The 138072-nt window shown below is 41.6% G+C and overlaps 1 protein-coding gene and 1 non-coding gene across 18 annotated transcripts; one reads left to right on the forward strand and one right to left on the reverse strand.

Annotated features, from left to right (window-relative positions):
* Positions 1 to 5112: 5112 nt before the first annotated feature.
* Positions 5113 to 98454, reverse strand: Mark3 (microtubule affinity regulating kinase 3). 17 transcript variants are annotated; one of them, XM_048431360.3, is made up of 19 exons: positions 98264 to 98454; positions 77273 to 77464; positions 66625 to 66678; positions 53150 to 53198; positions 50954 to 51019; positions 44817 to 44887; positions 42638 to 42694; positions 39847 to 40083; positions 39558 to 39677; positions 39244 to 39343; positions 38684 to 38796; positions 37655 to 37760; positions 34741 to 34958; positions 27740 to 27843; positions 16063 to 16221; positions 15153 to 15410; positions 8951 to 8977; positions 7496 to 7540; positions 5113 to 5656 (listed from the first exon to the last, which is right to left on the reverse strand). In XM_048431360.3, exons 1-19 carry the CDS (start codon positions 98312 to 98314, stop codon positions 5311 to 5313), a joined length of 2373 nt encoding a protein of 790 aa, XP_048287317.2. In that variant the 5' UTR covers positions 98315 to 98454; the 3' UTR covers positions 5113 to 5310. The 17 variants fall into 17 exon arrangements, with proteins under 17 accessions (XP_048287317.2, XP_048287314.2, XP_048287318.2 ...); XM_048431357.3 differs by having other exon boundaries at positions 37655 to 37808; XM_048431361.3 differs by lacking the exon at positions 66625 to 66678 and having other exon boundaries at positions 37655 to 37808.
* On the forward strand, positions 36085 to 36195 carry LOC125398599 (U6 spliceosomal RNA). Its single transcript, XR_007231466.1, has one exon. It is a non-coding gene; the product is annotated as a U6 spliceosomal RNA (small nuclear RNA).
* Positions 98455 to 138072: the final 39618 nt, after the last annotated feature.

Raw genomic sequence — 138072 nt, forward strand, 5'->3', positions numbered from 1 at the left:
ACATAAGAAATAAATATTAAAAAAAAGCAAACAGTAACAGCAAAATCAACAAAAGATTAGGCAGTTTGGGGGAGTCAAAGTGACAATCCCATTCAACACCCTGACTGTATTCGCAGGCTAGCCTCTTGGTCTCTCTACTCTCTGTCCCACAGGAAGGGCTCTGATGGCTGGAATAGATTAGATGGCTTAACTGACCCCAACTGCTGCCTGTCTGGGGAGGAACGGCCATGGGGTGTGTGTGTGTGTGACACTCAGCCACTAAGACTGTCATCTAAAACTTCTTTACCACTCCAGCACTTCTTTACCAATCTGCACTTCTGGCTGGAGTATTCTAGGTACTCAGATGTAGGAAAAAGGAGATGGAGCTTCCCTACAAGCCTTACATTGTAAGGTGGGGAACAGTCCTGCAGGGAGCGCTGTCTGAGGAGCACCAACAGCCTCTCACTTGCTGGCACCCGTGTGCCAGCCTCACTGCCTCTCCCCTGACCCTTTTCAAGAGAATCTCATTATGAAGTTCCACTGTCCTGAAAGTCACTTTGAAGATCAGAGATTTTTCTGCAACCCCTACCCCTGCCAAGTGATGGTATTCATTTTTCTTACTAAGTTTCCACTGATTGGCAATGTCTACTCCCAAGAGCCATATGAGCTAATGAGAGGGCTAATTCGGAAGAGGAGTGATCCCTGCCAAGTGGTTACTGAAATGGCACCTGTACCCAGGCCTTGGATGTGCTCTGCCATAGTCACGCCCTGGCACATTTTGTCAGGGTTCTTGTAGGGTGGCTCTGATGTACAGGCTGCCCATCTGTTCTCTGACAAGCAGGCCTGAGTCAAAAGTTATTATTGTCTTTCTTTTTCTGTTTTGTGAGACAGGGTCTCACTGTGTAGCCCTGGTTAGCTCGGAACTCAGAGATCTGCCTACCTCTGCCTCACACGAGCTGGGATTAAAGGCTGCACCACCACACCAAGTTGTGTCATTCTGACTTTTGGAGGAGGCAGTTGGGAGGGGTTAGAATCACTGTGCCAAGAGTGGAGTCTTTGGTTCAATCCCCAGAAACACACACAGTCTGTTTCTTAAACAACAACAACAACAACAACAACAAAAAAAAAAACAACAAAACCCAAACAAAACAAAAACCAAAAAACTGCTTGCTAGGCAGTGGTGGTTCACACCTTTATTCCCAGCACTGGAAAGGCAGAGGCAAGTGGACCTGAGTTTGAGACCAGACTGGTCAACATAGTAAGTTTCAGGACAACCAGGGCTATAAAGAGAAACCTCACCTGGGATGGGGGTCAAAAAAATACAATGTTTTTCCAGACAAGGAGGTTCCCTCTAACAAGAGTTCACCATCGGCCCAAGCTACATGAGATACTCTCTGAAAAAAACAAAACAAAAACCAAAGGCGTCTGTACACCAGACTACCAGACCTTTCAAGGCACACACATCAATTACTAGGTCACTCTGTCTAATCATCATTGCTCATCCACCCTCTTTGTGGTCTGGACAAGGTCTTGTTCAACAGCTGTCTTGAGGAGCAGTACTATGAGCTATAGGACCCCTGAACTGGTGTACTGAGAAGACTTGTACTAATGCACTGACCATCTGTGAACTGAGAACAGAAATGTGCACCACCACACCTGGCTCTAATTCATTTTCTGCAAAGGTGCTGACACCCCAGTAAAATGCATTTTGGAATGGTCCTGCTTCAAAATGGTACTCACTCTCCCTGGGCCTTCCCACACCTGAGATCCTCTGCTACATCGTATGGGAGAACTCGGCACCTTCACATGAACTTGCTCCCCTGCAAAGTGCTTTTTAAACCCACCGAGTCCCTCACCCCCATGTTAAATTAACCCACACTGCCCTTGAACTCCTGACACTTTCCTCCACCTCCAAGTGCGGGGATGACCTGTCTGTGCCCCACCACAGAGGGACTCAGATTTCTGCAGTGGGCCAGCATTTCCAGGGATGAAAAGAGGTCCTAGGAGTCTGGCACATTTTTCTGTGGTAGGAAAGTTAGGATATTAACCCTAGCCTCAGGATCACACTGCCTGCCAGGTTCCCTAACTTGAGACACTCCCAGGAAGTAGACAAAAATAGATAGATAGACAGACAGACAAATAGGTAGATAATGTGGCACTGTCTAGGTCTCAAACTTCTTTCAATATTAATACTTTATTTTGGACTGAAGAAAGGACAGGTTCCCCATTTATGATTGGAGAGTTTCTGTGTTTTGACCTAAAGTGTTGCCACTAATAAACATCAACTTTGGTAAACTTTCTAGTTAGGCAGTGGCATCACATACCTTTGATCCCAGCACTCAAGAGGCAGAGGCAGGAGGATCTCAAATTTGAGGCTAGCCAGGTCTACAGAGTAAATCCCAGGACAGCCAGGACTACACAGAGAAAACCTGTTTTGAAAGAAACAAAACAAAACAAAACAAAACAGTAAGCCTTCTAAGTACAAGCAGCTCAGGAATATAGCAACTGTTAATACTTCTCTGAGAGACAGTTATTCATTTGATCCATAACATTAAAATGCATCCAGATAGCAACAAAACAAAACCCAGCAGAGTGTCTGCATTCACACAGGAAGAGACTGTGCTCATCAGGGCTCATGGTAGACTCCTAGCACCCCACTGGCTGTGAGAATGCAGTGATGGAAAAGCAGTTAGCATGAGCCTTTTCCTTTTCTTTGGCTTTGGCTGGCTTGCCGTGTAGTCCAGGCTGGCCTCAATTTGCAGAAATCTACCCACCTCTGCTCCCAAGTGCTGAGATTAAAGTTGTGCACCACCATGCCCAGCATGAGTCCTGCCTGTTTGACAGACTTCTGCATGGATATTGTGTGGGGGTCATCTCCTGATTGGATTTCTAGGGCAGGATTCTTTGAGATGGAGTCTTACTAGGTAGTTCTGGACGTCAAGGACCTCACTACAGAGATCAGCCTACTTTGGTCTCCCAAGTGTTTTGATGGAAGGCATGTCACCATACCCAGCTTAAGGCAAGATTAAGGGAGTAACAGCTGGTCATGACCCTTAAAGAACAGTTCAAAGGTTCTACCTTGATGAGGAAAGTGCTAATTAGCAAAGATACAGTGGCCAAGAGCACCAAAGGACAGAGTCTGCACGTGTAACTCAAGAGAAGCCCATGTGTACAGCACCCATTCTTGTCCTGGTGGGCCCTGCGATCCTTTAGAACGTAAAGGGATATAGATACAGCCGGCAGCAGGTCAGGAGGCTGGAGTCTCCTGACTTAACAAGGCAGGGCTACAGCAGCACTTCTCTCTAGAGGTCTTGAATCCAGGCACTAAGAGATGTATGACTTCAGGGTCACAGGGCAGGCAGCTGCCTGGAGTCTTAGCAGACCTGTTGCTAGGGTCCCTCCTCCTACTGTACTGCGGCTTGCCTGGCCACTTGTCCCATGACTCTCTCAACACTGTCAGGATTGCATTCCAGCTCTACTAGGCGAGGTCCTGCGTCTCCCCGCCCTTGTTTAGTCAGTGCTTCCTTCCACTGTGCTCTCCTGGGTTTTCCTCCCGCGGCACAGACTGCACTCATCTGTCTTTTCCTTACCTCACTCAGATTGTTCCCAGAGTCCAGCTAGAGCCTGCACCAGGCCCGCCCCCAGCTGGCCATGCTATCTAAAGGCCTCTGCTGGGCTTTCTTGTCTTCTAGCTCTTTCTCCTTATGATGAATTCCAAAACAGCTGCTAGAGACGGCTAACAACCAGAAGCACAGCTGGAAAACCCCTGCAACTCGCAGGGAAAAGCAGTTGCCACGAGGACTAGTGAGTCATCCTAATCACAGCTCCGCTCCTTTGCAGGCCTTGGGGACTCTGTGTCCTCTGGTGTTCCCACGATGCTCTGCAATGTAGTTTACACTACGTTTCACTATATCCCATTCCAAGCCTTCACTTCTTTTTAAAGGATAGTTACATGTCAGTGTGTGCGTGTGTTAACGTGTACATGAGTGCAAGTGTCCATGAAGGCCAGAAGCGCTGGATTTACTACCACTCACCTATGCATGCTGGAAATTAACCCCTGCCCTCATCAAATGTAGTATGTGCTCCTAACTGCTCAGTAACCTTTCCAGCTTCTTGTTCCCACTTCTTGTTTACTGACTGACTGCTGGAATGGAAGCTTCAGGGAGACAGGTATCTGTGTCTTTACTCAACCACGCTGTCTTGAGAGTGACTTGACCACAGCAGACAAGAAAACAAACAGCTGTGACTTAAATGGGAATTCAGATTTCCTGACCTAGGTAACAACAACCAATCAATAAACAGCTAGCTAAAAACTCTTAATCAATATACCAATATCCCTGTAACATTAGAATGTTACACTAAGTGTCAAGTCCATTACTCTATACACCCACGTGGGCTCTGGAACAAGTTGCAGATCTGAATCATGTGTGAATCACAGGGAAGGGAAGGAATATCAGGACTGCATGGAAAAACCCACTCAGTGATGTCAGGGTCTGGTTCCTCAAGGGAAAGCATGGTCCCCAAAGACTAAGCAGCGACTACCTCTCCTGGGGACTAGGAGGGCTGGAAGTACTGATCTAAAAGGCTGGGGGCTATGCAGAGTACTCAATACTCGATGCTTCACACATGCCCTTCGCCTCTACTCAGCCCAATGGTGGAGGCAAGCAGCATGCTTCAGGACTGCCTGGGACTGAGGCTTCATACACCATTAGGAGACAGTGCAAGATTTTACTGAGAAAAAGTGAATTTTTAATTATCTTGTGAATCTACTTAGAAAAACACACACAAGCAATGTTCACAACTATAAATTTAAACCTTTTGCACTAAAAAAAAACCCCCAAAACACAAAACAAACACAAAACCACAGGCATGAACTGTAAACCTGTATTAATTATCAACTAGTCTTAAGGTTAATTCTTAGCAGTAATTCAGTATTTTCCTTCTTGGCAATTGTAATGTTGTAGCACCAAATGATCTCCCACAGAGGTACTAGTAATGCTGGCTGCCAGTGTAAGGAGCTGTTTCCAATACAGTGCTTCCTTCCCACACACACCATCCACTCACACCACACACAGGAGTCATGTGCAGATGGTGTCCACTCTGACTCCCAGGGCAATGGAAACAAGACAGAGGCACGGGGGTCACAGACTTTAATGTAGTGCATTCGTAGAAAAGGCCAGCCTTCGCTCCCAGGCGTGCTCTCGTCCTCAGACTTTAATGTCATGATTTAGAAGATGCAGACGTTATTGCCTAAATATTACTCTATACATTTCCATCAGTGTTCTGGAAAACACCTTAAATTGCTACTTAATTTACACCATAATTACTGGGTTACAGCTTTAGCTCATTGGCAATTTTGGAAGCAATATTTTTGAAAGCTATGGATGTCCCTGATATCCGTTTAAACCGGACCCCATTCAGAGACAGTCTTGGCAGCTTACAGACTTCCATTTCCCACTGCACCAGGTTCTCTGCGTGCCCGTCGCCATGGACACAGAAGAGCAGGAAGCGTTCCCTCTGCTCATAGTCGCAGTTATTGGCATCCAGCACTTTGCGGATCTCCCGCATCATATCACTGGGATCCATGGAACTAGTGGTTTTCATGCTCCAGGTGAAGCGCAGTGAGCGAGGTTTTGCCTCTTTGTTTTCATCCTTTTGTTCCGAAGACACATTGCGACTGAAATGTACAGGGGCATGGTGATTTTTAATTGCACTGAAAACAGAACCTTTTCCACCTCAGTCACTTGATTATCATAACTTTAGCACAAATGACAACTGACCCCTCACCTCACATTTACCAAGAGGCACACACGTATATCCCCAATCTCTAAACATAAATAAGCACCCAAAAATCTACCTGGCTGGGAAATGTTCAGGAGGCAGCTGTACAACAGTGAGTACTGACCAGCAACCTCCTGCTCTTTTACCACAGCTTCTGTTACTATAGTTATGCTTGACACGTGCTACACAGACCAGAGCTCAAAGGCTGATCAGCATTCCCAGCTTAGTACTACTGTACATAGCTAAGCCACCATCTGCCTTGTTGTTTCTCTATTTTATTAAAATTTCAGTTTTACAGTTGAAAATATCCAAGTCATGGTCCTGTGTTACTAGCCACTCAGGAGGCTGAGTAGATCACAGAAGTCCAGGAGCTTGAAGTAAGCCTGAGTAACAGTGAGGCCCATCTCAAAATAGGCAAAACCAAACACTACAAATACCCACAACTCAGATGATCTAATCCTAATGAAACAGATGAAGAAATGAAATGCTGCAGTTCACTTTTCTGTGGATAACTGAAATGACTGGTCTGCATGAGGTGAGGGCTCAAAGTAGAGCTAAATTGCTACGTTAGACACTCCACAGGTTATAAAGGCAAGCATGAGCTTTGCAACAATTTGGGAATAAGGGAACCTTAGGTAAGGAGGCAACACAGCACAAAAACTATGGACAGTCTGTTGGAGAGTCACAGAAGAGGAGTAAGGCGAGCAGACAGGACTGGCCACATACACCTTAGTAAAATTCAATGGAACCAGAAGCAGAGGTTGTGTGTGACTTTGTTTGTGTGCTGCTTTCTGTCTTTTGTGGAAATAGTGGTCTCATGAGGCTCAGATTGCCCGGACCTCCTGGTTCTCCTGTTCTACATCCCAAGTACTAGGACCATAGGTGTGCGCTACCATGTTTGCTAAGTTTCTGTTTTCAACAGGGACATTGTCAGCAAATGCACAGAGGCAAGAAAGTTCAGAATGCACTCAAGACCCACCCCAGAACATGGATCAGAGTGGCACAGGCAAAACCACTAGCCCTTACAGAGCACTTGCATGGCAAACCTTGTCTTGCTCCATACCAGGAAGTAGGCTCCACCATCACCTTCCTGTTGTGCATGAGCAATACACATGGAAAAGCAGAGCCTGCTCTAAGCTGGGACAGAACTGTGAGGAGACTGCCTATAGCTCACTCCAAGTCTACCGTGAAAAGGCAGGTTACAGAGTGCACAGGGTCTCACAGGGTGGAGCAGCAGGTGCCAAGGAAGATTTTCCCTTGGAACTGTAGCATCATCATAACTTGCACTGGAAAGCATGGTAGGAGGCCTACCACTATAGAGATAGAATCCTGAGCCTCCCTGTGATTTCATAGGTACACAGTGAGTGCTACAGAAAACCCAAAGGCAAACATGAATTTACATAGTATCATTTTAAAAGAAACACCTGTAATTTAAAAGAAATGTAAAGCCTTGCTTTACATTTGTGATGCCTTAAATAAGTTTGGGAAGGCTGAGGGTGCTCAGGAAGGCTCACATGGCACACCAGTGCCCTCTTGTGGCTGCTGGCACACAAAGCTGTCTCCTAGATTCAGCAAGCAGAGCCAGCAGCCTCAACAACATTTTAGAATCAGAACCTTGCCGCAGCCCCAACCAGGCCCACTGTACTTAAATGAATAACCAAAAACAGCATTGATCCTCTAGGCCATAACAATGAGGTAGTTAGAAAATATTTGAAGTAAAAAGCATTTCCCTCACCTTGAGCCCTCATATCTCCCGTTCCTCTCATATTCAGTTGGAAGCCTCAATGGACAGAACGTAGAAGCAAAGGAAAGTGGAAAAGAGAAAAGAAATCTTACACACTGGTCCACAGCTACCCGTTCATCAACACAAACATCATATAATGAAATAAAGTTTTTTCGGTTACCACTAAACTAATGCAAACTCCTCCTCCATCTGACTGCTGATGATATATTCCCCATGAGGACAAAGCCATGGGAAGGGGCAAGCTGTGCATTCACACCAGTTTTCTTCCTGCTGTGCACACTCATGGCTTTGGACTACAGCTGTTCTGTTCTATTACCACACCACACTGTATAATTTCTATTTAAAAAGAAGTGAGGTTATCAGTAGAACTCTACACTCAAATACAACACATAAAAATTTGCTATTTGGGAAGATCACCTAAACATCATGAAGTGGCATTTGCAACAAAAAGGTTTTTTTTTTTAATCTCCACTTTTTAAGATATCATGTTTCATAAACACAAAAATGTAACCTGGCCTTCCTGAGAGGCGCACAAGCAGTAACTTAAAACAACAACAGCATCTCTCGATGTAGTCCTGGCTGTCCTAGAATTCAATATGTAGACTAGGCTGGCCTTGAAGTTCACAGGGGTCTGCCTGTCTCTGCCTCCCAGGTGATGATATTAGGGCATGCACCACCTTAATAGCAGTGTTTCTGCCTTGTACGTGCACATTCCATGGACATCAATATTTGTGATTTGTCAACACCAAAAATATTAACCCAACCGGAACCACACTATCATGCTCTACTAAAACAATGACATATGGTTTCTTCATTGGGAAGTGACTTTTTAGACAAAATGCTGTTTGCTCTTCAACTCTCCATAAATACACAACATTTTTGCTGTGAGATTGGTCACACATGAGTTTCTAAGTAAGCCAAACTAAATGAAGTTGGAGGATTTTATGCCTGTCTTCAACATTAGAGTGTCAGCCACCTTGTCACTTAAAGCCTTTGCCAATCCCATCCTCACTTACCTTCTGCATGCTTTGAGGCTAAATCAGTAATTGTACACGTGATTACTGAACATCTCATTCTTTAAACAGGAGCATGCTAAGTGCTATTAGTACCAAGACAGAATTATCTGGATGCTAAATGATTCTACTGAAGAAAGAGAGTGCACAAGGCATGCACAGGCCTTCTGCTGAGTGGGTGCTACAATTCCTTTAATATGCCCAACAGAGTTAATCTATTTCTTTCCAGTTTCCTTTCAAGGATATGAGAATTTAGTTCTTAGCAGAAAGTTTAGTTTTAAAGAAAACAAAAACAAAAAAACCGAAACAACAAAACAGGACCAAAAGCCAAACCTGGTGTTAATTGCAGGAGCCATTTGGGGTAGGTGGGGTGAGGATTGAAAAGAAAGTGTACATATAGGAATAAAAGTAAGTGTACATATATAAATCCTACCTTTTGATAAACCTGAATGACATGTTTCTAAAAGAAATTAAGCCAAAAAAAAATTAACAAAAAGATTTGTACAAATTAAACAGAAAATCTAATTAATTATAAAAAGAATGGGAAAATAAACAAACAAACCAAACAACATGGCTCCTCTTCTGGCCAACAATCAATAAAAACATTTGTTGAAGAAGTAAAATTATTATAAACACTTAAATTTTGAGCATGTTGTCTTTTAAACTGAAACATAAAAACATGTTTAGCCACAACAACTAAATCTATTAAAAACTTTTTAAAAAAGATTTATTTATTATGTATAATGTTTCCTCCTGCATATATACCTGCAGGCCAGAAGAGGGCACCAGATCTCATTACAGATGGTTGTGAGTCAACATGTGGTTGCTGGGAATCGAACTCAAGACCTCTGGAAGAGCAGCCAGGGTCCTTAACCTCTGAGCCACCTCAACAGACACTCATTAGAAATGTTTTTAAGGTAAAAGTCAGTCTTTAAAAAATTAACATGATCATTATGATGTTATTATTAATACAGGGTCTTGCTGTATATATCAAAGGCTGGTCTTGCTCTTGCAACCTGCTTCCAACTTGCTACCATGCCTGTGACTTCAATGTCTTAAAGAAATAACACACACTTTGCAATGTACTTGTAACAAATAGCATTTCTCAGATTCCTACAGACTATCTTTTGAGCAGAACCCCTTCTTGCTTTCTGCTACATAAACAGAAAGGACCTAAAGACAAGTCATTTAGACATTAAAAGAATAATCACTGAGCTAGGTGTGATAGCATAAGACAGAGGAAGGGAATGCTGTAAATCTGAGGCCAGGCAGGCCTATAAAATAAGTTCCAGAGCCATGGCTATATAGCAAGACCCCGTAATAAAGAGGGTGGGGCTGGTAATGCTGCTTGGTAAAGTGCTTGCCTGGCATGCATAAAAACTCTGGGTTTGATCTCCAGTACTGCAGGAAATGGGGGCATGGCTGGGCATATCTTTGATCCCAACACTCAGGAGGTCTTGGAGATAAATAGGCCAATCAGAAAATTCAAGGTCATCCTTGGCTACCTAGTGAGTTTGAAGCCAGTCTGGGCTACGTGTAACCCTGTCTCAAAAGTGACAAAACCGAACTGAAACCCAACAACAATAACAAAGGTAAGGAGACACATGGCTATGCTGAACAGAGTCTGACAAGATCTCACACACTAAGCACCTTTGGGCAAGTGCAGGCAGGAAAAGCCCAGGGTTGTAATGGATACCGCAGACAGACATATTCACCAAACAACATTTTTTTGATTTTTCCTCTCTAATTTGGGGGTAACTCTGTACTGCTTTTAGGGAAGTCCAAAATCTTGACCTTGTGCATGGCACTGTTATCTCTAACAGCTACCCAGAGTGAATGCAGCCTGTGAAACACAGGTTGGACACACTTGCTTAGACAAACTGGAAAGTGTCTAACTATTAGAGACAACTGCCATCCACATCACACAGAGCAAACAATGGTATACAGCAGGATAAATACTGTATAGAAGACTGTGCACATAAAATATTTTTAATTAGATACTACATATAGATATGTTTTTAAAATATTATTTCAAAATGATTATTAGTAACCACTTTCCTCTTCCAGTGTTGGGGTCTTGTGAATTCTATCACTGAACGACATGCCTAGACAAGGTCTTTTTTTTTTAAACCAATCTCTCTCTCTCTCTCTCTCTCTCTCTCTCTCTCTCTCTCTCTCTGCCAGCATGTATGATAGTGTTCCCTAAACTGGAATTACAGACAGCTGTGGGATGCAGGGAATTGAATCTGGGTCCTCTGGAAGAACATCCAGTGTTCCTAATCGCTGAGCCAACTCTCCAGCTCCGACAACAATGTCTTTTAAAAATTATATATTTTTAAATATATATATATTTACATGTATATTTAAATCTATATGTATGTATATTTGCCTGCATTATGTAAGTGTACCACAAGTATGCAGGCCCAAAAAGGCCAGGAGATGGGCCCTGTAAAATCAGAGTAAAACAGTCATCAGCAACCGTGTGGGTAGCTGGGAATGGAACACAGGTGGTCTGAAAGGCTCTAAGTGCTCAACCACTGAACTGTCTCTCCAGTCCCTCACAAAATTTCTATCTGGTAAGTCAAAATTTAGTTTGTCTTCCCTCAAATCTTCTTAATACCAAATAAGGCAAAGGGAAGACAGGACCAATCTGAGGTTTAGAAACATCTGTGTCTAGGCTGAAGCCTATACTGCCTGTAGGCATGGGCACACATATTGGTTTGTGTGTGTGTGTGTGTGTGTGTGTGTGTGTGTGTGCGTGCGCGCGCGCGCATGCATACTTGCCATCAGATCCTTCTGAAGCTCTAGGTACAGGTGGTTGTGATTCACGTGAAGTGGGTGTTAGGAACCAAATTCCTGTTGTCTACATGATCAGTATGGTAGGTACTCTTAACCACTGAGCAATCTCTAGGGTTGGTAGATTCTGTTTGTGGTGTTCCCTAAAGCTCTCCAAAGCTGCAGGCTGGCTGGTTACATGTAGCAACCTTGATTCTCCCTTGTGGTATCTAAGTGTCAACATCATGGCCTTTCAGGCATTACAACTTCAGCCTGAGTAATTACTCTCAAGAGGAGAATAAAAAATTTCAAATGCAGTGACAAGGATTTTTTTAAAAAAAAGTTTTATTTATTTACATATATGAGTGTCTGCTCACATGTACATTTGCAAGCCAGAAGAGGGAATTGGATTCCAATGCAGATGGTTGTGAGATAGCATGTGGTTGATGGAAATTGAACCAGGGCCTCTGAAAGAACAGCTCAAAAGCCAGCCCCTATATTTTGGTAACTATTATTACTATTGGCTTTAGCTTTTTCATTTTTCAAGACACGGTCTGAGACCCTATATATCCCTGGCTGTTGTGGAACTCACTCTGTAAACCAGATTGCTGATTGGTCTCAAGGTCAGAAATCTGCCTGCCTATACTTCCCGAGTGATGGGATTAAAGAAATATAGAAAAATCCTTGCACTCAGGGGGCAGAGATTTCTGTGAGTTCAAGGTCAGCCTGACCTACAGAGAGAGTTTCAGGACATCCAGGGCTACACAGAGAAACTCTGTTTAGAAAAACAAACAAACAAAAAAATCCTGCCTCAAGTAAAAAGTAAAAAAAAAACTGGGAGTAGGGTGGTTGATGAGATTGTTTGGTGGTTAAGAACACTAGATACTCGCAAAGGAAGTAGGTTTAATTCCTGACACCCACAAGGTAGCTTACAAGTATCTGCAACTCAGGTTTCAGGAGATCCAATGCCTTCTTTTTGATTTTTGTGGGCATCAGACACGCACAGACATACATGCAGGCAAAACATTCATACACATAAAATAAAATTTCGGGGCTAGAGAGATGGCTGCACCTTGCTCCTCCATAGGTCCTAAGTTTACTTCCCAGCAGTACCCACATGGTGGCTCACAACCATCTATATCGGGATTTGATGATCACTTCTGGTATGCATGTGTATATGCAAATAATAATAAAAAACCTTAAAAATCTTAAAAAAACAAACAAACCCACCCCAAACTACTAGAGGTGTCTATAACTTCTGTACACACAGAAATACGTGTGTATTACTTACAGAGATACCTGTTAGGGAATATTATTTTAGGGTGTGTGACTTTTTTACGCAGCATCTGTTTAACTCTGTGAAGTTGTGATTCTTTGCCTGTCTAAAACACCTGATGGTCTAATAAAGAGCTGAACGGCCAATAGCAAGGCAGAAGCTAGGATAGGCGGGGCTGAGAGACAGAGTATAAACAAAAGGAGAGGTTAGGAGACTGAGTAAGAGAAAAAGGAGAGGGACTAGCCACCTACGGAATAAAAGATGTACGTAAGTAAGAGAAAGATAAAAGCCCAGAGGCAAAGGTAGTCAGGATAATTTAAGAAATGCTGGCAAAAAAACAAACCAAGCTAAGACCGGGTGATTATAACTAAAAAGCTTCTGTGTGTGATTTATCTGGGATCTGGGTGGTGGGCCCCTCAAAAAGCCAAAAGAGTAAAACATCACTCAACAAATACCACACATATGTATGACATAGATGTTCACATGATACACAAATATAGAAAACAACTAACTGGGGCGGAGGCTGGAAAGATGGCTTGGTGGTTAAGAGCACTGGCTGATTTTCCAGAGGACTGGGGTTCAAGTCTCAGCACCCACATGACAGTTTACAACTATCTGCGACTCCTATTCCAGGGGATCTGACACCCTCACACAAACATACATGTAGGCAAAACACCAATGCACATAAAATACAAATAAACAAATTATTAAAAAAACTACTATGTAGTCAGATGTGATCTTGAATACCGGAGGCAGAGGCACAGTGCAGGTGAGCCTCTGTGAGTTCCAGGCCAGACTGGCTCGCAAAGCAAATTCTAGGTCACAAATACCCAGAGATATTGTCTCAAGAACTAGAACGAAAGCCAGAGGTTGCTCAGTGGTTAAGAGCACTTGCTCTAGGAGAGGACCTACGTTTGATTCTCAGAACCTACATGATGGCTCACAACCATCTAACTCTAGTTCCAGGAATTTGACATCCTTTTCTGTCCTCCTTGGGCACCAGTCATGCATGTGGTGGTGCACAGAAACACATTTGAGCAAAACACCCATACACATAAAACAAAATAAAATCAGTAAGAACAAAAAAATCCAAAACAACCAAAAAACCCAAACCAAACAAACTAGATATGCAAAGATATCTACCCATGTAGCTTAGCGTGAGCGCGTGTACACACACACACACACACACACACACACACACACATTCAAACGTTAGCTGACTTTTTCTTTAAAAACAGTTTATGTGGGGGCTGGAGAGATGGCTCAGAGGTTAAGAGCACTGGCTTCTCTTTCAGAGGATCCGGGTTCAATTCCCAGCACCCACATGGCAGCTCACAACTGTCTGAGACTCCAGTCCCAGGGAATCTGACACCTTTACATCAACGCACATGAAATAAAGTTAAATAAATTAACTATGTGCCTGGTAAGCTTGTGTGACAAGTGTCATCCTGACAATCCAGTTTTTGGCCTTTTGTTTTTGTTTTTCCTTGCATGATCTATGCTTTTTTGTTTTTTGAGTTTTTTAAGATAGGGCTTCTCTGTATATGTAGCTCTGGCTCTCCTAGAACTTGCTCTGTAGACCAGGCTGGAATCCAATTCAGACCTCTGTCTGTCTGTGCCTCCTGACATGAATCCATGGTTATGTGGTGTGTGCAGATGTGTGCTCAGAGGCCCAAGGACAATATCAAGTATCTCGCTCTATCACTTTACAACTCATTCTTCTGAGACAGAACCCACTCTTTTCCCCCTCCCTCCTCATTGTATATGTAAGGGTGTTTTGCCTGCTTGTAAGTGCACACAAAGGCCAGAAGAGGGCACTGATGAAGAGAGGATAGGATCCCTTGGAACTATACCTAATTGAGAGCTGCCATGTGTGTGCTGGGAACTGAAGCTGATCTAAAAGAGCAGTAAGTGCTCTTTAAAAAGGAATTTTACTGAACCTGGAAAAAGTGTAGTAGACAGTAAGCCTCAATGACTGTCTTGTCTCTGCCAACCACAGCAGCGGTCAAAGGAATGAGCAGCGAGTCTGTGGATTTTTACGTGGGTATCTTCATACTTTTTAGGAAGCACTCTTACTGAGCTACCACTACAACCACCATGTGCTGGTATTTCAAATCAATAATAGTCTCCCAGAGAGCACAAAAGAGAAATAAATGGGAGGACTTTCATGATGCTCAAGTGTCAATTACAGGGCTGGTGAGACAGCTCAGTGGGTAAGGTACTTGCTATTAAGCCAGACATGGAAGAGATAGATGTTTTCATATTCAGAGACAATCACAGTAGACATGTTTTTCTCAGTGACTGCTAAGCTGCAATAGATGTCATGTGGACAGATGTCTAAACAATACAAACAATAATTAAAGAATGATACATTCTACCTAAGCACTAAACAACTTTTAGTATTGTGAAAAGATGCTGAGTTCTGTAATTCTACTTTAAAAGCTATAAAGTCTAACGCTGGATACACATGAGCTAATGGAGGAAAGAAAGAAAAGGATCCAGTCAGGAGCGTCACAAATTAGGAAAACATTTACTTTTTCTCTTTGTATTTGCTCCAACAGAACCAGCAGTACATAACACTTACCTCCTTGTGAGTTTTGAAGTTAGTTTACTAAAAAGATTAGTGGAACCTCGGCTTCGAGTCTGGGATAGTGGTGTGGCTTCGTGGGACAAGCTGGGTGAGGCAGGTGGGCCATTATATGTTGCAGTTCGCCGCTCCCGAGGTTGGCCGTGGAAAGTGCTACGGCTGGCCGTGCCCCTTGGAAAGCGAATCCGATCTGGGGTGGTGGCACTGCTAATACTGTGGGTGGAAGCAACTGGAGTTCTCTGATCTGGAATAGTGCTAGGAAAGCAGAAAAAGAGACTTCTTTGTTCCCAAAATCAAAACATGAAAATTTATAAGCACAATATACCTTTTACACATAATGAAGTAATAAGCCACTGGGAATCAAGACCCAAAGGGAATTTAAAACAGGATTTAGGAGCAAAACGTAAGCTCAGTGGGGAAGATATCAAAGGAACAGGACAAGAGACAAAGCTCAAAAAGTTCAGGGATACCATATATGCACATTTCAAGGACAAGATTAATGTAGGGTGAAGAATGACTAACTTAAACTTTCCCCCTCTACTTCCCTTCAAGCTGCTTACACAGAGAACTGTGCCAAAGGAAAGAAAGGCTTGCATGTGAAAAGAACAGGCAACCAAAAAATTTGTAGAAGCACACAGATGGCATAAATATAAAATCCACATGCTGAAAGCAAGTTGGGGTAGGGATTTCTTAGACCCTCTGTAGTATGCCAAGGCATGAAGACAGGCATATATACATACACAGACAACACGGACACAATGAAACAGGATGTGCTTAACTAAAACTATATGGAAGAAGAACATCTTTTGAATAACTGTAACAAAATCTTGAGCCATAAAATCCACAGCACAAAATTAAGCAGCAGTGGGTACACATTAGCTTTACAAGGAATGTGCGTTTTTCTTACATAGCCTTGAAGTTATCTCCTTCACTGTCTATTGGAGGTAACATCATCTTGGGGTGCCCAGAGGCTGACATGGACATCGACTTCTGATGTCTCAGCCGACAGGTAGATGTGGCACAGAGTGAAGCAGGGCTAGCTGCGTAAGCGAACACTTCTGTCAGGCTGGGAGAGGGTTTGGGTTCAGGCAGAGGCAGAAACAACAGTGTGATGGAACAGTGACCAAAGAGCAGCTTGCTGTCTGTCTAATGCACACACCTTCTCCCCAGACCCCTGCAGACCTCCAGAGATCAAGAGTCTTTTTCACTTGTTTGGGGATTCTGGGCCAATTGCTGGCCCACAGCTGCTTTTGCAAACAGCAGTTTAAAAAGTTCATTATCTTTTTTTAAAAAAATAATTTATTTAATTTTATGTGCATTGGTGCAAGGGTGTCAGGTCCCCTGGAACTTGAGTTACAGATAGTTGTAAGCTGCTATGTGGGTGCTGAGAACTGAACCTGGGTCCTCCGGAAGAGCAGTCAGTGCTCTTACCCACTGAGCCATCTCTCCAGCCCCCCCAAAAAGTTCATTATCTTAAAGAATATAACAGTCTCCATGTTTAAATACTTGTTCCATATGTGCCTTCCAAGCTCTGCCTGAAATAGAACACATCCTAAAGATGTCTCTATGCAAATGTAGGTGGTAAAATGAATGTGGCACAAGCACATAGTACACTTCACCTTTTCCCTTTCAAATGAGTGACTGAAGTAATGGGTACAGAAACTTGTTATTATACACCAGAGTATCCTACGTCATTTGAACAACACAGTTTAGAACTTTCCCACTCAGAAGACATTTGCTCTCTTCTTATATAGATGGGAAAACTCAGCATATGGATTATTTATGGAAAGAGTATTATACTGATTTAAAGCCTTTAGTGTTACCTTGCATAATAGCTTCAAACAAACTCACCCACATAAAGTAGTACCCTAAGACCTGCTTTCTCTTTTTGCCTTTACATGGGTTCCGGATAGTCACTAGGTTTGCATGGTAAATGACAAATGCCTTTTACCTGCTAAGCTATCTGTCTCATTGGCTCAACTCTTGTACTCTTATCTGTTCAGGTTCAGACAGCAGTCATACATTGATTGCTCTGCCCAGCTGCTGACAATTTTGATCAAACTGAGAGCAAGAATCAACATGTGCTTGGAACACAGTAAGAAAAACAGGAGCTGTTTGATATCTATGGAGAACATATTTTGTCTTAAAGATTTGCAAAAAGCAAAAGACTTTGGTGCACAGCAAGAGACTGTTCTCTTTTCCCAAGAAGCTGCTGCAGGAGAGACTAGACCTACGGGTACACAGGCATGAAGAGAGCATGTGCAACACTGACTGGATCCTCCTCGAAGTACAAGACCTAGCTAAGGGAAAGTACAATTCACATTTGAATTATCAACTATTAGATTAAAATCATTTTTATTATATTAAAATTGTATGTGTGTTTGAGTAAATATGCCCACAAACTCTAGAATAGCATACTAGGTCTCCTGCAGCATTAGTTAGAATTCCGGTTCTCTATAAGAGCAATAAATGCTCTTATCTACTGGACCATCTCTCCAGTCTACCACCCTCTACTCACTTAAGAGATCCAACTGCTCTGCCTCCCAAGTGCTAATGTTAAACGTGTGCATCACTACTATCTGGCATACCTGTTTTGTTTTTGACTTTTAAATTTATTTATTTATTATCTATACAGTGTTCTGTCTGCATGTATTCCTGCGGGCCAGAAGAGGGCATGAGCTCTCATTACAGATGGTTGTGAGCCCCCATGTGGTTGCTGAGAATTGAATTCTGGACCTCTAGAAGAGCAGCCAGTGCTCTTAACCGCTGAGCCATCTCTCCAGGCCCAATATAGTTGTTTTTAATATCAATCTACATTAGGCCTAACATCTTAATTTAGTGTTAGCTAAATTTCAAACTGATACAATCAAATTCTAACAGAAACAACAAAAAAACTATTCATGACACAGTCCCTAAACTAATCATAACAGCAACATATTCTAGAAGTTCAAGCTGGCTGCTATAAAAAATGCAAAAGATGCCGAGAGGTGGTGGCTCATATCTTTAATCCCAGCACTTGGAAGTAGAGGGAACAGAATGAGTTCCAGGACAGCCAGAGCTACAGAGAAACCCTGTCTTGAAAAGTCAAAAACAAATAAAAAACCCAAAAAAGTATCCACGATTGGTCATAAATAATCTAGTCCACAACAATCTCTAAAAGCAAGATAACAGAAGTTATAGTCTTAATAGTTTTGGGTTTAAGGGTGGGGCATTTTTTTTTTTAAAAAGACAAGTCTTTAAAATCCTCCTGCCTCTTGCCTTACAAGTGTTGTGATCACATATATGCGCCACCAGCCCTGGCCTCATTTTAAAAATCTAATATAAATAGCGGTTTCTTTTTTTTTGTTGTTTCGGGATAGAATTTTTCTGTCCCTTGGATTTAGAGATCTGCCTGCCTCTAACTCCCAAGTGCTGGCATTAAAAGGCGTGTGCTACCACCAAGCAGCAAACAGTTCCTTTCTTTTGGTTGTTGTTTTGAGAAAGTGTTTCTCTGTCTCATCGCCCTGGCTGTCCTAGAACTCACTCTGTAGACCAGGCTGGCCTTGAACTCACAGAGATCCGGCTTCAGAGTACTGGGATTAAATATGTGCACCCCCTATGCCCCACAAAATAGTGCTTTTCTTAACATTCAAGCAGAATGAAACTGTTGGAAACAGGCAAAAACACCTTGTCCTAAGTACTACCATTTTGATTTCAAACTCCATTTTACCTGTAGGGTGAAGCAAAGTTCATGTTACCAAGCCCTAGAGGGACTGGGGGGCTATCCAAGAGATGATCAACCCCTCTTTAAACAATAGAAAGTCTGTTATGCTCTTTAGGTTTCTAAAACTATGGCTGTTCCCAACAAAACGAATAAATAAATCTGATTTATTTGGATTGATAAGCTTACATTCTGTGTCAGCTGACAATATTGGAACCCATAGGAAAATCCCCTAATCTTTGAATCCTGATTGGTGGAAAACTGTAATTTGGCACAGATGTTTGTGGGTTTTGTGCTTAAATACTTGCAGCAATGAATGACTGGGGACATAGTCAGCTCCCGAGTCTGCACTGTTATCCGTAACTGGCCAGTCTCCATGGTATTGTTCAATAATAAATCTTGCTTTTCAGAACTTCTTGTGTCTGTTCGGATTGATTAGAGCTTCATACCAAAACAAAACTAACATTTTACACAGTGTCATTTTTATGTCAACAGGACACAAGCTATAATCATTTGGGAATAGGAATTCACAAATGAGAAAAACCTCCATAAGACTGACATACAGGCAAGTCTGTCAGGCATTTTTTTTGATTAATGACTGATATGCAAAGGCCCAGCCCACTGTGGGTGGTGCCACCCGTTGGGAGGTGGGTGGCCCAGGGCTGTATAAGAAAGCTGTACAAGCCAGTATGTAGCACTACTCCACGGCCTTTGCTTCCGTTCCTGCCTCCAGGTCTGCGCTCTGGACTGTGATGGACTGTTGTAACCTGTTAGATGCAATGAACCCTTTCTTCCTCTTCCAGTTGCTTTGATCATGGAGTTTTATCACAGCAACAAAAGCCTTGAGACATGCCTCAACTGTTTTATGTTGGAACTAATTTCCTTTTTCTTTCTTTCTTTCTTTTTTTTTAAAAAAAAGATTTATTTACTTTTATTTTATGTGCACTGGTGTTTTGTCTGCATGTATGTCTGTGTAAGGGTGCTGGATCCCCTGGAACTGGAGTTACAGACAGTACTGAGCTGGTATATGGGTGCTAGGAATTGAACTTGGGTCCTCTAGAAGAGCAGCCCAGTGCTCTTAACTGCTGAGCCATCTCTCCAGGCTACCTTTCCTTTTTTTAAAGCTCGAATCCACTAAAGGCTGCCAAGAAATAGATCTGATAGCTCCAATGTGAAGTCTTTTGCTGCTCAGTAAAAGCATACTCAACAGCTGGGCTGAGTGGTAAAGGCTTATAGTTCCAGTTACTCAGCAGGATGAAGCTAAAAGATTGGAAGTTCAGGGGCTAGAGAAATGGCTATTCTTCCATAGGACCTGGGTTCAATTTCCAGCACCCAAACGGCAGCTCACTATTGTCTGTAATTGCAATTCCAGAAGTTCTGACACTTTAACACAGACACACATGCAAACAAAAAACACCAATTAGTACACACGCACAAACCCACACAGACTGGAAGTTCAAGGCCTACCTAAGGTAACTTATAGTCAGCTCAGTGATAGAGGACGTTCCCAGGCTTAGGGTGAATCCTTAGCAACGGGGAAAACAATAAACAACAAACAATGAAAAATAACCAAATAGTCAGGTGGTGGTGGTGGTGCACACCTTAGCACTAGGCGGGCAGAGGTAGGCAGATCTTTGTGTCTCACCTAAAAGTGAGTTCCAGTATAGCCAGGGCTGTTACACAGAGAAACCCTGTTTCAAAAAACCAAAATAAATAAATTTAAAAATATAAAATAAATATATGGCATATGGCAAGAGGATGAACTTAACTGTCTGATGCGCCTTGACACTTCAAATTCAAGTAGAAGAACGAAGCTAGTGAGAGCTTGCTAAGACAGGCTTCATGCTTGGTACTATCCCAGATCCCTCCTGTGCTGGACTTCTGTACAACCTCATTTGGGGGACAGTCCAGCATATGTAAGACTAAGAATGGAATGGACTAGTTTCACAAGTCAATGGGCATTCTGCAGTACTTGTGTGTGTGGTCTGTTTTTTTGTGTGGGGGGCATGTTCAAGATAGGGTTTTTCTGTAGCTTTGGAGTTTGTCCTGGAACTAGCTCATGTAGACCAGCCTGGCCTTGAACTCACAGAGATCCATCTGCCTCTGCCTCCTGAGTGCTGGGATTAAAGGTACATGCCAGGGCTGGAGAGATGGCTCAGTGGTTAAGAGCACTGCTTGCTCTTCCAAAGGTCCTGAGTTCAAACCCCAGCAACCACATGGTGGCTCACAACCATCTGTAATGGGGTCTGGTGCCCTCTTCTGGCCTGCAGGCATACACACAGACAGAATATTGTATACGAAATAAATAATAATAATAATAAAAAGAATGCTTGATTTATTCACACTTTTTTAAAAAAACAACAACAACAACAAAAAAAACCCCAAAAAACAAAAAAAAATAAAGGTACATGCCACAACTGTCCAGTAGTTCTTGTATATTTTAAATGAATAAAGAAATAAAGATCTATAGGTGAGAGAGAAGGAGGCAATCATGACCTAGGAAAGCTGTTCAGGGAATGGCAAATTTCATTCTGCTCAATTTAAGATTAAGCAACAATTTGGGCAGTGGTTGCCCATGCCTTTAATCCCAACTCTCAGGAGGCAGAGGCAAGTAGATCTTTGTGAGTTTGACGACAAAGAGCCTGGTGTGGAACAATTCTATACTGTGAATTATGTTTTAAACACTGATTGGCCAGTAGCCAGGCAGGAAGTATTGGCAGGACCACCAGACAGGAAGTAGAGGTGGAGCAAGGAGAACAGGAAAATTCAGGGAAGGAGGAAGCCCATTCCTCTGCAGTTCTGCCCAGAAGCAGGATATGAACTGCCCCACTAAAAAAGGTACTGAGCCATGTGGCTAACATAGATAAGGATAATGGGTTAATATACATTATAAGAGCTAATACGAAGCCTGAGCTAATGGGCCAATCAGCTTATAACCTAATGTAGACTCTCTGTGTGATTTTTCTCTGGGACTAAACAGCTGGGAGACCAGGAGGGACAGAAACCCCAACAAGCAGGCCCTCATGTTACAAGAGCCAAAGTTACATTTAAGTTTTAAATACTATGCCTTAGTGATCCTTGAAACAAAAATGCCTCTGACTTGTAAGGACAGATAGTTCCTGAAATGCTGGAGGATATTGTTTATGGGAGATAATAAGCTAAGAGTTTTCACTCCCCTAAACAAGTTTGTTTGACCCATCTGCACCCAATGTCTGATCACATGTGGGTGGGAGGTACGTAAGCAGGAAATATGTCAGGCTATATGCTTGCACCTGACTGGACCTGATGGGAAAAGGAATGAATTATGGCTTTTCCTTCTTAAGCCCTTGCCATACCTGATTCATTTCCCAGAAACCTGGGTATGGACCTGGCCAGAGCCCATTTATATGGCCAGTATTTAATTAAAGCTTGCTTCAAGTTTGGTGGTGGTGCTGTTGGGTGGTGGTGGCACAAGCCTTTAATCCCAGCACTCAGGAGGTAGATAGAGGCAGGTGGATCTCTGAGTTTGAATCAAGCCTGATCTACACAGGGAGTTCCAGGACAGTCAGGGTTACACAAAGAAACTGTCCGGAAAACAAAGCATTTGTTTCTCTATCTGCTTATTGTCGCCCTCCCTCTTTTTGGCATGTCAAATATGCATATACCTGTTTGTCGTTTTCTATCACCTCTACCTTTTTTTCCTCATGATTTTGTTTTATGAGCACTGGTGTTTTGCTTGCCTACATGTCTGTGTAAGGGTGTCAGGTCCCCTGGAACTAGAACTACAGACAGTTGTGAGCTGCCATGTGGGTGCTGGGAATTGAACACTGGTCCTCCGGAAGAGCAATCAGTGCTCCCAACCCCTGAACCATCTCTCCAGCCCCTCACCTCTACCTTTTTCAGCCTTGAGACATGGTCTCTCACTGAAGCAGAAGCTCCATAGCTCCTAGAATCTGTATGTCTACATCCCATAGTGCTGGAGTTACAGGTATGCACAGCCATGCCTTGCTTTTTACATTGGTGTTGGAAACTCAGACTCACAGCCCTCAAGCTCACAGAGCAAGTGCTCTTTATCTACTGAGTCAGCTCCCCAGAATGAGCAAAGTATTTTCAATGAATGTTGCTAAGAGAAGCAAACAAGCCCTGGTAGGATACAGAGGACACAACCCCCAAAAGAGGGTAGCTTCAGGAGAACACAAAAAAGAAACCGCTGCAAAGAAATTAAATAAAGTAAAGATAAACCAGGCATGGTGGAATACACCTTTAATCCTAGCACTTGAGAGGCAGGCAGATCCCCGAGTTCGAGGCCAGCTTGGTCTACATAATGAGTTTTTCCAGGACAACTAGAGCTACGCAGAAAAGGACTGTGTGTGTGTGTGTGTATTAAATAAAGACTTCATCAAACTATTTCCAAAGATTGAACAGTGATTTAGGAAAAGTGAGCTGGTGAATCACAAGAACGGTGTGAGAGGGTAAGTGTGTGCACAAGCAGACAGCCATAAATATATAGAGCGGGGCCCTACACCCTATACCATATACCGAATGCATTTACAAGATGTGACTGAGAGCTGTGCTCAACATGCTTTCTCCTGTTCATGCAGGTCAGGACCCCTGCTGGAGAACGGCACCTCCCAACTGTAAAGTCCCAAGGGACTTTTACTAGTAAAACAACTAAGAAGCTTTTCTTTTTTTTTTTCTTCATGTTGATCACTGATACTAAGAAGCTTTTCAAACAAAAAACAAGGGCCATGAAACAACAGCTCCTGAGTCCTCTAGAAGGAAATCCCTAACAGAAATTTGATGTAGGAGAGTCTATCTATCTGTTGCTTTCATTGGTTAATTAATAAAGAAACTGCTTGGTCTGACAGGTCAAAACATAGTTGGGTGGAGTAGAAAGAACAGAATGCTGGGAGGAAGAAAGAAGAGGCAGGCAGACGCTATAGCTCTCCTCTCCAAGATGGACACAGGTTAAGATCCTTCCTGGTAAGCCACCACCTCGTGGTGCTACACACATTAATAGAAATGGGTTAATCAAGATGTGAGAATTAGCCAATAAGAGTCTGGAACTAATGGGCCAAGCAGTGTTTAATAAAATACAGTTTCCGTGTTAATTATTTCGGGTGTAAAGCTAGCTGATGGCCAGGATCCCTGCGGGAACGCAGCCCCGCCGCTCCTTTTGCAACAGAAATTCTAGGTTTTTCTGTTGTCTTCTATTAAGTCACATGTGATCTAGAAAATATTTGAAGGAGTTGAGAATGGAACTGAGATAAAGAAAATCTACCAAACTGGGTGGTAGTGACGCACACCTTTAATCCCAGCACTCAGGAAGCAGAGGCAGGCAGATCTCTATGAATACATGGCCAGCCTGGTCTACAGAGTGAGTTCCAGGATAAGCTTCAAAGCAACAGAGAAATCCTGTCTTGAAAAACAAACAAAACAATCTACTAATACCAGACTAAAATAAAGGCTGGCACATGGGTAAGTGGATAAGGGCACTTGCTGCCATGCCTGAGGACATGAGTTTCAATCTCTGTACCTACATAGGGGAAAGAGAGAAAGAGAAAGACTAATTGCTGAAAGTTGTTCTCTAACCTTTATATGCCCCTCCCCAACTCTCTCTCTCTCTCTCTCTCTCTCTCTCTCTCTGGAAGACTCAATGACAGACTATCTAGATAAGGCCTATGGGCATGTCTGTAAAAAACTGTCTTATTTATATTAAATGATGCGGGAGTCCACTGTGTGTTAATTCCCTGATTTGCACGCTAAATTGCATAAGTAGAGAGAATGAGCTGAGTGCATGCATTCATTTTTCTCTGTTCTTGCCTGTGACGGTGACTAGCTGTTGCAAGTTCCGCCTTGCTGGACCTTCAGGGATCAACTGGAGCCCGGCTTTGCGAACTCAGTAGCCCTGTCTCCCCCAAAGCTGCTTTCATCAGGGTACTTTATCTCAGTACTCTGGGGGCATAGGATAGCTACTTACATAGTGAGTTCCAGGTTGTGAGATCTATTTCAAAAAAGAACAAAAATATACAACACAAACAAAAATAATCACCTATGCAGAAAAACAAAAAGCTCCACAAAGGACCAGGAATCAGAAAAACACCAGAATATAATATTTTTAAAAATTCACTGGGGCTGGAGAGATGGTTCAGTGGTTAAGAGTATTGGCTGTTCTTCTAGGAGACCTGGGTTTAAATTCCAGCACCCACATGGCAGTTCGTGACTGTCTGTAACTCCAGTTTCAGTGTATCTGACACCTTCACACAGATATATATGCAGATGAAACACCGAGGCACATAAAATAAAAATAATAAAAAAAAACCCCTACTCTGAGTAAGCAAAGGTTAAGAAATAAAGCAGAAAACAATAATAAAAAAAAAAAACAGAGAGCCCCTACCAAAATCACTGAAATCAGAAGGTTGTTTTAAAAAAAAATTCAGTGATAAGGGGTTGAAAAGATGGCTTAGCAGTTAGTACTGGCTGCTCTCCTAAGAGGACCAGGGTTTGATTTCCAGCACCCACATGACAGCTCACACCTGTCTGTAACTACAGTTCTAGGGAAATCTGTAGACATACAAGCAAATCACCTACACACATAAATTTTTTTTTCTCAATTCACTGATAAACATAATTTTACAAGATAAACTTAGCTGATCAAAAGTTCTAGTAACCTATGGAAAGGTTTAATAATGGGGGTATGACAGCTAACTTGATAGGATCTAGATTTACTCATGAGACAAGCCTCTTAGAAAAACCTGTAAGGGATTATCTAGATTTGGTTAAGTGAGGTAGGGAGAACAATTTTAGCTGTGGGCTGGGCCCTGGACTGTATAAATAGGATAAGGAAATTTGAGGACAAGCCCTCATTTCTTCTGTGCATCCTGACTTTGGGTGTGACATGAATAGCTGCCTCAAGCTCCTGCAGCCATCACTTCCTAACATGATGAACTATGCCCTGAACTGTGAGCCCCAATAAGCTCTTCATCCATGTTTTCGATGAGGTATTTTGTTCTAGTAATAAAAAAATAATTAACAAAATATGGAGTTGGATCTTTCTCAGGTAATCAGAGGTCACTAGTCATATATTATCTAAATAATGGGACCAAACAATACAAAAATCAAAACAATAAAACAAATTAATGTCCAAAAGCTGGGTGGTGGTGGTGCAAGCCTTTAATCCCAGCACTTGGGAGGCAGAGGCAGGCGGATCTCTGTGAATTTGAGGCCAGCCTGTTCTACACGAGCTAGTTCCAGGACAGGCTCCAAAGGTACAGAGAAACCCTGTCTTAAAAAAAAAAAATTAATGTGAGAATACATGTGCATAGTACACACACCTGTAACCCCAGTACTTGAGTGTGGAGGCAGGAAGAACCTTAAGAAAAAAGAATGAAGACTACTATCACCCTAACTCACTCTTCGCTTTCCACTGTCGACTGAACCTCAGGGATTCACACATGTATGTTCGAGAAAAAAAACCTATTAACACCCCCCCACACACACACAACCACTGATGCTAAATATGACCAGATAGTGGTCAAGATTCAAGCCAGAGGACAGCAAAATGTAATGTGAATTCATCATGGAGTTCTTTTGAGACTCACTGTGATTTTCATCTTCTCAGAATCTGGTTTATTCTATACAGAATATACATTTAACCAAATCCCTCCAACTAGATTTCTTTTCTCTACCACCCCTGCCCCCTCACCCAAATCAATAGCACTTCATGGTTTCTGGATCTATCTAATCCCATTTTCTTTCTTTCTTCATTTCTTCCTTCCTTCCTTTCTCTTTTTTCTGAGACAGGGATTCTGTGTATATGTAACTCTCTGGAACTTGCTAGAGCTGCAGACCAAGCTGGCCTTGAACTCATGAGATTTGCCTATCTCTGCCTCCCCAGTGAGAAAATTAAAGGTGTGCACCACTACAGTACAGTTTATTATCTATCTATCTATCTATCTATCTATCTATCTATCTATCTATCTATCTATTTTTGATTACAGAAGCTCACATTTAGGAGATTTCCTGTGTTTCAGAAGATCATCAGAGGCTGTACTTTTATGTATGTATGGTTATTTTGCCAGTCTGTATGTCTGCGTACCACATGCATGCCTGATGCCTGTGGAAGCCAGAAGAGATAATCGGATCCTTAGGACTGGGTGTTGAGTCCCACATGAGTGCTGGGAATAGAACATGGGTCCTTTGGAAGAGTAGTTAGTGCTTTTCGCCACAGAGCCATCTCTCCAGCCCTCATTTTTGTACTCTTATTTTGTAACTCTGGAAAGCTATCTGCATGATATGATCTTCTACTTATGGACACGTGATCTTAGTATTTCAAGTCATGCAGAAGACGGACTCTCCATATTCCTAGAATCTCAAGTGTATCTCTCTGAGGGGGAGACTATGATACTCCTGGCCATCCGTACCTGATGGCAAGGCTGGCCTTGAACTTAGAGATACACTTGCATAGGCCTCCAGAGTGCTAGGAATTAATGACATGTAAGACCCAGCTTTAGCTCTTATTGGTATCATAGAGCTGGAAATGGAACCATGCACACTATTATGGTACTATATCTAAACCACACCTCAGACCCTGTTCCAAAGATGAACACACAAAAAATCTCCTCCATTCCCTACTCACCATTTTCAAAGACTACGCTAACAGTCTTTCTGAAGAAACCTCCCAGCTCTTCTTTGTCACACATACCAACCATAGAGACAGATGCTCTGGACAAAGAGGAGAATCTGGAATCCTAATCTCTTGCTAGAAATTAGCATTAAAAGTTTACTTACCTTTAAAAAAGAATCAGTTAACTATTTGAATTTAGATTAGAAAAGTGAGAAGTAACATACTACCACTTCTTTTGGGAGAAAACTTTTTTTTTTGCCAATAAGTAAAATCTCATACCTGTTTTCTTTGCCATTCTGAATCACCGAGTGTCGATCCGTTGCAGACCTCTCACTGCAAACGTAAGTGTTTCGCCGTGTCATCCCACCAGATGCTGTATTACTCTGCAAGAAAAGGGCATATTTATCTTAGATTATTTGCAAAGTACAATTCAATACGAATAAAAATAACCTAAGAATTTGTTTATGCAAACAAAAAAAATCTCAAGAGGGATGTTGTCTATGTGTTTGGTGATGGATGTTAATTAATGTCTGCTAACTCTCTAGATCACTTTCTACTGACTGAGGATGTGCCTCCCTGAACTCAGAGCTCTCAGACTTAGCCAGCTTGTCCAAGGGATATTTTGTCTCTTTCTTTAGAGTACTAAGATTATAGGCAGGTGGCCACACCTGTTTGGCTTGTACGTGGGTGCCTGGGTTTCTGAACTCTGGTACTCACACTTGAATAACAAGCATTCTACCCATTAAATCATCTTCCCAGACCAACATAGTCATTCATAAGACAAACAAATAAAAACAATGAATGTATCTATGCATTAGCACGCACTCGCGTATCAGTGTGTGTATGTGTGTCTATGTGTAAAAAGAGAACACTGGAGCTCCTGGTGAGCAGCCCAAGGTGGATATTAGGAAATGAACTCTTGTGCTCAGCAAGAACAGAAAGTACTATTAACCATGGGGCCATTGTTCCAGTCCTTCCTACCTTTTTTTTTTAAAAATAAATCTTTAAATACATCTAGTAAATCTAGTAATCCAAACTAGTAAGACCTAGTTAGTAATAAGCCCGAGCAAAAGGCCCAACAGCTTATAATTAATATAAGCCTCTGTGTATCTGAGACTGAATGGCTATGGAACCAAGTAGGACAAAAACTTCCATTTATATAAAAGGGCAAAAGATGAACTGGAGAGATGGCTTAAGAACCATGCTTAAGAGCACCCACTGGTTGCTCTTCCAGAGGACCTGGGTTCAATTCCTAGCATCTACAAGGTGGCTCACAAATTAACTCCAGTTCCAGGGATCTGATGTTCTGCAGGCACCACAAATGTGTGACCACAGACACAGAAGCAGGCAAAACACTTAAACACATTAAAACAAAAAAGTACCAAGGTTATTGTGCAAAGTGAAGAGAGAACACGCACAAGGACAGGAAATGCTTGACAATCTTATGTCTGATCAGTCTTTAGAATTCAGAATACAGCCAGGTGGTGGTGGTGTTTACCTTTAATGACAGCACTCGGGAGGTAGACGCAGGTGGACCTCTGTGAGTCTGAGGTCAGCCTGGTCTACAAGAGCTAGTTCCAGGACAGGCTCCAAAGCCACAGAGAAACCCTGTCTTGAAAAACAAAACAAAACAAAAAGACTCAAGAATATACAAACATCTATTTTTTTAAAGATTTATTAATTATGTTCTGGAACTCATAGATGGTTGTGAGCAACATAGCGGTTGCTGGGAATTGAACTCAGGACCTTTGGAAGAGCTCTTAATCTCTGAGCCATTGCTCCAGCCCCCATAAACAACTCTTAAAACATAATTCCAGAATGACAGACAATCTAAAAATGGGCAACAGGGGTGCTGGAGAGATGGCTCAGCAGTAAAGAGCCCTGGCTGCTTGTCCAGAGGTCCTGAGTTCAATTCAGCAACCACATGGTGGCTCACAACCATCTGAAATGAGATCTGGTGCCCTCTTCTGGCGTGCAGGCATATATGCAGGCAGAACACTGTGTACACAATAAATAAATCTTTAAAAAAAAAAAAAAGGGGGTGGGGGAGGCAACACAAGGGCCACCAAGATGGCTCAGTTGATGGTGTGTTTGCTCCCAAGACTGACAATTTGACTTTTTTACACAGAGTAGAAAACAGGATCCAACTCCCTTGCACATGTATGCACTGAGAGCATGCATACACAACATAAATACAATAAAAGTTTTTTGTTTTTTTGTGGTTTGTCTGAGACAGTGTAACACTTCTGGCTGTCCTGAAATTCCATTTGCAGACAAGGCTGGCCTCGAACTCAGAGATCTGTCTGCTGGGATGAAAGGTGTACACCACTACTGCCCAGCAGATTCCAACTCTTGAAGGTGAGGCAGGAGAACTGTCATGGGTTCAAGACCACCCTGGGTTACACAGTGAGACCCCATTTGTTTCCATATCTAGAACCCACATGGTAGAAAGAGATTAACAACATTATACAAAGTTGTCCTCTGATACTATGGGATGTCTTCACCCACGAGGAAATAAAATGTAGGCCAGGCGATGGTGGCGCATACCTTTAATCCCAGCACTCGGGAGTCAGAGGCAGATGGATCTTCGTGTGTTCGAGGCCAGCCTGGTCTACAAGAGCTAGTTCCAGGACAGGCACCCAAAACTAGAGAAACCCTGTCTCGAAAATAAAAAAATAAAATAAAAATAAAATGTAATTAACAAAAAAAATACAAAATAAGCGGGAATAATGGCTCAGGGTAAAGTTGCTTGATGCATAAGTCTGGGGACCTAAATTTATTTCCCAAAAGTAATAATTTGTGTTGTTTTACAATTCTGATACAAACTAGAAAAATCGGGGTAGAAGAACTTCCAACTGAGGAACCGCCTCCATCAGTCCTCTAGGCAAGTCTTGACTGACATGGGGGCTTGCTTTATAATGGGTGATACCAACCCTGGAAAGGTGGTCTGATGTTTTATAAGAAAACAAAATGAAAAAGCCAGTCAGCAGTTTCTGCTTGAGTTCTTAATCTAACTTCCCCAATGACAACCTAGGCATTGTTACAATGAAGTAAAGCAGCCAGGCAGTGGCAGCACACACCTTTAGTCTCAGAACTTGGAAGGCAGAGGCAGAAGATCTGTGTGAGGCCAGCCTGGTCTACAGAGTGACTAGGATAGCCAGGACTACATAGAGAAACTCCTTCTCAAAAACAAAATGACCAACCAACCAACAACAACTTTTGATCAGTGTTTTATCACAGCAATAGAAACTCTCAGTAAACTGGATGGTGTTGGTATACATCTTTAATCGCAGCACTCAGGGAGGCAGGGTGGGCAGATCTGACTTCAAGGCCAGTCTGCTTTACAGATCAAGTTCCAGGACCACCAAGGCTATGTAGAGAGACCCATCCCCTGACTTCTACATGTGCCTATGGCACAGGCTCAACTCCTCAGTAATGCATAAAATTTAAAAGAGGATAAAGTGAGATCAGAACAGAGAAACTTTGTCTCAAAAAATTAAAAAACAAGGCAACAGCCAGGTACAGTAGTATGCACTTGTAATTCTGGGGCTAGAAGGCAGAGACAGGAAAATGACTGACCTAATCAGCAAGTTTCAGGTTCAGAGATGCCCCCCTTTCAAAGACTAAGATGGGAAAACCTTTTGGAAGAAGTTACAGACCCAAAGAGTGGAGAAGAACACATTCAAAAGGTAAAAAGCAACTAATAAAAACATTTCCACTGTCAGCCTTTGTCTGCACAGGCAAGTACATACATATGCACACATACATATGCAGCATATACACACACAGAATAGAAAATTGTAGTCCATACAGATTTGTATAACAGTACTGGCTATTCTGGAACTTTGTAGACCACACTGGCCTCGAATTCAAAGATATGTCTGCTTCTGCCTCCTGAGTGCTGAGATTAAAGGTGTGTGCCACCACCTCCAGGTCACACAGACATTTCATAAAAATATCTACAATGCTATTCTTTATGTCGAAAAGGTAGAAATAATCTAAATGTCTATCAACAGATGAGCAGATGAATTGTAGTCTAAACGTATAGAATAACATTCAAGCTCTAAAAAGGAATACATCCTACAACTTGAACTCTCAAATATGATCTTGAATTCAAGAAACCAAACACAAAGGTCTATATTTATATATTTGACTTAATTAATCATCAAAATAGTCATCAAAAAAGGGAGCAGGAGCTGGAAAATGACAAGTTATCACAGTTACAGGTATTATGTGGTATTGAAACGTTCTCTACCTAAGTGGCTCATTCCTGTAATTGCAGCACGTAAGAGGCTGAGGCCAGCCTAAGCCACAGAAAGCATGTTTCAAATCAACCAACCGAACCAACAGGATTTGAGAGGCAAAGGCAGGCAGAACTCTTGAGTTTGAGACTGGTCTGGTTTACAGAGCTAGTAAATCAAAGTAAATAAGTAAAAATTAAAAAGACGCCCCCCTCTTTGTTTTTCAAGACAGGGTTTCCCTTTGTAGACCTGGCTGTCCTGGAATTCACTCTGTAGAAGAATCTGGCCTTAAACTCAAAAATCCACCTCCTTCTGCCTCCTTAATGCTGGGATTAAAGGCATATGTCATCAAGAACAGGCAAAAAAGATTCACTTTTATGTGTACTAGTGTTTGCAGCATGTATGGCTGTTGCCTGTGGAGGTCAGAAGAGGGTGTCAGATCTCCTAGAACAAGAGTTAAAGATACTTGTAAGCTACCATGTGAATGCTGACAACTAAACCCAGGTCCTCTGAAAAAGTAGCCAGTATTTTTCTTTTTCTTTTCAATTTATTTTTCTTTAATCCCAGCACTTGGGAGGCAGAAGTAGGTTGATTTCTATGAGTTCGAGGCCAGTCTGGTCTACAGAGCGAGTTCCAGGACAGGTTCCAAAGCTACACAGAGAAACTGTGTCTTGGGAAAAGAAAAAAAAAATATTTTTTTAAATGTGTATAGGTGATTTTCTTGCATGTATATCTGTGCACCGTGTGTGCAGTGCATTCAGAGGTCTAGAACTGGATTTACAGATGGTTGTGAGCTGTTATGTGGATTCTCTAGAAGAACAGTCCATGCCCATAAGTGCTGAGCCATCTCTTCAACCCAATCATAGAATTTTGTTTGGCTTTTCGAGACAGGGTATCTTTATGTAACAGCCCTGGCTGTCCTGGAACTCATTTTGCAGACCAGGCTGGCCTTGAACTCACAGAAATCTGCCTGCTTCTGACTTCCAAGTGCTGGGATTAAAGGTGTGCACCGCCACCACCCAGCCCAAGTGAAGATAAAGTTTTAATGTATCATGAGTGGATCATGTTCAATGAAACACCAAGAATGACTCGAAGAAAATTTCTGATGATGCTACTATACTTTGGAAGAATGGATCTCAAAAGTCCACAAAGTAAAAGGCTTGGCCCCTAGGGTGGGGCTACTGAGATGCAATAGCATATTTAGGTGGCAGGACATCATGGGAGATTCTAAAGTTACCGGGGCATGTTCATGAAGAGTGTGCTGAGACTCTGGCCCATCAAGTCACTTGCATCCTAGTTTGTTCTAGCACATGTCCATGAAGGGCTGCCTTCACAACCCTATGTAGGAGCCATAAGCCTAACCCAACTTGAGCTAGAAATAGTCTTGAACTAAAATATATCTTTTCTCAGAATTCTGCTATAGTAACAAGTCTACATAATATCGCTGTTACTTACTATTTTTTATAAACAGGTAAACACTAACAGTTGACAATACTTAGGATAAGCCAGGCAGGGTGGCGCACACCTTTAATCCCAGCAGAGGCAGGCGGATCTCTGTGAGTTTGAGGTCAGCCTAGTCTACAAGACCTAGTTCCAAGACAAGCTCTAAAACTACAACAGAGAAACCCTGCCTAACCCCTCCCCCCAAAGACAAAATTAGAGTGCAATGTCACAAATATGGGAAAGAAAGCATTTTCTACTGTCATAAAAATGAGACCAAATTTAAAATCTAAGAGACTGAGCCAGGTGGCAGTGCACACCTTTAATACCAAATCTCAGAATCTCAGGAAGCAGAGGAAGGAGACCAGCCTGGTCTACACAGCAAGTTCCAGGACAGCCAGGGCTACATAGAAACTCAAACGCCCACAACTCAAAAAAACAGGAGACCAAAATTGAAGTACAATGTTACAACCCCACTTTAAAAGGCACTCAAAAGCCACAATAAAAGTATCTTAAATGTTTTATTCTGATTAAGCACAATGCCAGAGGATGAAATGGACAAAACCCCTTGGATTTCTTGTGAACTTCTGACCCCATAACATAATGAAGGGCTCCTTTCTGGGTTTTTCTATCAGTAGAAGGGCTGCAGTACTGTCAATTTTGAGAGAGGAAATCATGCTTTTAGACAAAATCAAGACTGTTCATTGTTCTGCAAATTCTGTGCAAAATTATTTCTTTAAGTGCTAATAGTAATTACCATGTTATGTCAGACAGAACCGTTTCCATTCTGAGAAAAATGGCTCCTGAGACTAAATGAATTCAACTTAATCTAACAAACAGGAACTATTTACTGAGAGATAGTGACTTCAGCAGACCAATGATGTAACTTCCCTTCCTGCTCTTCACCTGTGCTTAGCTAGTCCAGTCTTTGGTACTCAGAAAGGCCTCAGTGAAAACACTCTTCCTGGAGGACAGTCAACCTGTTGGCACTGTACATATCAGCTCTGCCAACTACCTTCTGCACTGCCACTGTCTTTTGTGTAACAACTTACAGAGAGTAGATGTCTCTGGAGTAACTTCTCATTGTCTCTGACACGCAGGACCTGAGTACTTACTTAGTGTGGAGAATGGGCTATGACTGTCTGGGCTCCCCTGGAACTCTGGAAAAACGTATTCTAGTGCAACAGTGTTAAGAACTGAGGCTTCTAGGTCATTAGTGCAATATAAAAGGAAGGGAGAGATAAATCCACCCTTTTTACAAGGTGTCCATACCGTGTCCTCACCTTTGGAGAGAGTGGTAACAGAATACTATCTTGGAAGCAGCAAAGACAATATCCCCCACTACACAGTGAGCCTGCTGGATTTTTCAGTCTCTAGAATTCAAGATAACATTTCTTTCCTTATAAATATGTCTCAGATGTTCTGTCACAGCAGTAGGAATTATCAAAAGAAACACCTACAATGTAGGAAGCGGGGTATGGTAGACTAGAGGAAAAACACCGCAGGCAGAAAATAGAGAATAAAATGAATGGATGTACAAAGACTAGCTGGTTCAAGTCCCAACCACCAAGGACTGCTATCCAATCCAATAGTACTTACACTGGGGACAGCAGGGCTTTTCTTACGCTCGGGAATATCAGCTTTATTGGGATTGCTTGCATTCCCAAGCATGGGACTGGCAGGGGCAATCCCTTTTCCTCCAACAGCAGTGCCACTTGATTTTCGGGAGGGAATTCCATCTTCTTTGAGGTCACTATCGGCAGTGCTAGTCTGACTCCTCTTTGGATATGCCACAACTGAAGGAATAGCCGGTCCAGCTACAATAAAGAGTTCACTCTTTAAAAGACAGAATGCAGTTTCATATTTATTCTCTTAAAATAAACATTTTGTAAGACAATTTAAATTTCTATTCACCTGTAACTATAAACTAGTAAAATTTTCTAAGATATTTTCCATTTGATTACCACACAAACATTCTACTTTCTAAAAAGATTGTAAAAACTTAACAAGTTGAGTTGCCCTTTGGAAACAACTTAATAACACGTCACTGTCTAGAGGATCACTAATCAAATTAACTAGATGCATAGTCTTTATGCAGAACAAACTATTTTGGTACAATCAAGCAAATTACATCCTTTAGTATGAAATATTCTCATTTTGTCAGAGTAAGACAGCACAGCTCTCTTGTGCCATTTCTTCTGAAATTTTATCTTGTATCTTAAAAAAAAATGCACCAATATTCCAGATAAGAATACAGAGGCTCCAGCATTAACATAGGCCATCTGGAGTTCAAACAATTGGAAATGGACACACTAGTAATCTCTTGCTCTGGTTCTTTGAGACAGTGTTTCTTTCTTTTCTTTTCAATTTTATTTATTTATTATGTATACTTGTGTGTATGTCTGCAGGCCAGAAGAGGGCACCAGACCTCCTTACAGAAGGTGGTGAGCCACCATGTGGTTGCTGGGAATTGAACTCAGGATCTTTGGAAGAGCAGGCAATGCTCTTAACCACTGAGCCATCTCTCCAGCCCTGAGACAGTGTTTCTCTTGCTATCCTAGAACTCACTCTTGATCAGGCAGGCCTTGAACTCACAGAGATCCATCTGCCTCTGCCTCCGGAGAGCTGGGATTAAAGGAGTGTGCCATACCACTATCCAGGCAACATTTAACTCTCATCAGGTGTGGTGATGTAGGTATTCAGTACACAGGCTCAAAACTCGGGAGGCAGAGGCAGGTAGATCTCTTATAAGTTTAAGGCTAGCCTGGTTTCAGGCCACCTAGGACTAAAGAGTTAAACCCTGCCTCAATAAAACAAAGCAAAACAAAAACTAACAATAAAAGATCTATGTAAAAATAAACAAGAATGGGTCTCTCGTTAGTATGAAAAAAATCCCTTTTAATAAAATAGTAGTGCCACATGTATACAAAACAATTACTTTAAGTGCTCGCTGCGGCAGCACATATACTAAAAATAATTGGAATGATACAGAGAAGATTAGTATGTTCCCAGCGTAAGGATGACACGCAAATTCGTAAAGCATTCCATATTTTTTTTTAAAAAAATTACTTTAAAACAAATTACTTTATCATTTATCAATGATGTTTGGCTCTCTATGTAGCTATACACCTGGGGCAGCACAGAACCTTCTCTGGGGAAAATGGACTGTCAGTGAGTTAAAGACACAGGACGGGGGTCAGGCAGGAGTCAGCTCCACTCCAGGCATTCCTCATTTGCTCTGGCCCCTGAGAGAGTTGCTGACATTCCTTTCCCATGCCTTATTGATAAAATGAAGGGTCAGCAAAGTGTATGGTTCTAGTTCCAAAGCTCACTTTAACTCTGGAAAAATGTCATTAGAAATCCAGGTGAAAACTATGTGCCTGAGAAAGACTAAACTTACTAAAGATTAATCCCTTGATAAGTAAGAAAATTCAACATGTTTCTTTCAGGATTTAGGAGTAATTCCCTTTGAATCGGGTCTCTTAAGAGTAGTGTGGATGCATTTAAAGTTGGCATTCAGTATATAGACCCTGTAAACTTCCTTGTTAGCTAATACAAATACATAGGAAGAAAGAAACTGAGAGCACCTGCTCATTTACAAACCATAAATAAATCAACCCCCTTCATGCACACTGTTTTCTTGTCTTCTTTCCTCCCCCCCCCTTACATTGCAATAGGGTCTCAGGCTAAACAAACTTCAAACTTGGCATATAACCAAAGATGACCTTAACTTATTTTGAAATTTAAAAAGAAATACTATTTTATCAGATGGTTGTTTTGTTTGTGTGAATGTCTGTGCACATGTGTGACTAGTACCCACAATGACCAGAAGACAGATACTTGTGTGCTGCCATGTGGGTGCTGGGAACTGAACACAGGTGTTCTTAACCAACTCTCAAGTCCCAACCGTAAATTCTTAATCCCCCTGCCTTTACCTCCTAAATACTGGGATAACAGGATTATGCCAAAATGCCCAGACTCATATTTTTACCTTTAATTGAAACTGAAATAGAAACCCCTGGGGCTGGAAAGATGATTCAGCAGCAAAAACACTGCCTACACTCACAAAAGATCCAGGTTTGGTTCCCAGCATCCACATTATGGCTCACAAGCATCTGTTACTTCAGTTCATGGGGATCTGACACACTCTTCTGGCCTCCAGGCACAAGTGAGGCATATAAATGCATGAAATTAAAACATTCATATACATAAAAAGAAAAATGTGAAAGTCATTTCCTCCATTTAAGAGCTCATTAGCTTGCATGAACAGAGAATGTTATTCCATCAGTAGAGAGCCCTGTCAGTTGCAATGCTCAGAGAGAAAAGCAAAACTACAGATAAGATTTTCATTCTCTCTTATCAAGCGAAGTTTACCAAATGTTCCAAATAGTTAGGAGACCTTAACCATACCAGTCCTAATGCTAGGAAGGGACAGCAAGCCAATCTCCTCTGCCCTGACAGGCTCTAGTCAGGAGAACACATTCAGAAGCTACTGGAATAGTCTCAGACTCACCATGGTCACTGTACCGTCTCTGCTTCTGACTTGAAGAAACACTTCTCTGTACTTTGTGATGAGGAGACTGGCCAGTGCTGTTGCTGAGGTCACTGCTTGGCCGCACCTTAGCAAGTGAAAGGTTGCTGCTAGAACTGGAGTCACTAGCGTCCAGCTATGGGAGAATGAGAAGAGCAGCAACCATATACGGAGCCCAATGGCTTGTCATGAAATTCCTGGTGACATACTCCTCCCAGTCAGAGAGGAGTTATCACAACGTACAAAGCAACATTTTTTTTTTTTTTTGAGACAGGGTTTTCTGTGGCTTTGGAACCTGTCCTGGAACTAGCTCTGTAGACCAGGCTGGTCTCGAACTCACAGAGATCTGTCTGCCTTTGCCTCCGAAGTGCTGGGATTAAAGGTGTGCGTCACCACCGCCCAGCTCAAAACAACAACTTTAAACTCATTCAAAAGTATTTTCTGACTTCTGAGAATAAGGTTATATGTTAACTATCTCTTTCCTGACCTTTTCAAAGAACTAAGACATTATACTCTGTTTCCTTTGTTTGGTATTTTACATCATTTTCAAACTATTAATGACTAAAAGTAACTCACAATTGTATAGGCTTGTGACATTACTACTCATAAAGGATTATTACTTTGAAGCTAAAATAGTAGTTTATGAGCTGGAGAGATGGATCAGTCACTAAATGCTAGACTCACAACCAAAAATAAAAAATAATAGCTTATAAGGGTCAATGGAGTGAGACCACTGCTTGTAGGCAAAGTTTTAAAATGAATACCAAATGTTATATTAAAAATATTAAGGAAACTTTTTTCTTTTTAAAATAGAGTCAAATCTTTTTGGAGAGAGGGTCTTTTGTAGTGCAGACTAGCCTGGAACTCATTATATAGCTGAGGAGAACATAAATCTCTGACTCTCCTGCCTCCACTTCCTGAGTGCAAGAACTATAGGCACGTGCCATCATGCATTGCACACTGATCCCTTTTACACAGGGTATTTAGCGTTTCCTCTCTAAACACTCTTACCTCTGAAGATTTTCTCCCCAATAACAAGTATGTAGCTGTGATTTCATCATATTTCATTTTACTAAGAGATTCTTGAATTTCTTCTTGTGAATATCCCATTCCCACCATAATATCTAAAAGATAAAATATGGTTTATATATTTTATTTGGATTGGAAATCATGCTAGCATAGGGAAAAACAATTTCATTTGAATTAGAAGGTTATATATTTCCTAACATAGAAGAGCTGCTGAACATGCTTCTGAGTTACTAGTGCTACTAGAGAAAACCACAGATTAAGCTCCCAATTTTGTTTTTTGAGACAAGGTTTCTTTGTGGAGCCCTGGTTGTCTTAAACCTCTCTCTGTAGACCAGAAGTCACAGAGATCTGCCTGCCTCTAACTCCCGAGTGCTAGGATTAAAGGTGAGCACCATCACTGCCCTGCTAAACTCCTAATTAAGACAGAACAGATAAATGGATTTATAAATTCTGTCCTTACCCTCCCTTTGTTTCTGTTTGAGCCACACACACAGGAGTAAAACATGTATAGTACACATACACATAAAAACATAGGTAATTACCTATTCTCTTCTGGTCTGAGATGTCTAGTTCAGGTTCAACAAATGGCTTGAGCTCATCTTCTTCATGACCTGCGTTGATCCACCTGTCCTTCATGATTTGCTGAAAGGTGAACTGTGTGTTAGAACAGAACAAAGTCCCCCAACACTCAAAATATTTAGGGAGATGATTTTCAGCATTTCATTGAATAACCCTCTAAAGGAAACTTAAGGGAATTTGTTTGTTTTCCTTACTACCTAAAACCCCACAGGTGTTCAGTGTCACATAAACTAAGCAGGGTTCTCTTAAATGCTCTTTCTTCCCCCTGGTGTGGTACCTCAAGAGTGCCACGTTTAACTGGATTCAGCACCAGGAAGCGTTTGAGAAGGTTTTCACAGTCTGTGGACATGTAGAAAGGGATTCTGTATTTCCCTCGTAGGACTCTCTCTCTCAGTTCCTTTAAGGAATGCAATAAGGAAATAATAGTTAATTTTTAAGTTAAAAACAGTAACAATAAAACCAAACCCATAAAAGCACCCATACAAATAGTATTAAAAATGTCAATCTACACAATTTTATAAAAATCCTTAGTTTTTGAAGAGCATGGCTGCAACTGCTTCTTATACCTTCAGGTTCTGACCGTCAAAGGGAAGCGACCCACTGACTAGGGTGTACAGAATGACGCCGAGACTCCACACATCCACTTCTGGCCCGTCATACTTCTTGCCCTGGAAGAGCTCAGGGGCTGCATATGGAGGACTACCACAAAACGTGTCTAGTTTACTGCCAACAGTAAATTCATTGCTAAAACCAAAATCTGCTATTTTAATGTTCATATCCGCATCTAATAACAGATTTTCAGCCTAGAGAAAAAAACATCAAGACAAAAATAAAACTTAACCAAAATACATTTATGATAATAGCATCAGGCATTTCATAAAGGCTTTTTATAAGGACTTATCTCCTAGTTAGTAAATGTAAAAACACTATTTTTAGAGAAACACAGGAAATAAATTATATTCCTAATTGATATTAACAGTCAAATACAGTTTAAGTATAAGATCAACAAAAATGTAGAAAGCTTCTTCAATTAGTAAGAGGCTTTTTAAAAATACAGGTAGTCTTTAGGTAGTCACACTTCATAAACACCACCAAATGATTGCTGGGGAAGGAGAACCCCCACTTCAACCTCCAAGACAAACTAGTCACTTCTGTTGATTTGAGCTGACAGGCACGAAGTAGACACATTGGATCTGAGACGATTGTCTGGATGTACAAGGATGAGCAAGACAGGGCCCTGCCCTCAGGATTCGTAGTGTAGGGTGGCGAAAGCAGGCAGCTAATAAGCTGCCGAGAGCTGAGTACTATGATGGATACTGACAAAGAAAAGGCTCAGCAAAAGAGGGTCATGGGAAATTTCCAGAGGAAGTGAAACTGAGAAAGGTATAGATAGCACGTTTCAAGGGGTGTTTAGGGGCAGAATAAAGACTTGGAAGTCCACAAAGGAGGGTACATTTCTGTCGACAACTGAAAGGTAGTGTATGGAGAGAGATGCTCCACAGAGACGGCTGGGGAGGTAGGAGGGCATTAAATCAACAGTGTTTCTTTCAGTTTTCTACCCTGAAGGTGGGACAACACTGCTCAAGAGTTGTTAAACAAGGAAATGACTTTTAGTTTGTTAGTTTATTTTAAGGGTTCCTTTTGTTTGTTTGTTGTTTTGTTTTTCCAAGACAGGGTTTCTCTGTAGCTTTGGTGCCTGTCCTGGAACTAGCTCTTGTAGACCAGGCTGGCCTCGAACTCACAGAGATCCACCTGCCTCTGCCTGGCTGGAAATCTTATTTTAAAATTGTTTTTACTGAGCTATACATTTTTCTCTGCTCCCCTCCCTTCCTCCTCTGGAAATAATCTTATGTTTATTTTTTTAATTTTTGGGGGGGAGTGGGGAAGACAGGGTCTTATCATTTTAGCTCTGGCTGCCCTGGAACGCTCTATGTGATCAGTTTGTTCTTAAACTCAGAAGTTCAGCTTTGCCTCTGACACACACTCACTCTCACACACACATGGAAAACAGCCATACACATAAAATAGAGATACGATGGGAAGCAGGGAAAGCCAGGAGCAGAGAAGACAAGATAAAAAACTATGTTTGAACTGATTATCACATGACTGTGGTCTGCTGGCTTTGGAGAGGAGCAGGAATGGGGTAGTAGAGACAGGAAACAGCAGCAAAAGTGGCAGTTGAATGGAGGTTAAGTAGGAGGCTCTGGAGAAGCTTCAGTCACCATAATGAAAAAGAACACAATTCTATTTAAAAAGGAAAAGATCTGATTTTGAACTGGCTACACTTGAGGTGTCCAAGGGATACTTTTTGCCTAGGTACCAGGATGCTTGGGTCCTAAAACAACTCTAGCTGCAGAAACAGACTGGGGGTCATTCACATGTAGGCAGCAACCACAACTGCCAGAGTGGATGTGCTCAGGGTGGGTGCTAAGAGGGACAAGCAAGCAGTCAGTAATCTTGTGAGGACAGTGTCTACATATGGTATAGACGATATGCTGTAAGATACAGAGAGAAAGAGGGTGTGTCTGGAAGTAAGAAGAGGAACAGCAGAGGTGCCCAAGTTCCAAGACCTGTGAAAAGAAAAATGCTCTGTGAATCCTAACTCTTTGCCAAAGAGCATAGGTGCAGCCCATGGACGCCTCCAACAAGCACTACAGCTTACAGGACAGAATGCCTTCTACATGGGCACGGGCAGCCACGTCCAGGTTGGCCCCATGTGTCAGGAGACCTCTGTACCTCTGTGTGACTATGGGACAACTGTCCTCCAGAGATGAACCACTAGGCACCTTTACTGAGTCCTGAAATACTTTTCATGAACTTTACTTAAAAACAACAACAACAACAACAACAAAAACCCTCTTCACTGTGTATTTTGGACAAAGGGAGCCAATCATTATAGAACTTATTTTTACATTATTATTAATTTATTTGTTTATTTATTTTGGTTTTTCGAGGGTTTTTCTGTGTAGCTCTGGCTGTCCTGGAACTTACTTTGTAGACCAGGCTGGCCTTGAACTCAGAGATCTGCCTGCCTCTGCCTCCCAGATGCTTGGACTAAAAGTATGTGCCATCATGTCTGGCTTAATTTATTTATTTTATGTGCACTGGTGTTTTGCCTGCATGTGTGTCTGTGTGAGGATGTCAGATCTTGGAGTTACAGACAGCTGTTAACTGCCATGTGGGTGCTAAGAACTGAACCCATATCCTTTAGAAAAGCAGAAAGTGTTCTTAACCACTCAGCCATCTCTCCAGTCCCTAATCTTATTTTTCTCTTATTCAACAACACAGTCTAAGCATCATGTGCAAAATGGCCACCAAAAGAACTATAAATAACTTAGCAAGAATTTTTGGGCTCACCTTGAGGTCTCTGTGAACAATCCGTTTTTGGTGGCAATACTGTACTGCAGATACAATCTAAACATGCGAAAAATGGGGTTAGTCACCAATGGTGCAGACTCACAACTACAATAATCATTTATCCTCATTTCTTCTTTGGGGTTTTTGTTTTGCTTCTTTGAAACAGGCTCTCACCATGTAGCCTCTGGCAGGTCTGGAAATCATTCCGTAAACCAAGCTGACACCAAACTCACAGAGATATGCCTGTTCTGCCTCCTGAGCACCGAGAAATTAAAGGACCGTGTCACTACACCCTGCTTTATTGTATTCAAATTTTAGGATGGTTTCATGTGGTCCAGGTGGGCCTTAAACGTTCCACAGCTGACAAGGTCCTGAACAACTTCTGAGCCTCCTGCTTCCAACCCAAGTTCCAGGATTAAAGGTATGCAGCATGCCACATTGGGTTCATGTCGTGCTGGGATGGAACGTAGGGCTTCATGAATGCTAGCAGGTTCTCTACCCACTGCCACTGAACCGTAATTCCTGTCCTGATAATCATATTTTCTGATGTTGAAGAAGTTTTTCTTGGAGTTATTTTCTATCTCTGTTTTGTTTTGTTTTGTTTTTTTAAGACAAGGTTTTTTCATAGCTTTGGAGCCTATCCTGGAACTAGCTCTTTTAGACCAGGCTGGCCTCGAACTCACAGAGATCCACCTGCCTCTGTCCTCCCAAGTGCTGGGATTAAAGGTGTGCACCACTACTGCCTGGCCATTGAAGGTTATTTTTAAATCCTGCTTTTGAGTCACACTGTACAATCACTTGCCACTTTTAACATCTCTTCCTTTAGCTCTAAACAACTCAAAGCTAACCTGACACCACAATGACTGGAAGATACTCAAACCTATTGTTGGTTTTCTGGGATTAAATTACAAACAATTAGTTCTTTCTTTCATTTTTTTTCCCCAAGACTGGGTTTCGCTGTGTAGCCTTTTAAGTCCTGGAACTCACTCTGCAGACTAGGCTGGCTACCATCTCCCAGTGAGACAATGGTTTATTATAAGAAAGACTCAGAGCCCAGGTGTTTTATGCATTAAAATAATTATTTATAAGAAAGATTCGCCAGAGTCGGGTAGTGGTACCACATGTCTTTAATCAATTCCAGCACTCGGAAGGCAGAGGCAGGTGGATCTCTGTGAGTTTGAGGCCAGCCTGGTCTACAAGAGCTAGTTCCAGGACAGAGTCCAAAGCTACAGAGAAACGCTATCTAAAAAAAAAAGAAAAAGAAAAGGAGAGGGAGAGAGAGACTGACTCTTGCTGGGTGGTGGTGGTACACACTTTTAATCCCAGCATTTGGGATGCAGAGATAGGTGGATCTCTGAGTTTGAGGCCAGACTTATCTACAAAAGCTAGTTCTATGACAGTTAGAGCTGTCAAACAGACAAATCTGTTTTGAAAAACTTGGAGGGGTGGGGGGAGAAAAAAAAAGAAAAAGAGAATCTCAAAGCTCAGGTCTTTTCTACACTGAACTTTGAGATAGCTCAAAGGTAAAGGCACATCTGTGTTCAATCACTGGGGCCCATATGCAGAAGGAAAGAACTGATCTATGTAGGTCATCTACATGCATGCCTTGGCAAATCTATGCTTGTATGTGCACACACACTAAATAAATATGATTTTAAAACCCTACAGAATCCATCAAGTATGACTTACAGTCATTAGTCACTGCTAATACAGTGTCTTAGGTATGAAAAGTACTGCCAATCAATGTTCCAAAAGATTTGTGTGCATATGTCTGTATGGAGCTCAGAGGTCAACATGAAGTTGCTCTCCACCTTTATTTGCTGACTGACTGTATGTGTGTCTGCTTGGAGCCCCGAGGTCAACACTGAGTGTCTTCCTTTACTGTTGTCTGTCTTATTTTTGGGACATGGCTCACACTAAACCTGGTGCTCACTGACTGGCTAAACTGAACTTCAAAGATCTGCTAGTCTCTTTACCAGTGCTGGGGTTATATGTACACATCACTATGCCCAGCTTTCTGTGTATTCTTGGGGATTCGAACTTAGGTCCTCATGCTTGCACAGGAGGAACTTTACTGAATGAGTCACCTCACCAGCTCCAGATGCCACTCTTAACTGCACGACTAGAAGTAACAATGTAACTTACTGGATTAACAAACTAAAGCCATGTTAATTCATACCTGTCTAAATTTAGCTCTTGCTTCTTTTTCCTTCATTCTTCCATGTGCAACCAAATAGTCAAATACTTCACCTATAACAGAAAGAAATAAAATTAAGCAAAAATCCTACATCTGGGCATTAATTTTCCCACAAATTGGTAACATTCCACTTTTAAACAAAGTTTTGGTCCTTTTTTATTTAAAAATCTTTTAGGTTTGTTTATTTTATGTATGTAAATGTTTTGCCTGGATGTGAGCCTGGTGCCTGCAGAGGTCAGAAAGAGAAATTTTATTCTCTTAGAACTTGAGTTAAGAATGGATGTTGTGTGCCACCATGTGGGTGTTAGAAATCAAACGTTGGCCCTCCGCAAAAGCAATAAATGCTCCTAATCACTGAACCTACCCTCTAGCTCATAATTTTATGCTTTACATATTTTAAATTGTAAGTACCATGTAAAACATGGTCACTAAGCAATAACTAAAACTTAAGATCTTAGCTCACAATGATAATCCTCAGCTGAGGAGAAACCATAAGACTCTAACACATTTAAGTTATGCAGCTTTCATCTCTTCAGTAGGTCTCAACAGAAACTGAGCAATCAAGATGGAAAGGTAAGCCAGGCATGGTGGCATACACTTTTAACTCCAACACATGGGAATCAGAGACAGGCAGATCTCTGCATTCTAGACTAGCCTGGTCTAAAGAGAGACCCTGTCTCTCTCCAGATGTCCCCAATAAAATATATCTTCCTGTAAGATTATTACTTTATTCAACAAATGTTTGGAGTCCCTATTAACTTCAAAGCAATGTTCCAAGAAGTGGAAAATTCCACAGCATAAACAAATGTAACAAATGATACAAAGATGTGTTGCATTCTTTTCCGTTGTATTTGTTTAGCTTTGTAAAGCTGTATTACTTTGCCTAAAACACTTAACCCGTCTAGTGAAGACTTGAATGGCTAGTAGCAAGGCAGGAGAAAGGAAAAGCAGAGCTAGCAGGCAGAGAATAAATAGGAAGAGAAATCTGAGAAGAAGAAGGAATATTAGAACACGGAGAGGGGATGCAATGGTGGATACCCAGCTACATAGTCAGCCACAGCACACATAAATATTTTTTTATTTATTCATAATAAATAAAGAAAGGTATACAAAAATAGAGAAAGGAAAAAGTACAGAGGCAAAAGATAGATGGAATGATTTAACTTAAGAAAAATTGGCAAGGGCTGGAGAGATGGCTCGGAGGTCAAGAGCACTGACTCTTCTTCCAGAGGTCCTGAGTTCAAGTCCCAGCAACCACATGGAGGCTCATAGCCACCTGTAAGGAAATCTGATGCCCTCTTCTGGCATTCAGATACACATGTAGGCAGAACACTGTATACATAATAAATTAAACTTAAGGGAAAAAAAGAAGAAAAAAAAAGCTGGCAAGAAACAATCCAAGGTCAGGCATTCATAAGAAAGAATACGACTACGTGTGATTTACTTGGAAGCTGGGCAGTGGGTCCCCCCAAAAAGCAAAGAGTTTAAAAACAAAACAACAAATTTAGTAGTCTCCCTCTTCTAATGGAATCTGCTGGCTAATAGGAGAAACAATGAGCACACACATATAGAATATATCAGGTCTGTGAATGCTGTGAAGAATAAAAAGAAAATAACATGTTTGTATTCTGCTGACTATCTGATGCAGTGGACAGCAAAGCTGTCAGAGTGAAAGTCTGCAAATATAAATCATATGAGAGAGAGAGAGAGAGAGAGAGAGAGAGAGAGAGAGAGAGAGAGAGAGAGACCAGTAAGGCTGCCACAGATATGGGGAAAGTGTGAACAATGGGGAGAGTGCAGGGCAAGTCCACAAGAGTTCAGTAGGGTTTGGAAAGGGTTCTGGCTAGATTCCAAATGAGGTAAGAAACAGAATAACTGACTTGATAAAAGAATAACTGAATTTGAAAGTAGTCAGAATCAGGATGACGGAAAAGGATAGGAAGCCCACTGTAAGATCCTGCAGTAATCAAGTTAAGCAAGAGCATGACTAAGTGGGGTGAGCAGTGGTGAGCGGGAAGGCACAGGACAGGATAAAGGTGATGTCAACAGAGCTTGGTATGGTGGTATACCAAGCATCAAGCCCATCATTAGGACAGTGGAAGCAGAAGGATCAGTTCAGTGTCATCTTTGACCACTGCAGAGGTTTAAATGAGAGTTCTCATACACTGTTATTTGAATGCTTGGCTCACAGTTGTTTGGGGGAGGGTTCATAGGTACAGCCTTGCTGAAGGAAGTATGCTCACTTGAGGTGGGCTTTGAGAGTTTCAAATCCCACTCTACTTCCAGTTTGTTCTCTCTGCTTTGCATTAGTGGGTGAAGATAGGAACCTTGGCTTTCTGATCATGCTGCCATGACTGCAGCTTGTTGCTATGCCTCCCTTGATGCAAAATTCATAAGAACTCACAGAGAGAAATTGGGGTTCAACCTGAAGGTCAGAAAAGCAAAGCAGCCAGCCACTGGCTCTTATCTTGAACTTAGTCAGAAAATGGCGATCCTACCTCCAAGAATATCAGAACGAGACTTGCTGTCTCCTCCCATTTTATAATCCTTTCTAGGGCTGGGATTAAAGGCACGCACTACCCAGTTTTTATGGCAACTAGTGTGACTACTGGGATTAAAGGTGTGTGCCACCACTGTCTGGTCTATAAGGCTGACCCCTGGGGCTGTTTTACTCTCTGTTTTCCAGGCAAGCTTTACTTATTAAAATACAAATTAAATGCCACTACACTCCCTGCCATAATCGATGCTACTCCTCTGAAACTAAAGTTCAAATAAATTCTTCCTTCTATAAATTCCTTTGGTCATTGTGTTTTAACACAGTAACAGAGAAGTAACACACATGCATATAGCTACATACATGAGAAGTTCATGACTAGCCTGGGATACAGGAGACCCTGTCACACCAAACAAACAAAACACCCACACCCCCAAAACAAAACAAAAAACAAAAAAGCACAAACCTAGGGGCAGAAACCTTGGCTCAGTGGTTAAAAGTTCTTGCTTTTCAACCAAGAAGATGAAGTTGGAACAAGGCAGATATGGTAAAGAGAGGAGAGTTGGGAGAATCCCTGGAGCTTAGGGGCTGATAGCCTAGCTGAAAAAGGAAAGATTCTACCTTAAAGGAATAAGGGAAAGACCAATAAAGGAGGAAACCTAGCACTATTCTGTCTTCTGTGCACACGCATGTACAAGCACAAGACCTATACATAAGCACATGTACAGACATCATACACCCATTAAAACAATAAAAACCAAGAAAACTACTAGTGGATGAAACCTGCTCACTGTTGTACAGACCACAGAGGAGCTCCAAATAGCCAAATCATAATTTACTTATAAATTCAAATGCAATATAAACCTCTTAAGAGATTACTAGAACTATGAAGCACACACACAATAACTAAGATTTATAAATCAGGAATACAACTTATAAGCCAGAAAAAATTCCTATTAACAATGTATTAACACTCAGATTAAATAGCTAGACTAAAAGCCTCTAAAAGCTATTTACTAGGTGAAAAAAGCTTATAAGCACTCCTGCTAAGGACAGGGATAACATGGCTTGGATGGAAGGACTGGATGGGGAAGTTCAGAATGCCTTTATTTCTAGTTTGGACCTTGAAACAACCTTTCTGAGCAACTCTAATTTTCTACCAAATGAAGAGGTACTGTCATGCATGGTACACATGCTTTTATTCCAGCATTGAGGAGGCAGAATCAGGCAGATCTCTATGAGTTTAAGAACACCTTGGTCTACACAGTAAGTCCTGAGGCGGCAAAGACTACACAGTGAAAGCCTATCTCAAACAAACAAGCAAAAGGAAGGAAGGGCAGGCAGCTATATAGGGAGAAACTGTCTTTATATTAAAAAAAAAAAAAAAAAAAAAAGCCCGGTGGTGGCGGCGCACGCCTTTAATCCCAGCACCCAGGCGAATCTTTGCGAGTTCGAGGCCAGCCTGGTCTACAAGAGCTAGTTCCAGGACAGGCGCCAAAGCTACAGAGAAACCCTATCTCGAAGAACCAAAAAAAAAAAAAAAAGTAAAAGAAAAAAAGAAAGAAAAAGTTGAGTGGTGGCACACGCCTTTGATCTCAGCATTCAGAAGGCAGAGGCAGGAGGATCTTTGAGTTCAAGGCCAGCCTGGTCCACCCAGTCTGTGTGCCAACCATGGTGCCAGAAACAGAGTAAGAACTGATGACCAGGAAGGCAGCTGTTCTATACAACAGAACTTACATGTGGTTCTGAACCACCAGTCCCCACAAGCTCAGCCTTTAAGAAAAACCTTTAGAACCAAAAGAGGCTAAACACATCCACTTAGCTTTTTGTTTTTTGTTTGTTTTTGAAGACAAGGTTTCTCTGTAGCTTTGGAGCCTGTCCTGGAACTCACTCCTTAGATCAGGCTGGCCTTGAACTCACAAGATCTGCCATTTCCTCCTAAGTATTGGGATTAAAGGTGTGCGCCACCACTACCCCCCAAGTCACACATCAACTTGTAATCATATGTATTGAAGCCATTTTTGGCTTTTGTAAATACATTTATCAATGACATTAAAATCTGATAATAAGTTGGATATGTAGCTCTGAGATAAAGTTTATGTTTTGAAGCCCTACCTAGATTTCAATCCCCAGTAAAAAAAAAAACCGACAACAACAAAACAAACAAACAAACAAACAAAACCAAGAAAACTGTGCTGGTGGCACACACCTTTAATCACAGCACTCAGGAGGCAGAGGCACACAAATTCGCCTGATTTACTGAGATCGTTTCAGGATAGTCAGGATTACAAAGAGAAACCTTGTCCTGAAAAACCAAAAACCAACCAAACAAAAACCTAAGAAACTGATATAAAACATCTATCATATATTTATACATCAAAACTCTCAAATACTTGAGATAAACAAAATGTCTGTAGATACATAAGTCTCCCTCTCAGATTGTTATTCAGAATTTAAAAAGAAAGGAAATTTGTTGTGATATTTTGTGTTCTGAGAAATAAAGCCAGTCAGGAGATTAGAGGGTAGAGATAGCCACAAGTTAACCATAGAGGTCTGGAGGTCTGTAGAGAGGAGACAGGAAGTGACAACACAGGGCAGAGACAGGATCTCAGTCCTTCAGGTGGGAGGATGTGGGAGGTAAGAAGTGACTGCGGCCATTCCTTTATTTCTCTGATCTTTCATCATTTACCTCGATATCTGACTTGAGGTTTTTACTGATAAGACCAATTAGGACATGCTTCAGGAATTCCAGTACATGCCACAGTGTAGATGACTTTGACAACATCATAGTAAGGAAAATATTCTAAGTCAAGAACAAATGGACAAATATTGTACAATCTCATTATATTTGATACTTAAACTAGTCCAATTCAGAGACAGAAAATAGTTTGGTGGATGTAAGGAGCTGAGAAAAAGAAAGGAAACAGTTAAAGCTTATTTAATGGATGTACAACTTCAGTTTAGGAGTATTTCTGGAGAAACAGACAATAGTGAGGAGTATGGAATTATGTGAATGTACTTAATGTCATTGTACGGGTTAGCTTTATGTCAACTTGACATAGAACTATCTGAGAGGAGGGAACCTCAATCAGAAAATGCCTCCATAAGACTGAACTGTAGACAAGCCTGTACAGCATCTTCTTAATTGGTTATTAATGTAGGGGAGCCCAGGCTATTCTGGGTGGTACCATCCCTGGGCTAGTGTTCCTGGGTGCTATAAGAAAGGAAGGCTGGAGGAAAAAGAAAAATGAAAAAGAAAGCAGGCTGAGTGAGCCATCAGGAGCAAGTCAGTAAGCAGCATCTTCTATGGCCTCTGTTATCAGCTCCTGTCTCCAGGTTCCTACCCTGTTTTTTTTCAATGATAGATATACTATAAATAATGTGAAAGTATAAGCTGAATAAACCCTTTCTCCTAAACTTATTTTTGGTCATGGTTTTATCACAGCCATACAAAATCTAAGACAGTCATTCAACCAAGTGCTAGAATTAAAGGCATGAACCACCACTGCCTGACTGTTAAATAAAATCTTAATACAGGTACTGTGGCTGCACACTGTTCTTAAAGAGAAAAAAAGGAAAACATACACATACCCTCTCATGCTGGAAGCAATATAAATGTGCTTACCTCCACTTGCATATTCCATGATTAAGTAGAGTGTTTTTTCCGTTTCAATGACCTCGAACAACTTCACTGAAGGGAAAGAAGAAATGAGAAAAAAGAACAAACAACTGTATGTACAAAACATGTACTTATAAGCTAAAAAAATACCCCAGTTATTTCCTGATAAGGGTTTTATTTTATTTTTTTAAATATTTTTATGGTTTATTTAACTTTATTTTATGTGCATTGGTATGAAGGTATCAGTTCCCCTATAACTGGATATTCAGACAGTTGTGAGCTGCCATGTGGGTGCTGGGAATTGAACCTGGGTCCTTTGGAAGAGCAGTCAGTGCTCTTAACCACTGTGCCATTTCTCCAACCCCCTGCTAAAGGTTTTAGAAAGCTGGTTCTTATATGCTTTTTAGGGATTAAAAAAAAATACCGTTTTACAGAATTTTATTAAAAAAATTTTTAAGTTGGGCGGTCGTGGTGCATGCCTTTAATCCCAGTATTCGGGAGGCAGAGGCAGGCAGATCTTTGTGAGTTCGAGGCCAACCTGATCTACAAGAGCTAGTTCCAGGACAGGCTCCAAAGCTACAGAGAAATCCTGTCTTGGAAAAAAAAAAAAGAAAGAAACCATAAAAATAAAGATTAGTTTTGGGTGTTGAAAATGTGCTCAGCATTCTGGCCATATGACTACTTTCTCACTTCCTCTCTTCCTGTTACCATCTATGATGCTGTCTGTATAAGTTGTAAGTGGGTTGTTCTTCCAGCAGCTCAACCCTGTTCTTCACTTTTCTTACCTATTACCCTTTTGGCAAAGGCAAGCCCTTTCATCTGTTACTACAATTTTAAGGAGACTACTGTAACATGGGAAACTTAGGCAACTCTAAAATAACTAGGTACCTTTCTTTGTTAATATTCTGAAAGTAAAACTAGAAATAATTAGAAGGGGGGTTATATGACAAATATTTTTTTTTTCTTTTGTAGTGCTGAGAATTGAATCTAGGGTCTCACAAATACTAGTCAAGCATTATTCCCAAAATACTACTTTTTTTTCTTTTTTTTTTTTTAATTTTTGGGTCTTTCAAGACAGGGTTTCTCTGTAGCTCTGGAGTCTGTCCTGAAACTAGCTCTGTAGCCCAGGCAGGCCTCGAACTCACAGAGATCCGCCTGCCTCTGACTTCTGAGTGCTGGGATTAAAAGCGTGTGCCCGGTTGCATTATCCCCAAACTTTTTAATACTTATTTTGAGATATGATTTAAATTAAAAGGCTGGCCTTGATCTCATTCTGTAGTTTAGCCAAACTGTGGATTTGGTGTTTTCCTGCCTCAGCCTCCCTAGAAGGTAAGATTACAATTATCTGACATAGGCAGCAAAAATTACATTTTTTTTCTTTCCTCTGGAGCTGAGGTCTGAGGGTAGGGTCTTGGGCATGCTAGGGAAATATATCACAAGCAAATTTCCAACCCAAGCTTCTTTTAAAGAATGATTTCCAAGCTGCGCGGCAGTGGTACATGCCTTTAATCTCAGCACTCAGATCTCTGTGAGTTCAAGACCAGCCTAGTCTATAAGAGCTAGTTCTAGGACAGGCTCCAAAGCTACAGAGAAACCCTGTCTTGAAAGACCAAAGGGGAAAAAAAAAAGAATGATTTCCTATACCAATTTCGTTAGATAATATTATCCCATCTTTTATATACTACTTTGTACAAATATTTTCTTAGGAACACAGACACAGCAAGTTTATCTTTGAAAATATTATCAACTAATGAAATACAATTAGATTTCCCAATACACTAAAAAAATTAATCAGCCTGATTATACATACTCATATGGCATTAAAGCTTAAGACAAATGTTTAAGAGATGGCCCAGTGTTTAAGAGCACTGACTGCTCCCCAGAGGACCTGGGTTCAATTCCCAGCCCTCATACGGTAGCTCACAATTCTCTGTAACTCTAGTTCCAGGAGATCTGACACTCTCACACAGATATACATATATGTAAACAAAACACCAATAAAATAAAGAATTTTTTTAAAAAAAACCTTAAGTCAAAATGTTCAATCCCTGTACTTTCAAAGAGCTAGTACAAACAGTAACTTGTATATATTTTATTAAAAATATACCTGGGTTGGGGGAAGCTTCCTATCACTTCAGAAATACATGTTTAGCTTTATGACACATTTCCAAGACCCCAAGTATTTAAGAAAATGGAAAGTACCTATGTTTGGATGATTTAAAATCTTCATTATTCTTACTTCTCTGAAGAGCTAAAAAAAAAAGAAAAGAAAAGACAAAGCCCTACGTTATTAAATGTTATACTCTGCTTACAGTAAAAATTTAAGTTTTTCTTAGATAACTGCTTCATTATTTATACTACCCTATTCCTAAGAACAAAATAATACAGAAATTTAAAGTAACCCTGAAGTACATTTATAACTTATTACCAAACAGTATTCCAAAATGTTTCCATTAATGGAAATGGCAGCAGTCCCGAGGGGAACAAGAACCACACTCTGAATTTATTTTCGCACCTTTTTTTTTTTTTTTTTTTTTTTTGGTTTTGCAAGACAGGGTTTCTCTGCAGCTTTGGAGCCTGTCCTGGAACTAACTCTTGTAGACTAGGTTGGCCTCGATCTCACAGAGATCCGCCTGCCTCTGCCTCCCGAGTGCTGAATTAAAGGTGTGCGCCACCACCACCCAGCAATATGGGTCCTCTTGAGCCACACCTCACATGCAGCTACACTTGCTGTACAACTCGTTTTAGCCAATGTGATAGTAGCAAAATCAAAGTGAGCAGAGCTGGAAAGTTTGGCCATCGGGTTCTCCCATCTTAGATCTGTGTGAAGCTTCTCCTACCTCTTTCAGGATGAGAGGTAGTACAGAGAAGGACTCTCCTCGGACCTGAGCCTATGCCAATCGAACACATACAGCTACACCAGTTAACCAAGATGAGATTGTTACACAACTGGCTCAAGCAGGATATACAGAAATGTACAAAGAAAAGACAAGTGTGTGCTAGAAAAACATGCTGGCAAATAAAGACCATTATTTTTTAGAGGATTTAAAAAATTATTTATTTTATGGATATGAGTGTTCTGCCTGCATGTAAGTGCACCAGGTGCATGCAGTGCTGCAGAGGTCAGAGAGGGTATTAGATCCCCAAGAACTATAGTTACAGATGACTGTGAGCCACCTCATGGGTGCTAGGAACCAACCTGTGTCCTCTGAAAGAAAAGCCAGTGCTCTTAACTACTGAGCCATCTCTACAATCTCCCTTTTTTCTTTATCTTCCTACCCAAACAAGGCCCAAGTACATAGCTGGCTTGAATAAAACTTGCTAAGTAGATCAGGGTAGCCTTGAACACACAGAAAGCTACCTGCCTCTGCTTCCCAAATACTAGGATGACAAGTCAAGCACCATCACACCCTTTGTTAGGACTGGTTTTTGCTTTCTGCTGTTTTCAATTGTAATGAATTTGGGGTAATTATCTAAATGTTAAGTAGATCAGAACTTCACAAAGCTATGCTTCTTCTGGCTGCAACCCCACAGAGCTCTGAGTCCTCTGTTAGAGTGATGGTAAGGAAGTTAGGGCATTTACAGCAGGGCTCCTTGGGTGCCATGAACAGTAATGTGCTGGGTCAGCTGTAGATTACTGTTTGCAGTACTAGAGATTGAACCTAGGACCTAAGGCAAATGTTCCATCACTGAGGTACATCACCAGCCCACTATCTCACTTTAATTTTAAGACAGTGTCTAACTAAATTTTCCAGGCCAGCCTGGAACACATTCTGTAGACTAGGTTTTGTTAAAATCATGGTGAGTTTCCTGCCTCAGTTTCCCAAATGCTGGGATTACAGACACAGGCTACAGTGTCTGGTGACTATTTTCTTTTCAAAGCTGGTGTTTGTTTTGGAGCCACTGTTGGTAATTCAGAGTTCTGCAGCAGTGATGGCCTTTTTGGTATCTTGAGGAAATCTTAGTTATGGGATACTCAAGGAATTATCTATTTCACAGGTAGAGAGAACTAGTTAGTGCTCTTGATGTGGTCTGCAGTGCTCCTTGCCACTAGGCTACTTGGGGCACTGTTGCCTCAGCTTTTATAAATCAGTAGTCTTCAGAGGCTGGAGGGTTGGCTCAATGGTTAAGAGCACTTGTTACTATTGCAGAGAACCAGGATTCAATTCTCAGCACCCATATGGCAATTCACAACTGCCTGTAATTACAGTCCCAGGGGATCTAACACCCTCTTCTGACCTCAGTGAGAATCAGACATAATACCATGCACAAACATATGCAGGCAGGTCACACACACAAAATAATGTTAAAGGAAAAACAAAACAGTAGTCTTCAGAACTCTGTACATTGGATTCATTTGTGGATTCTTTTTTTAAAGACCAAGGCTTCTTTCCCAGATGGGTACTTTCCTCCCATCTTTTCTGTGTAGTCTTGGCTGTCGTGAAATTTGTTCTATAGTCCAGGCTGGTCCTGAATTCACAGAGATCCACCTGCCTTTGCCTCCTAACCTTGAGTGCTGGGATTAAATACATGCACCACCAGTGCCCAGCCTATTCATTTAATGCATGTTTTGCCATCTCTCTAGCCACAATGCAGCCCTTTTTAAAGAAAATTCCTTCCCCATGAGTCCTGTAAGTCCTGAGGATTGCTTCTAATGCACTGTTAATTCCTTCCTTCCTTTCTTCCCTCCCTCTGTGGGACTCTTAGGAACATCTCTTGGACTTCTTTCTCCAACAGCTCAATATCTTGGTCATGGAATAATTGTTAATCTTTTTTCCCCTTCTTTTTCTTTTCTTTTCTTTTCTTTTCTTTGCTATTGTCTTCTTCCTTGACTCTCCTGCACTGATCTGTAGCAGGCTGGCAACTCAGGCTCTTGTCTACTGCAGTTTCATGTCTGCAGCATACTGTGCAAAGACTCTGGCAAACTGATGCAAAGAGTTTCAAAATACTGCAAAATAAAATCTGTAGTTTTCTACTTTTAGACTTTAAAAAACAAGTAGTTAGATGGCAGTGTTAGTATGCAGGCATCTGTACTGGCCTGCCCTTAGCGTTCTGACAGGCTATGTCCTCAGCTGTAGACACTAACAGCACCTGCTGAGCACATTCACTATGTTCCCTTTGAAAAGAGCCCTGCCTACCTCCCCCTACCCAGCTTGTTCTCTGCCTCTCTTGTCTTCAGAGGCCGGTCTCCCCTTTTCCCTCCCACCTTCCCCCCTTTACACTCCCTTTCCCCTAATAAAAACCTCTTCACATGAGTTCTGTTGCAAAGTGTTTTTCTCTCTAGCGAAGCTTTTTAAAAAAATTACAACAGGTAGGAATAGAAGAAAAGAAAGCCCCTATGTCGTTGCTTCTTTATAGGGAACTTTTGTTTTGTGGGGTTTTGTTTGTTTGTTTTTCTTTCTGAGACAAGGCTTCTCTGTATAGCCCTGGCTGTCCTGGAACTCACTCCGTAGACCAGGTAGGTCTTGAAATCAGAGATCCTCCTGTCTCTGCTTCCCAAGTGCTGGGATTACAGGCATGTGCCACCAACGCCCTGCAGGAAATTAAAATTTATTTACAGATTTCTTTTTAACAGAAAGCAATACAGACTGTTTTTAGAATAGGTTGAAAATTGAGACTATTACCAGGTAGTTTAATTTTTTCCATTTATTTAGTGTGTGCATGTGTCACAGTACACATGTGAAGGCAGAAGCCAATTTGTGGAAGTTAGTTCTTTCCTTTCGTCACAGAAGTTCTCAGGATTAAACCCAAGTCCTCATTCAGGGAAGCAAGAATCTGCTGGGCCATCTTCTTGGCCAAGAGGCAGTTTTAATTGTGGCAATGGTTCATTATGCCATTTCAGAAAAGTTACTGAAGAACAAAATATTTGAAGTGAGTTAAAATAGAATATAGCATGGTTAGGAACAGATCAGACCTCTGAGGGAGAAGAACAGACATTCAGAGTCACCTTTATACAGCTAGTTTTTATTGTGTCAGACAAAATATTATTGTTCTATGTTGTTCCATGCTCTTGGCATACTGAACATCCTTAAATGTACACTTAGGGTGGTGAAGCCATGTATAGTCCAGGTAGTTAACGTAGCTGTAGAGGGAAGTAAACTTTGTTTTTGTTTTGAGACAGGGTCATGTGTAGCCACGCTGGCCTGGAATTCACTATGTAGACCAGGATGGCCTCAAACTCAGAGATCCACCTGCTTCTGCCTCCCAAGTGCTAGGACTGTGGGAAGGAACCACCACAACCGGTGGCAACTAAAGATGGCTCAACTGGTGAAGTCACTTGTGCCAGGACTGATGATTTGAGTTTCATCCCCAAGACCTGCATGGTGGAGAGAAATAATTCCTTCAAGTTTTACTGACCTCCACATGTATATCATGGAATATGCACACATAAGATAAAAAGAATTTTTAAGAAAGCATTGGAATTTTAGGAGAAACATATGAACCCATCACATATAGAGTTCAAGAAATCAAAGAGAAAAAACTGAAATTGAGGTTTTTGTTGACTGACATGAACAGAAAACAACTGTTTTCCATTTTTTGAGGTCTCATATTAACATTCTGTGATTTCACCAAGTTAAATGGCCAAAAATGGTATGGAAACGATATACCTTTTCCAAAGATTTCTGGCTTGACTTCAGACTAACAGGAGATGAACTTGATATAGACTATACGAAGATTTCTATCTGGCTTCAAAGATGGTATCTATCATAAAAGATAATTTTTTAATTTTTATTTATGTATATTTATATGTATGGTGTTTTGTCTGCATGTATGAATGTGCACCACGTGTGCCTGAAGAAACCAGAAGCTGTTCTCTCCTGGAACTGGAACTAGAGATGGTTGCAAGCAGCTATGTGAGTGCTGGAAGTAAAACCTGGGTCCCCTGGAAGAGCAAAAAGCACTCGACTGTGAGCCATTGCTCTAGCCAAGACAAAAGTATTTTTCAGAGCTGGCTGTCATATATAAACACAGAGCATTCATCACCAATATCTGAAGTAGAGATTAAGATCCAAGGAACCATTTTCTAAGAGTTCGGCAACTACTAAACTAACCCATGCTTGCTAAAAGTACCTCAGAGCCTTACATTTGTTCTCGACATATCAGAGAGAAGGAAGATGATATTAAACAAGTGGTAGACACGTCAACCTTTTGAAAAGAGAGCACAGGGTGTTCCACCTGTCCTTTGGCTGGTGACATTTCCTATCTAGGTCAGTCTTTTGAGTTTTTGCTGCACTCAGTATGTGTTAATACAGTTAAGACCCTCTAGCACAGAGCCATATACCTTCCATTAACTCTTAAATCACATTACTGTTCCTTGGCTAATCCTACTTCTGTTTAATTCTCAAGAATTGGCCTAGTCTCCCTGTGAGCTTCAGACGGACTAGAATCCCAGCCTGAGAAGCTACAACAAAAGGAACGCCAAAGCTGTGGGTTCCAGGCCAAGCTGGGCTATTACGGCAAGACTGCCTTTTAAAAAATTGTTTTTTTAATCCATTAACTAACCAACCAAATTAAAACAAATAAAGGAGAGAGAGAGATAGTGGCTGATGAGTCCAGCACTTCAAAGAAGGATCACATGGACCTAGAAGTTTGAGACCAGCCTAGGCAGCATAAAGATATCCTGTCTCCAAAAAGAAGATGTTTTAGCAAGGCTAGAAAGATGGTTCAGTAGTTAAGAGCACTTAGTGCTCTTGTAGAGGACCATGATTTGATTCCTGACACCTACATGGTGGCTTAAAGCCATCCGTAAATCAGTCCTATAGAATACAACAGGTATGTATGTGGTACACATACACACACATGGGCAAAACATTCATACACTAAAATAAATAACACCAAATGTTTTACTACTTAGTCTACAGCACCAACTTGGAAGGAGAATTCTCCATTGAACAATCTCTGTGACTGTCTTGCTTAATATTTTAAATGGGTGAAAACTTCTCACCTAATTTAGACAGCACAAAAGTAGTGACAGTTAACAAAAAAGGTTCATGGCTCAAAAATGTCTCAATAGGACTGGGGATGTAGCTCAGGGGTAGAATACCACACCTACAACACACACACTGACACATACAAGTCCAAGTTACAGAAAAAAAGCACTTTAGCAAGAACCATGTAACTCAGGTAAAGAAAACATCCAATTTAAGAACACTATAAAATAAGCCTACATTAAGGGCATCTCCTGCTGAGTGACCAAGAGTCTGAGCATTTACTCTGCAGAAGGGAAGAATTGAGAAGACCACAGGCTCGACAGTGGGTTTTACTTTTGGAGCGCCATATGGTGAGACAGAGAACAGTGTTACAGACGTAAAGACAGATGCTCATCTACAGCAAGGGAGGAAAGCTGCCTAACAACAGTTGTTGGACACCAGAAAAAGACGCTGTGGGAGCGGAAGAGTGGCCAACAAACCAGTCAGCAATCAGGGCTACATTGTAAAAACAACTATTTTATTACATATTATGTCTTGTTCTTAATTAGATGGTTCCAGTTTTAAGAAAAAGATGGCTGTCTATATCACAGTGGTGACAAGTTGTCCCAGAGAAGACAGAATTGAGACCTCTGAAAGCCTACGGCTGGTACTCTCCAGTCTTTGTGCATCAACGTTGAAAATTTCTATGTACTTAAATGTACTTCTTCACCCAGGAAGGGTGTAGGTCAAGGCCTAGGTAAAATTTTATAGCACAGCACTGGGGTCAGCTGTACTTATCTGATGGTATCACAGTCTTGTAGAGGACAGGACATTTCTTAAATGAACTACTACAAAGATGTTGCCCCTTCTGAGATCCATGACAACCTGTGACCACAGTTTTCCCAAAAGAGGAGACAACATGCAATCACAAAGGGAGACCAGAGTTAGTTAGGAGGCAGTGGCAGGCAGGGAAAATGAGGAGTCAAGCCTTTATTATGGCTTCCACAGGAAAGGCAAACCGGAGCAAGGCACTTGCTTGGACTTGCTATTTAGGATAATCTCAGAAACTCTGAGATACAGATAGTCTCTAGTTGACACCAGGCCAGAGGGTATACTTAAGGGCCAGACAGAGCAGGTGGTTTCAAATACAGGCTCTGAATTTTCTGGTTTGCATATTAAAGGCACATGTAAGGGACAGTAATTTGTTATCACTAAGAATTAGCTTACCAAGGGTAGAGCTAGTAAGGTCCCAGATACCAAAGAATCATGACTAAAAGGAAATTAATAATACAGTGCATACAGCCTGCTTGGTTTTCTTCATAACATTCTCCAAGAAAGTAAAAACTTCACCTGGCTCAATGATGTACTCACAATCACAGAACAGTGCCTGACATACAGTAGGCATTTAAATGTTTACGAACTGAATGAATGAATGAATGATGAATGAATGTAGATTTAAAACATGGTTTGAGCCAGGCTTTGGTGGTGCACACTTTTATTTCCAGCACTCAGGAGGCATAGGCAAGCGGGTGGATCTCTGTAAATTCAAGGCCAGCCTGGTCTACAAAGGGAGTTCTGGACAGCTAGGGCTACACAGAGAAACCTTGTCTCAAAAACCCTCTGCCCCCCAAAAAAGACTTGGAATCCAGGAGGTAGTGGCATATGCCTTTAATTCCAGCACTCAGGAAGCAGAGGCAGGCGGATCTCTACAAATTTGAGGCCAGCCTAGTCTACACAGCAAGTTCTTGAACAGTCAGGGTTGCACAGAGAAATACTGTCTCCAAAAACCAAAGAAGAAAAAAAGAAAAGAAAACATGGCCTGAGGGGAGGTAGGGTATAAATCCTACTTCTTTCAGGTACCTAAAATATTTTCTCAGACTGAAACTACTGACCAACCTCTTTACAGTTCCTCAAACAGGAAGCCTAAGCTCAGTTCTTATCTAGGGTTTTTAAAAACCTAAATCAGAAAAAGTTAATTATAAAAGTGCAACATAAAGGAGCAGAAACAAAAGCCTATGTCGACCAATATACAAGAGCAATTCCAGCATGTCTTTATCAATGGTTCTTTCACATATGTAACAGGATGAATACCTGACTAAAGTATTCATCATTCATCAATTAGGGTAGATTATTACTTAATCTCCCTGCCTCCCTCATTTTAACAGGGTCTATCCCAGAGTGTGGAGTAGTACACAGCTTTGATCCAGCACTTCAGAGGCAGAGAGGCAAGTGGACTTCTGTAAGGCCCAGGCCACCCTGGTCTACAAAGCAAGTTCTAGGCCAGCCAGGGCTACATAGTGAAACTCTTTCATAAAGCAAAAACAATAAACCAGATAGAAAGAATGACTAGAATTTGCCTAAAAACTAAACATGCAAATATTAATATTTATTGTCATTAACAGTGTACCACAATTAAGTCCTACAAAAGAGACCTAATTGTAAACTACTTCACTTCCTAAATGCCACTTATTTCCTATTAGAGGAATAATTTTAAATACACCAAACACTTTTCCCACTCCTACAAACCCTCACCAAAATCCAAGCAAACTACTACTCAGCAGAGATCAAGGCCTACTGTGTTCTTATGATATGTCAAGTATGTTCTGATCTTTGCAAAAAACTCTAAGTATTAACTTACTTTTTTCTAACCGCCTACAACGTGTTTGAAAAGACCCAGACAATGACATGACTTATCACACAGTAGGTAGGACTGAAGCCTGATTTCAGTTCATGCAGTCTGTCTTACACATGCTCTAAGCATTACTCCTTTGCTGACAGTCTACTTCTAAGAATGAAGGAAAATACCCTGACTTTAGATGGGTTACACTTAGTATACAGACATGCTTCAATAAAGTGGTACATGCCTTTAATCCTAGCACCTGGAAGGGACAGACAGATCTCTTAAGTTCCATGCTAGCCACATAGTGAATTACAGGATAACCAGGGCCATGTACAGAAACCCTGTCTCAATAAATAAAATGAAGGAATGAATGAACAAAGTCTAGGAATTTTGAAAAGGTAAGCATTTTTTGTCTAAAAAATGAACTATGATCTCTGTATGTAGAGTAAATGTTACTACAGAGGTTGGAAGATAACCTTGATATCATTCCTCAGGTGTCACCCACTCTAACATGTTGGTTTATGGTCTTATTTGGAAAGCAGACTAGGCTGGCCAGCTCTGTCATTCACTCATTCATTTGTGGTCAGCGTCTCTCACTGGCCTGAGAATTGCCAAGTACATTAGACTGCTCAGTCATCAAGAGCCACCTGTCTCTGTCTCCCCAGGGCTAGGATTTATAAACCTACTACCACACCCAGCTTTATGACTTTCTGCTTTTTATTTAAATTTATTTATATACATAAATATTACAGAAATTCATTAAAAACTGACCCAAAACCTTAGTAGAAATTAAAAGTAGTAGAAGGCGAAAAGTACAAAAACAATGGGGAAAAAGAAACCTACATTTATCCTTTATCGGATGTATATGCACTCAATGGTTAGAAAAAGAGACTCAAAATTTCGGGTTTACTTATATGTATTTAGTAAAGTTATCTGACTCAATGTGCCAGCTTGAATATAATAAAATCAACACCATTCTAAAATATATTCAAAAATGCCTGGGTGAGTTGCTGAACCTCTTCTAGTAATGGCAACATTAATAAACTACATAGTTGATGGTCAAATGTGACTAAACAGATAGTTCAATATACTGTTTGTGAGGGCTTAGTGGCTCAGAATTGTAATCCCACAGAGGCAAGAGAACAGTCACAAGCTCAAATCCAGCTTAAGCTACATAATAAGACCCTGTTTAAAAACAAAAACAAAATAAAACAAAGATATATAGAGAGAATTGTTACCAGAGTGTACACAATTGTGAATGATAACCACCAAGGAAAAGCTATTAGAGCAAGCCTCAAAAATGGCCAAAGTTGTCTCATACCCAGTTGTCATTTTTCAAAAACAACTCACCATTAAAAAAACTGAAAACAAATATATAAAGACTACTTATAGCTTATTTTATTATTAAAAAAAAAAGAAAGACTACTCAATAGGCCTTTAATCCCAACACATAGGAGGCAGAGAAGGCGGAACTCGTAAAAGAGCCAGCCTGGTCTACAGAGTTGAGTTCTACGGCATTCGGGGCTACACAGAGAAACTTTGTCTTGGGGAAAAAGAGAAAAAGAAAAGAAAAGAAAAAAGGCTACTCATTTAATACACACCTGGTTTTAAATATTGCCCAATCAGTCAAATATACTTATCAAATTACTTAGTTTGGATATATCTAACTCTGGGACAAGTCTTCAGTGGCTGGTTCACACCTGAACTACACTGTTGTAGAATATTAGTTAAAGATGTGTTACATTCATTTATTCTATGGAATATTTGTTTGATGATGCAAATATGTGTTGCATTCTTTTATGTTGCATTGATTTAACTCTGTGAAGCTGTGTTACTTTGCCTGCCTGAAACACCTGATAGGCCTAATAAAGAGCAGAACAGCCAATAGTTAGATTGGAGAGGGATAGGTGGGGCTTCTAGGAGAAAAAGAGGAATGGAGGAGGAAGAAGAGGAGACACCAGGGGCCAGCCACCCAGCTACATAGCAAGCCATGGAGTACGAGGTAAAGAAAAGTATATAGAAAAGAGAAAGATAAAAGCCCAGAGGCAAAAGGTAGAAAGGATAATTAAAGAAAAGTTGGCTAGAAACAAAGCCAAGCTAAGGTTGAACATTCATAAGAAAGAATAAGACTCCATGCATTTATTCCAGAGCTGAGTGGTGGGCCCCTAAAGAGTGAAGAGGTTTAAAAAAAAATTAAAAAAACAAAACCACAATTATGAAGTTTTAACTATTAGATTATAAATAAAAATTGATGCCAGTGCAAAAATGCAATCATACTATTGGACTAAACTACAGTATGCTAAGAAAACATATATTGTAATAATTTGATGCTTTAGTAACAGTGCCTTATAATAACAATGACTAAGTAAAATGAAAAACTAAAGCAAGCAAAAAGAAAGCAAGGGGAAATTATAACCAACCTGAGACAAACCTATGTTAAACCACCTGGAAAACTGGTAGAATTCTAACTATCTCTAGGTTCACATAGCAATAAATAATTTGTACCATAAAACACAGAATTAGCTGGGCAGTGGTGGTGCACACCTTTAATCCCAACACTTGGGAGGCAGAGCTCTGTGAGTTCAAGGCCAGTCTTGTCTACAAGAGCTAGTTCCAGGACAGCTAGGACTGTTACACTGAGAAACCCTGTCTTGAAAGAAAAGGAAAAAAAAAAACCCACAGAATTAAGAGTCCTTAAAATTTTATAGTAAATTTCTGAATATTATAGTATTTCCTAGCTTATTTATTAGCATTAAGTCTTAGATATGAAAATTTAAGAAAACAGATTGGGGCATAATGGCAATGTGCCTCTAATCCCAGCACTCAAAGGCAGGCACACTCTAGGTGAGTTTGAGGCCAGCCAAGATTGCTTATTCAGACCTGGTAAGAAAGAGAAAAAAGAAGGGAGGGAGAGAGGCAGGCAGGGAAAGAGGGAGAAGAGAAAGCAAGCAAGCAAATAGAATTCATACTTCAGAACAAAGGACTGCGACCTGTTTGCATCATATTTCAATAGTATTTATAGTATCAGATGAAATCTACCTCCTCCCTGGTCCTCTCCAAATAACAGATATCCAAAAAATTCAAGATAAAAATCATCATTAGGAATACAGTAGTAATTAAATTATGCATTACATACACCAAAGTAACTTACAACTGTAGAATTTGAGGTTTACAAAGCTCTTTTATATAAACTGTTTCATTAATACATCCACTTTGAGAAAATAAAAATATTAATTAACAATCATTATGAGGTCTTGATATATTGCCTAGGTGAGTTTCAAATATCTGGACTCAAGAGATTCTCCTGTGTCGGCACTGCCAGTAGTTAACGCTACAGGCTACACCACCAACACTGGATCAAACTATCTCTATTTTAAAGATGAGAAACTTCCTGGGCATGGGGGCACTTTTAATCTCGGCACTCAGGTGGGAAAGCAAGGCAGAAGAACTCTAAGAATGTGAGGACAGCCTCATCTATATAGAAAATTGCAGTCCAGTCAAGGATACAGTGAAACCCCGCCTCAAAAAAAACAAATAAGCAACAACAACAACAACAAAGACCTGAAACTGAAAAGTTTAATGACTTGTTCCTGGTTAAGTTAGACATTCAGTTAAGATAGATAAGAAGGATGGGATGCCTCAGTGTGTAAAAGAACTTGCTATGTAACCCAGACAACCTGAATTTTACCTCCAGAACCCACATAAAAAAGTAGGAGAAAGCCAACTCCATGCAGCTGTCCACTGACCTCTGCAGATGTGCCATGGTACTCAACACAGGTACATCATGCATTCACACAACAATAATAAAGTTTTAAAAAGCCAAAGCAGAGTCAGGTGGTGATGGTGGCACATACATTTAATCCCAACACTGGGAGGCAGAGGCAGGTGGATCTCAGTCTACAAAGCAAGTTTTGGGACAGCCAAAGTTGCTACACAGAGAAATAAAAAAAATTTGTAGCTAAATGGTAGCAGTATGTATGTATTTTAAAATGGTATATTGCCTGCAAGGCAGCGGTGGCACAGTCCTTTAATCCTAGCACTCAGGAGGCAGAGGCAGGTAGATCTCTGTAAGTTCAAGGCCAGTCTGGTCTACAGAGTGAGTTCCAGGACAGCTAGGGTTGTTAAACATAGAAACCCTGTCTCGAATTATCCCAGAAAACAAACAAACAAAAAGTCCAATAGTTCTTTACCTAAGGTTTAAACATTGTGGAAGAGGGCAGATTTTAGGAGCCAGACGATCAGGTAATTTGCTGTGAGACTGCATCTCCTAGTAACATCAGAAGCTACAACCATAGTCTCACTAACATGATTGCCGAAACATGTGCTGAACAAGGATGACCCGTAAATATGCCAAACCAGAGAAAAGACCAAGAAGCTTTAGTCCTACACAAAACTACAAATAACTGAGGAACACTGAGAGAAGAGGTAGTCTTCCCCAGGGAAGAGAATACATATTGGTTATCCAGTGTCATATGGTCCGCCCTAAAAACATACAAGTGGCATTATATGAACTGAACAGGTTATAGTTAGAAATATATATATACATATATGCATACAGTAACAATTGGAGAAAAAAGAAGCTGTAAATTTAAGAGAGCACTGAAGGGTTTATGGGAGGGCTTAGATGGAAGAAAGGGAAGGGAGAAATGTTATAATTAAATTATAATAAAAGATGAAGGTATTGCTAAACTGCTTGCTAAGTCTAGTCTCAAAAATGCTTGGCCTCAAACAATTTCCTTTCCCCAGCAGCCTCACAAGTAGCTAGGTAAAGAAAAAGTGTATTTCTCAACTGAAAATATTATGTATTTTTTTAAAAAAATTCTTAGTCAAACATCTAAAATGACTGTTCTCAAATGAAGTTAACCCAACTATATTTATGAAAAATTCCATTTAACTTTTTGGAGGAAGAGGGAAATGCCTAATTAGAAAGTTTAGGCTGGCCTTAAACTTGTGGGAAGAGTTTCTGCTTCTGTCTTCTAAATGTTGGGATTACAGGTATGCACCATTGTTATGTTCAGCAAGCTATATTCACTGGAGAAAGAGAAAGCTTTGTTGCACTAACTACTAACAGTTAAAACATTTAAGAGGTAAATTATATAGCAATTAAAACAGAAAAATTAAAAATAGTAAATACTAGATCAACATACCTTTTGTAGACTTGTTGGATTCAACTGAGTTTTGTCAATTATTTTTATTGCAACCTAGGGGGGAAAATTATTTACAGATTTTCAGAATTTGCTAATTGTAGACTAAACAGAGTTTTGTAAATTCTCACACATATGGCATTGTTAAAAAGCAATCAAAAAAGTAAATCTTAGCTGGTTATAATTATCAAAGCAATGAGAACTTTGTAAGACTATGTGATTAAAAAGAGACTTCATGCAAACAGTATTATAACATTTTATATTTGCTACTTACATAGAAGAGGGTGAAATAATCTCCTCTATCCTTCCCCAAAAGTATTACAAAATAAATACACTTCAAAAATTATAAGTAGTGTAGCAAATCTCTTCACTTGGGGAGGGGTGTTAGAGTTGACTAGATAGTCTTATTCCTGTTATGGAAGCGTTGTCCTTCTGACCTATTCCCCCCCAAATCCCACTTTACTATTTCAGTGAATTCTGTAATTCTAGGGCAGTAACTTGAAAGGAATATGTAGCCTAAAATACCTTTGGGGTATCTTAAACTTAGTACTTTTGTAAGTATTAAATAAGTTGGTACTGGATCTGAAAACGACAAAAGAACCCACTCAAAAATAGACGTCCTGATGAGGTGGCATACATCTGTACTTTTAGTACCAAGGAAACTTAAGGCAAGAAGAGTGCAAGACCAGTCTGGGTAACGCATCAGGACCTATCTCAAATAATAATGGAAAGACCAAAACTCCAGACCAATCTGTAGGCTAACCATGGGAGGCATATACAGAGGCAATAAATGTGTCACCTAGCAACCTTTGTTCAGAAAGGGTATACCAGCAAACAGTATTTAAAAAAAAAAAAGCCATTAGAATACAAGGAGAAACTACGGCTTCTTTTAACACGCATGTCTTACTGAAAAATTGAAGGAGTCAGCCAGGTGATGATGGCACACACCTTTAATCACAGCACTCAGGGAAGCAGAGGCAGACGGATCTCTGTGAGTTCGAGGTCAGCCTGGTGTACAGAGCAAGTTCCAGGGCAGCTAGAACTATATAGAGATTGCTGGGATTAAGGATGTGCACCAGGATCTGGCTCAAATTACTGATTCTCTAGGAACCTGTTGGCCTCCAGAATCAAGAAAGAAGAAACATTGTAACAATGATTCTGATTGCTTCAAGGCAACTCAGGATTGAGAAAAAAAAATGTGTGTGTACACGTGAAAAAAGTCAAAATACTACTTCCATATTTGAAAATATAAATTTAAGTGGAAACTGCAGAAAAAAGTATTTGTTAGTCAGATATCCAAACGTTACCTATACATATCTCACCTGGGAAGAACTAGTCTATCTTTATAGTCTAAATTGTACTGTGTTGCCTAACAGTTGTAACATTCTATCCTTCAGTATGAAGATAAACAACTCAAAATAGTTTAAGAAGGTCTCTAAAACCGACCAAATTCACTAGGCTCTTTTCCCCAGGGTTAAGCAATAAAACCTGATGGTCCCTCTCCAATCAATGGAGTTTAGCTGTGAAGAACACTCTGAAACTAGAGCAGGGCGCTGCCTGGAAGTTTAAATAAACTGAGGCACCTGGAAAGGGCACTCTTCAACCTGGTGAACTACCTGAATGTAGGCTGTGCAGTGTGCCCCAGGTTCCCAGTCTTGTAAACTGTCACTCAAACTAGGGTGGGCTTTAGTGATACAGCAGTCTGAGTAATTTCTGCTGTTTAAGTGATCCTGTAGTCAGACATTTCTCTCCAGAGTGCCTGTTCCCAAATACCCGGCAGGCACTTCCCAATTATCACACAGAGGCTTATATTAATTATAAATGCTCGACTGATAGCTCAGGCTTGATACTAGCTAACTCTTTTTCGAGACAGAGTTTCTGTGTATCAGCCCTGGATTTCCTGGAACTCAAGAGGCTGGCCTCAGAGATTCGCCTGCCTCTGCCTCCTGAGTGCTGGGATTGGAGGTGTGTGTCACTATCGTCCAGCTAAAAAAATAAAACTTTTAATAATAAAAAAGAAAGAACTCTAAATCCCTTAAGGTCCCAATAGCCTGAATAGTAGTCTGCTTAAGCTGCCATAATAAATACCACAGACTGGTAGTAGCTTAAACAGAATAATTCATTTTCCCTGTTTTAGTGGATGATAGTTCAAAATCAAAGTGCCAGCAGGGTTGGTCCTGGTGAGACCTTTGATCCTGCATCCTTCTCACAGTATCCTCACATAGTAGAAAGAGAGGATTCTCTGTTGTCCCGTTTTTTTACAAAAACATAAATATCATTGATTACAGCTCCCTTAAATGTCTATGAAGACCCTATTACTAAATATAATCATGCTATAGGCCAGAACTTCAACTTAAGTTTAAGAACAAACCAGGCAGTGGTGGCACATGCTTTTAATCCCAGCACTTAGAAGGCAGAAGCAGGTAAATCTCGGAGTTCAAGGCCAGTCAGTTCTACAGAGAGAGTTTCAGGACAGCCAAGTCTACACAGAGAAATCCTGCCTTGAAAAACAAAACAACAACAAAAAAAGTGTGAGGACAAACCTTTTAGTCAATGGTGGATGCAAACAATGACAGTAATTGGTTACAAAATAAAACTTCAGGGACTAAAGAGAAGGCAAAGCAGTTAAGAGCACTTGATGCTCTTGCAGAGAACTAAAAATTGGTTCCAGCATCTACACGGCGACTCACAATAATCCAAAAGTCCAGGTCTAGAGGATCCAAGCCCCCTATTCTGACCTTTGTAAGTACCAGGAACACTCACAGAGCACATACATACATGCACATTAAACACTAATACACATACAAGGGAAAAGAATCTTAAAAAAAAGTAGCTTTCCAATCACAACAATAAAATACAACAACAAAAACATCACAGGCAAAAAAGTCGACTGAGAAACGCAGAGCAAGCATTTAATACTTGGAAGGTAGAGACAAGTGGATTTCTGAATTTAAGGCTAGCCTGATTTACAGAAAAAGTTCTAGACCAGCCAGGACTACTCAAAGAAACCCTGACTCAGTAAAAAAGAAAAAGAAAGAAGGAAAAGTAGCAGGTACACAGTAAATACTACACGATTTCAACAGCATTTATATATTTAAAACAAACATTAGTTTAAGTGAACAGTAATTCTATATAGCCAAGAGATAATGTCTAAAAGTGGAAAATTAAGCAATAACACAAGCTTTAAAAAAATGCTGTGGACGTCTTTTATTACTAAAAATTGAATATATCTGAAACCGGGGTGCCATTCTTTTTGGCAGTAAAACTAAACACTTTATATACAAAATTAAGTACAATTACAAAATTTAAAGTTTTTCTGAAGCCATAATGTGGCTGTGTTTGGTTGACGATTGGGTGCTGATCACATGCAGATCATTTCTCTAACATTAACAGGTCAAATGGACATCATTTGTAGCTCAAGCTGGCCTTTAACTAATGATCCTCCTGCCTCAGCCTCCCTAATCATGGCTTTTTATATTCGAGTGTCCCCTCAGGAGCAAGTGGTACTATGTATTTTTGGTCAGTGTTCAACTGAAGGTCCCACAACTCACTCATGCCTGAGAGTGTTTACCTGAACACAGGAATTTCTCTGCAAGACACATCTCAACCTTGAAATTAGGACAACTAAATATTACTGCATCACTATGATCAGGAACCACATTAATCAGCACAATTATTGAAAAAACAAAAACCTCACATATAAAAAAAATAGCTGGGCGGTGGTGGCATACAGCTTTAATCCCAGTACGTGGGAGGCAGAGGCAGGAGGATCTCTATGAACTTAAGGACAACCTGGTATACAGAGTGAGTGCCAGGATAGACTCCAAAGCTACCCTGTCTAGTAAACAGAAAAATAAATAAATAAATAAATGTAACATTAAATAGACTGAAGGGGTAAAAGTGCAAATTCGTGCCAAAACACTGTAAGGGTTGATTCTTGCAAATAACTTTTATCAAGTATATAATTTGATAAACATGAACTCTGTCCTGGAGTGAATGGTGATAATGGCTTCATAAAAATATTATCACTAAACTGTAAACTTCAAACAGTTAAAATTGTAACTCTTACACTACATGTATTTTCAACACAATAAAGCAGTAGTACAGGCCAGTAATCCTAGCACTTGAGAGGCTAAAGGAGTAACAGCATTGAGCCCAGTCAGGGTAAGAGAGTGACTTCTAGTCTAATCTGGGCTACAAAGCCGACGCTGTAGCTCAAAGAACCATAAAACAAAACAATTCTCCCATGAGTCGAATAAAGCAATATTCTTATATCTAAGAATTGATTTTACAGCCTGGAGAGATGGCTCAGTCAGTTAAGAACACTTGCTGCAGCCAGGCAGTGGTGGCACAAGCTTTTAATTCCAGCATTTGAGAGGCAGAGACAGGCAGATATCTATAAATTTGAGGCCAATCTGGTCTACAGAGTGAGTTCCAGGACAGACAGGACAGGACTGTTACACAGAGAAATGCTATCTCAAAAAACAAACAAAAGAACACTTGAACAGTTGTTCCTGCAGAAGTCCTGAGTTCAGTTCCCAGCACCTACTCTACATGGTAGCTCACAACCATCCATAATTCCAGTTCCAAGGGATCTGACCCCCCGAAGGTGCCAGGAGAACGTGTAGTACACATACATACATGTAGACAAAAACAATCATACACGTACAAGGAAATAAATAAATCTTGAAGTAAAAAATATTAAAAAGAGAACACTGCTTTGCCCCTGTACTTTCAGAATGTACTAAAAGCATAGTATCAGCTTTAGCTATTAGTTGCATATATTATTACATATTATACAAGGCTTTTCTTTCAATCTTCTGTTGCTCACTTCCAAATCTGCTATTGAATACTTCATACTCAGCTGAAGCAAATTATTCTGGATATTAACTTTGCCAATCTTTGTACAATTGTTTTTAATTAAAATTCAATTAATCACTCCTTCTGCCCTAAGAAACAACTCTATGCTGAGTTCTAGAATAGCATCAAAGACAGTATCTATAACATCTGAAAGAGTAAGGTATTCCTCTTTTATTTTTCTTTGGGTATTATTTTATTTTCCAAATCAGGGTTTCTCTGCATAGCCTAGACCTGGCGGTCCTGGAATTCATTCTGTAGACCAGGCTGGCCTCAGAGATCCACCTGCCTTGCTTTCCAAATGCTGGGATTAAAGGTGTGCACCACCACCGCTCACCTGACACGCCTCCCTTTTTAATAATGGATTTCTTCATCTACTTCAACAAAAACAATGCAGAGAATACTAAAACTTAGCAAACTTCTATTAAGTCTCACAGTAAAGACATCTGTGGGGGAAAAAATGGGGTTAAAGATGACCCAGCTGTTATGAACTCAAGCTGCTCTTACAAAGAGCAGAAATTAGTTCTCATACCCATGCGGAACAGCTGAGACTCTACCTCTCAGAAAACCGATGCCCTCTTCCAGCCTCGAAGAACTGCACACATGTGCACACACTCCCAGAGATACACGTATACACATATTAAAAATAAAAATAAGAACTGTATAGATGATTCTACAATTAGGAGCACTTTACTCTTGCAGTGACCCAGGATCAATTCCTCGCACCCACAACAGGTAGTTCACAAAACTGCCTAAATTATCCCCAGTGCCAGGATGTCCAATGCCCTCCCCTTTGACCTATACATAAGCGGACACACATAAAAACATATAATTAGGCTGGTCGGTGGTGGTGCACACCTTTAATCCCAGCACTCAGGAGGCAGAAGCTGGTGGATCTCTGTGAGTTTGAAACCAGCCTGGCCTACAAGAGCTATACCAGGATAGGCTCCAAAGCTATAGAGAAACCCTGTCTTGAAAAAAACAAACAAACAAACAAACAAACAACATATAATTAAAATAAAAATTGAAACCTTAAATAAAAAGAAATTAAAACAATATTCCCACCATAATTTGTATTGTAAACATTGACTTTCAAAATGTTACATACTTATTGTATATTTACTTTCTTGTGTGTAAGTTTTTTTTTAATTTTTCAAGACAGTGTTTCTCTATGTAACAGCCCCAGCTGTCCTGGAACTAGCAGGCGGATATGTGAGTTCGAGATAAGTCTGGTCTACAGAATTCTAGGACAGGCTCTAAAACAACCCAGACAAACCTTGTCTCAAAAACCAATATATATATATATATATATATATATATATATATATATATATAGTACATATATATATAGTTTGTTATTTTTATATAACTATCTGAAGCCTCAGAAAGTTTAATATGCCTCAGGATCATGTTTAACCATTGTTACATGCCTAGCATACACAATATCGTGCGTTCAAGCTCCAGAACTGCTAATTAAGTAAACAGATAAGAATTAGAGGCCAGGCAGTGTTGGTGCACTTGTGCGGGAGAGGCAGATGAATCTCTGAGTTCAAGGACTAGCCTACACAGCTAGTTTCAGAACAGCCAGTGCTACACAAGGAAAGCCTGTCTCAAAGGACACAAGAGTGAAGGTGGCAGCAGGGTAGAGTGCTTTAGTGAGGGACAGGACACAAGGGAGAAAAGAGGAAAGACGCTCCAGGTAAGTGGGAAGGAATAGCAATAACAGAACACAGGTGTAAAGGCACATGTTAAAAAGACAAAAAATAAAAAATAAAATATTTCAAAAATTTCCTCTCAGAGTGGACAGAAAATAAAGGAAATTACATGGAGAGAAAATGCCAACTGGCCAGCATTACTAAGAAAAGCTAAAAGGCCCTAGGCGTAAAGAAAAAAGGAGCCACAAAGACTGGAAACTCATTCTGTGGAAACCAGTAAGGCCCTGGGCTCAAGGTTAATGAGTTTAACAGGGGAACAAAATAAGAGGTAATTGGGACAACCTGCTACTCCTCAACTCTGTCCCAAGCAGAAGAAAAGATCCCTGTCTAGACAAATGTAACATACCCAGAGAAGAGACCTAAAGACAAGTGTTAGGGGCTTCCATAAAGTACCAAACACTTGCCAAAGGCAAGCTTGGTGGCCGCACATATCCTATACATGTGAACACAATTCCAAATTCACTTCTTAGAGCTCCACCTTAAACACAGATAGCCAGACATGACCAGATTACAAAGACAATCCATGCAAATGATAAATGTCACCCCCCTTGTGACCACATATGTACACAGACAAAACACACATGTACAATTTTTTAAATTATTTTTAATTACACGTGTTATGTATATGCACATGAATGCAAGTGCCATAGAGGCTCTAGCCTGGAGCTAAAGTTACAAGCAGTTGTGAGCAACCAGCCATGGTTGCTGGGAATCCAAAGTTGGGTCCTCTGGAGGAATTGTTCATGATCTTAACCGTTGAGCCATCTTTCTGGGACCCCCACATGTTGAAATTTAACTGCCATTGTATCAACATTAAACAGCAGAATATTGTAGGAAGGTGATTGGTCTATAACTTAGAAATGCTCACAGTTGTCATCCTAAGGTGGCGTGGAAGGACATTATAAAAGGAATCTAGTCCCTCAATCTCAAACTCCTGTGCCTCCAAACTATCAAATTATATTTTTTTAAAAAAAATAAGGTACACTATCTGATATTTTGTTACACCAGTAAAAATGGATTTAGACAATTAGACAAAAGTTTCTTATACAGTTTAGGCAAGGATGTGAAAAACAGTCATTCATTTTTGATAGGATAAATATGATTTTTCAAAATTGCCTTAGCAGTGTCTATTATAACACGAAATATTCATCCACTTTGCCCCAGGGTTTTTCCTCCATGACATTATCCTACATTCTTAACAAGAGCACACATAATGGCAAAGACTATGGACCTATTTGTTGCAGTAACAAAAACATTTAGAAATACCCTCAGTGGTCACTATGGTTCACTGTATACTGAAAGGCTAGGTTGCCTTTAACTAATACGTGAAATCTGTGAGTACAAACACCCTGACAGTGGTCAAGGTACCTTACTAACCAAAGATACCACTATTTGGTTGGCAAGATGGCTCAGAATTAAAGTGCTTGCCACACAAGCTCGACTGGAATTTGAAATGTAGAACCACGGTGAGAGAATTGACTCTAATAAAGCTGTCCTCTGATCTCTACACATGGGCCGTGTTGTGCATGCTCATACTCACACATACTCTAATTACAACAACATTACTAGAGAAAATAGCCATAATAGAGATCATTATTATGTCCATGAGACTCTTTTTTGTTAAGCCAAAAGTTAATATCTATACAAAAACTGTGGGAATTCTCTTGGAATAGACATATATGATTATGGTCATACCTCTAATAAAAGGGAAAAAAGAAAAATGATTTTGACTAAAGTTTTTTTGTTGGTGGTGGTGTTTTTTTTTTTTTTTTTTCCTCCCGAGACAGGGTTTCTCTGTAGCTTTGGAGCCTATAGCTCTTGTAGACCAGGCTGGTCTCAAATTCACAGAGATCCACGTGCCTCTGCCTCCTCCTGAGTGCTGGGACTAAAGGCAAGTGCCACCACCGCCCCCACCCCCTTTTTTTAATGTGCATTGGTGTTTTGCCTGCATATATGTCTGTGTAAGGATCTTGGAGTTACAGACAATTGTGAACTCTCATGTGGGTGCTGAGAATTGAACCCAGGTCAGAGCTCCCAAGCACTGAGCCATCTTTCTAGCCCCTTGACTAAAAGTTTTTTACAACTGAGAAAAACCTTAAATTAAGCCACTTTGGTCACCACTGTTAAACCCTTCTGGAGAAAAACCACAAGTAAACACAGTAGACCAGACTACAGAAACATTGTTGGTCTGTCTGTCCTGTTACCTCTGCCACCTCAGGAAACTGGAGCAAACATCTGGGACTGGTGCCAATTAACCTGTTATCTCAAGAAATGTCCACTCAAGGACAGTAGGGACAGCTCCATCTACTCAGCTTGTTTTCGGATTCTTGTTTTCAGTCTCCACATATCCACAAGAAATATAGTCACTAAAACTTGAGACTGTGAAGGGCAAATTTTCTGTTACTGTCTTAAGATTCTAATTAGGGTAGAATGAAGAACATAACTTCTCAATTTTTTTCAAGTTCCAGCACAAACAAACCTAGAAGAGATAAGGGGTATATGGCAGTAAACAGACTACCTGCGTACAGAATGACTGGCACAGGGCTTGTTCTACTTAGTCCCACCCTGGTGAGCTGTAGGCATCAATGCCATGGCATACCTGTCATGTAGTGCTGGCATACCCATCAAAAGAGTGAGACACATATAGCACATCTGTTTTTTTCAAGAAAGAGTTTCTCTGTGTAGCTCTGACTGTTCTAGAACTCACTTTGTAGACCAGGCTAGTCTCAAAATCAGAGACCCCCCCCATCTCAAAGAATTCTGCCCTACAAATCTAATCAGGGGACGGCCCCCACACATAATACCTGCTGTCAAACAGGACTCATGCTGGGCATGGTGGTGCACAACTTTAATCTCAGCACTTGGGAGCAGAGGTGGGTAGATTTCTGCAAATTGAGGCCAGCCTGGACTACACGGCAAGCCAGCCAAAGCCAAAGAAAAGGAAAAGGCTCATGCTAACTGCTTTTCCATCACTGCATTCTCACAGCCAGTGGGGTGCTAGGAGTCTACCATGAGCCCTGATGAGCACAGTCTCTTCCTGTGTGAATGCAGACACTCTGCTGGGTTTTGTTTTGTTGCTATCTGGATGCATTTTAATGTTATGGATCAAATGAATAACTGTCTCTAAGAGAAGTATTAACAGTTGCTATATTCCTGAACTGCTTGTACTTAGAAGGCTTATTATTATTTTTGTTTTGTTTCTTTTTGTCCTATGTATTTGCATTTTTTTTTTTTTTTTGGAGGCAGGGTTTCTCTGTGTAATCAATTGTCCTTGATGTCCTGGAACTCACTTTGTAGACCTGACTGGTCTCATACTGGTGAGATCTATCTGCCTCTGCCTCCCAAGTGCTGGGACCACCTTGCCCAGTCAGAACATCTTTTAAAAGCACCTTTCAGTCATACAATTATAGTCACCTGACCATATTTATTATGCCTGTAACAAGTACCAACCGCATCCCTACATATAGCATTCCCCATTACAGATTACCCCCCCCCCCCCAGCGGTATCAGGGGAGTCTAAAGCCTGGGGGAAGGATGTGTCAACAAATACTTCCCAAAAGCAATCCCAACACAGAGGGTGAGGAGAACTTCAGACTCTAAGACAACAGGTACCAAGACCTAAATACAACAACTCTGTCAAAGCAGAAAAAAGGTTATGCACCACATAAGAAGATGCAAAGAGGAAGATAATTCTGTGGTTTCATTACATGTACTCTGATAAGAAATGCAAGAGGACCAAGATCACAAAAGCTGGGAAAGCATGTGCCTTCCAGCACAACCTGGCAAACTTGAGCTAGCCAAACTCCTCAGAAAAGGAAGGAAACCCAAAGGATAAACCTGTAAATACAGATTACTGATCTGCAAGCACCGTGAGTTTATAGGCTTATATACAGACGTGCATACATGCAGTTCAAGACAATTTTATTGATTTTTCCACTGAAAAAGAGCAGAACAATTAGCTATTTTTCAAGTTAGTTACAGCAAAAGGAAGACAGAACTTCCCAGTCGTTACTATGCGTCCTGGACTTTAGAAAGTTAGCAGAACAGACACCACAGCAGAAACAAGCACAAGCATTTACCTCTCTGCCTGTGAGGATGTGTCTCGCCAATTTCACTTTTGCAAAGTTCCCCTTGCCGATTGTTTTCAACAGTCTGTAGTTTCCGATGTGAGGTTGTTCATCTGCACAGGAAGCTATTGAATTTCTACACCGAGCTCCAGAGCGCCCAGTGCGGGAGGTGACTTCTTGCCTCCCGTCTCCATGTGAAGTGTGCTGAAACGTAATGTACACAAAGACAAGGAAATGAGAGGACATACAGTGCTGCCAACTTTTAGGAGCATCTAGTGGAAGAAACAAAACATTACGGCTTTTACTTGAATCTAAAGGATTGGACCACATGGTAGAAATTAATGAGGAAAACAAGAAACTATTATAAGAAACAGATCAAGTGTTATAACTCAACCAGGAGCTCAGAGAGCTGAGTCAATTCCAATTTATGATTTTTCAAATTTATCATGGTACAGAAGCATTCATGGAGTACAATTAGTAGAAACTGTACTTTAAATTTTGCACTGCAACTGTTTTCTGAGCCACTGATACACAGTATGACAATCGAAAAGCACCAATAGGCCATGATAGAGAACAACCAAGACTATATACAGTGCACAGTTCAGTCAGCCCTTTTTGGATACAAGTATTTAATTAAATTATCCAAGATATACTACACAACACTTTCTTATAAAATAGGTTCATTTTAGGTAATTTTTTGCAAAAGTGTAGACTAAGTCTTCAGAGTACCATAAGGTAGGCCAGCTAGACTAAGCTTTGAAGTTTGCTAATAATTAGAAAGGCATCTGCCGTCATATTTACCACAATGTAACCCACTGTCAGCTGATGAGCAGCTGTATTTTTAAAAGGCGACTATCACATAAAAGAGAACCTAACTCTTATCAACTGCATCTGTATGTCTAATCCTCACCACAGCCTGTGAAAGGGCAAAATGTAAATGGAACCATACACTGATGGCAACGAGGCCAATAGCTAGTTAGTGAGAATTTGTATTACCATTTCCTGCTATCTTCAATCAACTTTTTTCATTTTATGTATTAGTTTCATTTTACGGCTTTTTGTTTTGGTTTGGTTTTGGTCTTTACTTAAAAGAGTTATGCCTAGGGCCAGATAGGTGGTACAGCAATTCAGAGAACTTGTCGTTCTTGCAGATTCTCAGCACTCACATGTTAGCTCAAAACTATCCATAACTTCAGTTCCAGAGGGTCTGCCCTCTTCTGATCTCTAGGCACCAGTCACACACGTGGTGCACAAACATAGATGCAGGTGAACCCCTCAAGCATACAAAATAAATGAAACTAAAACAATTTGTTTTCAAGACAGGGTTTCTCTGTAGCTTTAGCGCCTGTCCTGGAACTAGCTCTTGTAGATCAGGCTGGCCTCAAACTCAGAGATCCACCTGCCTCTGCCTTCTGAGTGCTGGGATTAAAGGCCTGCACCACCACCGCCCGGCTAAAACATTTTTTTTAAAAAAAGAGCTACACGGGGGGGGGGGGGCACTAGATAAATGGCTCAGAGGTTAAGAGTTCCAGAGGTGAGTTCAATTCCCAGCAACCACATGGTGGCACACAACTATCTATAAGCCACCAGATTTACAAGCTATGGCTTCTCTTAAAAGTTTTGTTCTGATTTTTATGTGTATGACTATTTTGCCCACATGTATATCTGTGTACTGAATGCATGCAGTGGAGGAGGTCTGAGGCGTTCTAGAGGCCAGACAAAGGCATTGGATCCTCTGGAACTAGAGTTACAGTGGACTGAGAGTTATCAGGTCTTAACCACTCCATCCCCTGCATACGATATTTCCAATCATCCTGAATAGGAACTAGCGGCTGCCTTATAACAAAATACACATACCATACATCTTATCTAATCTTTAAAACAATAGGCCATACACTTATACATGACATTAAGTGGCTATCTCCCCAATTTTATTCTTCACAAAGTCACATTTTACTTTTAAAAACATCTAGGGAGCCTGGTATGGTGGCACACATGCTTAATCTCAGCATTCAGGAGGTAGACATGGGCAGAGCTGTGCCAACCTGGTCTACAGAGTGAGTTCTAGGTCAGACAAGGCTGCACAGAGAAACCCTGTCTCAAAAAACAAAACAAACAAGCAAACAAACAACAAAAAGGTAAGCAGCTAGGACATTATATCATTCACTACAGAAAAAGGACTCCATAAAACTGAATAGTTTATGATGTAAAAGAAAAACTACTGAATTCCCAGCAACCACATGGCAGGCAGCTCACAACTGTCTGTGACTCCAGTTCCTTGCATAGACATACATGTGGGCAAAACACCAGTGCTCATAAAATCATATAAATCTGCCTGGCAGTGAAAGCACACGCCTTTAATCCAGCACTTGGGAGGCAGGGGCAGGCAGGTATCTGTTGGGGAACATTATTTTAAGGTGTGTTACTTTTTTAAAGATTTATTTATTATGTATACAGTGTTCTGTCTGTATGTATGCTTGTAGGCCAGAAGAGGACACCAGACCTCATTACAGAAGGTTGCGAGCCACTATGTGATTGCTGGGAATTGAACTCATGACTTCTGAAAGAGCAGGCAGTGCTCTTGCTGAGCCATCTCTCCAGCCTGGTGTGTTACTTTGTTTATGCTGTGGAACATTTGTTTAATGATGTAAAGATATGTTGTTTTTGTTTATGCTGCATTTGTTTAACTCTATGAAACTGTGATTCTTTGCTGGTCTAAAACACCTGATGGTCTAATAAAGCGCTGAACAGCCAACAATGAAGCAGGAGCAAGGATAGGCAGGGCTGGCAGGCAGAGTATAAATAGGAGAAATATGGAAAGAGAGGAGCAAAAGAACAAAGAGAAGAGGACACTAGGGCTCACTCACCAAGCTAGTCATGGAGTAAGAGTAAAAATAAGATATACAGAAGTAAGAAAAAGAAAAAGCCCAGAGACAAAATGTAGTCGATAAGTAGGCAAGAAACAAGCCAAGCTAAAACCAGGCATTCATAATTAAGAATAAGCCTCCAGGGGCTGAGAGATGGCTCAGAGGTTGAGAGCACTGGCTGCTCTTTCAAAGGCTCTGAGTTCAATTCCCAGCAACCACATGGTAGCTCACAACCATCTGTAACGAGATATGGCGCCCTCTTCTGGCCTGTAGGCATACATGAAGACAGACACTGTATACATAATAAATAAATGAATTCTTTTTTTTATATATTTATTTATTATGTATACAATATTCTGTCCGCGTGTATGCCTGCAGGCCAGAAGAGGGCACCAGACCCCATTACAGATGGTTGTGAGCCACCATATGGTTGCTGGGAATTGAACTCAGGACCTTTGGAACGGCAGGCAATGCTCTTAACCCCTGAGCCATCTCTCCAGCCCCAATAAATGAATTCTTAAAAAAAAAAAAGAATATGGCTCCATGTATGATTTATTTGGGAGTTGGATGGTGGGATCCTCAAAAACCCAAATGAGTAAAACATCAAACAATAGATCCCTGTAAATCTGAGGCCAGTCTGGTCTACAGAGCAAGTTTCAAGATAGCCCAGGGCTTTACACAGAAAAACACACAAAAATAATTAATTAATTTGAAGAAGCTCCCAAAATAAGTAAATCTAGAGAGAAAGGAAGAAAACGAAGGAAGAGAGAGAAGGAAAGAAGGAAAGAGAGGAAAGAAGGAAGGAAGACAATCAGCAAACTAGAATTAAAATGGACCTTCCTTGGGAGAAAAAAAAAATCAGGCTCATAGATCATACCTGGCTGACTGTCATGCTGCCCATTGTTTTCTTTGCAGTGCACTAAATTAACTTGTTTCTTTTCATTTCTCTCTCTCTCTCTCTCTCTCTGGATCAAGCAGGTTGGCTTCAAACTCACTATATAACTGAAGAATGACTTTGAATTCCTGATCCTCCTGCCTCCATCTCTCAACAGCTATTCTAGCAAAAATGACAGTTAATGGGGAAATTTTAGAATCTAATCATTATTTTTTTTTCTCTCCTATCTTTTCATTTCCTACCATCTCTCTGTATTCACTACTGGGCCTAAGTTGGCCACAAACTCCCAGGATCTTTGTCTCAAACTCCTGAGTGTTGAGAATGTAGGCAGATACCACCACATATAATCAAAATCATCTTGGTTTTTTTCTTCTTTCTAATCCTTTTCTGGATTAAGTTATTTTATATTTTCACTGCATTTATGTATGTGCACCATGTGTGTGTCTGATGTCCATGGAAATCAGAAAAGGGTATCATCCTGGAAGTTGAGTTAATGAAAGAATGGTTGTGAACTACTATGTCAGTGATGGGAATCAAAGGAGGGTCTTAACCTTTGAACCACCTCCCCAGTCCCTGAATAATTTTGTTTAAGAAATAAGCGAATCCTGTCCATTACTCCTGATTTATATATCTTTAATCTAAAATCCAAACTTACAGAATCAAAGGGTTTCAGATTTTAGAGAACTTTTGACTTAGCATTAAAAACACTCAACAGGTAAAGTTTTTTTTATTCAATCTAATTTATCTCCAAATATTTAAGTATGTAATATATAATATTGAGTTATACTATTATCCTTCACCTCTAAAGGGTCAGGCTGTTAAATAACACATACACTGGATTCTCCTCTCTCAGTCTAGTAAAACAAAGTGAAACAAAAAGCAAAGAAAAATTAAAAAATACAAAAAAAAAAAACCCCAAAAACTGAAGGTTCCCTAGAAAGGGCAAAATAGGCACTTGGAAAGCTGAGTAAGGAATTTAGATTACATGTGTCCAGGAGTTCAAGATCAGCCTAGAAAACATGATATACCATTTCACAAAAAACAGGCCAAATAGAAGGTCTTATGTGACTGGGGACACAATGTACAAATGAGAACAGGGATTAACTGAACTGAAGAAGAAGGACTTTCTTCTTCTTCTCTTCAATGGCCTGATCCCTGAGAAAATGGGCAGCTAAGCTTACACCTATACTGGCATCTGTCTAGCCCTGACATAAAAACAAAACATGGAGAATAAATAACACCCCAGAGGACTCCTACAGTTTGCCAAACACAAACAAGTATTTTGCACAGGCCTCCAAATCATCATTACTATTTAAATATGGACAGAAATATAAGCAATATTCAAAAGTAGCACTGGATCCCTGGAAAATGCACCATCAGACAAACATATTAGCACAACACACAGAATCTAAGAGACGGCGAATAAGTGTAGAATTTTATGGTCAAATATCAATCAATTTTGAGAATATAAAGTACATATAGGAAAAAGCATCATTGCATGTTACAAAAACTCAGCTGTGAAAAGGCTGAATGCCAACAACATTGTGCAGAGTAGATCTAGCAATGACAACTAGCATGACTAGAAAAGGCTAAAAGACAAATGAGTGGAAAAAAGAAGTGGTAAGCTAAAAGTCAATGCCCTCATTTTTCTTAGTAGAAAATCAATAGGAAAAGCCAAAAATTGGGTAGGGTATAGCGTCAACCAAAACTAAGTTATGTATGTACTAATACTTTATTTTAGGTTTTAAAAATAAAGTAACAGCCTAAAATCGGTAGTGGTGATCAAATACCAGTTATAGATATTTTGTTTGTGTTTTAACAAATAAAGCTTGCCTGAGATCAGAGTGCAGATCTAAGCCACTAGAGGCCAGGCAGTGGTGGCACACACCTTTAATCCCAGGACTCAGAGACAGACGAATCTCTGCAGGTGGTGTCGATTTACACCTTTAATACCAGTACATGGGATTCCCATGCCTTTAATCCCAGACCTAAGGAGGTGGAGACAGGAAGGGATGTGGCTGGGCCGAGAGAGGCACGAGGAGACAAGAGCTCAGTGCAGTCTGGATATTTCTCCATCTTTTCTTCTGTGTTCACAAAGTGTTTCTGTCACTTTGATCTCTCTAGGCTGCTCATTATCAAAACAACTCAAATACTAAATAGTAGCTTTTGGTTTGTCATAACCATAAACATGCCAGTCTGTCTCTGTATAAATAAATGGTATTTTTTTATTTATCTTGAGGCAGGTTTTCACTATATAATCTAGACTGATCTCAAGTTTACAACCCTACCTCAGCCCCCATCACTGCTAGGATCACTGGCATATACCACCATACCTAGTCAAAAGCTTTTTAGAACAAAAACTGTTTTAAAAATTAAGAAAAAAAAATCGGCAGTTGGTGGTGGCACACACCTCTAACCCCAGCACTTGGGAGCCAGAGATGGGCAGATCTTTGAGTTTAAGACCAGCCTGGTCTACAGAATGAGTTTCAAGACAGCCAGGGCTACAAAGAGAAACTCCCGGGGGTGGGGTGGGGGTGGGAATCTATGTTACCCGCAAACTGGGAGGGCAGAGGAACTGTCACAAATTCAAGGTCAACCCAGTCTAAGATCAGATTGCATGCCAGCCAGGACAACACAGCAAACCTTATCATTAAATTAAAAAATAAAGAGGCAGGGAGGGGAGCAGAGAAAAATGTAGCGCTCAAGAAAAAAAGAAAAAGGAAAATAAATAAATTGCTAGAATAGGGAATTTTGTTATCTACGCACAGTCCCCCTTATGTCTCTGCACACTTGGCCATTGTCTAGAAAAAGAATGGAAAGCTGATGCTTGATAAATTAGGAAAATAACCATGTCCAGAAGAGATCATAACAGACCATAAGGTTAATACATTCAATTTCCTTTAAATATTAGCCAGAAACACAAATTTGTAAAAATAATAATATAATGATGATGATGATGATAATCTGATTTTAAAATCTAATCAACTGAAAGACAGGTAAAGTCAGAGATAAAAGAGAGACAGAAATGTAGCTAAATGGAAGAGTGTCTAGCATGCATAAGGCCCTGGATTCTATCACAGCATTTTTTTTAAAATAGGGTGGGAGTGTAAGGAAGGAAGAACATAAAGAGGGTAGAAGGGTGGGATCAAAAGATGTTAATCAAAGCCAGGCAGTGGTGGTGCACGTTTTTAATCAATCCCAGCACTCGGGAGGCAGAAGCAAGTGGATCTCTGAGTTAGAGGCCAGCCTGGTCTACAGAGCGAGTTCCAGGAGAGGCCCCAAAGCTACAGAGAAACCCTGTCTCGAAAAACCAAAAAAGAAGAAGAAAAAAGAAAAAAAGGGAAAAAAATGTTAATCATATGAGCCCCTTAGTTTTCTCACAATTCTTCTAAAATGTTTAACATTTCTTCTATGGAAAATAAACTAGACACAGGTGGCCATAGTGTCTTTACTCCCAGAACTCAAAGCAGAGATAAGCAGATCTCTGTGAATTTAAGGCCAACCTGGTCTACACATTAAATTCCAGAGCTACATAGTAAGACCCCACCTCGATAACCAAAAAGCAACTAGACAAGCATAAATCTTAAGTTTTGTTTTGTTTGTTTTTTGGGATTTTCACTGGGTTATTTATTTATTGAGACAGGTTTCTCTGTGTAGCCCTGGCTGTCCTGAAACTAGCTCTGAAGCTCTGAAGACCAGGTTGGCATCGAACTCAGAGATCCACCTGCCTCTGCCTCCCAAATAAATGCTGGGATTAAAGGCATGTGCTACCACTGCACAGAAAATCTTGAAAATTTTAAAGGTCTATTCAAGACCACTATTATAAACTTACTAAGTAAGTAATTCTTGGCAAGTAAGTTTTATTTAAATTAAATTGACTTTGTATAAACTGTTTAGGCAAATGATTTTCAATAAAGGGACCTACAAAAGCACTGGAATTCAACTACGGAGAAGGGAATTTTACTTCCACAGGGGACATCTGGCAATGCTGGGACACATTTTTAGAGGTTACAAATGAAGGGATGCCACTAATGCCAGACTGGTAGAGGCCAGTGATACTAAAAATATCCTACAGTGTATAGGACTGGGCCAGATGGCTCAGCCAGTAAAGGTGGTTACCGCCATGCATGACAAACCTGAGATGGATCCCCAGGATTCACATAGCGGAAGGAGAGAAAACTTTAGTAGGTTATTCTCTGGCCTCCACTTGGATACTACAGAACATGCACCAAGCTACCCAAGAAGTAAATAAGTGTAATAAAAAAATATTAAAAGCAAATAATTGCAGTTCAAAGTTTGGTATAGTAGCACATGTCTACTATATGTCCTAGTACTGGAAAGGCAGAGGAGGGAAGACTCCAAGAGGCCAACCTGGGCTCCATAGTGAATGTCTCCATTTCTATCATCACCTCACTCACTTATCTTTGGTTAGCTCCCCCCACACCTCACTCACTTATCTTTGCTTAGCTCCCCCAACACATCTAGTTTTTCAAGACAGGGTTTCTCTGTAAAAACATTCATGGCTGTTCTGGAACTCACTCTGTAGAACAGGTTGGCCTCTAACTCAGAGTTCTGCCTGCCTCTGCCTCCCTAGTGCTAGCATGCTCTGAATCTAGCTCTTAATCTACATGTTTTACTTCTCCTACTCGCATTTCACATGCCACTAATACTGAAAAAACACAGCTTTAGATCGTGACATATCATGACTGAGAGCAATTTTTACACACATACCTCCACCTTTAGTTTTTTGAGATAAGGTCTCTCTTTACTACGTAACCTTGGAAACCTTAGTCTGGAATCCCTATGTAGAGCAGGCAGTAGCCAAACTGAAAGATCCATCTGCCTCTGTCTCCCCAGTGCTGGAATTAAAGGTGTGCACTACCACACCCAGCAACAGCAAGGTCTTATCTTTATTCTTTTCACTAGACTGCTTTTTCTGCCCTTGTCCTTCTCTCCACAAGGTTTCACTTGTGAACTCTACTTGATAAGCTCCAAGAAAGTAGGGTCACCTGGAGAATCTATATTAACAATACATAGAACTTCAAACACAGCAGGTGTCAAACTGCTAAATAAATTAAGTGGTCAAGCAGACTTGGTTGGATACTGTCAATACAGGAGAACAGTTAGATGTACTAAAGAGAAAAGGTGCTTTACCTAGCACATGTGAGGCTCTGGGTTCAATTCTCAGCAGGGCAAATAAATTATTAAGAAATAATGGTGACAATAATAACCTGACTATTAAATCAATAGTTTTCGATTACTCACTTCTTTACTGAAATACTTTACCCAGAAAAACTCCAAAAGTTATCTTCAGGTGGAACTAACATTTAAAGAAGCCCTACTGTCTGAAGTGGACTGTGAAAAACACTTCACAGGCAATTTCTTTAATCACAAGATTACACAGATCTTAAAACTGAAGACCTGCGTTAAGTATCTAACACCAAACTTTTCCTGCACAGTGGCTCCCATTTTGCTCCACACATTATCCACTCAGCCCTTCCCTTCAGCTTCAGGTGTCCATCTTCCTCCTCCTGCAAGCACAGATTTCCTTCAGTAATGACATTCTTTAAGAAATTAGACTGTCCTGCAGTGGTGACACATGCCTCTAAACCCAACACTCAGGAAGCAGAGGCAGGCAAATCTCTGAGTTCAGTGCCAGTTTGATGCAGGACAGCCAGGGATACAGAAAGAAACTCTGTCTCAAACAAACAACAGCAACAAAAAACCCAAAATCAAGAAAGGAATAGGTTGGGCTGGAGAGATGGCTCAGAGGTTAAGAGCACTGACTGCTCTTCCAGAGGTCCTGAGTTCAAATCCCAGCAACCACATGGTGGCTCACAGCCATCTGTAATGAGATCTGGTGCCCTCTTCTGGCCAGCAAGCATACATGACATACAGACAGAACACTGTATACATAATAAACAAATAAATCTTTCTAAAAAAAAAAAAAGAAAGAAAGGAATCAGTCTGAGCTGACAGCAGCATGTATCTTTGATTCCGGCACTTAAGAAGCAGAGGTAGGTGGAGCTCTATGAGTTCAAAGCCAGTCTAGTCAATGAAATGAGTTCCAGAACAGCCAGAATCACATAGTAAAACCCTGCATCCACAAACAAACAAACGAACAAAAACACAGCAGGGTATTGGTGGCACACACCTTTAATGCCAACACTCTAGAAGCAGAGGCAAGCAGATTTCTAAGTTTGAGGCCAGCCTGGTCTACAGAGCAAGTCCAGGGCATGCTCCAAAACTACACAGAGAAACTGTGTCTCTAATAAAAAAAAAAATAATAATAATAATAAACAAAAAAGGAAAGAAGAAATAATCATTCTGGGGGCTGGAGAGATGGCTCAGAGGTTAAGAGCATTGCCTGCTCTTCCAAAGGTCCTGAGTTCAGTTCCCGGCAACCACATGGTGGCTCACAACCATCTGTAATGAGGTCTGGTGCCCTCTTCTGGCCTGCAGACATACACACAGACAGAATATTGTATACATAATAAATAAATGTTTAAAATAAAAAAAAATTAAAAAAAAGAAATAATAATTCTGAAGGGAATGTGAGTCTGGCTCAGCAGTGGACTACTTGCCTACCATGTCTAGGCCAGGGAGGGTAACTACCAGAACCACATACAGGAAATAGTATGAGGGTTTTGTTTTGTTTTTTGTTTTTGTTTACGGGTGTGTGTGTGTGTATATATGCATGTATGTATGTATGGATGGATGAATGCATGCATGCAAGCAAGCAGTGTTCTGTCTATATGTATACCTGCTTGCCAGAAGAAGGTGCCAGATGGTTGTGAGCCACCATGTGGTTGCTGGGAATTGAACTCAGGACCTCTAGAAGAACAATCAGTGCTCTTTACCACTGAGCCATCTCTCTAGCCCATAGTGTGAGGTTTTAAGAAAGGAGAAAGAAGGTAATCTCATTGGAGTGAAACCCAGACAGTATAGGGGCAGAAGTGTGGTGAGTCTTAAATAAACAATAAATGATGACTAATTTTTATGTATTTATTGTATCAGGCTTATCCAACTTATTCACCTCATCATATCTTAGTAATTCAACAAATATTTGTTTATTGGTCATCTATAATAAATAAATGAATTCTCTCTAGACATTTAGAATAATATTCAAAAGCAAAGCAATTCTGCTCAAGGAGTTTTAGTATACCTCAGAAAACTGACAAAGCACAATGAAATATGCAAATTATATAGTATGCTAGTAAAGATTTGGCCAGGTGATGGTGGCACACCGGTCAGTATTCAGGAGACAGGCAGGATGATCTCTGAGTTCGAGGCCAGCCTAATCTACAAAGAAGAGTTCCAGGACAGCCAGAGCTACACAGAGAAACTTTGTCTGAAAAACCATTAAGAAAAAGAAACAAAAAGAATCATGGCAGGTGGGCGGGGGGAGGAATGAGAGGAGGAGTTTGGCTGTGACAAGCCACCCTACTGACCACCAGGGTTGATTCAGCTGATCTGGCTAGCTCGGTAGATTATCTCCTTGCTCCCTCACCACTCTATGTGCTGGTACCAACCCCCAAACTGTACACTCACTTGGTCACAGAGGACAATCTCCCCCAAAGAGAGTAAGACCTGTTCTCAGTCAAGGGTATAGAAGTGCTCCCCTGCCAGAACCTCCAAACTAGAAACTCCAAGCTCTCAAGAATCTGAACTAAACTAATAAAAATGTAAAAGAAACTGGAATACATTACCAAAGAACGTAAAAAAATGCAATACCATTGAATATCTTCAATGTCTAGCAAGGCAACCTTCTGATGACTTACACTCCAAAGTCTACTCTCCTAGTAAAGCTATAGGTACCACAACAGGCCTAGGATAGGGAAGGGCTGGATAAGGGGAGGGACGAGTTGGGGACAAAATGTGAAAAGAGAACATCAAACAGCCTCAAAGGTCTCCCACAGCAAAAGACACTTGCCCACTTTAAATCTCTTCTGGGCAAGTCCTAGAGCAGAAGGCAAAAAAGAAATGGTTCTAAGTCTACTCTTTTCTAGTATTCTCATTCTAGAATGTATTCTTGTAAACATTAAAGTCATAAAATACTGACTGCATATGAAATGTGTTTACAGAATCCTAGGATCAAAATCTTTGAACTTAGCTGGACGGTGGCGGCATACACCTTTAATCCCAACACTTGGGAGGAAGAGGCAGGCAGATCTCTATGAGTTCGAGGCCAGTCTAGTCTACAGAGCTGGTTCTAGGACAGGCTCCAAAGCTACAGAGAAACCCTGTCTCGAAAAAATTATAAAATAAAATAAAATAATAAAATCTTTGAACTTACACAAATTTCATATTAAATGCTACCAATACAAATTTTCATGTAAAATGTAACACAAACCCCACAATACTTATACTCCACCCAGAAGCAACTACCTATTAACAAGAAATACAGACAAAATACCTCCTGGTTTGAGCTCAAGATTAACCATGGCTGAGCAGTTTAGGTGATTAAAGAGTAGTGTTAAAGAATCCTAGGTTGTTGGGGGTTGGAGAGATGGCTCAGAGGTTAAAGGCATTGTCTGTTCTTCCAAAGGTCCTGAGTTCAATTCCCAGCAACCACATGGTGGCTCACAACCATCTATAATGGGGTCTGATGCCCTCTTTTGGTCTTCAGGCATACACACAGACAGAATACTATATACATAATAAATAAAACAAAAAATTTTAAAAAATAATTTAAAAAAAAGAATCCTAGGTTGGATGCCGGCGGTGGTGGCGCACGCCTTTATTAAAGAGCTTGGGAGGCAGAGGCAGGCGGATCTCTGTGAGTTCGAGGTCAGCCTGATCTACAAGAGCTACAGGACAGACTCCAAAAGCTACAGAGAAACCCTGTCTCAAAAATAAAAACAAAGCAAAACAAACAAAAAAAAAGGATCCTAGGCTGGAACTGGGGATGGTGGCACACGACTTTAATTCCAGCACTTGGGAGGCAGAGGCAGGTAGAGCTCTGTGAATTTGAGACTAGCCTAGTATACAGAACAACCACTTATAGAAACCCTGTCTCAAAAAAACAAGACAAGACAAATCCTAAGTTAAAGAGCTGGACTATCACTTAGCTTCTATTACTATAATAAAATACCTGATGGGCTGGAGGGATGGCCCAGTGGCTAAGAGTACTGACTACTCTTCCAGAGGACCTGGGTTCAACTCCCAGCACCCAGATGGCAGCTCCCAACTGTCTGTAATTCCCAGTTCCAGGGAAAACAATATCCATGGCAAAACACCAATGCACATTAAATAAGCTAAAAACAAAACAAAACTACAATAAAATACCTTAGATAATTAATTAATAAGATTTATTTTTTATAAATGAGTGTTGTGTCTGTGTGTATTTAGGTGCACCACTTGTATGCCTAGTGCCTTAGGATGCCTGAAAAGAGTATCAGATACCATAGAACTAGAGTTATAGGTGGTTACGAGCTACCATGTGGGCAGTGAAAATCGAACCCAGGTCCTTCGGAAGAGCAGCAACAAGTGCTCTTAACCAGAGCCATCCTCTGGCTCAGTGTATGTGTTTGTGAGTGTATATGCGAGAGAGATAGACAGACAAAGGCGTACTTGGTCTTGTTACACAGCCAGTTTGCCCTTGACCTCTCAATCTTCTCAAGTGCTGGGATTATCCACTACAACTTGTTTAAAAACACAATTCCTTTTGAAATAAAGTAACAGGTACAATCAATTTATATCAAACTGGGTTATAAGTCTCAAAGTCAGTAGTTCTCAGTCTTCCTAAGACTGTAATCCTTTAATAAAGTTGTTCATGTTGTAGAGACCCCTGACTATAAAATTGTATTCATTGATATGCCATAAATGTAATTTTACTACTGTTATGAATCATAATGTAAATATTTTTGGAACTAGAGGTTGGTCAAACAGGTCATGACCCATAGGTTGAGAACCACTGATCTAAGAGCACTGGCTATCCTTCCAGAGGACCCAGGTTTGAACCACAGGAGGCAGCCCACAATCATCTATAACTCTAGCTCCAGGGGATCCAACAATCTCTTCTGAATTTTCTGGGCACCAGTTAGACATGTAGTACAAACATACAAGCAGGTAAAACAATCATACACATAAAATAATAAGAAGCTTACAAAAGAGAAAAAAATAATTTTAAGTGAGTGAGAAATGTTGAGCAAGTAGAGGTGCTTGCTGCCAAGCCTGACAAACTGAGTTCAATCACCAGGGCCCATGTGGTAAAAGGTAAAGGTTGACCTCCAAGAGTACACACACAAAATTTAAAAAAAATAAATAAAGCCATCTTCTTTTTTTTTTTAAAAAAATGAGCATTGGTGTTTTGCCTACATCTGTTTGTGTGAGGGTGTTGGATCCCTGGAACTGGAGTTACAGATGGTGTGAGGTGTCATGTAGGAACTGGAACTTGAACCCAGGTGCTCTGGAAGAGCTGCCGCACCTGTAACCACTGAGCCATCCCCCACAGCCCCATCCAAGAAAAACTAAATAAGGAAAGTCATTTTTTAAAATTTTAACTTTGAGGCAAGATATCACTAAGTTGCCCTAGGCTGACCTCCGACAGACTAGCCATTATACAACTCTGCCTCCCCAGTTAATGGGATTGAAAGCATGTACTATCATACACAGTTCATACTACATAATCTTATATTGTTTTATGTGTATGGGTGTTTCACCTGCAAGTATGTGTGTGTACCACAAATATACTCAGTACCTAAGGTGATCCAAGGATGTTGAATCTCCTTGAACTGGACTTACAGCTGTTTTTAAGACACCATGTGGGTGCTGAGAAATGAACCCAGGTCCTCTGGAAGAGTAGTTAGTGTTTTTACCCACTGAGGCACCTCTTCAGTCCCACATACCACATATTTAAATAAGATACTATATAAACCACTTTGTGCCATTGCCTGAATATAGTGAAATAAGAACAAGTAGTAGCTATTCCTATATTCCTGGGCCATACCTTCTTTTTTTGTTGGTTTTTCAAGACAGGGTTTCTCTATGTAACAACCCTGCTATCCTAACTAACTTTGTAGACCAAGCTGATCTCAAACTTAGAGATCCTCTTGCCTCTGCTTCCTAAATGCTGGGATTAAAGGCATGTACCACTACACCCAAGTTGCACACCTTCTTTTAAAGTCATGTATTGAAAACTATTGAAAAAGAGTTTGAGGCCAGCCAATTTAAGTAGGCAGTTCCAGGCCATCCAACGCCACATGGTAGAATCCTTTCTCAAAAACTAAACAAAACTCATAGAATCTGAAAATCCCATTATAGTTAAAAAAAACAAAAACAAAAGCTCTTTAAAACCCTGGACAATCAAAAGGAAGCCAGCTGAACACTAGTTAGCAAGCTGAACACTAAGGTGGTGATTTCTGAAGTATGATTCCCTCGGTGAGCCTCATCATTGTCTTGGAACCTGGTAGGAATACAGCCAGGTTTGAGGTGAGAACCGGAGATGAGTAAGCCAACAACAGCAACCCTCCAGGTATGTTTGCTCAGGTTAGACAGTACAAACTAGTTCCACAAAGCACTGAGTACTTTGTTCCGCTTAATAAGCAGGTCCTAAACAAGAACAATCTGGTTCTCAGGTGCTCAGTACACCCAACACAGCTTCATAAGCAGTATGTGTTCCAGTTTGTTCACAGGTTAATTCAGTATCACCCAATCAAGAGCTGGCTAGACAATTTCACCATTAGTTTATTTCACAGAAGGTAACAATTCTGACCACGCTACATTAACTTCTAAACATCTGATGTAGCTGGGTGTGGTAGTGCAAACCTTCAGCTTGAGCATTTGAGGAACAGAAATAGGAACATCTCTGTGAGTTTGAGGCCAGCCTGGTCTATATAGAGAATTCCAGGGCAGCAGCAGTGGTTCTCAACCTTCCTAACTCTGCAATGCTTCAATACAGTTCCTCATGTTGTGGTGACCCCCCAACCACAAAATTATATTCATTGCTACTTCATAACTGCAATTTTGCTACTGTTATGAGTCATAATGTAAATAGTTTCAGTCAGAGGTTTGTCAAAGGCATTGAGACACAGAGGTTGAGGACCACCGCCACAGACACAAAAACAGGAAGTAAATGATGCACACATATCTAGAACTGTTAATTAGCAAACCCCTACCTCCAGTCCTCTAGTAAAGAATCCAGATTTACAAAGTGTCATGTGCTTTGAAATCTAAGTGAAAAAAAATCATTTCTAATTTTGTCAAATATAAAAACAGAATTTACAGGCTGGAGAGATGGCTCAGCGATTAACAGCACTGGCTGCTCCTCCAGGAATCCTGAGTTCAATTCCCAGCAACCACACAGTGGTTCACACCCATCTAAAATGGGATCTGATGTCCTCTTCTGGCCTGCAGGCAAACATGAAGATAGAACACTGTATATATAATAAATAAATAAACCTTGAATTAAAAAATAAAAAAATAGGATTTACTAATGGATCTCTATGCAAGTCAACTATAAAACATAAAGTGAAAGGTAAAATTTCTTTTATCTTTAAAAAACATTCAACTTTCGGGTTGGGGAGATGGCTGAATTGTTAAGAGGTCTTGCAGGCCCAGCTGAGTTCTCAGCACCTACAATGGGTGACTCACAACCACCTGAAATTCCAGTTTTAAGAGGCTAGACACATTATCTTCTGGCCCCAAATGTTTAACTAGTTTTTCTGAGCTATGATGAACTTTTATATTCCTATCCATAAACACAAATAGTAACATGAAAATCAAACACATGAAAACAGAATATTGTATAAGAAGGAAAAAAATATTACTGTTGCAAATTATGTTTATTTATATTCACACTGAAGATAAAAGCCAGAGCTTCTTAAAAGCTAGGATGCATCAGTCCACAAATTTAATCTCAGCACTCAGGAGGCAGAGGCAGGTGGGTCTCTGTGAGATGAAGCCAGCTTGGTCTATCTACATAGGTAGTTCCAAACCAGCCAGTTACATAGTGAGACACTGTCTCAAAACGAATACCCCACCCCCAAAAAAAGGTTAGGCACACACTCTAAACTACACTCTCAGTCCAATTGCTTACAGTTGATTTAATGAACAACAGTTTTGTTTTGGTTTGATTTTTCAAGACAGGGTTTCTCTGTAGCTTTGGTGCCTGTCCTGGAACCAGCTCTTGTAGACCATGCTGGCCTCAAACTCACAGAGATCGGCCTGCCTCTGCCTCCTGAGTGCTGGGATTAAAGGCGTGCACCACCATCATCCGGCACGAACAACATTCTTAACACACGTGAATATAATCATTTAAAATTTAAAATGTGGGGGGCTGGAGAGATGGCTTAGTGGTTAAGAGCACTGACTGCTCTTCAAGAGTCCCTGAGTTCAATTCCCAGCAACCACATGGTGGCTCAGTCATCTATAATGTAAACCTGGCGCTCCCTTCTGACATGCGGGCACACATGGAAGGAATGATGTACACATAATAAATAAATAAAAAAAATTTAAATGCGTAGGATAAGTAAAATGTCCTTTTATATACATAGATATTCACACACACAAAGAAAAGCTGTTCTAGTCATAGCAACCAATGACCACCAGGTGGTAAAAGAATTTTTAAAACATCATGATGAAATACTAATTAGAATAAAAAGAAATTAGCTACTAATAGACTTGAAAACACAAACCTCAAAAGCATTATGTGCTCAGACGATGGTGGTGCACACCTTTAATCCCAGCACTCAGAGGCAGAGACCTCTGAGTTTGAGGTTAGTCTGGTCTACATTTCCAGGATGGCCAGGGCCCCACAGAAAAACCCTGTCTCTAAAAACCAAGATAATAATAATAAAATTAAAAAATGGCTAGGCACTGGGTGGTGGTGGCACACGTCTTTAATCTAGCACTCGGGAGACAGAGGCAAGTGGATTTCTGTGAATTTGAGGCCAGCCTAGTCTACAAGGGCTAGTTTTCAGGACAGGCTCCAAAGCTACAGAGAAATCCTGTCTTGAGAAATAAAAATTAAAAAAAAAATTGCTAGGCAGTGGTGGCAAACAGCTTCAATCTCAGCACTCAGGGACAGGTGGAACTCTGTGAGTTTGAGGCCAGCCTGGTCTACAGAGTGAATTCCAGGACAGTCAGGGCTACACAAAGAAACCCGGTCTCAAGAAAACAAAAACAAAACAAAAATCAATCAAGCAAGCAAACAAAAAGCATTGTGCACAGCCAGAAATACATAAGTCAACACTGCCTCAAAAAAGAAAAAAGAAAAGAAAAGCAGGCGGGCCGTAAGGCATTATGTTACACAGACAAGTCATCCACACCAGCAATCCCAGCAGTAAGGAGGCAGAAGCAGAAGGATGGGTTTGAGGCCAGCCTCAGCAACATTGTGAGATTGTCTCAAATTTTTTTAAGTTACATACTTTATGGCCCCACTTACAAAAAAAAAGGTATGTATTCTGTCTCTACAGAGACAGAAATGAGACCAGTGTTTGCCAAGGGCCTGGAGAAATGAGAGGGTTATAAGGGGCCACAAGAGACCTTTCTGGGAGATGGAAATGGTCTGTATCTTGACTGTGGTGGTGGCTACGTGACTGCTCATTAGAATGTTCACCTAAAAAGTGTTGATGCAATCCAGACTAACAAAAGAGCTTCTCAACACTGATCTATCCTTTATTGATGTACCTTCACGAAATCAACAAAAGTCTAACTTAAGTTGTGCAGTAATGCCAAGCAGCGGTGGCGCATGCCTTTAATCCCAGCACTCAGGAGGCAGAGGCAAGTGGGTCTCGATGAGTTCGAGGCCAGCCTGGGCTACAAGAGCTAGTTCCAGGACAGGCTCCAAAGCTACAGAGAAACCCTGTCGCGGGGCGGGGCGGGGCGGGGCGGGGCAGGGTGTGTGTGTGTGTGTGTGTGTGTGTGTGTGTGTGTGTGCAGTAATGACAGGTTAGGGCAGGCTATGCTAAAAGTGAACATGAGACGTGACAGTGACACTGGCCCCAAACTGTGGCTAACATACGGCGATTTACACATCAGACCATATGCAAGAATTACAAGCAGAACATGGCAAGGTGAATTAGTGCAACCAGTTGGATGTACTATCACAAACCTCTTGACTTTAGCAATGCTGAAACCTCAAATGCATTAAATGACATTAAGAATAGGGGATCCTGGGCTGGAGAGATGGCTCAGTGGTTAAGAGCATTGCCTGCTCTTCCAAAGGTCCTGAGTTCAATTCCCGGCAACCACATGGTGGCTCACAACCATCTGTAATGAGGTCTGGTGCCCTCTTCTGGCCTGCAGGCATACACACAGACAGAATATTGCATACATAATAAATAAAAAAAAAAAAGAATAGGGGATCCTCCTTCACATTCTGTTTCTTCTTTCTTACTCATTGGCGCTAGGAATTGAAAGGGGCCCGTGTATATAATGCAATCACTCTATCACTGAACCTCAACTCCAGCCATTACGTTGTTTTTAAAGAACAACAGGAATAATTCTAAATACAAAGACAGCAAATTGACAAAGAACAGATAAAGAATGAGCCACTTCAGTCTATAATAATCACAAACACCACCTAAATCATGCATTCCAGATTAAAAATAGATTTCTCTGCACCCACCCATTGAAATACACATATTAAAGCTAGATATGGTGGAGCATGCCTTTAATCCCAGTAGTTGGAGGCAGAGGCAGGAGGGTCACTGGTCTACATAGGAATTTCAAAATAGCCAAAGCTACACAGTGAGACCCTGTCTCAAAAAAAATTTTTTAAAAAAAGTATACATATTGAAAGAAAACTCAAATGTGGTCTTTGATTTTCACAAGTCTTCTTCAGTCTAGAAAGCTCATGTTCTGGTTCTACTTAAAGTTTTGACTTTGAGTTTAAAAAAAAAATCAATGATCAAATCTATCGATTTACTTTCTTCATTTTTTTAGAGTGGCTAATGAATATAATGATCAATCAGGTTAAAGGTAAGTTTCTTCAAAGAATGTAAAAAAGGTCTCAGGACTCCAGGCTTGATGGCACGTGTCTATATTCTCAGCTATGGGGAGAATGAGGCAGAAGACTCCCTCGAGCAGCCCAAGTAACATAGCAAAAACTATGTAAGGAAGAAAGGGAGGCAGGAAGGGAAAAAAGAGATGAAAGAGGAAAAGGGAGAGGGGGGAGGAAGGAAGAGGAAGAAAAGGAAAAAGGTCTAATTGAAGCTCTCCTAGATAGGTAATGTTCTAATCTATCTCAGAAGGTAGAACATATACAACTATATATTAATATATTACAGAAATGACTTAGACTAAATTACTCAATAGCTATCTAGCACCAAGTGGCATTTTAAGATTAAAATGAAGGCATTTGATACACTAGATCACCGTAACAAAGCATAAAAACACCCGGAGCATGAAAGCTTTTCCAAAGAAACAGTATTTTCTTGCCAGCAGTTACCTCATAGCTCTGTATAATGAAAGGCCAGTGAAGTTTCTTTACAAGTTATTTGCTAAATGCTTTACAGAGGAGAAAACTAGGCTGCAACCCTTTGGAATCCGATGCGGGAGAAGGGTTCAAAAAACACACTTGGGCAGGTCAAGCATTTCTTCACTAGAACTTCTACACGTTTGTCACTCTCTAGCAATGCTGTTCCAGGTTGTTGTTTTGCTTGTTTCTGAAGGTCCTTCCGAACAAAATCCTTTTATATAGATTTTCTGGGTGTGCACACTGGAATGGGCCTGAGAGCTCGTCTAAGCCAACCTTTGCAGGAAGGAAAAGGCAACTCAGTGGGGGTCCCTCAGCTGAGCGGCACGACAGAGCAGAGCTGCTCTCCACATCTGCCTCTCACAACGCTTAGCCTACAGCTTCCCAACAGATTTAGAATTGCAAAGACGGGAAGCTACTCCTGGATAAAGGCAGCCGCTCTCGAGCAGAACTACTCTTCTGTCTTCGGGAACTACGGGGTCCCACAAGGATCTCTCCGTGGGGCACTTAGTTTTAGCGGTTGTCACGAAACTTAGTCCCATTTTAAAGGACGGTCCACTTGACCTGACTGAATGCCATTAATCTGCACCAAGACCGGGCAGGCTCTTAACCTGCCGGGTGTAAAAGGAGAGCTGGTTTCAAACGCGCACTGGCCGCGGCAGCTCACTGACGGGTAATGCTCAGCAGACCGTGAGGACAGCGCGCAGGCCGCACGCGCGCGGCAGGACAGGGCTGCGCCTTGACCCCTGCCTGGAGCATCTGGGCTGGGTCCCCCTGCTACCACCCGAAGGGTCTGCCACCCTGCAGCGCAGTCCACTCACGTTTTCAGTGTCTCGTTCATTCACCGTTGGCAAAGGGGTCCTAGTGGACATCTTACTGCGCTTTGATTCTGCACAACGCCAAGGCGAAAACAAAACCGCCCAGCTCTGGGCGGCCGGCGAGCAACGGCCGCGAGCCTCCGGGCCCTGCCCTCCCCGGCCGGAGTCTAGATCCCCGGCCTGGCCCGGGCCGTGCGCCTGCGGGCCCCGGGGCTCATTCTCCCCCAGCGCCGGCGGCCGCGGCGAGGAGCCCAGTGGGAGCGGGCCGGTTGGCCGCCGCAAGCCTCAGGGCGCCTCGCGGGCCCCTCGCCTCCTCGCCGCCGCAGCGCCACGGAACTCAGCCCCGAGGGTTCCACACAGGGAGGCCCGCAGCCCCAGAAGAGGCGGCGGCGCAGGAGAATGTAGCGGAGATGAAGCGCAAGACAGGCCGCTGCGGCCTGCAGGCGCTGACCATGGAGGGGGCCGCGCAGGAGGCGCCCACGCCCTGCTGCTTTCCCTTCTCCGCTCGCTTTCCGCCAGGCCTCGCCCTGCCGACTGCCGCCGCCGCTCCCCGGCACTTCAGGAGCCTCACAGACCCAAGATGGCCGTCCCTCGGCTTCCTCCGCAGCCTACGGCTGCCGGAAGTGACGCCGCTGACGCCTGGAGTTCCGCCAATCAGCGCGGATGGAGCCAGTGCCGGCTGCTGTTGCTAGGGGCGACTCGTCCTGTTGGTTCTGAGCAGGAGGTGTCGAGGGTGAGTACTAGCCTGGTCTCTTCCAGCTCTAGCGGAGTTCCAATGGTCCAGAATGCCTGGGCATCCCTGACCCCTCCCGGCCACTGTGGCGTCCTGCGCCCGACTGTTGGGTTGGCATTTACAGAGTAGAAATCAGAGCTGCCTGGATTACACTACACATGGAGAGCCTACTGTTTGCAAAAGTTGAGTTCTCTTTCTCCGGGTCACGCAGCAAAGGATGGAGCTCCTGAATCAGCAGTTACAGGTCTAGCGGAGAGGGCTAGAGCCAGGCCTCCTGTCTTGTAACTGAGACATCGAGCCAATGAACTTTCTTGCCTCTGGCTCTAAAGGGCCACTGGATACCCGACCCAACTGAATACCCCATTTGGATGAGAGAGCACAGTGCAGTGACAAAGGTGGCACAAAAGGGATGGGAAGAGGAGTTCAATGAGAGCCCATAAAGGCACCCAGGGATCATGGATCAATTCCTGAATGCTTCTCTCTCTCTCTCTCTCTCTCTCTCTCTCTCTCTCTCTCTCTCTTTCTCTCTCTCCCTACCTCCCTCCCTCCCTCTCCCTTGTCCCCCTTCGCTGTCACTCCCTCTACCCCTCCCTTTCTTTCTCCTTTTCTACTTCCTCCTTTCTGCCCCTTCCCTCGTGCTCCCCGTCCTACTTCCCTCTCTTGCTTCAACCTCCTGAATAGTGGGATTGCTATAGACTTGGGCCAGGCTGTGCTGCCTCTTCTAAAAGCCCTATTCCGCTTGTCACCCCTTTCTGTCTTCTGAGGATGGAATCCCTTAGTACAGAAGGGAGGGCTGTGTGAGCTGGGGTAATGCAAACCGCTACTAATAGTCCACCTTGTACTGGTTATTCATTAAGCCTCAGGGTGCCCATCTAAGATGGTCAGACACAACATGTGATCTGAAGTCTGGACAAGTTAATTACTTAACCAAATCATCTGTGTTGGTTATAGAAGAAGGGTCTGAACTGCATTCCTACACAGCTTTAGAAATAGGTAAATTTGTGAGTGACTATGCTTAGCTTTGCTTTCTTTTCCTTTTTTCTTTGTTTCTTTCTTTTTTTTTTGTGTGTGTGTGTGTGTTTGCTTGCTTGCTTTGATTTTCCCCCCCAATATTCCAATGTCTTGATGTATCTGGGACATTTGTTGCTTTGTGGGCCGTAGATCTTTAAACACAAGCATCACTTCCAGAGAGGCCAGGGGATCCCAATACAAAACAACACAGAGCAAAGATACATTTAGAACTCCCATATTACCCTCTTAGGGGTATGCTCAAGGGGACCAGGTAAACCTATTTACTATGTCATTCTCTTTCTCCCTTTTTGGTCAAGCAGAGATCTGCAGTGAAATTCCTCTGAAACAGATGTTTGCTCCTCCTCACAATTCACCTGAAATGTAGACTGTGATAACTGGAAGTGTGCTCAAGAGCTAGAAGACCAAGAGTAGGCATCCAGCCCCATGTTAGGGGCCTAGTCAGGGGACGCTTACTCTGAAGATGGCTTGAGAGCTATACAGAGGCATGGTAATGAGAAGCAACAGGGTAAATTCAAGTAACTAGCATTGAGAGCATGTGATGGTGAGAAGTCAAGCCAAAGAGGCGGGAGCCAGGTAGATTTAGACATAGCAGGGCTCCAGTTCTCCCCTCAACCCTGATGAATTCTGGTGGTTCAACATTGGCTTCTGATGAACTGAGGAAACCCTCCAAAAGCTCCTTAGGAAGGAGCTTTGAAAAAGTCCATGGACACTTTAGAGCATTCCACATTGGCCGGAGAAGTAAATGGACATGAGGCTTCCCCCAGGGGGATTTCCTCGTTCATGCTAGACGTCAGTGAGTCAGTAAGTGCCAAAGGTTAGACTAAAGATGAAGCTCTTAACCTCAAGGTACTCCCGAGTCTTCATAAGGTTTAGAATTGAAGACACTGAAATTTGAAGGCACAATGAAGACCTAAAGCAGTAGGTGTGTTTGTGATGGGTGAGAAAGGAAAGGAGGGCTAGCGGGGCGTGAGGAGGAGGAGAGCATTGGTCCGTGCAGAGGAACGTCTGTGGGCCTGAATTTTGTGCATCTCTGGTATGTCTGGAAGGAATGGAGCAACTAACCCTTAAAACTGTTGTTCAAATGACACCTTCCATCCCTTTTCATAATTCTTGCTTCCTACCTGGCTCTTATCCCCTTTATTTATTTTTTAGACAGTCTTGTTCTGTAACTCATGCTGGCCTCACATTCCTGTCCTCTTGCTTCACCCTCCCTAATGCTAAAATTTCAGATGTACACCCAGTTTGTTTCCTGTCTTCCTGTTAAAATAGTTCCTACCTTGAGCATCATAACAACAAATCCATTGCAATTCAGAAATGCACCCAGGGCTGGGGAGATTGCTCAGCAGTTAAAGCTCTTGGTGCTCAAGCAGAAAGATTAGATCTCCCAAAATCCACATAAATCCCAGGTGGGCAAAGCAGCCCACTTGTGTTCCAGTACTTAGAAGACAGGATTATAGTTATATTTTCCTTGTGATTTAACAAATGAAGCTTACTTGAAGATCAGAGTGCAGAGCTAAGCCACTAGTTAGCCATAGAGGTCAGGCAGTTGTGGCGCACACCTTTAATCCCAGCAATGGGAGACAGAGGCAGAGGGATCTCTTGAGTTCAAGGCCAGTCTGGGCTATGTGAGATTGAATCTGTCTAAAACAGAAACAGAGCTCACACAAAGGTGATCCCAGCACTAGGGAGGTGGAGACCGGAGTGATATGGGTAAGCAGAGAGAGGAATATAAGGTGGGAGGAGACAGGAGCTCAAATGCAGCCTGAGGTTTGGTAGAGATGGATGCAGTCTGAGGATTCAGTCTGAGATGCAGTCTGAGGTTTCACAGAGGCCACATTCAGTCTGATCTCGTAGAGACAGGATCACCCTTCAGTGTGAGTAAGGTAGAGGTAAGAACTCTAATAACTAGCTGCTTTATTTCTCTGATCCTTCAGCTTTCACCCTGATAGCTGACTCCGAGTTTTTATTATTAAAACCAATTAGAATTTGTGCTACATCGCATCTCTCATTGCCCTGGAGCTCAGCTAAACTGGCTGTCCAACAGGGATTTGCCTGTCTCTGCCTTTCAACCCTGGGATTACAACACATACACACCTGTCTTTTCACCTGGGTTCTGAGGATGAGACATAGGTCCTTGTACTTGCACGGCTAACGTGTCACTTTCTAAGCTGTCTCTTCAATCTTTGGGAGACAGAGGCAGGAGAATCTCTGTGAGTTTGAGATCAATCTAGTGTAGAGAATTTCAGACCAGTCAAGAGGACATCATGAGACACTGTCTCAAAAAGGGGGAGGGGTGCTAAAGAGATGGCTGGGCAATGACAAGTATTTGCTGTTCTTGTGGAGGACCTGTGTTCTGTTCCCAGCACCCACATGGCAGCTTGTAACCTTCCGGAACTCCAGCTCCAGGGCATCCAGGGTCCTCTTCTGTCCTCCTCAGGCACAAGGTGTGCATGTACGCATGCACAGAGAGTCAAAAATTTTTAATCACATGTCAGGACAATTTAACAATAACTGGTAACATTAGCAACACCATCAAGTTGTACATGTGCTACAATACCACGATTCTATCCCAAATATGTACCCTAAAGGAGTGCCTGGACTTATTTAAGCTGACAAGGTAGCTCATGAGATGAGCGTGCTTGCCACCAAGCCTGTCAGTCTGAGTTCAACCCTTGGAGACCCAGTGGAGGAGAGACATGACTCCTGCAGCCTGTCCTCTGGCTTCCCGCTTGCCGTGGCACTATGTGTGAGTGCACACAGAAGTGAATAAGTGTAATTTAAAATATTTACTTATTGTTTTTGTTTTTCAAGACAGGGTTGCTCTGTGTAACCCTGGCTGTCCTGGAACTTGCTCTGTAGACCAGCCTACCTCTGCCTCCAGATTAAAAGTGTTCACTGCAATGCTTGGCTGATTTTTAAAAATTTTAAGGGAGCTGGAAAGATGGCACTTACTGACACACATACATATACACAATTCAAAGTAAAAACAAGATAGTGTGGTGGCTCACACCTTTAATCTCAGTACTTGGAAGACAGAGACAGGTAGATCTCTGTGAATTTAAGACTAGCCTGGTCTACAGAGCAAATTTCAGGACAGCCAGGGCTACAAAGAGAAATTCTGTCTTAAAACTCAAAAAAAATTTTATTTTTTTTAGGTTTTCTTCTCCCCCCCCTTTTTTTCCTTCTGGTTTCTTTTCTTTCTTTTTTATATTTATTTATTTTATTTTTATTATGTTTATAGTATTCTGCCTACATGTATGCTTGCATACCCGAAGAAGGTGCCAGATCTCATTAGGGATGGTTGTGAGCCACCATGTGGTTACTGGAACTTGAACTCAGGGCCTCTGGAAGAGCAACCAGCACTCTTAACCTCTAAACCATCTCTGCAGCTCTCCCCCTTTTTGGGGAAGGGGTTGTTTTGTTTTTCAAACCAAGGTTTCCCAGTAGCTTTGGAGCCAGTCCTGGAGCTTGCTCTGTAGACCAGGCTGGCCTCAAATGCACAGAGATTCACCTGCCTCTGACTCCCAAGTGCAGGAATTAAAGGCATGCACCACCACCCAGCTTCCCCAGCTTCTTCTTCTTCTTCTTTTTTTTTTTTTTTTGCAAAAAATGTTTTAAAGCAAGGGAACATATATAAAGACATTTTTAAATAACACTCCAGGTCCCTATAGGCAAAAACTAAAAATGACATAAATGTTCATTACCAGTATGAATAGAGAATTTGGAATATTTGCATCAAAACTAATGTAAGAGAGAAAAAAATTATTAGCTCTAGCCTTGTGATAAAGTGGCTGGATCTCAAGAACAAACTCTGAGGCTGGTCAGCTGGTGAAGTCACATGCTGCCACACTTGCCCACCTGGGGCCATGAGAGTAGATGGGAGATCTGACATCTGCACATTGTCCTCTGACCTCTCCTGAGATTTGCTGCCAGCTGGAAAGGGAGGGAGGGTTGAAAGCGCAAAGCCCTCAGTGGTCCTGTCTTACAACTCGGCAAATCTCTTACCTCACATGGGCAACTTCAGATCAGGGCAGGCAGGACCAGAGGGAGCCCAAGAAGTTGTTAAGACAGATTCCAATCCTGAGGCTAGAATACCTCCTGTCCTGTGGTGTGACCTCAGACATGAGCTGTCTGGGGCTGGTCCTCTGAGTCAGCCCTGAGTCCCACCTACACGCCTTCCCCTTGGGCTGTCAGGACTCAAAGGCTTCCTTCAGGATGAGGCCAGGAGAACCAAGGCCGTATGTGACCAAGTACAGATGAATGACTGGTGTGTTTGAGTATTAATAGGAAGTAGCCTTTGTAGCCAAGGAAATCCAAAACACATTCTCCTAAAACAAACTCTCTAATCTAGACCCAAATCAAACAAATAGAAAACCTCAAAATAAGAAAAACCTCAAAACTCCTAAATCTCCCTAATGATGGAAACCTACTCAGAAGAAATCCTACTGTTGTGTGTTTTACACTTTTGGCTTTTTGACGGACCCACCGCCCAGCTTCCCAAATAAATCACACACAGAGACTTCATTTTAGTTATAAATGACCAGTCTTAGCTTGGTTTTTCCCTTGCCAGTTTTTAATTTAAATTATCCCAACTACCTTTTACCTCTGGGCTTTTATCTTTCTCTATTTCTATATACCTTTCTCTACTTATTTCTCTGTGGCTTGCTGTGTAGTTGGGTGGCTGGCCCCTAGTGTCCTCCACTTTCCCAGATTTCTTCTTCTATTTATTCTCTTCTGCCTGCTAACCCTGCTCATCCTTGCTCCTGCCTTGCTCTTGTCCATTCAGCTCTTTCTTAGGACCACCAGCTGTTTTAGACAAAGAATCACAGCTTCACTGAGGTAAACAAATGCAGCATAAACAAAAACAACACATCTTTATATCATTAAACAAATGTTCCAGAGCATAAACAAAAGCAATACACAATACAAAGATAATATTCCCCAACATCTTACTTTTTTTTTTTTTTGAGGGGGTAGGGTTCAAGACAGGGTTTCTCTGTGTAGCTTTGGAGCCTGTCCTGGAACTCGCTCTGGACACCAGGTTGGCCTCAAACTCACAGAGATCCTTCTGCCTCTGTCTCCCGAGTGCTGGTATTAAAGGCATATGCTGCCACTACCACCCAGCCCTCTTTTTTTTTTTTTTTTTAACTGCAATAGCTTTTCAGACAAGATGGCAAAACAACAAAATCATCATCTTCAGAATAAAACTTCTGTGCTGAAAAGGACACTCTGAAGAGAACTAGAGATACAGCTCAGGATTAAGAGTACTTGCTGCACTGATGGAGGACTGGGCTTCAGTTCCGTGCCTGTCTCTCCTCCCCCCTGCCCCGTGTGACTCAACCATCTGTAACTCCAGTGTCAGGGGCTCCAAAGCCCTCTTCTGTCTCCCTTGGGCACTGCATGCATGTGCTACAGTGTAGAGTACAGTCATACATATGAAAATAAATTTAAAAAATTAAAAAGACAGGAATAAAGAGAGAAAACTGGAAAGATGGCTTAGTCATTAAGAGTGCCTGTGGCACTTGCAGAGGACCCAAGTTCAATTCCCAGCACCTGCTTCATGATTCACAATCACCTGTAACTCCAGCACCAGGGCATTCAGCACACTCTCTGGCCTTCAGAGGCATACACATACACATACACATACACAAGCACACACACACACACACACACACACAGCTTTTTTACATTAAAAAAATATTTAAAGAAAATAAGACAAGCACCAAGCAGTGGAGACATAGCTCACTTGGCAGAGGGCTTGCCTAGGTTGTGTGATGTTTCATACATCATGTTTCATCCCCAGCACCCACAAACAGCTGGTGGGTGCACATCTGTAATCCCAGCACTCCAGAGCTAGGAGGATAAGAAAGTCAAGTTGGAACCTAGCCAGGGCTACATGAGACAACTAATAGGATAAAAACTTTGCAAGTACTGGGTGGTGGTGGCACACATATTTAATCTCAGCACTTGGGAGGTAGAGGCAGACAGATTTCTGTGAATTTGAGGCCAGACTGGTCTACATAGGGAGTTCCATGACAGGCTCCAAAGCTACACAGAGAAACCCTGTCTCAAAAAAACAAAAAGAGAAAAAAACTTTGCAAGTTACATATCTCTAGGGATGTTTATGTACGATCTATAAAATAGGACTCTCATAACTAACAATAAAAAGACACACAGCAATGTTATAATGGATGGAAGCACTGATTAGACATACCTACAAAGAAGGTATGTGCACGGCCTGTGGCAAGCACATGAGCAGACGCTCAGTCTCATCAGCTATCAGGGAAGTGGACGTCTACACCACAGTGAGATGCCACTTCACACCCACCAGGATGGCCGCTATCAGAAAAAATAAATGACAGAGGATGGAGCGATGGCTCAGCCGATAAAAGCCTAGGCTGCTCTTCCAGAGGACCTGGGATTCAGTTCCCAGTACCCACATGTTGACTCAGAAACATCAGTAGCCACAGTTCTTGGGGACCTGCCCTCTTCTGGCATCTGCAGGCACATGGTACACAGACACATATGTGATTGCAAAACACATACATGTAAAATATAGTAAAAGACTATATGTAACAAGCACTGAACAGAGAATGTGGAGATTCATTGCTGATTATAATTTAAGAAGTATAGCCTCACTGGGGAACAGATTAATAGGAATCAGAGAGAACAGGAGGGAAGAGTAAACAGTAAGAGAAAGACTTTTAAAAACAATGTATTTCTACTTGTGATTGCAAGCATGCAAGTGTTCCTTATGCATGTGAGGACCTGGGACCCAAGTCCTCACATTCCACCTTGATTGGAACAAAGTGTTTCAGACAGTTTGCTGGCCCGTCTCTGCCTCCTATCTGACCACAGATAGAAATGCTTGAATTATAGACCTGTCACTGTGTCCCAGTTATAAACTCAGCTCTTCATGTCTGCATGGCCAGTGCCTTAGACAGAGACATTTCCCCAGCACCCAAAAAGAGGCTTCCAAAATATGGAAGGCATACCAAGCGGTGCCAACACAGTGAGAGTAATTTCATCACACCAAGGACAAAAATTGAGTGTGCCACATTTTCACAGTGGTGGCTTCCTTGGTGTACTGAGGCATGACTGCAGGGTAGTTTGCATGGTCTTTGAGCAGCTTCTGGTGTCAAAAGAGGTACAGTTTCTCTGTAGCTTTGGGGCCTGCCCTGGGACTTACTCTGTAGACCAGGAAGGCCTTGAACTCATAGAGATCCCTTGCCTCTGCCTCCTGAGTGCTGCTGGGATTAAAGGTGTGCGCCACCAACACTGGGCTCCTCCTCCTCAAAAGAGATTCTAAGAAATGCCATTGCATTCACAGGATTGAAAAGGTAAGACATTCTGTTATGTTTCCTGAGAAACATAAAGGAAAAGCTCTTTACCCCAGATAAAGAGGACACCTACAGAAACAAACAAGAACTTCATCCAAGCCCAGCCAGGCAAACCAATTAATTTATTGGTGTTACTTATAGGAGCATGGGGGACTCTCAGACAATTGCAACACCAAGATGTTCCACCCTAGTCAACTGTTTACCTCTTTGTGTAGACCTTCTGTAGTGACTATTGGAATCCAGGGGTAGGAAGGGTCTCGTGAGCATCCAGAGAGTCACGCCCCTCCCCAGTCCCACTGTACATCTGACCTACAAGGGTAGCATACAGATCACCATAGCTGCTCTGCTCCCAGGCAGTAATGATCATGGCCAAGCCAGAGGACACAGCTGCAGTACAGACAGTGTGGTGATACAGTGCCTGCCAATTTATTGGATTAAGAAGCACCCTGGATGCTGGGCGGTGGTAGTGCACGCCTTTAATCCCAGCATTCGGGAGACAGAGGCAGGTGGATCTCTGTGAGTTCAAGGCCAGCCTGGTCTACAGAACAAATTCCAGGACAACCAGGTCTACACAGAGAAACCCTGTCTTGAAAAAAAAACAAAAAATAATAAAATAAAAAAGGAAATATCCAGGAGATTAGCATGGCACAAATCTGAGTGTGCTCTTCCCGGGAGGGTTAGCCAAGGGAGAAGGACTAGCGCTGAATGAAGGTGGCACCGTTTCAAAGGCTGGGGACCAGAATGGAGTAAAAGAGATAAAAGGAAAAAACCCCAATAATAAAGACCTCTTTCTCCCCACCTCTTCCCTCTCCCCTTTCCTTTCTGGTCACCATGGTGTGAGCTACTTGCTGTGTCTAACACATCCTTTCTACCATTATTGGCTGAAACCTCTGCAACTGTGAGCCAAAGGAAAAATTTCTTTAAGCTGTTTTCTTTGGGTTTTTGTCACTGTAAGGAAGCTCATTCAGTCCACACACTTCAATTAAATATGCATACTAAAGCTTCAAAGGTTAAAAAAACAAGATTTATAAAAATAATAAAAGTCGGACAATAGTAGTGCACGCCTGGGAGGTAGAAGCAGGCGGAGCTCTGTGAGTTTGAGGCCAACCTGGTCTTCAAAGGGAATTCCAGGACAGCTAGGACTATTACACAGAGAAACCCCATCTCGAAAAATAAAAACAAACAAACAAAAGAACTTCAAAGGTGACCATTGAGAGTGAAGACACAATGTGTACCATTCAAAACAGAAAGAACAGACTAGAATAAGAACATTATCAAACAACACTCTCTTAACCTCCCAACAAAAGCAGGACGTGTATGTTAGGGGCTGGAGGGGTGGGTGGCTGGGTGCTTAAGAGTACTTGCTGCTGTTGCAGAGGATGAGGGTTTAGTTCCCAGCACCCACGTGTAGGCACAGATAGTCACGTGGTGCACATAAATACTTACACAGGTAAAACACTCACATATACAAAACAAACTTAAAAAAAAATTTTTAAGAAGTATGCCAGGCATGATGGTACAGCCTTAAATAGCACTCAAGAGGCAAGAGCAAGTGGACCTCTGTGGACTCAAGGTCAGCCTAATCTACAAAAGGAGTTCCAGCAAAGTGGGCCGACCCTGAGATAGCACTACACAGTGAGACTGTCTCAAAAAAAAAAAAAAAAGAGTGTGCACAGTCGTGTTTGCATGTGATCGTGTGTGTGTGTACATGTGATTGCATGGTATATCTATGTGTGTTGGAGAGATGGGGAACAGAAATTCTGAAACAATAAAAATAAGATAACCATGACATTAATTTAATTATTAATTGTCAGCTTGGTTGCAACTTCTCACCTAAGAGATCAGCCCCAGGCAGGTCTGTGAGTGTATCTTCAGGAAGCATTAACTGGGGGAGGAGCACCCACCCCACTCCACCCCGAGTGAGCAGCGGCTTCCAGGTGTAAAGAGGTCCAATCAGACAGTGCTGTATCTTGAGTAAGAAATTTCTAAGCCAGGAATGCTGGGTCACACCTTTAATCCCATGACTTGAGAAGAGGCAGGTAGATCTCTGTGATTTTGAGGCCAGCCTGGTCTACAGAGTAAGTTCTTGGACAGTTAGAAGTACATAGAGAGACCCTGTCTCAAAATAAATGTTCTTGTAGGACACCAAGAAACAGTAACCACACATAGAGTACAGTATTCCACTGTGTGTTCACAATAGGTTTTGTTTATCCATTCAGCAGCTGGACATTTGGGGTTCTTGTGACTAATGCTGCTGTAATATTAATGGACAAGTTGCTACTTGGAAGTAGACTTTCTTCTCTCCTGGGTGTATTACTGGGGAGTGGAATTGCTCATTCCTTTGGTATCTCTGTGTTTAAGCTCTTGAGGACCTAAAGCTGCAGCGCCGTCTTACTTCCCACTGGCAGTGTTTGTAAAAGGTGGCCCTGATTGCCTCCTGTCATCTGCACAGACAAACCCCCACCCACCACATGCTGGCTAGCACAACCCAACCCTTTACTTCTCCCATGGTGCCCACTCAATCTACTGCAAGTTGTTTTGTGACTCTTAAACACATGGCATTCTTTGGCTTGTGACTGCATCACTCTAGTTTTTGCCTTTTTTTTTACCGACCCCTGTGTGTGTGTGTGTGTGTGTGTGTGTGTGTGTGTGTGTGTGTGTACAGGATTGCAGGTCTGAGGTTAGCCTGGGCTACATGGCAAGAACCTATCAAAACTGAAACAAACCACATCACATGTGCTTCTTTCCCATGAGGACACAGGCAATTGCATCTGAAAAGCAGCCAGATGATTCAGGATAAGTTTCTAGCCTTAAACTCCCTACATGTTTTGCCATATAAGGCAACACACAGGTTCTGAGATTTGATGTGGCTTCCTACAGTACCACACTAGTGGTGGGAAGTGGTATCACATGGTGGCTTTGATCGGAACTGTCCTGTGGCCTAACAATGCTGGCACCTTCTCATGTGCTATTAGCAACTTGTATTCTTTGGAGAAATGTGTGTATGCAGATCCTTTGTCCAGTTTTCCAGCCACCTGCTTCTTCCCTATTGACTTGTAGCAGTGATTCAGGGAAGATGATGAAATCGGAAGTGCCAGAATCGGACTCCTCATTTAGAAGATAGTCCAGCAGAATCAGTGGGAGATGAGTATGCTGAATCTTTGGAGACTGTTGGAAAACTTGCAGTTTCCAGATTAAGGCTTGCACCTCTCAGTTTCTCCTGTGAACTGTGATAGGATATGAGGGACCTAGCTGGCAATTGTGCGAGTGTGATTAGTCACCTGTGTGTGCACATATAGAGGCTAGAAATTGATGTCCAGTGCCTTTCTATATTATTCTCCAACTCATTTTATTGAGGCAGGGTGAACCAGGAGTTCACCATTTTGGCTAGGTTGTCTGGCTAGTGAGCTCCCTTGGTCTGCCTGTCTCTGTTCTCCAGTGCTGGGGTTAGACATTTGTGCCACCAAGCTTGGCTTTATGTGGATTCTGGGGATTCAAACTTAGGTCTTCATGATTGCACAGCAAGCACTCTACCCGCTGAGCCATACAGTCAGCCCCATGGGAGTATAATGAGCAGAAATGTATTGTTTCACAGGGTCAGAGCCAGCCCAGCATTTAGGGTCAATGTTTAGTAAGAGTCTTCTCGCCTGGGAAAGGAGGGAAAAAGAAGAGAACAAGAAATTAGTGCTGCTTTGTTTTCAAAGTAACTGAGAAGAGAGATCTTATGAAAAACAATGGCTAAGAACTTCTTGAATGTGATGAAATACGAAAAAGAAAAAGGAGAGAGAGAGAAAGGGAGGGAAGAAGGAAGAAAGAAAGAAAGAAAGAAAGGAAGGAAGGAAGGAAGGAAGGAAGGAAGAAAGGAAGGAAGGAAGGAAGGAAACACTGAGACCAAGATGGCCAGGAACTTCCCCCTTTCTCAAGAATGCCCTGACAAAGGAGATGGTTGCTATAATTTTTCGCCACTTAACCACTAACCAAGAGCCAACATAATCAACCAGGCCACACCCTACCCAGTGCCCATAGGAGATAATGGGAACGTGCCTGATCTACCCAGCCACACCCAGGATCTTCGGGGCCCAAACCTGGAGTATCTGGAGACCCTGTAAACACTCCTACTGATGGAAGAGGTCCCCTTCCCTGTGCCCCCAATTAAAATGTGAAAGCCAAACTTCCCCCTAAAAGGAGATTAATTACAGTTCTTGGGATGCTGAGGCGAGAGGATGGAAAATTTACAGTCCACCTTGTTATTATCTCACCAACAAGCCTCTCCACCAATGCAAATAATCCTAATCAGACCAAATCCAACCAAATTAAAAGATATCCAGGTTTAATTGGACATCTGCATGCTTGGTCTGTCCTGTACCTTTAAGAGACAAGCCCTGCCCACTCCCTCCAGCCTGAGTCCTTTCTTTCTGTCTATCAAAGAGGCAGTTTCTGACTCTCCCTTCTCCCCCTCTTTGTTCCTCTCTCTCTCTCTCTCTCTCTCTCTCTCTCTCTCTCTCTCCCTCTCTCTCTCTCTCTCCTCTTCTCTCATCTCCTTTCCCCTCCATAACCCACTAAATAAATATCCAACTTCACTCTGCATGGCATGCCTATCCATCTGTCTTTCACCTGCCACATGGCTCCCTGCCCGGGACCAGCCATTTTCGGAGACCCACAGTATGGCTCATGGCGTGCCCATTCGTCTGTCTCTCCTCATGGGACTGGCTGCCCTATCGAGGTCTCTCACCCACCATGCTGCTCCCTGCCTGGGACTCACTGCCCCTCATGGCCCACTGCAGCCACTTGGGGGAACTGCTGTCCCTGCCTGGTACTGGCTGCTCTTGGGACCCACTGCCTGCTGCCACTTCAGGGACCTGCAGCATTTTATCTAAACCATAACAATGGTACTCCTGACTCAGCCAGGCTCTCCACAGTCCCTCAGACCCACAGGCGGGCCAGCTGAGCACACATGAAACCATGGGCTCAGGAACCATGTTTCTTTACAACAACTCTCCATTCCATCTGCCTGAGCATAACTTCTACTCACACTGCCGGCTTCAGTTGGTGTGTTCCCTCATTCTGGGCAGCTTAACCGTTTTTCTGAACCTGAGGAATTGACCATTGAGCTCCTGGCAATATTTTGGTGTTCCTATAAATGGGGGACAGCCCCCAACCACGGCCTGAATGGCTACAATTGAGCCTTTTGCTGACATTCATCTCTGGATTGCTTCCCTTAGCAATACAGTCAGTCCTCCTGTGACTAGGGTCCTAAGGTCCCTCAGATTTTTCTTTCTCTTTTTTTCTTTTTTTCTCCCACCATGAAAGGGCACTCAGAGTGGGCTCTGGCCTCTCTAGCTTCCAAGTCGCCCTGATTGGAGCCAGTCAGGCTTTAACAACCCACTGGTAGGCAGAGGATGCTCTCCTACAAGCCCTGTGGTGTTCACCACCAATTCACACCTGCCTATAGAGGGGAAACGTCTCCCTATAGGCCTTGTGGTGTCGCCATTTTCATGGGTTTTTGCGGTTTCAGCTATGGGTAGCAAGCCATTCATGTCAATCAATCCAGCCTCCCGTGGGATGGATGCCTTTTAGAAGGCTCTAAAACCCCAGACCTTAATGCCCTATTTCTTCAGCTCCTACCCTCACTCCGCTGGTGTTCCACTGGAGCTTTTTCTTTTCTTTTTTAATATTTGCTTTGATTGTTGTATGTATTATGTATGTATGTATGTATACAGTGTTCTGCCTGCATATATGCTTGCAGGCCAGAAGAGAGCACCAGATCTCATTACTGATGAGTTGTGAGCCACCATTTGGTTGCTGGGAATTGAACTCAGGACCTTTGGAAGAGCAGTCAGTGCTCTTAACCACTGAGCCATCTCTCCAGCCCTTATGGGAGCTTTCTAACTACTGTCAGCACACAGGCAAATGGAAGGAGTTCCCTCAAACTGTCCCTGCCACCACTACTGCTGCCAACAAGATTGTTCGGATCCAGGAGGCAGCTGTTTTGCTTTTTTTGCTCCCCGCTGCAGCTTGTGGTATGGAGGCTTAGTGACAGGGTAGATCACGCCTCTAGGTCTCTCTTATTATTAAATTTAAAATCTCTGCAGCTCAAAAATTGTAGCTTTTCCATTCAACATGTGACTGCTGCAATTTTGACTGAGGTCAGGTGACCATACCACCATCTTAACTGAGGTCAGGTGACTTCACTGTCATCTTAACTGAGAGCCAGGTCAGGTGACTAAGTTCTGCCATCTTTATGGAGGCATTCCCTGTCTGGTTCCCCAGTATTGACTCTGTTGCATGTGTGTTTTGTGCAGTGGCAAGCCTTTAGTAGGGCCCACCAAGAGCATCCACTTCGCCCAATTCCTGTTCACTCTGTGTGTGTGTTCATACATGTAACTTAAATGCACCTATGTTTACTGTTAAATGTTATAATTGTTTATTTATTGCATCTCATTTCAGACTACAAAAACAATAAGTCTCATGTTTTAAACTGTTATGTACTTTTAAGTCTCTTACAAAAATACTTTATATTTAGTTCAACCCGCTTTTAAAATATATTAAACTCTTCCCTACTATTGTCAGTTCTGCTGTTAACCTTCTATTGCAAGCAGTTTTTTCTTTCTGTCTTTTTATGAGTGTAAATCTTACCTGTTAAGAGCAGTATAGTCAAGCTCAGACCTACGCAGATTCTATACAGTAGTTAAACCTGATAAACAGCCTTCAATTGCTCAGAGATCTGGGGAATATGGCATTTAAATATTCAATTATTAAAAAACCTTTCATAACAAAAAGAGACTGTTTGGCTCCTAGCAGCACTCTATTTCCTTCAAAGAAGATAGAAGACAAATGGGTACAGAACAACGTCCATCTGCAATTTGCTTCAACTGCCAAGCACTGACCACTGGGGAAAACTGCCTTTCATCTAAAACTGCCAGACACACACATGTGGAATACATACTTATGTGCAGATTAAAAACATAAACATAAAATAATAAATCTTAAAAATAAAAGATAAATGCCCTAAGGAGGGCAGTGGAGGGGCTACAAAAGTAACAAAGTCTAATGAAGAATCTAGTGAAATAGAGAGCTTAACAATACAATAACATATCTACAGTTTATCTACTATCTACTATCATAGATCACTACCCACAGAAGACTGCACACACATCTTCACAAGGACCCAGAGACCGTCTCCAGGACAGGCCATATGGGGAGGCACAAATCAAGTCCTGATGTATGTATTTTAAAAAATAAGCAAAAGCCAAAAATATAGAAGAAAAAAAGAAAGAAAAGTCAGGTGGTGGTGTGGAGCACCTTTAATCCCACCCAGAGGGAGGTGGATCTCATGTGAGTCAGAGGCCAGCCTGGTCTACAGAGTGAGTTCCAGGACAGTCAGCCTACACAGAGAAACCCTGTCTTGAAAACCAAAGGTCCCTCTCCTTCCTCTCCTTTAAATAAATAAAAAAAGATATCTTTGAGATCCAGGTATTTGGAGTAATATCAGGATACAGGCAGCTTTTGATTATTACCCCCAAGCTTTTCCTTCCTTCCTTCCTTCCTTCCTTCCTTCCTTCCTTCCTTCCTTCCTTTCTTCCTTTCTTTCTTTTTCTTTTCTTTCTTCTCTGTTTTTTTCTTCAAGACAAAGTTTCTTTTCTTTTTCTTTTCTTTCTTTTTTTTGTTTTGTTTTGTTTTGTCTTTTGAGACAGGGTTTCTCTGTAGTTTTGGAGCCTGTCCTGAAACTTGCTCTGTAGTCCAGGTTGACCATGAACTCACAGAGATCCACCTGCCTCTGCCTCCTGAGTGCTGGGATTAAAGGTGTGTGCCACTACTGGCCGGCCTAGAATTTAGAACTGTTATATTTTTGGTTGTGAGCCTATCCTTTAATGACTCAGCCACCTCTGCAGCCCACACTCAGAACTCTTTCACTAAGAGCCAGGTGCAATTCTAGCACTAAGGAGGTTTGGGTGGGAAGGTCCAGAATTCCAGGCTATCCTGGTCTACTTATAGAACGTCTTCCCAAAAGAGTGATGAAGTACTACAAATATTGTTCATTACATTTATGATTTATGGTTCATTATATGTTACATATGAATTCTCTAGTAGATACCAGATAATATATCACAAGAAACTATAAAAGCTCTAAGCAATGGGAAAAAAGCAGGATGAAAGAGAATGTGAGTCCAGTCACATCTAGCATTTCTAAATCTAGCATTTGTGTGAAAATGAGCTGTACCTTGGGATTCTATATCCAGCTAACTCATCAATAAAATGAAGAGCAGAATAAAGCCATTTTAAATTTACCAACTATGGAAGATTAGATCGTTGCCCCAAACTAGTTATTCCCTTCCCTTGATTTCCAAGAAGGAGCATGCTTCCTTACCCCATCAGTGTTGGATTAGCCATGTCACTTATTTTGGTCAACAAAATGTGAGAGGTGTAACTCAGACTGAGGCTTTAACTATGCCCCACATGGGTTGTGTAGCATGAATTCTAATTGTTAATAAAATTCCAGAGTCAGATATTAGGGGGTAAAATCTGAGAGATCAGAGAAGCAGAGAGGCCAGCCACTAGAGAGTTCAAATGCTCAGACCAGACCAAAGAGGCGATCTTGCAGATTGTCTCCTCAGACTGCATCCTCAGGCTGCACCTCCAGACTGCACTGAGCTCTTTCTCCTTATATTCCTCTTCACACAGCCATATCTCTTCCTGTCTCCACCTCCTTGGTGCTGGGATTAAAGACGTGTAACTCCCACGTACTGGGATTAAAGGTATGAGCCAAAACTGCCTGGCTCGGTTTCCATTTGAGATTGTATCAATCTAGTGTAACCCAGGGTGACCTTGAACTCACAGAGATATGTAGTACAAATAATAAAAACCCAGAGACAACTGGGTGATAGTGGCGCCTGCCTTTAATCCCAGCACTCACTCAGGAGGCAGAGGCTGGCGGATCTCTGTGAGTTCAAGGCCAGCCTGGTCCACAAGAGCAAGTTCCAAGGCAGGCACCAAAGCTACAGAGAAATCCTGTCTCAAACAAACAAAAAACAAACAAACAAACAAAACAAAACAAAAAACAGAGATATTGGGATTCAAACTGAAGATTAGAAAATCAAAACAACCAAGCCACTATGCTGTAGGAAATCCTATAGCCAATAGTCCTTAATTTACCCACCCACTGGGGCGTGGCCTCTTATACTATTTATGCTGATGAAAAGCGTGCATCTGGTCTCTTTTTCTGGTTGCGGAATTCAGTTGCTGTCCTCCTTTCCAGCAGAGATTTATGAGTCTACCCCAAAATAAATAACCAACTATTATTCTGAATTCTGAACTAGTGTGGGATTTCTTTTAAGCGTCCTTCTTCATCTGTGAATTCAGACTCCACAACTACCCAGAGGACGGCCTAAAGGCCTAGCTGGTCCACGGCCCAGAAAGTCTCCCAACCCTACCTGCTTGGCTTGCTTTTACCTAAGCAATTTTTTTTGTAGAACCCCCACCACAGCAGAGCTTACCATGTGTGGCAACTTAGAAATTTCCCAAGCACACTCACGACTGCCTCATTCCCTGGCGTGGTCCCCTGGCACAGGTTCCTTGCCACGTGGCGACTTGTGCAGCTTTCAGTTTGTGCTCTCTAGCTGTGAGTTCTGGGTTTCTTGCTCCGTGTATGGAATTGATTTAATTGCTTTTAATTTGTCAAGCAAAATGTATTTCTCAGTATTTAACCAGTATTAAGGCAGGAGACTAAAGCGGCTCAGGACCATTTCTATTGCCACGGGTTGCATTGCTAGTCACAACTCTGCAACCATGACATCTGCTGGACAATAAAGATTATTACACCTTAAACAATTTGCCGGATCTCATGACAGGTAATTAATAAATCAATATGGCAGACTACATTAATATTGAAACTTTTAGTTACTTTTTTGCTAATACTATGAATTGTATTCTGCAAGGCCTATATGGTTATGGTGATACTTCAATTTATTGGATATTGGGACTCAGTTTTTTTCTTCATATTATATCCTTAAGAAAGAATGTAGTACTTTTAGGAATGATATCGTCTTTACAGACTAATAGTGAACAGCTAGTTGACAGGATTAATACCATCAAAAATAAAAAGTTACCTGAAAAAATTAATACTACTTAAAAGGGTAACATTAATTTGACAGACAAAAATTGAATTCATATCTAAGGGTTCCGAGAAATTATCTGAATGAATTCATACTGTTGAATTTGATAATCAAAATTTGTTAAAAAGTTATGATAGGTTAGCAGATAGAGTATCTCTCCAGGAAGGCAATCTGCATGCTATCCAAGTAATGTCCAAGGATGAGGTGTTATCTTTAAAGGAGAAACTTCAGTCCTTGGAATCACATGTGCAGAATGAGGACCAGAAGCTAGGTGCCTCAATGAAATTACTAACTAGAAATATATACAGTCCAGGAGATTCAGGCTTTACAAAAAAAACAATAGGAAAAAGATTTTAAATGATTGAGGAAATTATTGGAGCAAATGAACAGGAAAAGAAGGCACAAGGACAGAGTTCAATATTGCCAGTAGCTGACAGAGATGACTTACCCAGGGTTTTAGCTTCCTACCCTGTAATCTACTCTGACTAAGCATCAATTCTAAAGGCCCAAAAGGATCCAAAGAAGGTACATGGATACCTATACGAATGAATGATATAAAAGAAATTAAGCAAGCTGTTGTAACTTATGGCTTGCATTCTGCATTTGTTATGGAGATGATAAAGACATGGTCTTCTAGCATCAAGGCAACATCACATGACTGGATTCAGTTAGTTTTAGCAGTCCTGGATAACGGGCCCCAATTGGTTTTTAAATGTTATTTCAGAGAAGAGGCAAAAATTTTGGAGCAACAGGGAAAAGCAAAAGGACTTGAGACTTCCCAAGATCAAATTCTTGGTGAGGGCACTTATGCCGACCCACAGGTTCAAGCTCTTTATTATTAATAAATCTTGTCCCTATACCACAAAGCAGCCTTAAATACCTGGGATAGGATTCAAAAACTAAAAAAAAAACAACAAATTGAATTATATACAAGGGTTAAACAGGGCCAGAGAGAATCTTTTAGTGACTTTTTACAGAGATTAACTAAGGCTGTACAAATAGGAGTAACAGAACCAGATGCTAGATGAGTACTGATTGAATCTTTGGCTTTTGAAAATGCCTACTTAGAATACAAAAAGCTACTTGGGCCTTTAAAGGTTAGATCAGCACCCATGGATGAATGGATTCTGCGTACAATGAACATTGAGACATTTGACTATAATATGGAATCTTGGGTAGCAGAAGCAATTTCCAAAGGAATGAGGAGACATCAAAATGCCAAATGTTTTAATTGTGGTAGAATAGGACATCTGAGAAGGGATTGTTGACAAGGAATTCCTAGGAATAATATCTCCTCTGGGAATGGCAGGAATAGGAGGACTCAGCTTTCAGATATATGTAGAAGGTATGGCAAAGGCTGACATTGGACCAATGAATGCAGATCAATAAAAGACAGACAAGGCAACCCAACACCATCGGAAAACTCCTTGAGGGGCCTCTTGCAGCCCCCAAGCCAAAAGTGGCTCAGTCATTCCCAGTCACTGTGGAGGACATGTCTCACCAGGAAAATTAAAAAATTCAGAGCCTTCTGTAAAAGACCATACTGTTCTAGATGATGGCGAACATGGAGGATACGTCAAAAGTTTCAATAGGAAATAGGAAAGTTTATTCTGGCAGACTTCTATAAGTGATCAAAGACCAAAGCTAAGAGTTTGTATAAATGACATTGTAATTGTTTGTTTGATAGACACATGTGCAGATATGAGTATTGCTACTCAAGAATTTTGGCATCCAAATTGGCTTCTTCATAAGGCAGATGTTCAATTACTAGAAATTGGAACCATATCTCAAGTTAAACAAAGCACGAGATGGGTTGACTGTATTGGACTAGAAGGTCAAAGAGGGAAGCTAGGACCATATGTGGCTAATATTGCAGTAAATTTATGGGGTCGTGACCTGTTGCAGCAATGGAATACCCAGATTAACATTTCTGCAGTCCCAGGAACTCATAATTCTAGAAAGGATATTATAAAGTACTATACACAAAGGTCACCAGCCATTCAGGCTGTACAAGAACATAAATCGACTAGCAAATCTTTAGAGGTACCAACAGCCCTACCTTTAAGATGGTTAACTGAAAAACTAATATGGGTTAAGCAGTGGCCTCTAGTTAAAGAAAAGTTGCAGGCTTAGAACAGCTGGTACAAGAGCAACTAGATGCTCACTATATTGAAGAATCAACCAGACCTTGGAATTCTCCTGTATTTGTTGTTAAAAAGAAATCTGGTGAATGGAGAATGGTGACAGATCTAAGAGATATCAATAAGGTAATTCAACCTATTGGCCCTCTACAATCTGGAATTCCTCTACCTTCTCTGTTACCAAAAGGATGGACTCTTATAATTATTGAATTGAAAGATTGTTTCTTCACTATACCTTTACAAGAAAAGGATAGAGAAAAATTTGCCTTCACAGTGCCTACTTATAATAACTCTCAGCCTAATAGGTACAATCCTTCCACAAGGAATGCTCAATAGCCCTACTCTGTGCCAATACTTTGTAAGTCAGCCATTGGAAATAATACGTAAATAATTTCCTAAGTCTATAATTTACCATTACATGGATGACATTTTGCTATCTGATTTAAACAGATATACTGTAGAAAGAATATTTGAAGAAGTAAAGAAAGTTTTGCCAAAATGGGGATTGCAAATTGCTCCTGAAAAAATCCAGAGAGGTGATTCTGTCAATTACCTAGGTTATAAAATAGGTTTACAGAAAAGACACAAATTAGGAGAGACTGGTTGTGAACTCTTCATGACTTTCAAAGACTGTTAGGAGACATTTCCAGTCTATGACTGGCTGTTGGGATAATAATTCATCCCAACATCATTAATCATTAATAATTAATTAATGATTACTTAATTATCATTAATAATTCATCATTAATATAATAATTCATTTAAATAAAACCTTAGATGGTGATAAAGATTTTGAAAAGTCCCAGAGAATTAAAAGCAATTGAAGAATTGAAGCAAAAAAGGAATTGACAGTTGTTGAAGAAAAATTACAGAAGGCACATGTGGATGGGGTGAATACAAATCTTAATTGTATTCTAGTCATATTGCCATCCAGAATTTCTCCTATAGGAATTTTAATGCAGAGTGATAATATTATCTTATAATGGATCTTTTTACCACATAAACCAAGTAAAAACTTAAAAACTTATGTAGAAAAAGTCTCTGAATTAGTTATAAAAGGTAAATTGAGACTTCATCAACTAGCAGATATAGACCCAACAGAGATTATAGTGCCTTTCACTACTGATGAAATAAAAAAGTTATGGGAAGACAATGAGCCATTGCAAAGAGCTTGTATTATTTTTTTTGGAGAAATTAATAGAAAGTATTCCAAAAGTGATAGACTTAACCTTATAAAGAGAACTTCTTGGATTCTTCCCTGAATTGTACATGATGCTCCAATACTGGAGCTCATATATTTTATACTGATGCAATTTGCAGGTTACAAATCAGAAGAATTAAGTAAGGTGGAACAAAGCCCTTATATTTCTGTCCAGAAGGCAGAATTATATGCCATTCTCATGGTGCTAAGGGCTTTTAAAGAACCTCTTAATAGTTGTGGGGAAAAGGGAACACTTCTGCATTGCTAGTGGGAATGCAAGCTGGTACAACCCCTTTGGATGTCAGTGTGGTGATTTCTCAGAAAATTAGGGAACGACCTTTCTCAAGACCCAGTAATACCACTTTTGGGTATATATCCAAAGGATGCTCAATCGTGCCACAAGGACATGTGCTCAACTATGTTCATAGCAGTTTTGTTTGTCATAGCCAGAACCTTGAAGCATTCTAAATGCCCCTCGATCTAAGAATGGATAAGAAAAATGTGGTACATTTACACAATGGAGTACTACACAGCAGAAAACAATAATGACAGTTTGAATTTTTCAGGAAAATGGATGGAGTTAGAAAACATTATTTTGAGTGAGGTAACCCAGACACAGAAAGACAATTATCACATGTGCTCACTCATATGTGGTTTTTAAACATAAAGCAAAGAAAGCCAGCCTACAAACCACAATCCCAGAGAACTTAGACAACAATGAGGACACTAAGAGAGACTTACATAGATTTAATCTCCATGGGAAGTAGAAAGTAGAAAAAGACAAGATCTCCTGAGTAAATTGGGAGCATGGGAACCTTTGGGGAGGATTAAAGTGGGGAGGGAAGAGGCAGGGAGGGGAGCAGAGAAAAATGTAGAGCTCAATAAATATCATGGAAAAAAAAGAAAAAAAAGAGCTGGCTTTGGAGTTGGACACTGGCTCTGTACCTCTTTAAATCCAAGCATGTGTTGTTAAAATAAAAATTCAGAGTTTCTGTCTCATGTCAGGAGCCATAATATGGGACAGAAAGAAAAAAGAATTTAGAAAAAATTTTACTTTTCTTCATACCTATTTTTGTCTCTATCATACCTTTCATTGAATATATATGTGTGTGTGTGTGTGTGTGTGTGTGTGTGTGTGTGTGTGTGTGTCTGTATATGTCCATATAAATAATGTTTAAGTTCCCCCCAATGAATTTTCCTGCAATAATCTTTGAAGTTTCCAGGAAACTCTATCTGGTTGATATGACATCATGATGCTGATAGCACTACTATAAGACCTGTTTTGGGTACCAGCTGCTCAAGATGGTTCCAACTAGCTGAAATGGTGCACTTTTTAAACAACATTCTGGTCAGAACTCCAAATAGGAACCTCAGAAAAACCCTACCAAATACTCAGAGATTATTTGCAATTATTATACCAAACAGTAATCTTGGAACTTAACCATTATTTTACTTTCACAGGATCCCATAGAAAGAACATCACCCCCATGACAGCTGGAAGTAATTCTAGAAGACGATAGGGTTATGGGTTGGGGAGAAATTTTGTAGGCTCAGGTATCTCTTTAAAAAAAAAAAAAGGAAAATTTGATGGAATAATAGATTAGTGTGAGCTTACTCACACTAACAATAATAATGAATAATAGAGTGAATACTTGTGAGCTATTGTTTATAAACAATTTACATTGATATAGATTGTACACACACACACACACACACACACACACACATATATATATATATATATATATATGTTTTTCAAGACAGGGTTTCTCTGTCTGTAGCTTTGGAGCCTGTCCTGGAACTAACTCTTGTAGACCAGGCTGGCCTCGAACTCACAGAGATCTGCCTGCCTCTGCCTCCTGAGTACTGGGGTTAACTGGTATGCGCCATTGCCACTGGGCCAGATTTTTGTATATTGATACAAACTTAAATTTTATTGAATATGTTCCTATTTTCATCCACCATATTTGTATACCTAGGCAAAGTTATTTTGTCATATTGCTTAAAACATTTTTGTAAATTGATACAATTTTAGGATATGTATTTATCATATTGTAATGTACATTTCTACCTCTGATCAAGGTACTTATACATTGTTTACATTTTCAGGTTATTGTCTTCATTTGTTGCACAGTTGTTTATTGTTTCATATTCTAATATGAAGTCTTAGTCTTGAAATTATATAGTTATTAAGAATTATAGATCAATAGTCATCTATGTTTGTCATACTTATAGTTAGACTAATCAAATTCTTTAGATACATAAAGATTATATTCTGCATAGTTAGGTAATCTTCAACCACTTCAAAGAGCTGTAGAATATGGCATTTAAATAATTTAGGGGTCTGTTGAAGTGAGACATGATTGCTCCTGGCAGCACTGATTTATTCCTGAGAGAATGTTGAGCACTGAAGACACTCTTGGCAAAACTGGCCTTTGGGCAAGGAACTGCCCATGCCTCAACCACTGATAAGGTACATGGTATTCGGAAATGGATAAGCAGGACTGCCAAATCTTGCCAAGATAGGGTAAGACAGTTTTGAAGACTTTCCTGCCTCAGAAAATGGTCTTTCAGTTACTCTATGCCTTAGCCAAAGTTGGTTGCTTCAATGTTGCAAATGAGACTTTGGGTGATTGTCCAGGTAGCCAGCTGTCTGTCATTTGTTGCACATTTTAGAAGTTGCTTGATTGCACTTCCTGCTTACTCAAGTAATATTTCCCTTCTTGGATCTTTGATGGGGTTGAAGACTAGATAGTTGTAGTTACTTTCCTCTTATGACTTGGCCAAGTTATTTATTATACAAGACTTAAACTCATTAGGATAGGATAATTATTGAATATATTTGTTCTTATTGTATATAATTTTGTATTAGGCTTAGAACTCTCTTAGTTAAACAAAAAGGGGAGGTGCTGCAGGAAATCCTACAGCCAGTAGCCCTTAATTTTCCCACCCACTGGGGTGTGGCCTCTTATACCATTTATGCTAATGAAAAGCGAGCGTCTGGTCTCTTTTCCTGCTGCAGGATTTGTTTGCTGTTCTCCATTCCAGCAGAGGATATTGATTTGTGAGTCTACCCCTAAATAAATAACCATCTACTATTCTCAATTCTGCGCTAGTGTGAGATTTCTTTTAAGTGTCCTTCACCACTAGAGAAGTTTTTACCATGACTGGACAACCGCAGACTGAGCCCTGAGCCTCAGTCTCCTCCCATTTTATATTCCCTTGTAGTACTGGGATTAAAGGTGTGAGCCACCATCATCTAGATCTGTTTCTGCATTGATCTTGTGTAGTTCAGGGTGGCCTTGGACTCACAGAGATCCATCTGTCTCTGTCTCCCAAATCCTGGAATTAAAGATGTGTGCCACCACTGCCTAGCCTCTAATGCCTTATTTTTACCTTCTGATCTTCAGGCAATCTTTATTTATTAAAACATAAATAAAATATCACTATAGAGATTCGTCTGCTTCTGCCTCCTGAGTCCTGGAATTAAAGGTGTGTGCCATCACTCCCTGGCCTCTAGTGGCTGAGATCTGCATTCTGATCTCAGGCAAGTTTTATTTGTTAAAGCATAAACAAATTATCACTACAGGGTTGGACTTAACTTTTGAAGTGGATTGAAGACCAGAAAATAGGACTGGTTCCAAATGAGCCTGGGGTCAGGTAGGTCGACTTCAGAGATCAGCTGAATTGAGAATGAGTTGCAGAGCTGTAGAAAGAAAGCAATGTATTTTGTCACTGAAGTTTATGGTGATTTGCTCTGCAACAAAAAACAAAGTAATGGACAGGCATAGTGGCACATGCCTTTAATCTCAGCATATACACAAATGTATCCATATGTATTTTCTAGTTTTGGGTTGTTTTTTTTTATTATTTTTTTGTTTTTTGTTCATTTGTTTTTGGGACAGGGTTTCTCTGTGTATCCCTGGCTGTCCTGGAACTCACTCTGTAGACCATCTTAGCCTTGAACTCAGACATCTTCCTGCCTCTGCTTCCCAAATGCTAGGACTAAAGATTTGTACCACCACACCACCACTGCCCGGCATAGTTTCTAATTTTTTAAACTGCTTGTTAGAGCTAGGTGTAGTGGTACATGTCTTTATAGAGTTATTTCCAAGATAGTCAGAGCTATGTAGAGAGAACCCGTTTAAAAAAAAAAAAAAGCCAGGCAGTGGTGGCGCACACCTTCAATCCCAGCACTCGGGAGGCAGAGGCAGGTGGATCTCTGTGAGTTCAAGGCCAGCCTGGTCTATAAGAGCTAGTTCCGGGGCAGGCTCCAAAGCTCGAAAAACAAAAACAAAAAGGATAAAATCACAAAGTGTAGGAAAACATCATTCCCCCACACACTGACCTGTCTTTGGATGCTACTTAAAATTTTGAGAGCCCAAAGAGGTGAACACATGGGACCTTGGAAACTGGATTCAACTCTTGAGAGTAATAAGAAAGATCCAGACAACAACAATGACGGCACTGGGCAGTAGACAGGAGGTGGGAGTTGGTACTGCTGGAAGTGAGGCACTCAGGAAAGGGTCTGCACAGGTTCTGCTGCATCCTTGAGGTGGAAGAGTCTGGAGATGTCATAAGGGAAGCTGATGCAACAAGGAAGGAGAAGTGATCTGAAACACGGGACACTGGAGCTTCAAAGCTGTGGTGACACACCTGTAAACCTAACACTCTAGTGGAGGCTGAAGGGTAGCAGTTCAAGGCCACTCTGGGGTATATACTGAGTTCAAAGCTTGCCTGGGTTTCAAGAGATGCTGTCTCAAAAGAAAAAAAAAAAGAAATGTTGTACACCTTTGTAAAAAGCAACCAAATGGACAGAGCTAGGAAGGTGGCTCAGTTGATAAAGTGCCAGCCATGCAAGCTTGAGGACCCAAATTCTGGCCGCAACACTCATGCAAAAAGCCTGGTTGTGGCCTCATGTGTCTGTAACCCAGTTCCAGCTTCATTAATAGACTCTGTCTCAAAAGGTAAAAAAATCAGGACTGGAAAGATGGCTCAGAGGTTAAGAGCTCTGACTGTTCTTCCAGAGGTCAATTCCCAGCAACCACATGGTGGCTCACAACCATGTGATGAGATCTGGTGCCCTCTTCTGGCCCGTTGGTACACATACAGACAGAACAAAGAAGATGCCCAATGTTGATCTTTGACCTCTACACACACACACACACACACACACACACACACACACACACACACACAAAGGGGTACATATATCACAAACATACATACTCAAAAACATCACTGTACACACCACACACCCACAGAAACACATGTACATACACCAGAGAGAAAAAATGTACACACACCACCCACACAGAAATAAAAAGAGTGCTGACAGGGCTGGAGAGATGGCTCAGAGGTTAAGAGCACTGGCTGCTTCTCCAGAGGTCAATTCCCAGCAACCACATGGTGGCTCACAACCTCTATAGTGAGATCTGGTGCCTTCTTCTGGTGTGCAGGTAGAATACTGTACACATAATAAATAAATAAATAAATAAATAAATAAATAAATAAATAAATAAATAAATAAACAGTGCTGACAGACCCTTACCTTTTGACTCAATCTATAAAGCTCAGAAAGGTTTATTGTAATTGTAGATGGATTAGAATTACTTCAATCTTGACGATAAAAAAAAAAGAACCATAAAGATAACTTAAGTGTGGAGCCAGAAAGCCAAGTCAGAAACATAAGCACAGTCCCCTCCCCTCCGGGCAGTCAAGGGGTGTGCTTATGGACAGAAGCTTAAGGAATGAAATTGCAAATACTATGTTTAAGATTGTGAAAGTAATCAATAGATTGAGAATAATGACCATGTTGAGATTAAAATATAGAGTTTGGAGTTAGTTCCTCATGTGTCCTTGTAAGACAGCACATACTATTCCCAAGTGATGGCCGCATATCTCGGGGTTCATAAACCACACAGCACGGGAATGCCCTATCTAAAGGAGTTTAAATTAGCATGTTGACATGTATAGTTCAGGGCTCCTACGATCTTAATGTAGCTGAAAATTTCATATATACTAGTGGCACTGTTGCCGTTATGACCTTCCTCATGCTGATTTAAACAAGCCTAAAAATGGCGCATACACTTATACACAGTATGTCATAATCAGTCATGATATATTCCCATGGTACCTACTGACTATACCTCTAATCATCATTTTGAAGTGAACTTCTACTCAGAAAAAATAATTCACCCTAAACCAGAGTACCTTACAGTGCAGTAGCCTCTGAGCGTGAGCTTGAGCATCTCTACAGTGCATCTCTTGTGTTTGATTTAATGTTTTATTTCGTGTGGCCCTGGAAGCAGTAGGCTATAACCAGATGTTTATACCAGAGTCTAGTGGGTGGAAAGCCGTATGCTGTCTGGGTTGGTGTAAGTATGCTCTTTGATGTTCAACAATGACAAAATCATCTAAGAAAATCAGGATTATAGTTAGTGGTGGTCATCAGAAAACCTCAAACAGGGATTGGACAGGGCATGTTGCTTTTCAATACATACACAAGGGGCAAATGGGTTTCTGACTATGTTTCCATTTATTTATTTATGGGTTTTAAAATATTTTTTTCTGAGATACGGTCTCTCTTTACAGTCCTGGCTATCCTAGAACTCACCCTGTAGACAAGGCTGGCCTGGAACTCACAGAGATCCTCCTGCCTCTACTCTCCAAGTGTTGAGCTTAAAGGCATGCAATACTATGCCTGGCTAAAGAATGTTTTTTAAAGATTTGTTTTATTTTAATTGTGTGTAGATGTGTGTGTCTGTGTGGGTACTTGCATGACTGTGAGTACTAGTGTGGGTATGTATGTACATGTGAATGTGGGTACCATTGTGGGTGTGTACACGTGAGTGTGGGTACCATTGTGGGTGTGTACACGTGAGTGTGGGTACCAGTGTGGGTGTGTATACGTGAGTGTGAGTTCCAGTGTAGGTATGGACACATGAGTGTGAGTAATAGTGTAGGTATGTACACGAGTGTGAGTTCCAGTGTGTGTGTACATGTAAGAGTTTTAGTGTGGATGCGTACATGTGAGTGTGAGCACCAGTGTGGGTATGTACACGTGAGTGTGAGCACCAGTGTGGGTATGTACACGTGAGTGTGAGCACCAGTGTGGGTATGTACACGTGAGTGTGAGCACCAGTATAGGTATGTACACGTGAGTGTGAGCACCAGTGTGGATGTGTACACGTGAGTGTGAGTACCATGAAGGCCAGCAGGTGGGTCTTCCCTCCTCAGTTAAACTCTTGAAATGCATAGACACTTTCAGAGATGTGTCTCCTAGGTGATTCTAAATCTAGTCAAGCTGACAGTGGAGATTAAGCATCAGAGGACACTCATATTTGTTTTGTTTTATTTATTTATTTAGAGATAGGGTTTCTCTGTAGCTTTGGAGCTTGTCCTGGAACTCATTTTGTAGACCAGGCTGACCTCGAACTCATGGAGATCCGCCTGTCTCTGCCTCCCAAGTGCTGGGATTAAAGATGTGTGCCACTACCACTGGCTGGACACTAATATTTCTGTAAAGCTATTAAAATATTACTTTCCTTTTCTATCTATACATTGGCATTATAAGGCCAGATTTCCTTAATATTCAACTTCCCAAATAAAACAAGTTAAACACAAAGCAAAGAGAATACTTTTGTACAATTAAGCAAATAAAGAGACCTGAAAGTTGCTTTCTATTATTTTACTTTTAAAATTTTTTTGAGACAGAGTCTCACTATGTAGATTTAGGCTGGCCCTGAACTCAGAGATCTGCCTGCCTCTGCCTTCTAGTGCTGTGATAAAAGGTTTTTGGGTTTTTTGTTTTGTTTTGCTTTTCCTTTTTTTGTTTTGTTTTGTTTTTTTGAGACAGGGTTTCACTGTAGTTTTGGAGCCTGTCCTAGAACTTGCTCTTGCAGACCAGGATGGCCTCAAACTCACAGAGACCCGCATGCCTCTGCCTCCCAAGTGTTGGGATTAAAGGCGTGCGCCACCACCGCCTGGCTGTTGTGATAAAAGGACTATGCCTGACATAGCTTTTTAAGTTTTGTGAATTTTTTAATTAATTTTTTGAGACAGGGTCTCTTTTATGTAGCTGTGGCTGTCCTTGAACTCACTACGTAGACCACCTTGGCCTCAAAACTCACAGATATGCACCTGCCTCTGCCTCCTGAGTGCTGGTACTAAATGTGTGTGCCACCACTGCCATGCTCAGCTTTGATTTTACTTTCCTGATATAGAAGTCTCACATGGTACCCATGCCAGTCTGAAGTTCCTGGGATCCTCCAACCAACTGAAGTTGAAGGCATATGTCACTACCCTGAGCGCCAGTCATGTTAGCTCGCCATATTACTATTGGTATACTGTTAAATTATCATAATTATGCTCATTAATATAGCAATAAATATAATGTTGATATTCCACTAGGAATAGGGCTAACAAGATGGCTCAGCCTGGTTAAATTTCTGGGACCCATGTAGTAGAAGCAAGAATGCACTCTGATTTCCCCACAGTAAAAAGTAGTGTGTTAAGATAGGCATGGTGACAGTTTAGAATTCTAGTACTTGGGCTAGGTTATATTAGACCCTAAAAAAAAAGTGTTTGCTTCACAGCACATGACTGTGGAAACTAGCAAGTTCAAAAGGCTGATGAAAGCAGGGAGCAAGCACTAGCTAGATGGTACAGGATATCTCAAGGACAGCAGATGGGATAGCTGCTAACTTGTGTCTCCCTCTTTTTTTTTTTTCTTTTCTGTGTAGTCTCGACTTCAACTGTCCTGGAACTCGATCTTCAGACCAGGCTGGCCTCGAACTCATGGACATCCACCCTCTCTGCTTCCCGAGTGCTGGGATTAAAGAAGACATGTGCCACCATCGCACAGCTATTTTTGTTTTTTTGAAATAGGGTTTCTCTGTATAGCTCTGGCTATCCTGGAACTCTTTTGTAGATTAGTCACTCAGTAGGATTGGCTCTTCCTTCCCAAGTGTCGAATCTGCTACCTCCAAACACTGATGAGGCCCAAGAAGCAGTGCTGTACTTCCTCCTAGTGGTAGGAGTTGCCAGGTATAATAATTTACCTTTAATTCAGCAGGTCTCAGATGATTAGACCGGTGAACATCGATGCTCCTGAGAACACCTGATGACGTGTTCAACAGCTCCAACCAAGGGACACCTTAGTACAGGGCAGCGCAGCAGTGGGCTGTCTCATAGGTGGGTCGGGTATCTTAGTGTGGGAATTGCTACCCCGAGTTATATTTCCCTGCCCCCATTTGAGGTGCTTATCTGCAAAGAATCATAACTTCCCTCTGCTCCTGGAGTTGGATGAGGAAGTTTGAGTGCACGTGATTATTCCTTGATCCCTGCTGGGGTCAGGTGACAGTCCCTACTGGGGACAGGTGAAGGTGGAGTGCATGTGATCAGTCCTTGACCCCTACTGGGGTCAGGTGAGAGTTCCTCCTTGGGTCAGGTGACAGTCCCTTCGCAGCCCCCTCCCCATTTGGTGCCATGGTATAAAAGCTAGCCCCAGCAGAACAATAAACAAGCTGCTGTTTCACCTCAACCTCGTGCTCTGTGGATTTCATTCAACCTGGACACCCTCCGCCGAGACTCGTGGTTCCAGACCGTGCTGGCGCTGGAACACCAGCTGTGCGATGGTGACACATGCCTTCTTTAATCCCAGCACTCGGGAAGCAGAGAGGTGGATGTCCGTGAGTTCGAGGCCAGCCTGGTCTGAAGATCGAGTTCCAGGACAGTTGAAGTCGAGGCTACACAGAAAAGAAAAAAAAAAAAAAAAGAGGGAGACACAAGTTAGACACAAATTGGAGGTCCCACCGAGATCGGAAAGGTGAGGAAAGTGGACCCGGTCATCCTGTAGCCGGCCAGGATGCATTGGGGATTAAGATATAATTAAGAAATAAGAGATACTTGAGATAATTAAGAGATAAGAGATAATTAAGAAATGGGGAATGCCCCGGGTAAATCAGAGCTAAAGTTTCAGTTAAAGAGGTTATTGAAAGAGCAGGGAACAGCTGTAAAAACTAAGACTTTGGATGATTTTCTTAAAACTATAGAAACGTGGAGTCCCTGGTTCATCACCAGTGGAGCCCTCAATATTTCTGAGTGGGAACAAGTTCGTGGGGATCTTCAAAAAACTTTGAGAAAGGAGGGGCCTGAAGTCCTGCCAATTGCCACGTTCTCCCTTTGGAGACTGATCAGGGATGCTTTGCTTACAGAGAAAGTCTGGATTAAGCAGGCCTTAGAAGCAACAAAAGAGGTGTTATCTAAGATCCAAGATAGCGAAACCAAGGCTTCTCTTTGTTCTGATGTGGCCTCCGACACAGAGGCAGAATCACTCCCTCAGCCTGCTAAGGGGAGGCCCGATAAGGTAGAGGAAAGGAAAGGAAGAGTAAAAAGAAAAAGCCTCCAGACAGGGAGGGGCAAATGAGTCATGGGACAGAGTTTCCTCTCAGAATTTAGGGGCTCATCCCAAGCTCACAATTTTCACCTACTGGCGTTTTTTGGCAAGGGGGACTCATTTATTGGTTACATTTACCCGCTTCCCCTAAAAAGGTAGTGACCCCATATTATGAAATGGTGCTACAGCTTCTATGGAAGGCATATAATTTTAGTTTACAAGTTTTTGGCAGGATCCCAAATAAATTTCTAATCCCTTATCAAAAAGAGGAAATAACAAGGCTACAGAGGGTTCAAGATGGATGGACCTTGTTCATCGCAACCACTGGAGCCAATTTTGATAACCATTATCCTGATTCTCTTTAATTTCATTTTTTAAAAATCATCCTGTTATCTTTCCAAAAATTATTAAAACTTCCCCCCTTAAGGGAGTGTGTTCAGTGTTTACTGATGGTTCTTCCAAGGGCTATGCAGTGGTGGTCTCTGGTTCAATTAAAGAAAAGCAGCCCCTAGGTCCAATTTCTGCCCAAGCTGCAGAACTCACAGCCTGCCTTATGGCCTTTTCTCTTTTCAAGGATCAACCCTTCAATTTGTATACTGATAGTATATATGTGGCAGGGATTGTTGGGCCATTGGAAACTTCGCCATATATATTACCTACCTCTCAGGTTTTCCACCTTTTGGTTCAGTTGCAGAGTCTTATATGCCAAAGAGTGTTTCCTGCCTTTGTTGGCCATATTCGGGCCCATACTGATCTGCCAGGGCCCTTGGCAGAGGGAAATAAGCTTGCAGATTCCCTCACCCGCCCAATGGCATTGTTCCTTTCTGAGGAACAACGAGCCCGTCATCTTCATAAAAAGTATCATTTAAATGCCTCTTCTCTAAAGTTTCACTCTGGCTGTACTCTAGCCACAGCTACTCAAATCACATCCCAATGTCCAGCTTGTGCTCCATTTCATAATGCCCCCAATGAAGGTGTTAATCCTCGAGGCCTCCATCCTAACCACCTTTGGCAGATGGATGTTACCCATTTGTCTCAAGCTGGCAGACTTAAATTTTTACATGTCTCTGTAGACACTTATTCCAAGGTAATTTATGCCTCCCTACATTCAGGAGAAAAGATTAAGGACGTTATTGCTCATTGTCTACAGGCTTTTGCCTATATGGGCATTCCAGATTTTCTCAAAACAGACAATGGACCAGCTTATACCAGCCAAAGGTTTGCAAAATTTTGCCAAGAACATCAAATTACACATACCTTTGGAATTCCACATAATCCCACAGGACAGGCCATAGTGGAGCGCACTCATGCTACCCTTAAACAATTTTTTTGTAAAATAAAGAAGAGGGAGTATATCACCTCCCCAAATGCCCAGTTATCTACAATTTTATACATTTTAAATTTTTTAACAGTAGATAAACAAGGTCTATCAGCAATGGAGAGACATTGGCAAAAACCTTCCCAATCTCTGGGTTGGGTTAGATAGAAGGATAGTATCACGGGACAGTGGCAATCACCCACACCCATGTTGGCTAGGGTGAGGGGAGCCATTTGCGTTTTCCCTCCAGAAACCAAAAAACCCATCTGGGTGCCGGAGCGGAATGTTCGGCTAGTGGAGCCAGGCCCTACTGGTCCTGACAATATGGATTCAAGTGAAGAACATCGAGGGAGCCCTGAGATGGGCACTGGTGAGGAATCCACCCATACTGATGCCAGTAAGTAAAGTAAACTCTGTTTTTCCATCCTTTTATTCCACCAATTATACTTTGGGGGTTCCTGCAGCAAATATAGCATTAGAAAGATCTTCATTGGGTAATTTAACGTTTGATATATCTCATGCCCTTTGCTTCCGGAAGATTAGCAATATTTCAGAGATGCCTAGTATCTCTCTTTCTGAATCATGCGTGGTCCTTAGTAATTATTCTCTGGGAGACTTTTCTTCTGATTCTTCTGGGCATCCTTGTTTTGGATTGAGAGATATATTTTACCCAATAAATTTTAAAAGAAATGTTTCTGGACTTCCAGAACATCCTCCGAGACCAGATCCCTTATGTTGGAAGACGCCACAATCCTTCAGATTGTACTTACCATTATCTTGGGGAAATTGTGCTCCCAAGGAACCATGGAAATTGGAGGGAGATAAATATTTATGGTGGTTTGGTCACCAACCTACCTCTAAAAACTCCTTGAGAGGGGCCTTTGATTACTCCTATAGAAATCCAAATATGCCAGGAGTTTCACCTACGTTCGCGGGCATGTTTCTCTGTGGCCCTCGTGCATGCACAGATATTAGGCCTTTAGCCCTTCAAAGGGGCTTGGCTTTCAATGCTACAGCCAGATGGAACATATCAGGCATCTTTGAAGCATCCCTCCAGATTAACTATACAGTGGGAATGAATTTCTCTATTGTCAGTCTGGCTTGTGTTCTGCCTCCCTTTATGTTTGTCTCCTTTAATGGGTCGGTCGGGGAGGATGGTGTCCTTGATTGTTCTTCCAGCTCCTGCTTTTTGAGCAACTGCTGGTCCCCGACGGATGAGTCCGTGCTGATGGTGAGAATTCCTGCTCTGGTTCCCCTGGTGGTAGAAGACCCACATGATGGACGAGAGCTTATCTTGTATCGAGAGAGAAGACTTCAAAATCACCGCCGCAGCCATCACCTTATCAGCCACAGCTGCCACCGTTGCGGGAATCACCATGTCCCAGAATGCAGCGACTGCAGAGACTGTTAACACTCTTGCTGCTTGTGTTACCCAGGCCTTAGAAACTCAAAATACCATGGACTCACATATTCAATTAGGGATGCTAAATTTAAATCAGCAAACAGCCTTATTGCAGGAACAGATTAATGTGTTGTGGATGGTGCAACAAGCTTCTTGTTCTCATTTCTATCATTCTGCCTGTGTGACCCTTATGGAAGTGAAAAATATGTCCTTTGAGGTGCAACGCCTTAATGCTTACCTTAGAGGGCCTTAGAATGATTCCTTTGTAAACTTTACCCACTCTTTGGTGCATCAGATTATTGCAATTAATGAAACCCATGCTAAACCTATATCTGCTGAGGGATGGTGGAATGCCATGGCCCAGATTGGTGGTTGGGCACAGCGATGGGGAGGTGCCTTGTCCCTGGGGATCTTGGGACTAGTAGGGGTAGCAGTAGGTCTGCTCCTCTTTTTTTTTTTTTTTTTTGTAAATTTTATTAAATTATAAAAGTTTCCATTTCCGCCCCCCCTCCCAACACCCTCCCACTCCCCCCACTCCCCCCCTCCTTTCCCTCCGTCCCCCAGGGCAGTCAGGGTTTCCTGCCCTGTGGGAAGCTCCAGCTCCCTCCCCCTCCCTCCAGGTCCAGGAAGGCAAGCGTCCAAACAGACTGGATCCCCAAAATCCAGCATATGCAGAGGAAACAGGTCCCAGTGTCATAGTCAATGGCTTTTCAGAAAGACCCAGATTGCTCTCTGGACAGAGGAGAGGGTGCCTGAATCGGCCGTGGCCCATGACCATACTGATGTATATTTTGCTTATCACCATAGATCCTTCGTCTGGCGAAGGACGGCTATGCAGTCGGAGGCCCACATTGGAGCAACGGATTGAGCCCCCAGAGGTCCGGAGGGGGAGCGGAAGGAGGAGGAACATGAAAGACGAAATCAGTACTGCGAGGGATGCTATCACCCACTGATACAAGGGAACGGATCTGATGAGAATTTACCAGGGCCAGTCGGACTGGGACTGAACGAGGACGTGATCTAGCCAGATTCTCGGAATTTGGCCGGATTCTCTGCTCCTCTTAAAACAACTTCTAAACACCTTCACCAAGACTGAGCTTGTCCACCGTCAGGTGTTACTCAGTCTGGCCCATGACTCTGCCGGAAGTCATGAGGTATGGCTGCAGATGCTGAAAAAATGAGGGTCTCAAAGGACGGGCAACCTGTGGGGTGACCCTCCCGCCTAAGACAGGGTATCGGGGGCCCAGTGACGGGTAAGGGAAGGTACTTCCCTTGCAGGACCCAAGACAGGACCCCTCATTATAAAATAAAGTTGGGGGGATTGTGGGAATTGCTACCCCGAGTTATATTTCCCTGCCCCCATTTGAGGTGCTTATCTGCAAAGAATCATAACTTCCCTCTGCTCCTGGAGTTGGATGAGGAAGTTTGAGTGCACGTGATTATTCCTTGATCCCTGCTGGGGTCAGGTGACAGTCCCTACTGGGGACAGGTGAAGGTGGAGTGCATGTGATCAGTCCTTGACCCCTACTGGGGTCAGGTGAGAGTTCCTCCTTGGGTCAGGTGACAGTCCCTTCGCAGCCCCCTCCCCATTTGGTGCCATGGTATAAAAGCTAGCCCCAGCAGAACAATAAACAAGCTGCTGTTTCACCTCAACCTCGTGCTCTGTGGATTTCATTCAACCTGGACACCCTCCGCCGAGACTCGTGTTTCCAGACTGTGCTGGTGCGGTATCTTAGAGATTCATAACAGACCAGAAACAGCACAGCTCTGAAGACAATGAGGGGATACTGGTGCCTTCTCCCAGGGAACTATGGGTGAGCAGTGTGGTAAATGCCCCCTTCGTCACCTCAGGGACTGCCAACAGTTCACTTGCCACTGCTTCACTAGACCACTTCTGAAGCCCTAGAGCCTGCAAGCAGGTATTCATTATATGGCTCTCTCAGGTCGGGAGTAGGGAAGCATGGTGGGGTCAAGGAGAGGATGTAAACAGAGCTGTGAGGGAGGAGGGCTATCTCTAGAGGAACAGTTTATAGAATGTGTGTATAAAGGGGATTACTTAGTTTTGAAACAGGGTTTCTTTGTGTAGCCCTGGCTTTCCTGAAACTAGTTGTGTAGACCAGCTGGCTTCAAGCTCACGAGATCCACCTGCCTCTGCCTCCCAGCATTAAAGCTGTGCAACACTCCCCACCCCCACTGACTTAAAGGGAATTTATTAGAGTGGTTTACAGGCTGTGGTCCAGTTAGTCCAACAATTGGTTATCTACCAACGGAAGACCCAAGAATCCAGTAGCTGTTTAGGCCACAAGACTGGGCATCTCTCTTCAGTACATGCCAGAATCCTGAAGTAGGCTCTAATGTCAATGAAGTACTTGCCAACGTGTGCAAACAGGCAAAAAGAGCAAGCTTTCTTTCTTCTTTTATATAGGCTGCCAGCAGATGTGGCCCAGATTAAAAGTAGATTTTCCCACTTAAAAAGATCCGGGTGAGAAGTGGGTCTTCCCACCACTTCAAATGATTTAATTAAAAAAATATCAGGGCTGGAGAGATGGCTCAGATGTTAAGAGCGCAGTTTGCTTTTCCAGAGGTCCTAAATGTGATTCTCAGCAACCACATCATGGCTCACATCTCTAATGAGATCTGGTGCCCTCTGGTGTGCAGGCAGAACACTATACATAATAAATTTTGGAAAAACAAAAAAACTGGGTGGTGGTGGTGCACACCTTTAATCCCAGCACTCGGGATGCAGAGACAGATCTCAGTGAGTTCGAGGCCAGCCTGGTATATAAAATTAGTGGCAGGAGTGGCTCCAAAGCTACACAGAAATACTGTCTGGACCCCCCGCCAAAAAAAAAAAAAAAACCAAACCCTAAGAAAAAAATCTCACCAGGAGGCAGAGGCAGGTGGATCTCTTGAGTTTCTAAGGCCAGCAGCCTGGTTTTCAGAGCGAGTTCCAGGACAGGCTCCAAAGTTACACAGAGAAACCGTCTCAAAAACTAAAAACCAACAAAAGTACCGAACACCTCATGTATACACAGCTACTTGGTTTTTAGTAAAGACTGGGTATAGTCAAGTTGACAACCAAGAATAGCCTTCACAAAGGCCAAAGACAATTTTAGAGTTAGTCCCAGCTTGAGGCTGAGTGGACTTATGTGCACCCCCATCCTGTGTCAGTCACAGCCACTGTTCTGCAGAGGTAATTCTCTGTAGAATGTAGCTTGAAGCTGAAAGTCGATGTTCACAGCAGACACCTGCACGTACTCCACACCCACACACACATTGAGGGGCTGGAGAGATGGCCCAGTGGTTGAGAGCATTGGCTGTTCTTCCAAAGGACCCAGGTTCAATTCCCGGCAGCTCACACCTGTATGTAACTCCAGTACCAGACTGCCAAGCACATAAAATAAAGTTAAATGTTTTTCAAAAAAATTGAGACAGGATCTATATAGACCAGGCTGGCCTTGAACTTCTGAAGAGATTCACCAGCATGTCACCATGCCTGAAATGTTTTTACAGAATTTCACTGTGTAAAAGACCAGGTGGGCCCCAAACTCAAGAAATCTGCCTGTTTCTGCCTTCTAAGTGTTGGAATTAAAGGCATGCATCACACCTTACTGAAATTAAAAAAAAAAATTGTATTTGTGAGTGGGTTTGTGCACAGGATTATAGTGCCCATGGAGGTCAGAGAGCATCAAATCCCCTGGACTAGAGTTACAAGTGACTCAGGTCCTGGGAACTGAATTTTCATTTCTGAGAGAACTCTAAATAACCTTGGCTGTCCTGAAATGGACCACATAGATCAGGTTCCTCTCAAACTCCAAGATGTCTGCCTCTGCCACTACAGCTGGCCATGGATTTACTTTTAATTTTAGGTATATGGGTGTTTTACCTACATCTATGTATGCACACCACGCCACTCCACCTGAGCTTCAAGGGTTGCAGATAGAGAACATTGGCCCTCTTGTGGTTTAAGGCCTAATATTCTTTGGGGTAAGGGGGAAATCACATCACACACCTCACCAACTGGCATTGGACAAGCCCAGGCCCTCCCTACTACGTCCAGCCACAATACACAGAAAAATAGGCTCTTACAGGAACTATTCTTGCTTGGATCAAGAAAAAAAGTCTAAATCACTA

This window comes from Myodes glareolus, chromosome 11, assembly GCF_982192425.1.
Source record: "Myodes glareolus chromosome 11, mMyoGla1.1, whole genome shotgun sequence".
NCBI lineage: Eukaryota > Metazoa > Chordata > Mammalia > Rodentia > Cricetidae > Myodes > Myodes glareolus.

Excerpts from the sequence above, each read along its gene's own strand:
- Mark3 (XM_048431357.3), bottom strand. The coding sequence starts at position 98,314 with ATGTCCACTAGGACCCCTTTGCCAACGGTGAATGAACGAGACACTGAA. Across the intron at positions 53,199-66,624 it reads ATCCAACAAGTCTACAAAAG|CTCTTCAGAGAAGTAAGAAT; the intron begins GTATGTTGATCT and ends TTTTTTTTTTAG. Across the intron at positions 37,809-38,683 it reads TGGGGAGAAAATCTTCAGAG|CTGGACGCTAGTGACTCCAG; the intron begins GTAAGAGTGTTT and ends ATTCTCCCATAG.